The 144,179-nt window shown below is 37.1% G+C and overlaps 1 protein-coding gene across 1 annotated transcript; it reads right to left on the reverse strand.

Moving 5' to 3' along the window:
* Positions 1-68,736: 68,736 nt before the first annotated feature.
* Positions 68,737-69,875, reverse strand: LOC107193871. Its single transcript, XM_015583404.1, has one exon. It carries the CDS (start codon positions 69,685-69,687, stop codon positions 68,737-68,739), a length of 951 nt encoding a protein of 316 aa, XP_015438890.1. The 5' UTR covers positions 69,688-69,875.
* Positions 69,876-144,179: the final 74,304 nt, after the last annotated feature.

The following is a 144,179-nucleotide window of genomic DNA, read 5'->3' on the forward strand; positions in this document are numbered from 1 at the left end:
ATTTATTAGCGTTTTTATTACAATATTTATACGCGTAAATGTTTATAAGGTATTCAAGGGTTCGAAAGATATTCAAGCGTAATCGTAACGTGCAGGTAACATCATTCTCAATTCTTCGCAGTTTATTCCGTTCATTGTCGATATCGATCGAACATGGCCGAAAAATGATCGACTCTCGAATCAAGATTCTCAACTATCTCGTACATTCTGACATCTCATGGACACCCGGGTACCCGGGTAATTTTTGTTTACCCGGGTATCTCACGGGTGCCCGAGTACCCAGGTATTTCGGCCCTAGTAGTAGTAGCCCTAATTAAGATTACAGTAATATCCTGATAAGTGTGAATGCCTCGGTTCCGTGGAGTCACACTCACGGTGAGCACGGACAGTTGTCAGCACCTCGTCAATCCGTTTTTTACTCGAAGCTCGAGCCTCGGCAGCTTGCCTTGTAGTGCTCCGACATAGAATAGGACAAGCGACGTAGAGAACAGACAACAGAGAAAGCATCTCTTTCCACTCGATTCGACTTCGTGAGCCCGCCTGCGACGCTCCCACCAGCCAATGGTTACATTGTAATCGCTGCGGTTCGCATTATCTTACTCGGTCTCGATGTGTCTCGTTCATTCTCTTCGTCACACAGTCCGATTGTGGTATGTACCGTTTCGGCTAATAATAAAAATACGTGTGGCTGGAGGTGATCCAGCTACCATTGTAACGCCGACAGTTCTCTAAGCATTCGCTGACACTTAATCGCTTCGACGAAACGTCGTACATATATACATGTATATTTCCCTGCTCTGTCCGTTGAGTCCGTCGTGCCAGTTGGTGAGAAGAAAGAGACTTTTCGACGGGTCAACGCGATGGCTGAACGAGGGGAGATCAAGAAAAGATTACATTCCCGGGTATCGGTGATACAACGCTAATGCAACGATGAAACTTTTTTATTTCTGTTTCGTTGTTAATGAAACTTTTACTAGTATATTGGTGAGATTTTTCTAAATTAAAATGATACCACATACGACATAATTTTGATCATATTTACTCATGTAGAAAGTGTTGACAATTCATATTCGTTCGTTATCGTTTCTGATAAATCATAAGTAAATATGGTTCAAATTACATCGTGTTTGGTATCATTTTAATCAGCAAAATCTCACGAATATGTTAGTAAAAGTTTCGTTAACAAACAACCAAAAACAAAGAGTTTCATCGTTGCATTTGTTCCCCTCGTTTAGCCGTCGGTTCGTGAAAGGGAAGCCGCCGCGACGCGCCGGGCAAAAAATTGTACGCTTGACTGGTTCCACGGCCCCCTTCCCCAGTGGTGGGGATGACGACTTCACACTTATCGGGACATTACTGTATTATGTTTCATTAGTATCCTTATTTTTAATAGAAATATTTATTTTTTCCTTGCAGAAATCAATCATAATTTGATTTTTCAGCAAGTCTCAATTTAATGCTTCTTTCATTTTCTGTTCAATTCTTTAAACAATTAAACATAAAACTTCAGTTTTGATGAATGAAAATCTACTTAAATACATGTACATTCAAACGAACCTGTATTCACTACTTCTGTTCATTATGTATTACCATTAGGGGCACGTATAAGTAATGGTCATAGGGAACAAGGTTGATTATTCCCATATAAAAAATTTTCAACTAAAAAATGGCCATTACCTCTCCATACTAAATTCCATATTTCCGATTTTTTATATTTCTATTATTTCTTAACATCAACTTAAAACCTTAATATATACTACATATGTATATTCAACACAGACTAATGTTTTTAAACTTTTGTTGAATTCATATTATATGGGGCGTCTAATATGTACTTTTGGTCAAGGCTGTCTATTAATTGTAATACATCAGGTATATGAAAATTAATTCGTGGCCTTCATAATTAATTATTGACTGAAAACTACCATTATTTTTTTGAGACTGTATTCACCAACTGCCGCAGAAATGGCGCAAATCTGTAGTCGACATTCCACGGGAAATCGCACACTTTTTGGAGTAACATTTCGGATTTTGCTGATACTTACATATTTGCCTTTAGTGACATATGTATGTATAAACGTATCTCGAAGGATTTTTGAAAATTTTAATAATCGTCGATTTTACAGTTCTTTGAAATATAGTGTCAGCGTTTTTTTAATAAATCATAACTGTTATACTAGCAAGCTGATCAGTATGTGCTTTGTGGGTGCTTACAGTGGAGATATAAAAGTAACCAATAAAAATTATTTCAGTTAAGAAAAAATATTTTTTAACCATTTATTTTAAAATTGTTTTAAAGAAATGCAATGTTATAATAGCGGAGTACTATTCACAAATGTGTAAAAAATGAGTATATAGTCCTATTTGTTCTCTATATAAACAAATTTTTAAAAATATGGACGCTTGATATTGGGCCATATTACAATTAATTGACATTATTAGTGCTCCAAAAAGTGTCCGATTTCGCGTGGAATGACCCGCGGAAAGTGGTGGGGAATATTTTTAAGACAGTATTTCATTTTTTCTCCAAATAAACAATAAATATATGATAAGAAGGCTGCGAATTAATTTGTACACGTAATATTTCATTAAGGTGGCTTCCGCAAATTTTTAATAATTATAAATTTAGTTGAAAATTTAACAGGACATTCTTAAAAGCTTCAACTTTCAATTGCTACCAAAAAAATCGCAAGGTCAACGACAGAATTATTGAATAAGAAACGTTACAAAAATATCTTTTTAACACGAGCTTTATGGAACTGTAGTTGATAGTGAAAGATTAATCATTCCTTATTTAGCCAGAAAGAATAATATTTTTATAAAATATTCGGTAGTTATAGATTTTTTATGGAAATTATGATGGCACGAAAAAGAAGATATGTTAACGATCAAATGAAACTAAAAATTAAGAGCAAAGTATGCAAACTTAGGTTTTAATGCATTTGATGATATGTTCCAGGAGACAATAAGGAAAAAAAATTATGTTTTTCCACTTATTTGTAAGTTTTGTTTCTATTAAAGTATTTTGAAGTACATTAAAATATTAATCATTCAAATTAAATTGGTGAAATGGATAAAAAGTATGAAGGGTCATATGGAGCCCCAGCTAGATACGATATCAAACGCGGAAGCTACCTTAAAAAAAAATAATTAGTAAAATCAAGATTACTCAACTATTTAATCGAATACGGTATTAATATTATAAGCACAAATGACGAGTTAACTCATCGTACCCCAGTAAACAGGTTACAGAGACTCGCCTATGGCTTATTCGCTAATCTCATTGGCCAAGTAAACTCCGCAGGTCTCTGACCGTGTCGCCTCTCGGCTTTTATCTGCCATGTTTACCGCTGGCGGAGAGACTCCGCGTCAATGCCCCGACGCGCACTCGATGACGCGATTACCCGCTCCTCTCTCTTCAGTTTTGTGCAACAACGCGTTCCTCCTTCTTTTTCCAGGGACGTTGCGAAAAGCCTCCGCGGAATCCGTCGTCTGTCGATCGGGAGGAATCGGCTGCTGGCCAAGGGGAAACGTCGAAAGGCGTACAAAAGTTGTGGGTCGGTCAAGATTAATTCGACGAGGCCGTACGCGAACTGGGGATAGAGAGAAAAAAAGATTGGATAGGGTGAGAGAGGGGCAAACAAAGGAAGAGAAGAAGAACCAGTGGACGGACCGCGCAACCACGGGGACTAATTGCAAGCGAGGCGTGTGACCCTCGAAAACACGCCGGAAATCCGAATGTGCTCGAGATTCTTCCATCGTCGTTGAATCGTCTAGGGATCACGAGATCGGTGAACATGATAAAGCACGGGGCTGCGGTGAAAACTGGCTACGCTGGGTCGGAAATGCGCATGGGTTGTTCCGTGATCGTGCGACTGTCCTACCGATCGCCGATTTGAAAAGTAAGTTTTTATTTTTATTTTCATTTCAGGGGGTATTCCTATTTCGGGGCTGTCCAAAAATCGATTTTTATATTTTCCTAAAGTGTTAACACCTTGAACAGGTCTTCCTAAAGTGATATGCTTGAATTCATTGAAATGTCGAGGTTATACCAATTTTAAGAGAATGATACACCGGAGGATGGCGTATTACTGCACAACTAAACGCGTTTTCCAAATTGGCCGCTACGATATTGTTGAGCGTTAAAAGTGTAAAAAGCAATTTAGGCTTAAGAAACCGGAGGCGCATTTATGACCAGTGCCCCCGATCAGAACAATACAGCGATCGAGGCACGCGGGCCCATTATAACTCTAACTTTATTAGCGGTCATCGGTCATAACCTGGGATTTTTGGGACAGCTGCTCACCACGTGTTTGTCACCTGCAAATAACATAATTATATCGGCCTCAACAGCTAATTTCCAGGAATCCCAGGACACCCTGAGAAAAGGAAGAAAAATGACACTCTGTCTCTTTCTACCAGCGCGCCAAATTTCGACACACCCACTCCAACAGCTACAACCAATCACACTCAAACACACCCTCTCCGATACTCACTGCATTCCATATAAAAAGACATAACTCACACAGACTTGCGTGAGAACACATTCAGACCACGTTCACAAGACATTCACATCACTATAATATTATAACACGATATATTTTACATCTGGTAAAATAAAAACTCAGTAATACAGCACAAATATTCTATATTCGTTATCTCTTCGATCCTCCGCTCCGAGTATTAGTTTATTCTGAGAGCGCGACACATCCGAACGGTTGACTTCTTAACCGATCGTCACTTTGCGTCGCAACAGATATCTCAATATTAATGAGTTCACGAATCAGCTTCAACTTTGACATACATATGAAACAGACGTTTCTTTATCTTGTTAACTACTGCTACGTCAATATCTGCAATAGTTCTTTTTTATCGCCTGAAGAAGTTGCAAATTTAATGAATTTTCGCTTTACATGGATGCCATTTTGTTTAAAATTTTTTTTCTATTTCATAATATGTATGTAGTTAACAAAATAGCCATTTTTATGTAGGATTAAGATTCTCTCTGATTTTTTTTTCGATGAATACAACAACCGAAATCGTGGCAACCATTCGAAGCGATACGCTGCAAAAAACATGTAATGTCTTTGTTAATATAAAGGATAATTGCACAAAATGTTTACTGCGCTTTCTTAACATATGAATGAAGATGTACGGAAAACTACAAATTCCTTGGTCCGCTAATTCTTATTGTTAGTTTTAAAAGTCACTTAAAAATGACGCCTCTGATTGGGAATACCTCTTTAAAGTATTTACAATAAATTCCTCTTACGGAATTATAAGTAATTTTTTGACATTTTATCGCAACGTATGAAGTAACTTATAGTGGTTACATTAGATCATTTGTTTTATGTATAAACATATACATATTTACATATGTGGTCACTGTTATAATTTACAGTAGTATTAAGTTTGATTAGTGTATTTGTTTAGTACATTTAAGGGGGTGTATCTTTTTAATCTATATATGCTGGTGTCGGTGTGAGTTAATTTTAAGCTAACTGTTGTATGTATATGGGCGTTTGCTATAGTTTGAAATTTTTTGTTTAACTGTAGATATTGCTAGGTTGTTGTGTATTATGACATTAGACACGTACCACGGAGCACTGTATGTGATGGGGAAGGTTTGAGATGGAAATCTCTCTAGAATTTCTATATTTGAATTGCAGGCCGTTCCCCTGAATACCATAAGTCCCAATAAGTTTTATGATAATCTTGCATTGAAAAGTAAGTGAATGACACTTCTTTAATTCTATTAGCCGTTTATTTCTTTCTTTTTAACCCTTTTAGGGGCACATTCTCTACTGAACAGAACATTAAAATCATAGGTTTTTGGGCTCGCTAATTACGAGATTCTGAAGGAAGAATAATATAATTCTAAATGATAGATCCAATGTGGCAACTATTTTCGGTTAAATTCAAGATTTTTCATTGAATCTACATGAAACTGCATGTGAGGGTTTTTTGGGTCGCTAATTACGATCCTGAGTTTAGAATTACAAAATGTAAAATGGGCGTCCAATATGGCGTGGGTGAAATACTAATTTTTAGAGATTTTGATTATTTTTCACCACCCAGCTTTTTTCTTTTACAGCACCATCAACATGTATACATAGGAAATTATTTTTTGTTGCTTGTACCACGTTTTTCCTTTTTCAAATATAAAAAAGTGTGATTGTTCGAAAGTACACCTCGTCACTCATGTTCAAAACAAGGTCAATTCAAGAATTTAACGCAATTATGATTTCTTTTTTAAACGATTTGTTGAGGTGTCAGCTTTCATAATATGTACCTATATATTTTATTAGTTGGGAGCTGTGTTTTTTATCGAAAAACAAAAAAGCATCATTTACTGCCGAAATACAATAATTTGTATTAGTACATATAACATAACCATTGATTTATATGCTTTCGATTAGAGTGCTTTCAGCTAAGAGATTATGCACGATTTATTTACGAATGTATTGTTATTATTACAAGTGGCAGAAAAACGCAGGCACTGCACTTCACAGAAGAATTACTTCGATCTGTTGATAATTGGTTAAAAGTTTAAGTAAAATCACGGGGATACCTGACAATGTGTTATGTTATTGCAAAGTGTCAATAAAATACATATTTGTTTACGTTATTTTGTTACCGCCACTGATAACAATAGTCTTTAACGCGTACTTGCTATATTAATCAGGGTTTATACTAACGGAAATTATAATTAGTATTTCTAACAGTAACATGGATTAAATATGTATGTTTTGTATGCGTGGGATGCGCGAATACTTTTGTGACTGGCTGTATTTCGGTAGTTTCTATTTACGATACAGTTACAATAATATGTTAACCTGTAAGATAATTTGTCGAATCTAGTGAACCGTGGCGACTTGAAGTGTTTAACGTGTATTAGTTTCATTCTGTTTTTAGTTTGATTGATTTTCAATGGACTTGTACGTATGTACATATGTACATATGTGTTTCGGAGCCATAGGCGCTATTATTCACGCGTGTTTACTTTATGAGTAAAACTTGGGATAAAGGCTACCGACGATGAAACAGTGCAGATGATTTATGTGATGATTCAATACAGTGGAAGTGAACGTACGGCATCAAAGTAATTTAAAATATGTTAAATGGAGTATGATAGACGAATCGCGGGATATAATGTCTCAGTATTATTAATTAGACAGTTGTTGAGACTTTGATGTACTTTGTACAAGTAGCTAGCCTGTGAAAGCAGAGAGGTAGGCACAGTTTTCTCCGAATAATATTATACACAGTGATTAGGACTAATATTTTGAATTATGAATTATGATTTAGGAAGATATTTTGAATATATGATAGGTTTGAATATACCTTTACCAATTCAAAAAGGAATATTATAGTAATTTATAATCAGAAATTTAAAACAAATACAGCATAGAAATATTTTACTTATCTTGACCATGTGGAATAATATCATTGTTAGTCTGAATAGTTATTATGATTTTTAATGCTCTTATTTCAGGGTCATATTTTTCAGGTATGTACCTAAATATCATGACCATAGGACATTTTTTAATATATGATATATATTTAAAAAATATAATGATAATTGAATATAGTACAACCGAGGAAAAAATGAATTCCGTTTGTATAATATCAGTATAAGCTTATGTTTGTTTGGAAGAAAGTAGAGAAATCTTTTACACTATTTTCTTTTTAAATCTTTTTCATTATCTTAAAATTTGTTTATATTCTGTCAATCTTTCGATGTTGATTCCTTCAACACGCTAAATGCGTAAGTTACAGTTTCAGTAGAGAATACGAGTCTGTAAAAACATTTTACAAAATGCGAACAGTGTGGAGTTGCACCATGTCTACATAGAACTGTTTATATATTCCTCATTTGTTGTAGCGATTTGGCTAGAAACTTGTTTTTCAAATAAAACGGTACACAAAAATAAAAATAAATTGGCAATTTCAAAATGTTTTATCACATTTGGAAAAACCATGTCTTGCTACTGTAAAGCCCTGAAAAATAGTCATTTTTTGGGCATTTTTTTCAGTGAATGAAATGTTCAACACAAATCAAATGTTGTCTATTTATTGATACACTTATTGAGAATAGAAACAATTTTTTTGAAACTATAAACCGTTTTTTTAATATGCATATATATCGCACTGAACTGAGTGTCTTGAAAAAGTTATGTAGTGCTGGCGTAAGTGATTGCAGAAAAACTATTCGACCAATCAGTCTGAAATTTGTACATGTAATACAGCCCATCGGTGGCTATCACAGGGCTCACGGCAACGTTTCTTGATCAACAATTTCATACTTTTGTACAATGCAAAATGACTAAAAAATACACCGAATTTCGAAAACTGAGCTTTAAATCTCCGCCAATTCGTTTATATTTTAGCGGTCAAAATAATTTTGTTTCCGAATAATTTTTTCAAGACGCCCATTTCAGTGCGATATATGTATATACATAATACATATACACTTGTAAACAAAAGTATAAGACACTCTGAAAATTACTGGGATAAAGACATAACATTATACTTATCTTAAACAGTGTTACAGATAAACTAAAAACTATGTATTTTGAACTCAAATTTTTATAAATTAAACGAATATTGCAACAAATTTTCAATTTAAACTGTTACGAGCCGAGGGTTAATGGCAGCTTTTGCCGTAGCCGAGGTAAGGTAGTGTGTTAGGAGCGGACGAACCCATGCTTATTTCAACATTGGGAGCTGCTCGGACGACGGAAAGTCGTGGACGAACCGGTGTTTATTTCACCACCGGGAGCCGCACAGATTGGTAGGAGAATCGTGGACGAATCTGAGCTTATTTCATCACAGGGAACCACTAGGTTTTTTGGTTAAAATCGTGAACGAACCGATGTTTATTTCACCACCGGGAGCCACTTCAAGGAGCCGACGAACCGATGCTTATTTCGTCACCGGGAGCCGTTTTAGGTTAAAGGAATAGGTTGTCTTCGTAACTTTGTAATTAAGAATACAATACGCTTCGAGCAGTAAAAGTGTACTGTTCCTGGGTTTTACTCGAGCTAGGAATTCGGATATGATTCAAGGCTTGTAAATGAATTGAATTCTACGTTTATAGAATAAGTAATACAAATATATTCTAAATGAGTCGTAGGACTTTACAAATATTTGAGTTGCAAGTGTCGCGGAAAAAACTAATTTCTTCCCTGATGTTCACGCACCAAGAGAGACTGCGGGGTCACGTTAAAGTAATGCCTAACAGTAAATTTACGTACTGTATGGTTATGAATGCTTGAAGGGGATTAACCCGATCTTGATAATACGTCTCTCGTCTATGAAAGTCAGACTCAAAATGTGACCATCGAGGATACATTTGTGGCCGTTTATACATATATGTACACCCGAAAATCGATCCAAAAGTCACGTAGGCATCCTCTCATCGGAACTGTAATTCCTGGAAAATCTAGATCGTTGCATCAGTATGGAAGTGACGGTGTTTATCTAAGCCTGTACATTCCAGCGTCCAAGAAAGGGTCAAGGGTTAAAAAAGAAAGCCTTCTTTGTTGTTGGCGTACGTGATGAAACATAAACAATACAATTTCAATTGGACAACATTATAAGACATCAAACATTGAAAATAAAACAAAATTAATTAATCATAAAGAATGATCAAATTTTTTCATATTAATAATGATGGGTCGATCCTCCTTTATTTCGAACTACCTTATTCATTCGATTTTTTATTTAATTTTGATCCACGTTTTTCCACACACAAAATCGCTACTTTTCACTCCCTAATACAGTCCTCTCGATTATCGTCACTAACTCGTGTCCGCGAGGGGACGATAATCGTGAACTACGCGAAACGCTTCTGACCCCCGTAAATATGTTTTCTGCTCGAAGCTCGTGCTTCGGCAACTGGCCTTTGTAGATTCCGAACGTAGAAAAGGACAAGCCAGTGAAAAACAAAGAGAAAGCTTCTTTTCCCACTCGACTCGGTTGCGTGGCCCGCCTGCGACGTTCTCGCCGACCAATAATTACATTATAGCCGACTACACAGTTCGATTGTGTTTGTACCGTTTCGGCCAATAATAAAAATACGTGTGACTGAAGGTGATCCAGCCACATTTTATTCGTCGGCAGCTATACAGGGTGTCCCAAAAATGCCCTCCGACCCGGAAATGGGGCACTCGGGGGGTGAATTGGAACAACTTTTACTTTAGCAACAATGTAATCTGAGGCTTCGTTACCGATATTAACGAAAAACCGCGACCAATCAGAGCGCGAGTTTGCCAGCCGAGTTCCCGCGCTACGCTTGTACTACGAAGCTCCGAACAAGTAGGTCAGCATGCATCATAGGAAACTGCGTATAATAGCAAATAAAAAAGACGTAACAAATAAAATCAACCTTTTTATCATCTGTCGTTTGTTATTTAAAGAGATTAATGAATGAAACGTAAATGTAGGCAAATTATGTGTGACGTAAAAAGACGAATGCACATTTACTTTTTTGTAAATTCCTTTTCAAATAACGTGTGAACGAAAAGGTAATGTAACAGAGAATGAACGAGAAGTGATCGTAATTCGGTATTGGTATAAAAATTCGTAGTTTAATAACGGGCAACTATGTTACTGATAATGAATAAGTTTCTTCAAAAAGCCCGAAGAAAAATTTAGGTATAGAAACTTGCAGAATTATCGCCGGAAATAAGTCATAGCTTGCGTTAAATTAAAAAAATAATAATCAACAATAAATTGATTAGAACTCACCCTTTCGGAAATTCACCTGCAGTTTGCAAACCTGTGTCACTAGGTCACTGAACCGATCCTGGTCATCGACTGCCGAAACGGTTTATGGCAGGGTATCGCCCAGTTCGCAGGTGATCGCAGGTATACCTCACCAGCCGAAGTTAAGGGTTGTAACGTCAAGTGCGTCCTGGTTATTCCACCGAATACGTACTCACTTCACTGCACGACCACTAATACTGATCACCCGACACAATCACTTAATGTATTTTTAATCCAACGTGTTGTTCCTACATTAGGAAAATTCGTGGCCCCGAAAAGGGCCGATTGTTTTCAATTTATCAGATGTTTTACGTAGCCAAACACTTGCACAGCAGCAGCCGCATATCCGTTATTCTGTACGTACCACCAGAACATTGTGTAATACTCCCGTGAATTGAACATCTCTATCGCCCGATTGCTAACCGACTGACAGAAAATTTCCGAAAGGGCTTCCTCTACCCCTAAGTAGCTTCCCATCGTTACATTGTGAGTTCACTCCCACCGCGGCAACAAGATTTAGGTAAAAAGAAACCAACGGTTCTAGGATAACACGTGCTTTGCAGAAATGCAAGGAAAGAACGGTCGGACAGTTTCACCAAGGCGCGTAGCCCGTTAATTTATTGCCAGGGTACCTACTGTTTCGAGATAGAAAACAGACATCACGTGCATCGGCTTGAAAATGTCCGAAATAAAGAGGACCACCAACGTACCCGTTGCTTCGAGTTGGAAAGTACAATGTACATTGTTTACGTCGAGGAGCAGGGAAAACATTTCACCGACACGTGTGAGTTGACGCTGCTTGGCCCCGTCCGACCACCTTTGTAGAGGCCGGAGCGAACTTTTCGGTTATTTATGGCTCAATTTCTAAAAATAAATAAAGTTAATACTATTAAAATTATTTTAAATTATAATGTAAAAAAACATAATTTCTCGACATTGTCCGGCAGTAATTTCGAATATATATATGTATATAATATATTATTATTTAAATTAATATTACACAGGATGACAATGAAATAACTGCAATACTTTCGAAGACGATAACTCTATGAAAATTCATCGAATTAAAACAATTTGTATTTTATTTTAAAGAATACAAAACGCTAAATAAAATTTTACAATAAGTATTCAAAATGTCCTCCTATAGCCTTCACACAAGCTCTGAGACGCTTCTTAAAATTATTTGCGATGGTCGCACACTCTTCAGTAGTGATTTGATTCCAGGTTCTTTTTAAAGCAGACTTTAACTCTTCTACGGTGGTGTATTTTTTAGAGGAGATTTTTCTCTCCAAAATTGACCAAACTGAATAATCCATTGCGTTGAGATCGGGTGATTTGATGGCCATATCGTTCTATCCCACACCTCCGAAAACAGCTCTTTACATATTCTCATTGTCGATTGGGCTGAATGCGCCGGAGCCCAGTCTTGTTGTAAAATCCACTTATTCTTTCCGAAGTGCTGACGTGCCCACGGGTAAAGTACGTCTCTAAGAATGCGTTGTTGATAGATGATGGCGTTGTCGCGCAAATGCAATTATGTCCCTTTTTGTACAAATTTATAGCAGAGATACGAGCTTCTTTCACCATTTTTGAATCGTATAATGTCATAAAAGTTCATAGAGGGCAGTACTAGAATATATAGAATTTCCCGCGGAATTCAAATACAGCATTCATTGTAAACGAAAAATAATAAAAACAGGACAAACACCTGAGCAAAAAAAATTGCGGGTACTTTATTGTCACCCTGCATATGCATGTATGTTGTATGATAGATTAAATGTCTCTAATACTGCCACTTTATTTATTTTACTTAATAAAAACATAACGAACGAAGAAATGTGTACTCAAGATTGTATTATTAACCCTGTCCAACCGCAGGATTCCATTTGGAATCGTTAACATATTTATTATTTATAGTTCCTATCATGAACCTGACGATTCAGTTTGGCATCGTATTGTATAGTATAATTTTTTGCCGTTAGACGGAAAAGTTCTCGAAAATATCATTCGGGACCAGAAGATGTTACGGGATCCGAATATGTATAGCTATTAACACATTCGTAACCGGCAACGTAGTCCTACGTCATTTTAAAATCAGTAGTATTCATCACCCGTTTCTCTGTAGCAAGATGATCATTATCTTGATTTTAAATTTCTGTTAGATTAGATAATCTCTTTATACATATAATAATTATCTAAAGATGTTCAATGTTTTCAAAACGTGAATTGTAATCCGTTAAATTTTTAAATAGCAGAACCTTGCGGTGTTCAGCTGTGTCTCGCTTCAATACCGCCGGCTGTGAATGTGTTAAAAGTTTCAACAGAATTTTTTGTATACTCTCCATAAGTGTAGCGATAAATAAACACTTCGTTATGTTGAACATTTCATTCGCTGAAAAAAATTTCCAAATGATGACAATGTTTCAAGGCTTTACAGTGGCAAGACCCCTTAAAGGTTAACAATTTAATAACAACAGAAATGATAGTCTTATTTATCGAAAGATAGTAACATTCTAATATTGACAGTGTGTCCGAACATTCGTGGACGATGGAATATATTCTGGAATACGGATTTCGTGCCATCAGTGACGTACCATATTGGAGAGGAAAGAATCCCGGTTATCGGCCGGGAAGAACGAGGTCAGCCCACGTTAGCACGTTGCTGGAGATAACGATTGTTCGTTCCTTTGGTCGAGTTTGATTATATCCCGGTATCCGGCATCTCGTAGTGCCCAGGCATTCCGTTTTTCTTTGACCGTCGCCCGATACTCGTTTTATCACCTTACATTTCATTAATCAGCAACTACAAATCCGCTCAGGTTCGACTTTTTTGTGTTCCCTGCAGGCTTTTCTTCGGCTCATTGGCCACGGTTGTGTCCCTTTTTTCCAGCTTGCCGATTACAAATCCTTTGCATAACCCGCTGCATTATTTCCACGACGGCTGGCACGCTGCTTTGAACCTTGACTTTTAATTTTTGGCTTGTTTCGTTTCATTGGCTATCTATCGAATGAAATGGAGTTTATTGAGAAATGTCGCTCGAAGAGAAAAGTACGTGATGGAAACATTTGGTAACTGTAGTGGGATATTATAGTGGTATAGAAATGTTATTCAGCTGTTTCTGACAGGATATTGATTCTTTGTTGAGCATTTCATTTTTTTTTTTTTTTGATCATTTGAAGTCTTTAACATATTTGTCGCCATGTAGAAATATGTACATCCTTACAATTTCCTTATTATCTCGGGAACTACTTAGGTAAAATTTACGATATGTTCTAAAAATCTGTGTTAATGATGTAGATATTTTGTTTTCTCTATTTTTGATGGATATGTTTTAAAGTGGGATGCTTAGGTTTACAATACAACGAAAATATGATTAGAAAATCAAAATTTACCGAGGTCTTTAATGATAATCATTTTAATGTCGTAATATAGTTACAATGATATTGTAATAACGTAAATAAAGTTAAAAAATTCTTGGAGGGAGGAGGTTTTTTTTTTAATTGCGGATAACACATTTTTTTGCGCATTTATATGTTATTATACATTAAAAACTGAGCAACTTTCGTTTCAAACATTTTTTTATATGATGATTACTTTACATGTAATCGTAGCAACAGACTGTTTCATTCCTTCAAACCGTTTGTAGCAAAAACAAAGAAATACATGGTCAATAGTTTTTAATTCTCTATAAATTCATGCCAGCCTGAACGAAAAAAAATGTTTCCTCTAGAATGTTCCCTTGTTAAATAAAATAGAATTACCAATTACATAAAACTTGACTTAGGTTTAGCAACCGTACTTTCATATTTATCTAAGAAAATTAAAATTAATTTGATAAAGGGTTTTGGTTTCGTTAAATTATATTTCCTGAATATTTGTAGAAAATGATCATTATCTTACAGTCTTTGACGCGTAGGATATACATATATGGAAACCTATGGATATAATTACTAAAGTGATTCACTGGATACACTATTGTGCAATCTTTCTCTAAACAGGATATGAAGACTAATAAAAAATGTAGTGTAGCTATTACCGCTAACTATATGACGCACTGTAGTAATTAATGATACTCAAATTAGCCTTGAAATGTATTGAACTATGTACACGCAAAAATAATTATGAAGAATTAAACGAATAATCTTAAAAAATTGCCATTATATTGGACTTCTTTTAAACTGAGTTTATTCCGATTTGGAAATTAAATATTTTGTTTTCTATGCAAAAAAAGGAAATTATATAAGGCTTTAATTGTTGTGCTTTGAAGGCATCACTGTGTATTCATTTTTCACCTATAATAACTGTGTATTCAGACTTTTATAAATGATATTTTTAACAGTAACACAAAGGTTTTGCATTTATAACTATATACTGATATTTCAGAATCTTCATTTGATTGTAACTGAAATATGAAGAAATTTTTGTTTCATTCGAAGTATGAGTACCTAACTTGTGATAGAGCCCGTCTGTTTGCAATATTTTTTACCGAATCGTGACAAATCATTTGCTCCGAAGCAGTTCGGGATACTCTGAGTGACGTCAAGCATGTGGTGAACGGTTCTTGATTTGGAACTGTGAGTTCTTAGAGACTTTTTAAATCTCGGATTTCCCATTTCCTTGAAACCCTAAAAGTCATCAGAAATATCTTAAAATTATACGGATAACAGAAATGTTTCCTATGCCTCTTTTTATGAATTAATTTGTTCATTCAATTCCAGTGTAATTTTTAGAAATGGATTCTCAGAATGCCAAAATTTTATGAAAATTTAACAAAATAACCTCTTTAGCATGAAATCGGTCTACAGTTACCTATAAATATAGCTCGGAGGTAATTTAAAGATAGAATACTCCAATTTCAGAAGTGATGTTACCTTCTATAGATTGTCAAAAGTCAACGATATTTCGCTTCATAGTTTCTTTAGACCTACTATTTATGTTCTTCAATCTTCTTTCCACCTTAAACCGTAAATATTCGATTTAAGTTAACTTTTGCTCAGCAAATACAAGATCCATTCGCACACGTCTATACTTTAACTGTGTAATTTAACATGTAAACTACAACTGTAAAATATATTTCTAATAACTAGAAATGATAAAAAAAACAGCAAATAGTTGTAGGTATGTTTAGTAACGAAGAACTGAAAGTGACGTCTTAAAACGATAATATTGAAATGGATACAATTATTTAAAAAACTTGTTACATCTTGTAATAATTATTCCAATACACTTGTGTTTCATCGGAAAACGCATAGAGAATCTATGTAAATTTACTGAATTCAATAAAATTCATTTAAAGTTTCATATATTGGACGGCTGGTGCCATATGACGCCGGCTCCACATGTTCGTTGACGAATATTTGCTAGAACATACGAATATTCGTCGAATATGGTATGTATCCACATGTTTCTTCTTCGAGATCGATATTCTATATTCGTATTTTTTCCTCATATGACTCAAAACAGACGAACATTCGTGATCCTCGAAGATTGCCTATTTACCGACTAAAATCGGAACAATGTTCGTCGCTTATCAAGTCTATCGAAAAATTCAATCATCTTTTGGGCCCTTTATTAAATTCATAATATGTTTACTTGTTTCTTTAATTTGCGATATTATTGCCGTCATTTTATATAATGACGCTTCAATCTCTTGATCAGTTATTAATTCCTCTTGCATAAAAATCTTCCTCTTAATCTAAACATACCTCGAAGGAACCCAGAACTTTCCGACAGAGCTAGTATTGCGAATATTATAACCACACTAATCCGAATAATCGTATATTGAATATCGCAAAGATGAAAATGAATATCGATGTCAAAGTTCGATCATATATGCCTTTGAAAGTATTAGTGGTGTAAGTCAATAAATATGCTCTTGAGATATTTACAGGTTTAGAAAAAACATCCTGTAAAGCAACCCCCTAAGCCTCGGATTGATACAAACTAGAGCTGTGACTTTATAAGATTCTCGGGTATACAAAAATTATTCGGGTACTCACGAGATATTTGACTATATTGAGACAATCGAGAATTTCGGTTCAGAAGTCGATTGCAGCCGCGTAGGCATATTCCGCTACTTAGCTAACTCGGTCCAAAAACATGACTTACTCATTTTTATAATATAATAATATATTAATATATATTATTAGTATATAGTGCTAAGTAACGCAGTATACGCAGCTGCGATCGAATAGTTATAATAATATAATAGTCTATATTATTACTTATATCATTACAATATCATTTTCAGTTGTTCTCAGTTTATTCCAGTCATTGCCGATATCGATCGAAAACGGTCGAAATACAATCGATATAAAAAAATATAATCAAATACTCGAATTGAAATTCTCGACTGTTTCATTATTCGGATTTCGGATATCTCATGTATACCCGGGTACTCGGGTAAAAGTAATAGCCCCAATACAAACGGAATATACTGATTTTACTGACAATAGAACATACTGAAGTGACAATCGCTGATACAACTCCATCAGATAGTAGTTCACATAAAAATATTTGACACGTATTTTTTTTAACTGTTCTTATCCTTTACAGCCCTTAAAGTTAGGGATATGAAATGTGTTCGGTCGTTAGTGTACTATATCTAGATACATTGATAGAGATCAATATCAACTCATATTGAGATGATGTACTTAAGACTTCCTGTTGAGTTATTTGTGAAGTTGCACTTACACCCTTTATGTGCAAGTTAGAATGAAATTAGGGTTATCTTCCTATGAAGTTAACTAAAATTCATAATAATTTCATACCATTAAGTAGGCGATTATGTGGTGTGTTATTAAATACCCTACCACTTTTGAGGTGATTAAGTTTTAGAAATCAAAATGTCGGTATTTGTCCATTACATTTAAGAATAAAGAACAATTTCTTACTGTTCTGTTAGTAGATAAATTAATCATAAACAAAAGAACACAGATTTTGTAATACATTCAGAAGTTATTTAGGGGTATGTAACACCTGACCATACAGGTCATGTTATCATTTCCAATTACATTTTTCTATCACGCAACTGTCGGAATAATGTTTGCAAGAACTCATATAAAAGCAATAGTTGGCGAATATTCGTAGAAGTTATCAAATAATCATCATCAAATGCACTGAGCCGGCACGTACATTCCCGCTCGTATCTAAGTATTAAGACACTTAGACATCGAAAATGCAGTAAACGTTATACGGCATCATCGAACTTCAGAACGTTTGAAATAAATATTGCTTAGAGGATATTAAAGCTCGACGGATAGAGCTTATGTTACTCTGAAGTAATACAACTGGCTTAAAATATACCATTTTTATGAAATATCACATTTTCTTTATATGTATAGACCGAACGTCCTATTACTTACGAGCTGTAGTGTATAAGGCCGTTTAACGAATATGCAGTACAGTAAATCATCGATGAGTGAGAATACTCCTCGACACTTAATATTAAATACTTCCTAAACTAATGGCAATATGCGGCTGAGACGAATATCATTGGCATTCGAATTCCAAGCTCTATCACTGTGCTAAACCTTGGTAAAAAGTCAGCGTTATAACTAGGGATCTCTCCTTGTTAGTGCCGAGGAACCTAGGAACACTCATCGTTGATTTGCTGTAATTGTAACGAATCATAATGAAATCACTAAATAAATAAACGAAATATTGTTTAGGGGATACTCAAGCTCGATGGACATCGTTTATGTTACTATGAGGTTATAAACCTGTTCTAAAATATATCATTTTCACGAAACAGCATATTTTATTCATACAGATCAAGAGTTCTAATACTTATTAGCGGTAGTGTATGTAACAGGTTGTCGACACTTCTCAAATTCCCTTTATATTGACATCGCATTGATCGTTGTCCGGTCTGGATGAGCTTAAGGAGTCATGCTCAGTCAGGAGGCCGAAAAAAGAGTGTTCTTTGGGAATTTTTTTCTCGAAAACTATAAGACCTTTTTCAAAAAATGTGTTTGTGTTTCAACGATTACAGTTTACTGATTATAAGGTAATTTTCTTATTTAAAAATATTTATTAGTAAATAAATGGTCAGCGATTTGCCGGATGTGTTTTCATAAAAAGTGGTCTGCCGTGGTCACTGTAACTTCGTAACGGTTCATCTGAAATTAAAAATTCACTAAGATTTATGTAATGGAAGAACCAATTTTGTCATTGAACGTGGCGTTTTTCGAAATATTGATTAGGAACAAAATAGCGAACGTTTTCCTGAAAAAGTGCGATTTCCACCTAAAAAATCACTCGTTTTTGGTCAATTAAAAAAAAAGTATGGAACGAACAAAAGAATCCTTCATTCAAGGACAAGTTTTTTTGATTCGAAATAAGGCGCAAAAGGCTTCATGTAAATCGACACAATAGTTTTCGAGAAATATTGATCACCGATTTGAAAAATGTAGTTTCGAGAAAAACGCGTTCAAAGTTTCAAGTCAAGCTTACACTTATATAAAATGTTCATTTTTTAACGCCTGTAACTCTGTCATTTTTAATTGGATTACCTTGAAACTTGCACAGAATATTCTCGAGATGTTGTACTTAAAGAAAATGTAGAAAGTGAAAAATCGATTTTTTGAAAATTCTGACCGAGCATGACCCCTTAAAAGCGTTGTCATCTTGCGATTACAAGTTCCCCGTACAGTTTTCCATTAATCGGCCGTGAGTGTGTGACCGCTCTGACTACATTCTCGAAATTGCTGCAGGTCGGCGGATGGACGTGGCAGCCGCTGGGAAGTCCGAACACGGAGGAAAGTACGAACTGGGCATCCGTCGTCATCGGCATCGGCGACGAAGGAGCGCCGAGTTGACGGAAGTCGGTAGGTTTGCGCGAAGGAAACGCGAGCGGAAGAAGAGTGGGACGAGCGTTACGAGCCAACGCCACAGTGACGGAGGATCGTCTCGGCGGGAACAGGGAAAGAACGTGTCTGGATAGAGCTAGAGAGTGAATCGCAAAAGCCTTAGAGGAAAGCCGTCCCGACACACGGAGGATTCCTATTTTATCTCGTTCCATCACTGCCATCGGTGCTGCTATTATATTAATCCGTGCCTTTTATTTTTGCAACGCTTCCCCCTTTATCCTGAAACCGAATCGCTGATCCAGTTAGCAATTCCTCGCCAAGTGACAACATCTCGTGTCGCGTGTGTGCCTTCTGAAACGAGAAGAAACCAGAGAAAGTGTGTGTGCCTCATCGCGATTTTCACGTCTATATGTATATTTTTTACTCGTCTTTTTTGTAAACTCAGGAAAACGCGTGGTGTCCGCGGTTCGATTCGGGTGATCTTCGGCGGTGGTCGCTCTGTGTGTTTGTGCGCTTTTCAAGTTCACACTGTTCCCGGGAAACGCCATCGATACCGCGTGGTGGCTCGACTCGGGGTGACAGCACGCGTGATTTAGTGGTTGGTTTTCACGTCTGCGTGCCAAAGTGAGGAAACCAGTGTGAATTTTTGTAGTTTTTTTCTTCTGTCACGACGAGAAATTTTTGGTGGTCGCAAGATGATGCTTTTGCAGACGGTGCTGATGGTGCTGTTCTCTCTGCTGGCTACGGGAGCACCGCGGTCCTCGGCCATCTACGCGGACGACAAAGTGGTGAGTCAAGGAATTCTCGGATTTTTTTTTTGTAATAGTCTTCGCGCGTTGTTGCCTGTTAAGCCAGGTCTAGGCACGTGCTACGCGCATTGCAGAACACTCTAGAAATAAGATTTTAATGGTTCGACGTGCAGCTAACGATTTCGTGCAACGTCAAGCCGAAAACGAGCATTCTGACGCGCATCGTAGAAAATATCAGAAGGAATGTCTATGTATTTGTTATCGTGCCTACCCGAACATTAATTACTGTGTTAGAAAAAAGAAAATTATATATTTATGCCGAGCGTATAAAAAATTAATTTTTAAAGAGTTAAAAGCCTACTTTTTCTGTCTCAATGTTACTTTATTATGAAAAAAGTGTAACATTAATTTTCAGTGTCGTAAACAACTTCGTGGGAAAGTTTTTTTTTAATAAATTTCCACCGATCCAGATGTGTATTCACTCTACTGCCATGACAAATTATTTGTTTACACTTTATACAGTTGCTTTTTGTCATGTACAAAACGGATCATAGAAGATAAAGCCTACGATATGTACAGCATCGGTAAAAGTATTTTAATTTCTTTATAGTTTAATTCCTTAGTTATCCCTAATTTCAATTAAATACAGAGTAAAAGAAAGTAACAGTACAGTCTGATATCGCGAAAATAAGATAACAGCAATAACAACAAGCAAGTCATGACAATTTTCAAACTAATTTTTTTTTTTAAAATGGAGCTTTAAATTGCTGTTGCATGTTGCTCGAGTGTCGACGGGATTTGGCCGCTCGACGCGCTGCGCGTGTTCGTGCTCGCTGTTGCACGTGTCTAGACCTGGCTTTAGGTGTACCAATAACTTGTCCATCATTTTGTTACAAAATTGTAATAAAGGAAGTTGTCCAAATACAGGCTAGTGTCTCAATATGGGCTAGCTGAAAGTATAGAGTCACGTTAGATGTTCACCTTAGCGGGAATAGTGTGAAACTATGACTAAAAAAAATAAGCTTATTTTAACTAGATATCATCAAAGCAAACATGTTTTAGACATATTGAAGTGTTAAATCTTAAAAATCTTTAACAGATTTGGCAGTACGTTCTGAAATAAAAGTGCTAGACCATGTTTCGACCATCTGCTCTACAGTTTGTGTTCAGAACAGTTTTCTGTACAAATGACGTTAGTTGTGTACTCCAGCCAGTTTTCTGTACAAGTGACGGAAAATGATCGAGATCGGGCGTGCACGTCAATGGAGCAGTCGACACAGCTTTTTGATTTCCTTAAAAGTCAAATCTGATAAAATAAAGTGGACTATTTACTGGTGCACCTAATATTAGGATAATTGGATGTTTTCTGTTATCCGCTGGACATTTCTCTTCGTGTTTTTTCATTGTCAAATTGTTCGTCTATTCGTTAATTGCACTAGTGGACACGCACCACCTTTGGTGCATGGTATTAATGAGAATTAATCACACATTGGATGTGAAACTGTTTTTGTCGATACTGATAGGAATAGGACGAGATAGTTATTTATAATTTAGTACAACGTTAATTATAATATAGAAGTAAACAGAATGAGAAAATTAAGCAGCGATTTGATGAAGTGTTCTTCTTCGGGCACTGAAGAAAATGTCTGACAACTCCTATTGTCGTTTCCTTTGTTAAAAAAATTAAAAATCTCTTTATAGCCTGTACTGTTACTTGAACAGTTTTCTAAATACTGCTCACATTACAGTTAACATTAGATTTTTCGATATTTGTCGAAAATGTACACGTGTCTTTGCTTTGATATTTCACGCATAGTATGTTTTATAAAATATGCAATAATATCTACCACTATTTTTCCAATAGTTTTATAAGGAACAGGTAATTATAATTGCAAGTTGAATTCAGTAAATGAAATGTGACACATCATCTTCATTTAGACTGATATAATGTAGAGTATTTAAAAGAATCAAAGCTTGGTGCAATGTTTGCAGTGTTTTGCACCTTAACAATGTTTTTCAAATTAAGGTTTTAAATTAATATTTCGTCCATTTTTCCTTATTCTATTTTAATGCTTTTGGTCTGATTGTCAGATTTCCTTAATCCTTATGTACTGTGCGGGTCAATTTGATCCGAAGCCAATTTGATTGTTAATTACATTCTTCATTATAGAAACTTATAAATTAGTTTGACACCAATAGCTTACATATACTTATATGATGATCTTGCGATAGGCAAGTATTCGATTTTAGTTCAGGTCCAATTTAATTCAAGGAGCGACATGTAATAATATATTGAACAGTGCACTAGGGTTAAATCAAGAATAGTATTTTTTTATTTATAATATGACATTGTTTAAAACAGTTTTACAAGCTGCAACATGATATGAAGTATCGTTGCACGTTTCAGAATAGCGATGTAGTGAGGTCAATGCACTGTTTAACTAACATGCAATTACATAGTAATCTTTATTGATAATTTTCATTCATGAAAGCGCAATTACTGTGCAAACCGTGCTACGAAAGGATTCTTGCATTCGAAAGGAACCTGCATATTCTCATTTTGCAATATGAGATAAAGACTAGCTCGCGTGCCGTCTTTTTTTTGCGGGCAGTTGATAGAAGAAAAAGAAGAAGGAAATGCGCAAAGATTTCTCACGCGAGAACATCATCACTTTTCTTCAAATCAATATCGAGACATTCTTATATTCTATAACTTGCTAATCAATCCAGATTACGGGGACATTCTAGTCTAATTGTAAGTGTCGTTTCAAAGTTTTTTTGGGGACATTTTTGTGAGGAAGCTATAAGACTTTCTGGTATAAGCTTTTTTGCATACATATTCATTTATGTTTTGAGAGTATTCGCCATCTATGATAAGTGAAAATAATCAAAATGGACTGAATTTTTGACGGACCCTTAGAAAAAAGTGTCCTAATGATTTCGGCCATTCTGTTTGTTTGAAAAAAAAGCCAAGAAGATTCTTGATTAGTATGAGCGTGGCTATGGCGTGAACCTGCATGGAAAAAGTATCGAATATTTAAAAAAAATTGCAGTACTTTGGACATTGAATATTGATTTTCACGACTTTTTGCGTGCAACGCTGGTTACAAAAAATCAAGAAAAAGAATAACTTTTCCGCTGTGCTGGTTCACGCGATAACGGCGCATCTACAGAAGGTGTACACCAAGTGTGAAGTCAGTTGGTCAATTAGTACTTGAGATATCGTGTCATCCATTTAAAAAAAATACGGTTTCGAGAAAAACGCGTTTAAGGCTTTGAACGTTGAACACTGCCAACTGCGTACAGTCATCTTTAACCGTTGAACGGTGGAGTTTTATTTTGGAAATGTAAGCCCATTTGATTCCTTTACTTTAATAAAAGAAATATATTCCTCAATTTTTACTGAAATTTCAATTTTTATAGTAAAAGGTATTTTATTTTTTCACATGACGAGTACCTATACTCGTTATTATCCAAAAAGTGGTCATTTTCTCATGATGAGTATACTTGTCAAACACTGTTAAAGGGTTCAAACATCTATAATTTCGTTAATTTTACCAATTGCAAATCCTGCTGCACATACAATACATTCGAAAACCTGTACTTTCAGAGAATGCAGCAAAAAGAATCGATATTTTGGAAAGATCTATGTAGACAGGAATATTCTCTTAAGCAGAATAAAGGAGAGAGGTCATGCGGACAAAGATAGTGGCGGGATCTGAGTAGTCCGATGCGCCGTAATTTAAAGCTGGGTCACCGAAGTCACCAATTAATTATTTCACGAGTAATAGCCGGGCTCTAAAATTCATTGCACTAGCTAAATTAATTTGTTGGCCAAGAATTTTTTAATTAGACGAAAGATTAATCATAATCAATGTTCTGTGTCATGTTGAACTTAAAGAATATTTTGGACATTATTGTTTAAAGGATTCATGTGATTATGTTGAACGGTACAATTTTATTACTGGGAGCATATTGCGATGAGAGGAAATCTGTATTAAGGGGTTGTATTACATATTTTGGACATGTCGGAAAATAGAGTTGTATTCATGAATTTTTTTTCTCATATAGAAAACGTTTTATTCGCAAATTAGGGTATACATCTTCTTGTGTGTACATTGAACTGTATTCTTTTATTAAAAGAAATTTAATATTTTGAGAAATGATACCGTAGCCACCCCTCCTCCCAAGGCCTTTTCACAATTACAGCATTCCCGGTAATAAAAATATCTCAGAGACCACTGAACCGGTTTGAATAAATTTTAGCACAAATATTCTTGAAACTATACAATCTCGTACTTGACTAAGTGATGTTTTTATTCGTCTCTTGTTCTTTTAGTAACAAAAGAAAATGAACATTTAGTTTAAAAAAAGATTATGTTTCCGATAAAATGCCAAGGAGATATCTATGTTACCGCAAATGCTGTAAGTGCGAAGAGGCCTTGGGAAAAGGGTTTATTATGGTGTCATTTCTGAAGATATCAAATTTCTTTTCATAAGAGAATACAGAATGATTTATACACTAAAAGATGTGTATCTTGATGTCTTAGTAAAAGGTTTTTTTGTATGAAAAAAATTCATTACAATAACCCTATTGTGAGACCTGTCGAAGGTAAGTAACCCATTAACCCTTTTAGGGTCAAGGTAATAATCTATTGTTACCCCCTGTTACTTGCGAAAGTTATCGTTATCGCCTTTTATTGTCTGCTGTCGCCAAATTGTAATTGTTTGCAAATCAAGATAATACGTAACTGCAATTACAAACAAAAGCACTGGTACTAATTTACAATTAAAAGAGTTTTTTTCATGGAATTGTAAAGATTTCAGTGCTTTTATTGTAAACATCCTTCGAGTTTTTTTGCAAGTGCTCTCTGAAATGGATGATTCTAAAAGGATTAAGTTGTTACTTTTCGGAGCTAAATATTTACGTGCTAACTTGTAATTATTCTTGCATTAAAAATATTTACAAGATTATAAAAATTACTGATTAAAACGTGAATGTTATTTTTCATACAATACGGTTAAAGGTGGTTAGCGGTGACCACCATGGTAGTCGATGCATTAATCTAAAAACTTCTGAAATTCCAAGTAAAATATGTTATACACTGGCCGAAATTTCTATAAACTCACCATGTTTTTTGATGAATTCTTATAATTATTCCATACCAATGAAAAATTTGTGTTTGGTAGCATTCCGGGATTAATTAAAGAAAGCGTTCACAGCGATTAAAAAAAAAAAATGTAACATTTATTTAAAAAACAAAACAAAAATATAACTCAACAGAAAACAAATTGCGAAATTTCTATAAAATCTTTCGTTTTTTACATAAGTAAAGTTGAAATTAACAATTGTTTTTCACTATTTCTATATGAATACTTAGTGTAACCTCTATTTTTTTAATAAAAATACAAAAACAGATACGATGAAGTAATAAAATTGGTGGTATTTTGAAGATATGTATAAAAATGAAAATGACTTTATAGAAATTTCGGCCAGCGTATTTCTTATATGATGAAATTTTAATCCCATTTTCTTCATCTTCTTTTGGCCTACAATCCTGCTAAATAACTGTCACATTTTTCGAAAGTATAAAATATTAAACAAATAAGAATATTTGTTTAATATCTTCCTGTTTCGGGAAGATCGTGAGAAACGTTCTTTTAGTACACTTCAATATATAATTACATTGTCCAAAGATACAAATATTGTTTTTTATTTAAAAGCACTATACGAAAATACATGTATACATAAAAAATAATAGTACTACACCAATCCTTTTACTACTTAACATTTCAGTTACTTCCTTCTGCACGCTGTAAATATTATGTATTCAATTAGATTTCTTGGAGAAGAATTTCATTCAGTGTTTCTCTAGTTGAAAAATCCGCTTTGAACCTATGACAAAGTCAAATGAATCTTCTTTTCACATTCCTTTGTTCCACGGTTCCTTTTGTGTTGCGCACAAGATTAAATCGTCGCAAGCTCCAAACAATTTCCGAGCGAAATAATGCATTTTGTTTCACTTTTCTTAGTCACGTACTGCTTTTCTTTAGGTATCATCATCTACGTGAGAACGTGTACTTTTAATTTCTTAGATGAATAGGAAAATGACGTAGCGCATCGTGTGATCATTTGAACGTGCCTCGATGTACATTTTACAATCGGTAATGTGAACTTGTTTATAACGTAGTGTCACAAAAGGATTTCATTAAAAATTCACGTGGCAAACCGGTAACAATAAAAACCATCTAATTTCAAATATTATTATTAGACTGCGGATCTTTATGCAAAATGACATTTTATAAAGTATCGGGCTGTCCCATAAATACCGGCTTGACACCTCTTCAATGGAGATGGCTGAAGAAGATCAACGCTGCATTCGGACTATGTAGGTACAACAGGTACTAGTAGCAATCGGACGGTCCTCTTCTGGTATAAGTGCTTCGATAAGGGAGATATACAGAGGTATCACGATTATTGACTCTTTGTTGATATGCAATTATTGTCCAGGCGTCATCCCCACCACTGGGCGGGGGGGGGGGGGGGGTAGAACTCGGCAACCGCATAGTTTGTTGCCGCGGCGCGCCGCATAGCTTCCCGTTCACGACCCGACGACTAAACTTTGGGAGCCCACAAGAAGGTTACATTCCCGAGTGTCGGTGAGACAATACTAATGCAACGATAACACTTTTTTTATTTTTAGGTCTTTATTAATGAAACTTTTAGGAACATATTGGTGAGATTTTTCTGATTAAAATGATACCAAACACGACACAATTAGGGTCATATTATAGGAAATGTGCATTAGTTTATAATGAAATACACGATAGAGTATGAATACAGTTTCTTTATTATATGGAAAACTACGGAGCACGACTGTATGGTTTGGAAGCCTCTGTTGGGTCCACTTGAGGAAAACTAAAAATAGATGCAACCGTCGTTTTATTGCTCAGGCCCTTTTCCGAAGGAAGACTGAAGGCCTTCGATCTCTGACCTGAGGACCGTTAACTAAATGACACTGTTTGTATCCTTCGACACTCGGCTTATTTTTGTCACCAGATATTCCAACACATATTTACTTATGATTTATCAGAATCGATAATGTACTAATATGAACTATTAACAATTTCTACATGAATAACTAGGATCCTTATGTCATATTTGGTAACATTTTAATGAGAAAAATCTCACCAATATACTAGTAATAATTTCATTAACAACGAATCAAAAATAAAAAAGTTTTATCGTTGCATTAGTGTTGTCTCGCACGCCGGGTAACAATGGATGCGCTCGGTGGACTCGACGGACGGAACGGGGGAATGTACGATGATTAGTCGAAGCGTTGAATCGTCAGCGACTGCTCAGATATACGGGGTGTCCCAAAAATGTCCGGTATGTAATAAAATAATCTCCTTTCATACAGAGTGAGTCTTTTAAATCGGTCCCCCACGAATATACGTTTCAAAATGATTTCAAAGGAGAACTAATTTGATGCGGGTACATACATTGTCTTTTTGTATGTGGGGACGCGTGGGGGCCATATTAAGGTCACATTTGTTTCTTTAAACGGATAAGAAACATCAAAATCATAATTTTGAAATTAAAATATCTCTTAAACCAGTGGTTTTTTTGGCATAAGTAGCTTAATATTTTTTTTCATTTACAAAAACAATTTTGTCTTTCGTATGTCTTGTACGCGTCCACCTACAAAACAGCTGTTTACATCATATTATTTCGTCCTTAAAACTATTCAACTTCTATCCGATACATTGTTCGCTATCATCGACTGTTTCGAAAATATTCACGGATATCGATTTAAGGGTCCATCCTACTTTGTGTGATGTAAATATAAAGACAGAATTCTCGAATTTTTTTCTTACATACTTTCAAACGGAATTTCATGTTCTTGCATGTCAAATATTTACTACTTTTTGCTTCATAGAATTATATTTTTTAGATTTAGAAAATAGGATTATATATGTAGGAATTGTCGCAAAGTTTGTGTCTCGGGAAAAGTATCGGGTCTCTGTACAAGTTCTCCTGGGTCTCAAAGTGATCCTAAAATGGTAAGAATACAATGAAAATATTCTATAGTGATCTGCGCATGAAGTAGACTATAATCATCGAGATATCAAACAATAGTTTTGTGGATGAGTGTTGTCGACAATATTCAGCGAAATGTCACTCGTACTTCAATTGTAAGATGAAGTTGCTCAAAGGAAAAAAGAATGAATTCACACCGCGCAACTGGTTAATAGACTTTATTATAAAGAGAGTGTGTTAACTATAAAATGTTCGAGAGAATCTTATCGATCTTATACGTCCGGTGGTTGACGTGAATCTCCTCATTCACGACGCAGGAAAATTCGCTCCACCCGATGAAAACTAAAAAGTGGGGCATTGGGCCCTACCAACGCAAATGCTAGGACGCTTTCCCAGCCCACGCAACGCCTACAAACCCAAAAGAGAGGATGCGCCAGACAACGTGGAGTCAGGAATAACAAGGGTAGCGCCAGGTTTGCGACACAGAAGACCCTTGTTCCCAAATATCGAACTCCGGGCCCGGGCCTTACGCAATGCGTGGCTAGGTTTACGCTACGTCAAGTGCCATCGATAGCGGTACGGTCAGGTCAACTTTCCCAGGAGGCCTCGTGCCGTACTTGAGTCCTAAACAATAAATTTAAGAAAAAGGCACCAGTCGACTCTCAAAATAACATTTCTTAATTTACCGTAACATAAATTAAATTACGATGGCCTTAACATAAGCTCGTCTCAATAAGTTTTCATGTAAATTACAAAAAAGTACCGAAAACTATGCCAAGAAATGGAATTTTTTCTGTAGGAGTCTGCTATTTCATAACCGTTCTTGATAAATTAACAATTGTAGTCCATTTTGAGTCTATTTTTTTGAATCACTTTGAGACCCAGGAAAACTTCCGCAGAGAGCCTATGTTTTTCCCGAAGCAAAAACTTTACGTCAACGACTCCTATATGTATTCATAATATTTCCTACATCTAAAAAATATAATTTTATGAAGCAAGTAATTGTTTCGAAACGGGCGGATTGCCGCAAATTTCGATTGAAAATCGCTGGGATCGCTCAGCGCTGAGCGTGGAGGTGGAAGGAGGACTCTTGTTCGAGTCCAGAAAAACACACGCGAAATTATGAGAATTGACCGAACACTTGGAACGTTTATTGGACGATATACAATAATTAAGACGGAATGAGAACTCGATGCGCGTTCGATATAATTTGTGGGCTGATCGCAACAAAGATGAGTTTGTGAGAATGACGCGAGGCACGTGCGGTTTTTCGCGTGAGAACCGTACCGGTATTCTTCCAGTTCTGCTGGGTTATCGGCGCAGGACAACACACGAGCACCGAGAGTCCTTTTTTGCACACCTCGGTGATTTGCGGTTAGACATCGCGCGATACAGGTGCGTGTTATGATTGGTTTCGCCGAATTCGCGTGATATTTCGTGGAACGAGCAGCGCGACGGAATCTCGCGAGACCTCGTCCACACTCGGGAAACCTCGGCCGCGCGACGGTGCGCGAGTGCGTTAATTGAATTCCAAACAGTAATACTTACTGAACATTTGACATACAAAAATATGAAAATCCGCTTGTTCGTTTGTAAAAAAGAAATTCGAGAAATTTGATATCATTATACACCATACAAAGTAGAATAGACCTTTAAATGACTCATCTTGTATATTCAACTCAATGTTGAACACTAATTCAACAATTAGTCACCTAAGATCTACCGATTGAACAGTCACTTTGTAAGTTCTTCCATGAAAAAATTTATAAGAGAACAGTCAGTCGGTCCGTTTGCACGAGTGGGTATTCGAATTAATCATTATCTCGAATATCGTCTGCTCAATTTCGTACGTGACTCTCGCAACTGTGGATTCAATGTGCCAGCTTCTCTTATACGTATACGTGTTTATTCGTGGCGCGTGTAGTACGGTGGCCATTATTTCATGCGTGTGTCACAAACAGGGTCCCCCGGTTTGCGGATGTGTGGCGGGACGGCTAAGAACCACCACCCACGGTCGATTCCGCGTGCGAAAGTCGCGTATATTGACTGCGTGCTTTCAGACGTGGCGCCTGCGTCGTCATAAGCCCCCCTCGATCCGAAGTGATTCGCTTCTTTCCCCGGAAACGATCGCCGCTAAACACCGTTACTTATTTACCCATACGACTTCGGTGGCCGTGTGCCCAAGTCTCGTGAATGGGTCTCTTGGTTTTTTGTTATCATGTAATTCGTTGAAATTATTTTCCTGATTTCGGTAGTTGTGGTCTTTTAAAGCTGGCCACATTACACAGACTATGTGCTGTTTAATCCACTAGAACTACCGAACCCGTCAAATTGATGGCTTTCAGATTTTTTATATGACAATTACTGAAATCTTAGAGATACTTTTATCGAAATTTATGTTAACCTCTTATTTCTTATACACTTTATATTACAGCGTAAACTGTACTATTAAGTTCATTTACAGTGTAAAATGTACTACATACGGCGCACAGTTGGCCAGATTGAAGAGCTAGCTGTTCATTTGCCAAAAAATCGAATTCCTCATATCGATGTTCAACGAATGTATATCGCTTCCTAAATGTGTATCACATTCGAAAACGATGAAAGCAATGAGATATATTAAAAATTGTAGTTAAAACAAGCATTTAAAGATCAAACTTTTATAGATACCAGTTTTCACCGAAAAAATTACCTTTCTTCGTAGTGATGCCCTGGAAAACCTATTAAACATTATGTGTTCATGTATTTTTTTATGAATAGTATATGACGTATATTGAGAATGCACCTGGATAAAAAAGTTGTTGTTCATAATTTGTTTAAAAAAATAATAGTCAGTGGAGTAAAGAAAATCGTCGAAGTTTTTTACCTTTGACAAGGATTATCTTAAAAGTTTTAAAGAGTTATGCGTTCTATCGAAGTGGAATATTTTCAGGCGTTATTTCTCTATAAAATCATGCAAAATTCACTTCCCCCCTCATCCCACCCCATAAGTTATTATTGTTTAAAGTTTTAATTATAATTTACACACTACAGCGGCGAGTCGCATTGTACGAGACGCGTTGCAGACCTCACTTACACAGATTAAGGTTAAAAGAAAACCTCCAAGACGATGATTCATTAATAGATAATAAATTTTAGATAAATAAATTAATACATTGTAAAGCTCTAGTAAAAAGTTTATTATCTTTGTTAATAAGAATAATTGCATCAATTTTTGGTTATTAATAGACAAAAAATAAATAAAAGTTTATTAATAAAGAATAATAAAAATGCCAATGCTTTCTTCTTTATAATCCGAAAATCCGTATGGTTAATTTATTATATTCACTAATTTGTTAAAATATAACACTTATTCTTGTTTAAATATTTTTAATTTTTGCAAGAAGAAAATAATCACATATTCTTCTTGTCTGATTAAATGTAATAAAATTCATTGGTTCAAGAATTATGGATTACTCTATTTGTTTGAAAAGCCTGAACAGCTAGTTTTCAATTATAATTCATTATTCACACGTCATCACGATTTTTCAGACATTTTCGAAAATCTGACAAAAAAATGTTTCGAACAAAGATTAATCAGCACTTCCTGTTATACAAATTCCAATATAAAAAATTTAAAAAAAATTTGTTTTGTTTTATAATAAAAATAAGGTCACCTTAATTTTGTAATGGTCACTATATATTTTTTACTTAATAATATTATAGCTGACGTCAAAACGAATTCAATGATCTATATATTATATTGTCCTTAAGTCTTGAAATAACATTAAAACAGTTGTGAACAGCTAATTTGTCGATCTGCGGCGTGTTGACGTAGAGATTTCACACATTCACGGCGTCCGTGTATATGACACCGCATGTTGACGCAAAAATTTAACATATTCATACTTCATAGATAGTTTTTGGGGTTTCATTCTTTTTCAACGTGGAACGCGGAAGCGTCAAGATGATGATGTTCTTGTATCGAAGAACAAAAAAAAAGAAGAAATAAAATTGAATGAGTTTATCCAATAAATATGAAGAAAACAGAGTTTGGGGCATTATATATACTTTTTGAAGATCTCAAAAACGATAAAAATAGGTTTTTTAATTACTTTGACGTTGTAATCAACTATAATAAGTCTGTATATTTGATTACACAATACAGAATAAAACTTACCAAAAGCGTTCTTTTCACTGTCTTCCAATTCATCATAATCACATCTCAGTTAGAAAAAAATTTCTCTCCATGCTTCTTTTGTTTCATTCCTATCTTTATATAATTCTACCGTGTTATCCCATATAACAGGCCTTTCTTGAACTAACGATATTAAAACATCCATATCCATCTAAGGAGTTGCCATTTTGTTGTATAAAAACTTCTGAATTTTCAAGTAAATATGCAGCACAACAAGCAAGACACGGGGAAACCGAGCACCTACCCACGGCAAGTGTGAAAGCGACGATACGAATACGTTACGTTTGCGTCGCTTTGACGGTCATGGTCGCCGTGCTTGGCAATGGGGAGGCACGGCGACATCACGGCGGCCGTCCTCCGTTCAGACGGTGACGGTAAGTATGAAAGATCTCGTCTGATCTTCGCCCCTTTACCGTGTAAACGGCACCGTATGCAGGGACGCCGTGTATCTGTGAAACGGACCTAACAGTTCAGTGTAAGATCAAGTTTCACATGAATTATGTCTTTAAACGTGCACTTTGCGTAGCAGCTGGATCATTCTATGCCAAATCGATTACTTTTTGCACTCGATATCAAGGATTTTGATTGTTGCGGGTAAAGAATAAGAGACACTACACGACCGTTTTACAGATAATGAATTGCAGACACACTTTATTTTGATACAATACAATTCGGCGCATCGCCACGTGATTGACGCAACTCACGGTCCGCCATAAACTAACTAAAAAATAAAAAACGTCACCCTGCTGGTACCGCTTACTCCTCGCCTCCGCTCTCTCGATCGCGTCGGTGTAGATGCCGCTCACGACATTGATGAAACCGAAATATGATCTAGTCCACATAAAAGAAGACGGGTTTTTCATCATTTTGCTGTTTTCCACTTTGTTTAAAAAATACGTCAAAGTTTACAATTTCTCCTATTTTCGTGGAATCGGTATATACCTAATAAGAACGTTTATTTCAGATACTATTTATCGTATCATATTCGTTCTTCGATTATTTATATTAAAAAATAATTTTTATAACAACGGAAGACTGAACAAATTTTTGCTGGGTAATCCTGAACGAAATGGTTGCGGTGTGTTAGAAAAGGAAAACTGATCTTCTCCCTCCACTAGCTGGCAGTTTAGCTCCTATCCAATGCTGGGAAGAAAGTAATAAACAGAGGCCGCGCACGCCGTTCAGACAACATTTATTATTTTCATCGTTTTTCAAGTAGCATTTTGTCCATTTTCAATTGCATGTAGTTACTGTTGGATTAATGATACAATTTCGGTTTTATTAAAGTTAAAATAAGCACATATTAAACAAAATTTTATGACCAACGCGTTGAATATTGTCTGATTTTTACTTCTAAAATAATTTATTTTTTTATTTTTTGACGTCGTGGGGTATTGGCGAACAAATTAAATGGGGCTAGTGAAGACTGGATCATGTATTAAAAATGTAACTTACAGCAAATGAAAAATGCAGCAGTGATGAAAGCACATCCAGATACTTTCTGTGCAACTCATGTGATAATCAGTTTTTTTTAGCATTCTGTTCGTGGTAACCCCATGCAGTGTTCGTGATTACACCACGACAGTCGGGTAATCACGAACATAAAGGGTTTTGTGTTTTAACTTAAAAGTTGATTTGTATTATAATTTTTCCAAAAATTGTATGTTGTAGTTTCTAGATGAATATTCTAAATATGATTATAGGTAACAAACAGATTCGTTTTTCACTCAGTCTTTGAGTCACTTCAATGAGATCGAAAAATAATATCGCCAGTCCTTGTACCCGTCCCAGTGGTCATTTATAAAATAAAAGAATTTTATAAAATACAATTTGTCTACTGTAAATGACACTTATGTGGTTGGGTTGAATAAATAATTAGGTGGAGATGTCTGTTTTCTAATATTTACTTCCAAACAGTAACACGAGAGAAATTATTAAGATACAACGAATTGGTCGGAAAACGAGTATAATCCTCAAATTGTACTTTACTCAAATTGTAATTTCTCTCTCGAGTCAAAGTGAGGCCAATTATACGCTAGATTTGAAATGAAAACCTCTCTAACTTAATCCCCTTGTAATATGTTGCTCAATATGTATTTGGGTACAATACATTCTTTTAAAAGAACTAACTTTTTCTCATTCATTTATTTTAACTCTTGACGTGTGGAAATGTTTAGGGTTTCGTCAACATTCTCCGCCATATCCAGACATCGCATGATTGACGGGTGCAATAACATTGTAGTACACCAAGTACGCCGACGCATGACGGAACGTCGCGCGTTGTATTGCCGCGTGCGTTGCCACATTCGACGACGCACCGTCGAAAAGAGTAACGTATTGCATCTGTTTTGCCGTAACGTATTGGGTGGAAGGAGGTGCATTAAAAGTAATGCAAGTTAAATTTTTGCGGCAACGCACGCGACCGCTTGTGACGACGCTCCGTCGTGTGTCGCCGTACTTGGTGAAATGTTCGCTGTAGATCCTTCTCGAAGATGTATGTAATGCGTGCGATGGAGACAGACGACCGTAGGCGAAAACGCGTGTCGACGATCGAATGTCATTAGCCAAGACGCGAAGAGTGAGAGAGACACAAGCGCCGTACACGTGTCGCGATCGCGGTAACACTGCTAACTGGCCGCTGCCTACCCGAGGGCTCTTCTTTCGTGAAAAAGACTATAAATATCTTTAGGGTGGTTAATCATAGAAATCGAAACAATGGTAAAATAATATCTACAGAATGTCCAGTTTATACTCACTATTATTTCTGTAATCATTGAAAATCCGAAGAAATGTTTCATATGAAAGCTGTTTGATTTAATGGAGTGTATTTAATAGAATATTTGAATTTTTTTCTAAATTGTTATTTACATAGATTTTAATAACAATGTAATTTTTGAAGAACGTAACTACATATTTTTATTACTGCCATATTATTAAACATTTTATGAGGAATTCAATGACATATTTGAATGTTCTGTGTGAACAATAATTTCTCGGATAACTGCATGAATATTGGTGGCAATTTCATTGTTTCTTGTCTCGCGAATCACACGTAATGGGTCAAAGATGCTACTTAACCAACCCAGTCAGTCAAATCTGCAAAGCCACATTATGTCGAATGTCTATTATAAAGTTATGGCTACAAAGTTGATGCAAGATTTGCTATAAACAATTTGCGCGTACATTGGCAGGAACATAGGTAACAAATTGGCAGCAACATATGCTGCAAATTGACTTGCCCAAATCTTGTTTCGGTTTTACCCTCAATTTGACATAGGTCATATTGCAAGACTTTCTGCCAATTTGTTTTACCATTTTGTCAGGTGGCTATGATTTATTAGACAACTTTTGTCATTTACTGCTGGCAATTTGCTCGAAATTTGTACACAACTGATTATCAGGGCAAGCTAGACATTTGCCACTAAAATATGTCACGGATTATTAATTTTTTCACATAATACCTTAATATTTTATTACGCAGAATGTTTAGAGAAATCGATTTATCTGAAAGAACAATTATTTTTATTCCCTAATATTTCAATATCATTAATAACAAAACATAATTAACTTTGAAAACTCAGAAGATCCTCCATCTACGTAAAGATTGTTTCTTCTGAGTAATAGCCCGCTCCGTACTAAACAACTTCTGTGAATAAACTTGTCTGACACATCTAAGAATAACGCAGATAATTAACATAACCGTAAAGTGTGTATATCCAACTCACCCTATAGATGGCTGCGTCGCACAACTGAACGGCCGAGTGGTGGGAACGGCGATCGGGTAACTGGTCATCGATTCCTGTACGGTTCCTGGAATTTTAGTCCTCTACAGCTCCGACTTGTGCTCGAATCGAATGTTTACTGTAGTTTCAACTGATTGGGTTTATTTATTTCCTGTAATTCTTACCCAAATAGCATGAAAACGTCATATGTACGTCCGGAGAACGTACGTTTCGAACGTTCTGTAGATTCAGAGAATGTTCCGAAAAGGTCCACATTTCCCCCCTACGTCTTCGTTAAGATCTTCAAATGTCCTAGGAAGGCCCTATTTACAAAATGGAATATCCTGAGGACGTCCTGTGTCAACATTCTCAGAACGTTTTCCGGATGTGTAAACGTACCATTCTTTGTACTTTTTGGGAACGTTTATGGAGTTTTTAAAAACCCTATGGTAATGTCTTAAAAGGCGTATAAGAAACGTTTCTCAAATGTTTAAAATTACTGTTAGATTTCATTCTGTGCAAGGTGATAGAAGTTAGGTTAGGTTGGTTTGTGTTTAATAAATAAAAGCGTAGATTAACTTTCCTGCAATTTCCATATTTACTACTACTTAGGTCAAGTTAGTTGCTGGTAATAAATAAAAGGTTAAATTTCCTATAAGTAATTATAATGAATATATACCATGTGTTTATTTTTATTTTGAAAGTAAAATACTAATTGTGTGTTGATTAGAGACAGTTTAAAAAAACCATTTACTCAAAGCAAAGAGGGTATATACTGATTCTGTGTTGGTTAGAGACAATTTAAGAAAAAAAAATTTTTTTTCAAATTTCCTGAGGTTTCCGCACAAAACCATTAATGTCGTTACCTTGAATGATACCTTGCTCATGGCGTTCTATCACTTTGCACGGAATGGCATTGAGGCCAAATTATTAAACTTTAACCACCCGAAATTTAAATCCTACGAACATTCGTAAGACTTAAGAAACGGACAGTCCTGGAAGATGGGAAATTTAAGTCTTGAGAATGTCCATAAGACTTTCGGGACGCACGTTCCTAGAATATCCGAAAGGGTATAGCAAGATAAGGGGGTCAACAGTGCCCTTAGACCGATTTTGACTTGTAATATACCATTCGATAGCTTGTCAATCTCGATACCTTGGCTATCTCGATCAGGAGGGTAGTAATAGGGAAAATTCGAATTATCGGTTTTTCCTCTATTTTCTGATAGATAGTATTTATCGGAAAATTCGGATTATCGGGTTTTCCTCTATTTTTTCATAGATAGTATCAATCTGATAGATAGTATTTATCGGGGCGCGTGTTGAAAATTTATTTGCGATTTTTTAATTGAATATCCTAGTTGTAATAAATCAAAAATGATGAAAAATATTTTTTTCTTATTAATGTTTTAACGGCACCACATTTATCCTTTCACTGTAGCAATATATTATCATAAGTAGTATCCTCGATTTTTTTGAGATTCTTTGGTAGGATGCGCCATAATTCAAAAAATCAAAAACCAATTTTTTCCGTGAAAAAATAAGTTTAGTTTTAAAAGCCTTTATCCTTAATAATTGTATGTGGAGGTTGAGAAATTCTTCCTGTTTGGGTCATTCCACGCAGCGCGTATCACTTTTGCACACGACGTCTTCGTAATAAGCCTGTTTAGAAGCGTAGATTTGTTTCTTTTTGAATTATGTACAAAAGAAAAGGATCATTGCTCGATGGAAATTACGAGAAGGTGGTGGGTCTCATCCATCGGGAAGAGAGAAGACGGGGCAGGATATAATGGTATTCTGGCTTCTAAATATTGCAAAGGAAGTGTCATTTGCAAAGAATGGGCAATTAAAATTACTATAAAAATATGAATAACACCGTAAGGAGGCTATGAGCGCTCGAAAATGGAATTAGGACCCAGGAAAATAATAAAAATGCTTATTTCAGGAACACCAATAATCTCATTTCCTCGACTACAATATATTCATTTAACGTAGAAAGTTTCAAACAATCCTGTAAAGGAAAAGATATGTAACTAGAGAAACGATGCGATGAAAACTGCTCCAAAATTATTTTTCTACATATTTTAGAAGAAAAATATGTTAAACTATGCTTAAAGTGCTTTTAAATAAATGTGGTATTTCTCATTTAGCTGGAAATTTAAAAAAATATAATTAATGTATAAGAAAAAAAAAAGTTAGTGTACGCGGGGCTTGAACAAGCGGCCGAGTTTGCAGCCGTTTCGCAGTCGGGCACTCATTTTTTTTTTTTATAAATAAGTTTACTGGTTAATCAATTGCAGCTTCTTATAAACTCTTTGGTACTAAAAAACATAAACAAACAAAAACCATCATCACATCTAACTAAATTACTACCTAATTGATTGCATGCATACAATATCCTTAAGTAATCTCTCGCATTCTTTCAATAAATTCAATATTAGAGTAGGTAACCGTACAAGGTTAATTATTCTTTGCCACACAAACATATGTGTTCTGACTCATGGGGAAGAAAAAAAAAATACGATTATTGAAACTACCAAACCATAAAAAATTAAAAAGAAAATTAAATTTAACTATAGAAAATTTAAAATAGTATTAATTATGCTACTGACTATCAAATAAGCCACTAAAAAACATTGTAAAACAACAGTAAGAAATAAAATATGTCTAATAGAAATCAAAGTACTTTTTTTTTAAATTAAAATCTTCAAACTAACTTCACTTCATTTCAAATCATTTAGAGTTGGCAGGTTTCAGTATAAATTGGCCCAATTAATCTTTTCGTTTCCACTGTTGCCGTATGGCTACAGGCAATAGATTATAAAAAGAAAAACTAGAAATAAAATGTTAGTGTCATGAATTTTTTTCATATCTGTGAGTATACAGGGTGTCTCAAAGAATTCCACAACATTCATATTCTTCATGCAAACATAAATCGAAAAGTCGTTTACCGTTTTGTAATTTGAAGCTCCATTTCCGAGAGATTAGCAGTTAAACGAAGTCATACGTAGATGCAAACACTCCGACACAATCAAAAGGCGCACGATTAAGTTCACTGGCCTCTGCTTGTTGACTGTGTCTGCGCGTACGTCTGGCCTACCGCTCAGCTGTTTGGAGTTCGTTTAACTAGCTAATATCTCCAAAATGGAGCTTCAGATTATAAAACGGTAAACGACTTTTCAATTTGTGTTTGCATGAAGAATATGCATATTGCGAATTGTCCCTTCTATTCGGGACATCCTATATAATAGTTTCTTCTAATGTTATAGAGATGGCATGGCACAAATTTGAATGTGAATTTAACAACTTATCGGTAACATAAAGCATTATTCGTCTTTTGTTTCTTTCATTTTATGAAACTTACAAAACTCTAATTTCGTTCAAATATTTCAACAGGGTTTGTTGCTCAAAATTACGAAAAATTGGATGTTATTATGTATAATAACATTATAATGGGAATTATTACATACAATTGTTATAAAAATAAAACAAGTTATCAAACGCCAACGAATGAAAAATGGCATTACACGGATCCAAAATGTTAAAATGTTCTTGTAAATTATGTATATATCATGTAATATACAAAAAAAAAACAACAAAATATTTCTTTGGTAATTTTTCATTAATTTGGGAATAAAAGTGTTGATAGGCTTTTGATTTACAAGTACTGAAATTTAAAAGTGTATTAATAGACTGCCGGTCAGTTAAATGCTTCAATACATTTCTCACACCCGTTCATAATATCACATTGTCAAACGTACCCGAAGAAATGTGTCGCGGCGTCATAACTATCGTCCGACACCGTGAAACGGCCTTAATAGGTGTCGTGAACCTCTGTACACGCTAGGAGAGAGTGTGGATTTTATCAGGCGGGGGCCTTCGGCCTTACTTCGAAATCATTAAGCCAGGCATTTACATGCAATGGAGGTCGTTAACTGCAGGAAGCGCCGCCCGGCGCGTACACAGAATACACACTTGGACTGTGTGTCAAGACGTGACACACGCACGGAGTTTCTGCTCTCTTATCTGCAGACGTTGGTGGTCAATACACGCCAACGTGCGTACAAATCATATTGTTGCCGAAGTATTGTATTCGTCTAGTTAATAATATTTCGATCGGTCGTGCACAATCGATGCTCCCTGTTCTTGTGGCTCGAAAATTATCGAAGCCCTTTAAGATCTTTAAGCCCCTACGAGGGACCATATTCGGAACGGTAAAGTTCGTGGTGAGTCTACGAGTCTACTAAACTTTTAGGCCACTTATGCATAAATATGGGGTAGTTTACCTAACGTGATGGCCTCAATTTACTCGTAAATTATTGGCTGTGTGAAAAAATATTGTAAACAGAAATTGTATGGTGTCAAGGGTGATATAAATATAACGCAATAATATGTTTTTTACTATGTTACGTTTTTATCAAGATATAACGTTTTCTACATGGAATGCCCAATATTTCTTCTTGAAATTCGATAACGTATCAAATCTTGCAGAAAAAAGTATTATATCATATATGGTCTCAAGTCTAAAGTGAACAGTTTCTGAGATATCGAAGAAAATTTATTTAAAGACCCAAGAAATCTCCAAACATATAAACCACAGTATACATGTATCTATATGTCATTTTGTTTTCGAGCAAAAGTTTAATTGAACAGTCATATAATATTTATTTCTAAATACTGAGTATTAAATAAGTTATTACAATTCTTTTAGTATGTCAGTTTTTAGTAAACAATTGCTATAATTTCGAAGAAAATAGAATTAAAAAGGTCAATGATTCAGAATGTGTAGTAAATTAATGTGAATTGTCCAGTGTTTTAGGTCGACATAATGTTATTTACAGAAGGAAAACGAAAATTATTTATGGTTGAACCGAATGTATGTAATTTGTAATTTGTTAAGGGCACAAATAACGTGGTCTCCGTGAACACGCAGTTATGTAGGTGCGGTCATTATGTATGTGGGCACAACTGCACACAGTATGTAACTGTGAGTAGAAGATACCAACCACATAAAAGTACAAATCACGTTTGGAATTGTTTATTATTTGATCTTCATCGACACCTCTTCGATTCTTGGTAGTTCTATTCCACTTAATTAGTCGAAAAAATGTTACATGATCGGAATTGCCATTATTTTCTTTTGTCTGAGTTTTAACAAAAAGCTGGAGTCAAAATTTTTTTCTTCACATGTAAAGTCGCTCATAGACGTATTCGCTCACTCCATTTGTATGACGTAGTTTACATATTTCATTCGTGTTAAAATCAAAATTAACAATTGTAGGGCCAAAGATCCGCAGGTGAATAACCAATGTGCGTATGAGCGTGTGTGTGTGGCGAATGATGAGAGTATATTGTATGTACCTGTAGCGCGAGTATGTGCGTGATGTGCGTATGAGTACGGATGAATCGATACAAGTAAATACGAATACATTACTCGATACTTTTGTTTCGATACCGAGTAGTTTTGGTATCGATACGTACGGTTGCGATAGAAAAAAAGGACTTGTATCGAATGGAGTGAGTATCGGTCTAATTACTTTCAGCACAAGAGAATGTGTTGAACAACAAATTTATATTAATAATACTAGTCAACAAAATTTAACTTTTCGTTTGCTTTAAACATCCAGTTGCTGATTCTTATACATTCTTCTGTGCTGAATACGAATCCGTAAACAGTTTCTTGCCATCACCCTCAGTTTCTGAGAAAATTGTTTTAAAAAAATGTAAATTTTCAACTTTGAACATTTCCTGTGTTCAAACATTAATAGTTATTCAGTTGATTGTTGCGTCAAATTATTCTGTAAACTCTCCCAATAAAATGGTATACGTTGTTATTGCATTATCAACATTTAAACATGTTTGAACAACGATCAAAGGGAAAAAGACACCCGAAATGCACCAATTTTTACAGATATTTTTCAATTTATTTCAAAAAATAAGGGTGCAGGACATAATCTGACTACGTCAGCAGATACAGTAAACATTTTTCTTCTGGAAAGCATTAACAGAAATGGTAAGACACGTTTTGTGTTCAATATAGAAGCGAAATAGTTTTGTAAAACCTGCGACGCTGGCAGTGGTACTGGTACCCTTGACACTTTTCTGAGCAGAAAGGTCTGCTCTAGCGCGTCCTCTGGTTAGATTTTCTCCTAGACCTTTAGTTTTTGAAATAAATTAAAGAATATCAGCAAAAAGTGGTGCATTTTTGGTGTGCTTTTCACTTTGAACATTATTTAAACATATTTAGATGTCTATAATCTAATAACAATTTATATCGTTTTGTTCGCAAGAGTCCAGAGAATTAATTCGTGTAAAAAGAAACTGAATAACTATTACTGTAAAAGCATAACACAGCTTCAAAGTTGAAAATTTGCAATTTTTTTAAAATCTGATTGTTTCAAAAACTCGACTTGATGGAAAGATACGGTTTGCAAATTCGTATTTAGCTCAGAAATATCTATCAGCAACGCTTATTGACAATTGCAGAACGAAAAAAAGTTAAAATTTGTTGAACAGTGTAATAGGTATCAGATGATAGTATGAAAAACGATTTTCTTTAATGTTTTTCGTATCACAAATTACCTGAACAATAGTGCTGAATGTTACACAATCTTAAGAGATTTGTACAATATTAAAGATATGCAACATAAAAAAAGTACACCATTTTTAGTGATTCGATAAGTGCAATAAAAGTGACACAAAATATATCAGTCACTGTCATATGCAGAAACATACAAAACAAAGGAAGGACAGTGACAATTGTACGGGTACCTTCCCATCGAGGAGTACCAGGCAATCAGAAAGCAGATAATGCTGCTAAAGAAGCGTTATTTTTACAACCTACCGAAAAAATCCCAGCAAAACACCAATGACTTCCTAAACTATCTAAGCAGCTATCTCAAACAAAACTGGAATGAGAAGTGGAAAAACGATATTACCTCCAATTTACATAACCTCACCAATGACTTTTATAATACAAATTACGTCACCACCAAATTCAACAGAAAAGAACAAAGAATAATTAACAGACCAATAATTGGACACACAAAGATCACGCACAACCACATATTAAACAAAACAATTCCATCATACTGCGGACTCTGCCAACAAAGACTAACCACCAAACACATTCTATCAAATTGCAAGAACACAGAAGAAGCAAGAAACCAACCCCAAATACCCAGCAATTTTCAAGAAAATTTCAAATCGGAAGAAAACCTCAAAAAAATAGTCGAACTGATCCATAGACTAAATCTCTCTTGTGAAATATAGAACGATCAACAACTGTGTTCCCTAATAACGAAAAAGTTGCTGCGACCTTAAACTCGCAAGAAAAAAAAATGTTTTTCCGTAATTACAGTCGACCCGTCGGCTACTTGATATAACTTTCTCAGGAGAATCCACTTTGTTCAGTTTGCACCTCGAGGCTTTCGCATCTATATAACCTCGCTCGAGTCTTCCACGTGCGTAGACCTTCTGGTCGACGAATAAATCGGTCGAACAGTTCTCGTTGCTCGGCATTTCTAAACAGTCGAGTACTTTTAATTCCTACATTTCTTATTAGAGTCAGTGTTCATTATATAAATATTGTTGAGTTTAAAAGAGTAAAATTAATGAGCACGAGCGTAAACATAGGGAAGAAACGTTCAAGCCTAAATAGGTCCCAATATTATACAGTGTTCAGAAATTGAAATTAAAATATCTTTTAAACTAATCATTTTTCGAGGCAAGTGCCTTGCTACTTTTTTGTAGAGAATTTAAAGTGCATCGATCGGTGTACCAAAAAAATGTACAGTTCTATTTATAAAAAATTGAGGTAATCACTCGAAATCATTTAATTTTTTCTAACGAAAACTAGTCCTATTTTCTACCGTTTTTATCGCTTAGCCTAGTTGCATGGGACACCCTGTACATTTATATCTAAAACTGCAAATCTGCATAAACGTCCGCAATCAACTCATAAGGGTTTGGACTCCTGATAGTTTCCTATTTTATATTCATACCTAATACCTTATATTCATACCTATATGATAGAAATACACGTTTCTATAGAATATAGATTCTATATGTTAAATACTTCTATACATAATGTGTTTATTTCCTTTCAATGACCGTTGGATCGTATGTAGGATCAAGATATGGTCGATGAGGAACTGCGAGGCGAAGAATAGTCTTGGATCTCTTTATATTCGATCCGTGCGAAACGAACGGCCTGATGTAATTAGGAACACATGTGGCGCTTGTTGAACAACATCGATAGGCCGATCGTGCCAATGGGAGAAATGGAGAAGCGATTCTTTTTGCTTATGAAATGCTTTTTACGCGTGACTCGCCCTTTTAGCCCAAATTCATTTAATCGTCGCCGAACAGTGTGAACACTAATTTGTGTATGAAATCGAGCTGAAATAGCACGGTGAATATCCATCGCTGTCCTAAATCGGTCCGCTTCCGAAAGACGGTGGATTATTCTATCAAGTCGCGGTGTAGTTTTTCGTGTCTTGCACGTCGAATTTTATTATTCCCACTTCTATTGTCTTGCACATGTTTTAATGCTTGGTAGAAAGCATTAATTGATAATTTAAGACACCGAAATATCTCAGAAAGCGCCATTTTTTCGTTTCGGAGGCGAAGAATTTCATCACGCTGTGAAGGTGTGATATGTTTACCACGGCACATTTCTGTTAGATAAAGTGCGTATTTTTAACACATTCTATAACTACTATATCTATTTATACAATGCAATAGAAAAAATCTTACCGAAAAATGATTTGAAAATGAAAAATAATATTTTCCCTATTTAGCTGCTCTTCATAATTTTACCACTAACAGAGTTCAAACTCAACTGACAATTTGTAAACATAGGGTCACGCAACTCAGTTGTAGACAATTACAACTTAAGGTCCGAGTGATCGAAGGTTGTAACGCAAAAAGCCAAAACAAGTGTGAGTACCAAACAACAACGCATTATGTACTGACAAAATGTTTTCCCTGTTTATATGCTCGCCACTGTATACCATAAGTGTATAACATTTTTCTTTCTGTTTTTCTAACAAGTTTTATAACTTTGCTATATGGCGTGTTGTGCTATATAGTGTAGACGCAACTTAATATATCGATTTATATGTTATCCATCAATTGTGACGCCATTATTAATAATACGATACAAAGTGTTATACAAACTTGTTATACACTTGTCTAAAAGGTATAATCTTGGAATAAGTTATAAAAACATGTTGTACAGCAAAGTTATACGACAATTTGTTATATGCCAACGGTGGTGTATATTTTAAATAAACGAAGTTATAACGGCCATCCGGATACTTTTGAACGTAATAACCGGGCAATTAGTCGGTGGCGTCGTCCTGAGCAAACGCATTTTCATTCGTTGCTCACAGTTCAAGTGAGTTGACCCTTTTGTTCACGGTTCTATTAGTTTCTCCGAAGTAGCTTGTTTCATTTCCAGGACGCGCGTCCTCGTGAATAATTCCCCTCTGTGGGTTAAAACGTTGAAATTCGGCTGCAGTTTTTGTTAATGTATTCTATATTTTTCTTCGCGTTTTCTGTTTACCACTTTAATCTAAGCGCAGAAGTAAAATTTCAAACCCAAACAATTGAAAACAATTAATTATTCGCTTTGTAAGGCAAACGTAACTACAGATATTTTTATCTCATAATAAGCGATGAATTATTTATTTACACGTCACTCGAAAGTATGGCGTGGAGAAATAGTATTTTTACAAAATATTTTTTATTTGTTGTATTTATCAAAAGAAGGAAAGTCCGTGGAAAGGAAGTGGCCGGCCACAAAAATTGACCGTTAGAGAGAAGAGAAAAATTATCAACACAATAAAGAAAAATCCTACTACTACCTCTTCAGAAGTAGCAGCACAATTAGAAAATGAAAATAATGTAAAAGTTCATCCGACATTTCTTATCGTAAAACGACTTCAATTTTCTATTTTTGCAATAGCTGAGTAAGACTTTCCTTCTTTTGATAAATTCAATATTATTTTCCTTTCAGAAATTGTTGTCTCCTGCGATTTGCGACCCATTTTTGTGCGTTTTTGTTTTTACAACAATACTAGCAACAATTTGTGATAAATGAACATCAAACTGAATCGTGGAACATTCGCGGGCATGACAGTCGTACAAACATTCGAAATATTTATTTCAAATTTCCCTAGAAACATGAAATTGTTATGTGTGCCAATACTTTTGTTCCGCTGCAAACGAGCCATGATATGGTTTTAATTTTTTTTCTTTGTTGTAGGTCTATTTAACTTTTATGACTTGTAATATATTTGAACTTCGGACTCCAGACTTATATTTGAAAAAAGAATTAAACAAGAAATTGCGTTCTTTTCATATTTATTTAACATTATGTATAGAAATACCTCCTGTGCCAATGCTTTTGTTCGCCACTGTACATATTCTTTAACATCTTCACAGCATGAACCTACATTTGCAATTTTATTGTTTCAATATATCATACTTTTTAGCATTTTGTACTTGAAAAACGTTTACCTTTTTTTAAAAAAATTTTTAACGTTTTTTGAGTTTTGCCTTTTTTAGCTTCAAAACAGGTTCATGATGCGAAAGAGATGTGAAAGAATATGTACATGCAAGGCTGGGTCAGTTGGTTGAATATTGTTTTAGTTACATACTTTCGGTATGAAACACCTTTTTGGTAATGGGCTACACGTAAGTCCTTGTAACTATAATATTTATAGATTTGTCGTGAAAATAAAAATGTTTGTATTCAGCTTAATTGTACTATAAAGTAGTCTTAAAATTTCAAAGAGATTGGTTTAATACTTTCTTCACAATAAATTCCCAAATGTTCGTTCATTTTTAGCTGTTTACACCAGATTCCCCCCTAAAAGCTAAGAATGTTGTTCGAAGAATTATGCAAAACTGAGATAATGAGTATTTCATGTTATGGATACATAAAAGAATATTCAGTTTTTTAAAATTGTGCGTGTTACTTCTAACCATGCAAAATTATTTCGCTGCGTTTATTTTCTGTATTTCTTACCGTACATGATAATAAATAACAATTAATATGAAATCTGCCGTTATTGGTTCAGTTATGCTCTTTACTGTACGTATTATAATTAACATAGTAAAGGCTTTAATACAGAATCCACAATCTTGCTCCACTTTAATTTTTAAATACTGGTATCTGAAATTCTGAATGTGCATAAACTTTGACAGTCTAGTTATGATACATTTTGTTAAATATTTTGATATGAATTAAATTCGTGTATAGAAACCCAATACCTTGCAAAGAAAAAGAAAATACTGTCTTCCTTATAATGATTTGAATACTTTTATTCTAGGCTACGGAACAGATCCATTTTTATATTAAAATTATAACAGTTATATACATATGTATACAATGCTTATATCGATACACAATAACGATATCAATATGACAGCGCTATACCTGAGACAAGAATGAACTTCGCGTGCGCCTTGTACCGTGTAGATTTGAAATCAATTATACATATGATCTCAACATATTTAATTAACAAAGATGCTTAATTCTCGTACAGGGATGTCTGGGTCCATTTTGAGCCAGAAAATCTGAAACTTCCAGCATTCCAGGATTTCAGCTTACAGAACCTAACAAAAGTGTACAGTTGTCATATTAGCATTTTATAAAAAAACCAAAATATTTTGAAGACATTTTTTCCAAGAGATACCTACAGACCGGTGAGTGGGGGTTTATCTGGATCCGGATACTGCCGTCTATTCGATCATTAAAAGCTCCTAGCTTACGGGGGTTCAAGTGAATATAAATCAAATTGCAAAAAAATAAAACGAATATAAAAATTACTGCAGATTTTACTTCCTGATAACAATTTTATATTTACAGTGATAAAGTGCGCATAAAACTATTGTTGTTTGGAGACTCTTTAATCACTGTGTACGACTTCTGAAGACTTTGTGCTGCATAAAGTACAATACGGATTGTAATCGATTGGTAAAGTAGAAATCAGAGTAAAGTTTGGTGATACAAGTGTGTAATCAACAGTGTTTCAGGCAATTCGCATTATCAATAAAATAAAAAGAATATAAGCATTTATCAGAAATATGCATCTCGGATTGCCTGCTTCTAAAAAAATCTAAGTAATTTCATATTTTATTATCTCGGAAATTATGGCGTATTACTGTGTACTATACAGGGTGGTCCACGCAACTTGTTCACCCTCAATAACTTCTACAGTATGCATTGTATGAAAAACTTTTTATAGAAAAGTTGTATGGTTTGGAGGGATACATTATGGAATGTATATATTTTTTTTATAAGTGGAAGCGTTTTGAAGATTTGAAGGTCAACTTCGTTTCTGTAAATGGAATACTATATTTTTTATGCCAAAACATCGAAGAGCGTTAAATTCTGAGTAAAAAAGTTATGACCTTTAGTAGCCGTAAACCTAATAATTAACGAATAATTTCACTTTGTTTCTTGAAAATGGTTTGAGCGTACTATCAAGTTAGAGATTCAATACCAGCAAAGATTTCCGTAAGACTTCTCCCATTCACTAACGTAGGTGTTCGAAATGGTGTCCATTCACATTAATACACTGACGTAATGTATTAATCAACGAGGAAACTGTACTCTGAATGGTTTCTGCAGCAAGCATACTGCATGCTTCACGAGTTCGTTCTTTCATATTCTCTGGTGTTGTTGTTGGTTCACAATACACCATATCTTTTAATGTATCCCCTAGAAAGTGGTCTAGCCGTCTAGCGGCGTTAGATCTGGTGAACGTGGTGGCCACAGAAATTCTCTGTTACGACCGATCCATCGATTGGAGAATTGTCTGTCCAGCACCTGGCTTGCTACATGTGCATAATATCGGGGCAACCATCATGTTGGTACCAGATGTCTGTGTGGATATTTAATGATACATTTCTAACAAAGTTGCTAAAGTATCAGGTAAAACATGTGAATATTTTTGTCCCGTTAATCGTTCATTAATAAAATATGGTCCAATTAATTGATTGCCGAGTATACCACACTTCACATTAACGCCCCATTGACAGTGAGGATTTTCTGATGCTCAGTACCTAGTGCATGTTTCTCAAATTAATTTGCCCGCGATTAGTAAATGTCGCTTCGTCGGTAAATAACACTTTTTGTAAAAAAAAATCATCAATGTGCAATTGATGCAAGAACTCAACTGTATTTTCTTCAGAAGTAAAAAGTTTTGGTTACGTTACGTTTGGTAACGTTAAAACTTCCGCTTTTTCGAAGCGACTACAAAGTATCTTGAATATCAATCGACATGGTTGATTTCGTTCAGGATAAATTTCGGCATACATAGCTGCAGCTCTTGTTGCATTTCTACGGCATTCACAATAAACTAAAAGCATATCCATTTTTTCACAATTATTAAATTTCATTTCTGCTTTTATCTTACTGAGATAGTCACGTATAAACAGTGATGATAACTTCAATACTGAATCACGGCCAAAATAGGCGATTACGATTCCATACGCAGAATCGGTTATGTTGATAAACATTGTGACGTAAACTCCGCGGTCTTACGGAAATCTTTGCTAGTATTGAATCTCCAACTTGACAGTACGCACAGACCATTTTCAAGAAACAACGTGAAATTATTTGTTAATTATTAGGTTCATGGCTACTAAAGGTCAAAACTTTTTTACTGAAAATTTAACGCTCTTCGATATTTTGGCATAAAAAATATAACATTCCATTTAAAAAAGTGAAGTTGACCTTCAAATCTTCGAAACGCCTTCACTTACAAAAAAAAATATATGCATTATATAATGTATTCCTCCAAACCATACAACTTTTCTATAAAAAGTTTTTTCATACAATATATACTTTAGAAGTTATTCAGGGTGAACAAGTTGCGTGGACCACCTTGTATTATACATTTTCTGTTCTGCTTGAGCTCCTTTACAACTCCCTAAAATATCGAAACGTATCATGGCACACCCTATGTATGTATACTGTCACTCATAAGTATTAGTTCACCTGGCCTATATGCAGAAAATATGATGTTTCGTAGAAATGAAATATTTTAGGCCACTTTTATTAGTTTATAGTAGCATAAGTGGTGTTTATCGAGCTATAATATCACCTCAACAATATTTATTGTAGAGTTTCATCAATTTCGTAATGCCTTGTAATATTTACTGCATGTTCGATAAGTGTCCTAATACTTATGAGTTGGAGTATAGGTGTCAGTTGCAAACTCAGTGAAGGCATCTTCTATCAGTGCACAAAGTCTCATTTAATCGACGACCTAAAGGTCATTCACTCTCCTCGTTACAATCAACATATTCAATTCATATAATTGATTCGTATAACATTATTACCTTCTATTGATTTACTTGAATTCTTAGTTACTGTTATTGGTGTTAAGGAGTGTTCTCAATAATTATCACGTTCAAGTATTTTGTAACTTCTGCTTGTTCCTGGGATATATTAATTAGGCATTAGATACATATAATAGTATGACTAATTAAGTATCTCTGGGTAGTTTACGACAGGATTTGTCTTTGTAGTGTTTACATACGTCCGCTCAGAGTTATGAACGTCAGTTACAGCTGAAATTTATAAAACCTGAAATAGATCTAAAAGAAGATTTAGGACAGCCATCCCTCATAATAACTGTAATAGACTTCTATAAATACTGTAAACTTTGGAAGCATATTACTATTTAGGATCTTTTTATTATATTTTAGGCTCCTGCAAAATTCCATGTGGTCATATTCCAGAAACATTTTACATCTAGTATATTTTCATTTCATTTATAATTACTTTAAACTCATTCCCTAATTACTCGATACTCTACAATTACAATTTGACGATATTTGTAGAAGAAAGGGCAGTGAAAATTTCATTCAATCGACACAGAATTTTAGTCATCTCTGTTTGTTTTTCTGTTGAGAGGAAGCGAAGAAGAATACAAGATTGGAAAGTATCAAAATTAAATTGTGCAATATACGTACCTACATTCCCAAAAATTAAATGTTAAGACACAAGATTTCTTTCTGAGTTGTTGTTCTTTAACTTATTATGTAGTATCATTTTTAGCTTTGAGGATCATTGATGTACAAATTACAGGTGGATTACATTGGAAAACCTTGTACATATTATCCAGCAATAAGTTTGTAAAAAATTCGAAGGACAAAATTGTCGAGGACGATCCTTGACAAACGACAGAATTATGAAATGATTTTATATCCGCAAAAATGAAAGTATCAAATTGTCGTGATATATGAATCTTGTTTGGCAGACTCCAGCTCCTACTCCTAATAGAAATTACGCCCTGTTTGTTCCGTACTGACATTCTTCCCTCCCACTCGGGATGATTAACGAACGGCCAGGGTGTGTGTTTTTTGGGTACTCGGTGACGTCATCTTCCTGCCGCCCTCAACGGCGCCACTAATACACTCATCCTAGACACGATTGTATCGGATGGTTGGGGGCACTAACATTTACGGGATACGAGGACAAACAGAACAGAGGGGTGTTCCTGAAACGAGAAGTTTTAGTCAATAAACGTGGTACACTCCGGAACAAAAAGATAGCACACATTAAAATTTCCATAATTTTAATTTATTTTTACATTGTAAAATGCGTTTATTAACATATATAAGTAAAATTAAATTGAATTTCATCAACCTAGTTAATTTTATTTAAAGGAAATAATATTTTTGCCACAATTTAATGGAACAATATGATAGCACGTGTGCTTAAAAATTTTAAATGTTAACAAATTTATGAACAATACTTTGTATTTAATATTTTGTTGCACCTCCTTTAGAGTTAATGACGGCAATCATTCTGTTGGGTAAAGATTTATATAATTTGTTAATACTTTTCTGTGTTAAGTTTTCCCACTCCTCCCGAATACATTGTTTTGAATCATTAACAGTTCCAAATTGTCTTCTGTTGTTATATACTGCCCTGGTAAGGTTCCCCCAACAATTTCCAATAATGTTGAGGTCGGGAGATCCTGCCGGTCAATCTAGAATCGAATTTTTTTTTGAGGAAAAGTATGTATTCACTGCCTTTACGATATGAACTGCGGCGTTATCGTGCTGGAAAATCAATTTATCTCCAGCAATTCTTATGGCGTATTAGTTTATTTGTTCATGAATCATTTCTGAATACTTGTTGCTATTCAATTTTCCAGTGATAAAGTTTATGTCCATTTTCCCATAACAGCCAAACTGGACCAAATCATTACGCCGCCACCTCCCATTTCTTGACGGCTCAACATTTATTGCTATTTTCTTAAATCACGATAATAATAACTTAGACCATCAGGTCCATCCAAATTGAACCTCTTTTTATCCGTGAATATGACCCTTCGCCATTTTTTCCTCATATACAGTCAGTGTAAAAAATATTCGTATAATAATCAATTTCAACAAAAAAATTGTATAACATCGTTTGTTAACACAATTTTAACAACCAAACTAATTTCTAAAACAAGTAATTTCTGTACAAAAAATGTGATATCTGTTTCTGTTTTGAAAATATTCACAAATATCTGAAAAATGGCAAAGATATATACGTAATACATATTCGTACACTTACATTTAATAGAAAAATATAATAAAAATTAATACCTAAGGAGCAGCAAATCCCTATATTTCATTACTTTCAATTACTTCAATACTTGGTCGGGTTCCCTTTTGATTTTATTATTGCTTGAAGCCGTCGTGGCATTGAATTTACCAAGTTGGTGAGTATGTGAGTTGGAATCTTATCCCACTCGTCTGAAAGTGCTTTCTTTAAATAATTGTTTGATAATATACGGTGAGACCGTATTTTTCGTTTTAAATGATCCCATACATGTTCAATGATGTTTATATCCGGTGACTGTGGGGGTGTTTTTAAATGTTTCCGAACATTATACAAAATCAAATACAATTATGTGTTTCTATTCACTATTCAATTGCTATTCATCGTCACGTTCTCTTTATCACCTCCTCTTCTGACTTCCTATTTTCGGCACACTGTAGCTTCCGTGTTTTCTCCTAGTTCATTGTTCTATATTCCGTTGCCTCTTCATTTCTCCTACGAGTCCACTCCTCGTGCGCCATTTTGATCGTGATTTTATACCAATTTCTCTTCCATTCATTCTCCCTTACACATTTTGCCTCTGGTCGTCGTCCCTGCAGTTTTTCTGTCTCCCTGCAGACTTCAGTCCCAGTGCTCTATCCTCTTCTTCCCAGTGGCCTGCTGCCTAGAGCTGGGTAAAATTTAGGAAAAAGATATTTCAAATGGTATTTTAAATAAAAAATACTGTACAGTTCCAGACCTGGGCACTTCTAAAATGATATTATTTTAAATATTATTTCAAATAACATGTTATTTTATTTCATAAGTATTTCCATGCCTGTGATCACGCCTGAAATAACATTATTTCAAATAACATGTTATTTAATTTACTAATTATTTGAAATAATTCTTCAAAATAATTGTGAAATTGTTTTTCGAAATTATATCAAGGGCCTAGGTCTGAGTTTGGTTTATTTACATTTTTCCGAATGGTAACACCTCTCTTCCATGTTTCACACCAGTCGAACTGTTATTTTCTTTCGCGACGTATTAAATGGACCCAAGTTCTGCCTAAATCAAATTTCCGTAAAAATTTCTTAAATTAAAATCTTTTTGTTAAACAATTTCAAATAATTCATTTCAAGTTTACAATTTCAAATAATTCATTATTTGAAATTGTTATTATTTCAAACGAATCGATAATATTTTCGTTTTCATATAACATTATTGAAAATAAAGATTCGAAACGAATTATTCCACATACTTATTTCTTATTTTTATGTCAAATGTTCGGATAAAACAATTTATTTTGAATAATATGTAATTTATTCAAAGGTCTAAATACTTTGCTTAACAAAATACATAGATCAATTTCAGATAGGTTGATAACGAGTGTATACCTACATAGCTGCTTTTTGGACATATTAGTAGATCGAAAAGTACTGAATATACCTATGTACACATATACAATAAGCCTGGAATGGGGTATTTTCGTAAACAGAATGACAAAGTATACATACCTGTGTTCGAAGTCTTAACTGAATTGGTGACCCAAAGATCTTGCCTTCCCATTGTTAGAATGAGTAAGAAAATTCAATTCTATTCTAATATTTGTTTATTCTGTATAACATATTTTACCGATTTTCATTTATAAATATTTCATGCATTCTCTCGGACGTGAACAGTTGCTCTTAGCCCATGATGGACCAAATAGTGAAATAACACAATTTTGATACGTAACATTAATTACTCTTTACAAAATTACATACTTAGGTGAAAGAAGAAATAATGACGAAATAATCATTAAGCGAATTCCTGGAAACCCTTTCATAAGTATAATGTTAAAAAGCAGAATTCAATAATGTAAAGTGATTGAAAAAAATTGCATATGAAATTTTAAATTAACGCAACATTTGTCCTTAGTGGATAAATTATGTTATATCTCTACCGTCAATAGCTTCACTAGAAAGAATCTTTTTTACATACAAATACAAATCAAAATAGAAACCAGACTAGTTAACCCGATTTTTTTTTTAAATTTTGCAAGTTTGTAGTGTGTCTCAATAGAAGTATCAAGCAATTTTTCACGTTTGCTACTTCTTTTTATTTTTTGTATACAAAACACCCCTTAGAGGCTAATGTATGTTTTATTATTTTCCTCTCTACCGAAAGATTGTAGCAGATATAAAAAAATTGTTAGATTTTAAATGTAATGAGTTTTGTGCTCTATGAAACTGTACAATGTTATTATTAAAAATTCGTTGTTTAAGTAAATAAATACATAAATGAACAAATTTCTAACAATTACTTTGCAGAGTTTTATAGAGCATGAAAACTCATTATATTTTTAGTCAAACAATTTTTTTATATCAGCTATAGTTTTCAAGATATAAATACAGGCAAATGATAACACACACAGCAACTTAAGGATTGTTTTCATGTTGAAGAACAAAAACAGTCCATCACTTCTATCGAGGTACTTTACAATCCCAGAAACGAAAACTCAGAAATTTCGTATACCCTTGTAAATTACTTTTATGATAAAAGTGGTAAAGGTATTTAAATGATTCATTATTATAAGTATTATATCTTCTTTGGTATTTCAAATAATTTTCACTCGAATCTGCTGCTACCCCATTTCATTTCATCTCCGTCTCACCCACGCATTCGATCCTTGCCTTTCCACACACACACACACACGCGCGCGCGCGCACGCGTCGACGTTCCAATCACATGCTTGCATTATTTCCCTGTTCGTGCGTGCGTGCCCCGTGTCGCGTTCGACGTTACAAATATTTACACGCTGGCCAAAACCGAGCCGGGAAGTTGTCACAGCCGGCTTTTCGGGACCGAGCACAAGTTCTTTTAAGTCTGCCTTTCAGGGGTTACGTTATGACACAAGATGATATGACCTAAGAGGTTCCACGTATACTCCCGAGCCGGCATTGGCCGAAACAAGGATATTTGCAGAATGGCAGCTGTAATCTCGCGGAACGCTCTACCAACGTTGTTCGACGGTCGTACGCTGCGTGAAAACGGGTCTTTCGGCGATTCCCAAACGGCCACAGGACCAATAAAATTATGCTTTTCACGCAAACGATTGTGTCTCGGTGAAAATTGTTTCACTGGCATTCTTGTTTCCATTTAACCCATCCACCTAATCCTTTCGCTGTTGATGTTATGTACAGGGCGAGGTACACGTAACTGGAATCATTTTGATATCATTGACACCATCATTTCGATACCATTTCGATACCATTTTCATATGGTTGTTAACACCATTACGATACCATTTCGATACTATTTTGATATTATTTTGATGCCATTTAATGATAGTAATTATTTTAACGATAATTAATTCAGATGAATGTTATGCAGAGTGGGGTAACTATTTATTCGAATAATTTGTAATAAAAGACTGATAAAAATACGATTTGGATTATAAATAGCAATGGAGTGTTGAATTGAAACTAAATTTATTTCAACAATTGCATAAGTAATATATTTTTAATTTCTTATTTACAAGTACAGTAGACTCACCTTGAAGTAGCGGTAGGAACGCTCCAGCTGACACACATTTTTCACACACGTGCGCGCACCCCACTATCGGTGGTTATCGGTAACCAATCGGCAACTACCTTATCGGTCAATCAGATTCGAATTTTTCTTGATCGGACTCCTCTGATGGAGATTTATTCCCTTGTATTGAGATTTACTAGCACACCGTGGTGAGTAATGAGTCTTGGTGTTAGAAGACGCCACAGGTTTATCAAGAATTTCTCCTGTTGCATTGTCCAACAATTCAATGTACGCTTTCTCTTGTGCGATGGTTTCTTTTAAATCTATTATTCGTTCTTGCGTCGTGGTTGTGGTTATGAATTAAGTTAGAAATGAAGACACATCATCGGTAAAAGAAACTTTGGGATAGATGATACAGTAAATTATCCTGTCTTCTATGGGAAGAGTATCAAGCATGTTGCTATTTGTAACCAAAGTTCTGATAACCAAACACACATCGGTCGCTATTTGTAACCAAAGTTCTGATCCAATTGACCGAATTGTCACGAGATCCTGCGTGCTTATTGGCTCACATTAAAGTAGCGTTTCCAGGAAAAACGCGCCCCTAGAACACCGCACCGTTACTTTAACATGAGTCTATTGTATGACATTGTTTTATATTTAGAGCGAAGTACAAAACAAATAATAAATAACGAGACAAGTAAAATACGGATGTATTATGTAGTAATAAGCAGTAAATATAATTTTTCTCGTATCTAATGTATTTTCAAAAATGGTTGTCAGTAAATATTGTTACTTTTTTTTGTAACGTTTTTATAAGCGGTAATATAATGATAACACATATGAAATAAGGGTATATTTGAAAATAACAAAGAACTGTATTATTATTTAATAACTTGTTTAGATTTTTCTCAAATAACATGTAAGTACCTATTTGTTTCGTTCATATGAATTTCGAAAGCAAATATTTTCTTGCTTAAATAACTATTTAAGCAAAGATTAACTTAAGTGATACACAACTCTGATGTTATGCGACACGAATGGAAGTGTCTTATTGGTCTCAAAATAAAATGGAAAACTCGAACATAATATCTGATAAACGTTTTGTCTTTCATTGTATTTCAAAGAGCCCTGTGGCTTATAAATACATAAAAACCGTTGTTTAGGGTGACAATAATTTAATGATAGTCTTAAAAAATTGCTAATGCCATTAACTAAACAATCTATTTAAACGCGATCGTATATTTCAATAAATAAATATTATAATGTGTCTGATAATATAAAAATACTTTTTTGTTTAAAGTACTGTTTCCATGTGAGTTTACTAGACAAATTATAAATTTAGTGGTCCCTGAAGGAATAGTCCAGAAATTTAATGCTACATACTCCGACAATTTAGGACCAGTCAGGCAGTAAAAACTGCTCTTTCCCGGCCAACCTACATTCTTCATCCGTCGTGTTTCCCATAAAAAAAAACCTTGCAAGGACAAAACGGTAAATCTTCTCTTCACATAATCCCACGGAGTTCCTTAATCGCCGTGGAGACATAGTGTCGTAATACAAAGTGGAGACTAGCGGAGAAACAAAGCGCCATTGGATTGCCTGGTGTTGTTATTTTACAGACTCACGTATAATGAGCGCCATTTTCGGATCATCGGTGACTAAGGACTTCTACATTTTATATGCTCTGTTGATGTATCGTAAATTTTTCAACCTCGGAGTGTATAAAAATAGTTTAACGTGAAAAAGGTTGTGTCGAGTTTAGCGCCGCAGCATACTGTCTTTGTATCTCAACCCTTTTCTTACTGACTTTTTGCGACTCATATTCGTCTGCTGAAGTTAAAATCTACCAAAATAAACTAAATGGTATTTTTAAATGGGTACAATTTAATTTTTCATAAAAAATGTGGTAGGCAGGAGAATTAATGAAAGAAATACCAATAATAATTAAAATTATTTGTTAATATTTTGCTAATACAAATATAAAAATAAAAAATGTGGTACTATAAACATAAATATGAAAAATATATTCTAATATTTTTTTTTTCATAGAATGACATTTAATATATTTCTGCAGAATTAATTGCGAACTGAGTATGTATCACATAAACGCAGGATTATGGAATGGGAAATACAAAACCTATTACAATAATAGAAATTTATTATTACTGTAATATAAAATTTATTAAATGTTTATTATCATACAACTTTATCATCATAATATGAAACAAAAATATATGTCTAAGCGTTATGCTTATAGTGTGCCCATTCTTGAGATAAAAAAAGAAAGTGCAAAAGTTAATGCCAAAATTGTCTAGAATAATAATGATAGACTTTTTCATTGTAATTTCGAGAATTCTCTTCAAGGATTGTTTTATTCAAAGATATTTTGCATTCTGCACATTTGACATATTATTATAATTTCTTAAATGATAGTACACGCGCTTTAAGGCTGTGTATTATTTTTAAATTATTATCTTGCAGTTCATTCTTTTTAACACATACAACTTTTGAGTGAATGTTAAAAAAGAAATGCGTGAATAAAAAATATAATTGCACACGTAGCTAAATTTTATTTAAGCCAATGATAAGATAGATAGACTAACTTAAAAAAACTACTTTACTTTTATTTAAATTATGAGCATTTGTATTTTTTATATAAATTACGCCTTAAAGGGATCGTTTTAGACACCTTTCCCCTAGTACAAATATATTCTTAATCAGTCGTAGGTCTTTACTAATGTTTGAGTTGTAAGTGTCGCGGAAACTAATTCCTTCCCTGATGTTCACACACCAAGAGAGAGTGCGGGGTCACGTTAAAGTAATGTAACGTTTATGAATGCTTGAAAGGAATTAACCCGATCTTGCTAATATGTCTCTCGTCTATGGAAGTCGGACTCGAAATGTGACCGTCGAGGATACATTCGTGGCCCTTTATACACTCGAAAATCTAGATCGTTGCATCAGCACGGAAGTGATGGTCTTTATCTAAGCCTGTACATTCCAGCGTTCAAGAAAGTGTCAAGGATTAAAAAAAAGCCTTCTTTGTTGTTGGCGTACGTGACAACAAAATGAAAATGACATATGAAATATAATAAAATATAAATAATATAAAATAAATGATACCAAATGAAAATGATACACGAATACGTATTCACCACAATCCTATGATTTAAGGATAACTAAATATTTTTTATTTAAAATTTTAACATGGAACGTTTACGCATCGTCATAGACATTGTTTACATACTGTATTCATTATTCGGAACAATTCCAGACTAATTTACACAGATTAACTTACGTTTATATAACAAGAAAAACAGAAAATCCTCTGAGAACAAAGAACCTTATAATCAATTTCCAGTCTTTTTGTATCTGACGATCGAAGTGGAATTATCGTTCCAGAAAAATTCTCCGTTCCATTTTTCACAGTGCAACACGCCGTTAACAAAAAAAAAAGAAGAGAAAAGTCGTTTCTATTACTTCTGCACTCTTTATTGAAGTCTATTGTCTTGCAGCGATTTGTTCCTTTCTTTCGTACACAATGACTTTACGGGAGCTACCTCTCTCATCGTGATAGTAATAACAGTGTACTTTAATGACGCCAGAAGGCATGATTACGTTCAAGGAATGTGGGTCAGGTAAGAATTATCTTGAAAAGTTACTTTAAGAATTGTACCATGGATACGGAGACCAAACGTAGGTACATACAGCAAATCCTCGATGAGTGTTCGAAGGCTCCACGACATTGAAAGTATTTAGAAGTTTGTGTTTGGTTTTATGATTTTCATTTTCGCTGAGCAGAAATAGACACATTTTATACTTCATATTAAATTAACCATTATTAAGTTGAAATATTTCTAAAAATACTTTTATTTAAATTTAATTATAAAGGATGGTTTAAATTTTGTTATCTAATAAGTGTTTTTGTCGATTGTTGTATAAATAAATAATAAAAATCAATTTCTGCGATAGCAGAACTCTTACATGATTAGAAATGGGGACATTGATCTTATAGTATAGGGGTCATTCCACACCAAGCGAATCACTTTCGTACTCGATGCACAGTGGGGTATTTGACCCGAAAAGCTAGCCAAAACTATTTTAAAATTTACTCAATCTTCAAAATCTCATAACTTTGGTTACTATTCATCCAAAGTTGATGAAACAAAAACCATTTTAAAGTTTGAACTTTCTAGTTTTTGGTTCTTTAAACCAATTTTATCAAAATGGTTGTCTAAAGGGTAAAATTCACCCTTAAATAGGAGTGTGCCAAACTGTGCTACGGAGTGCAAACAATATTGTTTTGCAATTTTGATATATACCACCAGAAAGTATGATCATTTGTCTTCAAAATAAACCAACCCTCATCGAAGAACTATGTTGTTTAACAAAGACACAGCCCTTTAAAGGAAACCTGTCTTTTTCAAATGTTTTGTATACGGTAAGATATGTATAATGCATACATATATATATGGTATAATATATACATATAATAGAAGGTCATCAACGAACCCTAGTCCTAATAAAGTTAACAACATACTAAAAACTTCAATCGTCAGGAATTGACAGACTAAATTTACAATAGGTTAACAATCAACTATCAGTAATGGATGAACGCGGATCGATTATATTTACCATTTTTTTTTCTTTACGGGGAGAAAACTTTGAAAAGGTGCACCGTCTTCGCTAGGGGCGGAGACGGCCAATGCGGGGTTTCACTCGCTAAAAACCCCCTGGTGACTCTCGGGCGACAGGGCTGGCCGCGGATCGTTCGACCACTCACCGCGACCAGCCCTGCCCTTGCCCCTCCTCCTTCTATTTGAGGGTGGGCTCTTCTCTGGGGGGGGGGGGTGCATCGCTCCCCCTCGGCTGTATGCCGTCCCACTATCGCCTACCTACAGCGTCGAGGGGTCACCTCTCGACGCTGTCTTCGCGTGGGCCGACCGCGAAAGGAGGTGGTACCCCCAGTACCGTGACGTGAAGAGTCATCGCGGTTGTGACCCCTTTAAATCGCGCCCTCCCGCAGAGCAATAATTGTATCTACCATGGACCTACAGGATGGCACAAAAAGTAGACTTCTGGACGCGGGGAGTGAAATTCTCAGGGGGGAGGCAGGACTCCATATCAGCTATATTGGACCGCTAACAAAGTGCTGTCATCTAGATCATGCTGCGGCAAATATGCTTTATGTTAACTAAATCGGATAATAATTTTGTCTCTACGTGTTAAGTTGTATATTTTTTTAAATAATATATATATATATATTTATTTTTATAATAATATATACATCTCTGAAGTTTTAATATATAGGGTCAATAATAACACAATAAAGTAAGTGACCAAAAACCGAGATAAGTTTATTAAAATAGGATCTTTTACTGTGTGAAGTATGTTCACTTTGTTTAGACATATAGTGGTATCTTAGTTTAGTTTAGTTTAGTTATAACGTAGTCTCCCGGGAGAGGGGAATTTCGGTACTCCCCTCCGAGGCCCAGGTGTGACTTTTGCGTCGGTAACTATCGCGTAGCCCCGCAATGGGACTACGGTGGGCGTTACCCGGGGGTGATATTTCCCCCGACTTTCCAACCGTCCCAACTTTTTTTACACCCGGGCCACACGGTGGTGGGGAAGTACTCGTGCGGGGGGGGGGCGGAGAGTCACTAGGATCGACCCATCCTTACTTAATGTATTAGCTAAAGGAGTTTGAACGTCGGGGCAACCGATCCTTGGTCTCCTCAAGTAAGTAACAGCTCACTCTTTGCTTCACCCACAGACCGAGTCTGTACAAGGGTGGTTTTCATCGTATGTAACGTTATCATCGAGAGAGAACTATATCGCCTATTTCTACCCACTATTTTTCCTTGCCTATGTCCCGAATATTTCAGGAATATACCCTCCTCTGGTACCCCTATTAATCTACCACCCCCTTGTTTTTAAGGACAAGGAGGGAGCACCGATCCTCTTATAATGGTACATGGGGAGGACGTTGTAGCCGTTTTTTTTTACCGGGGGAAAACCTTGAAAAGGTACACCGCCTCCGCTGGGGGCGGAGACGTCCAATGCGGGGGCGGGGGCCGTTCTAGCCGGCCTCAAAGAGAGACGTGGCCGGATTCGTCGATCATCTCCCCAGGGAGCCGCGATGAACCATAAATGAATTCATCGCCAACTGAATATAATCTCGCTACAGCTGGGTAATGATTTTAAAAATAGTAAAAAACGAGAAGAGGAGTTGATCGCGTTCGCGACTAGCGACTATCCCCCCTCCCTACGCCCATCCTCAGAAATGGCAAGGAACGCGACGCAAATGGTAGCCCACCGGACTTTGCCGAAATTTCCCACTAGGAGAGAATATCAGTTACTGTCGGTGATAGAGCTTTCGTAGAGCGGGACCCCCGACTGATTTTACAACTAGGCACTAGGTTTTTCGAAACGATCAAAATGATGACTTAAACCTCCCCCCTACTTTCAAATCAATTATGACATATTCAATTTGAGAAAACTCACAGATATGGTGTGCAAAATTGATCCGTTTGGCGTGGAATGACAGATACAGCTTAAATAGTGTTTCACTAACTGATATCTTAGAGTGCACCGCGGTCAAAAGGTTACATATTAATACAGATTTATTTGTTTCACTAAGAAATATTGAATGTTACGAATCTTCTGAACGGTAGTATAACATTTGCTAGATCATCACTAATACTCGATGATTTTTATACCGTGTATCTAAACTGAATAAATAGTCAGTATAATTCGAATGAACGTAATTCTTGGAGCGTCTGAATGTTCACGTAGTCACAGTCTGTATGTACAAATTCTAGGGAAACGATGCAGCTATAAAACCATGAATGAAACCGGACGTTTTCTGAGTCACGGTCGATCAATGCGCCCACTATTATCTGCAGCCGCGCGTCCTTCGTAGTTCTGTTTTTTCCCACTCGTCGAATTCCATCAATCTTGGACTTCCTACAGTCGGAAAGACTAGGAAATTCGTTAGTCATCGAACACACACGCAGTTCATCCACAGCAATTATCGTCACATGTGGTTTGTCGTCCATATGTTGCACTATTTGGAGTTATCGAACCTGTCGTCAACGACCTTCTTTTTTTTAAACATCTTTCAAGGACTGCCTTCTTATTTCGTTCTCGTTCTACCGCTTAGAAGTTTGTTGGGTCCCCTTTTCTCTACATTTCATTAAAAATGTTACATATTAAGGAAGAATTCTCGAAGCGTGCTTGGAAGGGTACTGTAGCGCGTCGTAATGTTTGTGTAAGATACATTACCGGACAAATGTTTTTGGGACCAACACTTTTTGCTATAGTATTCCAATTAGGTTACCATTGGTGTTACCTTAAGGAATCAACATTTGTCGTTTCCAATTGTTTTTTTAGGTCAATCACACTTAGATGTATTCTCTAAGTGACCTGGTTGAACAAATTGTTTCATTTTTAACGAATATACTGCCTATTTCGGGACGTCCACAGATTTTTTGTTTCAAATTTTTGACTAACTTTTGCCTAGTAACATCCTAGAATGAATAAAATAAAATGTTCTCATGTAACTCATGTTCTAAATTACAATCTATGTTTGCAATGTCACGTCCGAATACTTTTATCCAGTTAATTACAGATAAAACTTATATCTTATAATATGTAGGTATCGACGTGGATATTCTTCAATGTTCTGAGTGCCATCGGCGCGTGTATGCGTTCAACGAAACATTCCCCTTAGGTAATATTGATTTAAATAAAAATTAGCTTGGTGATATTTTGATAGATCATATCATTTTATGTAACGAAACGTCAAAGTACAAACTTAAGTATGTGTAACGTAAAAAATTAATAATTCGATTTAGTATGCAGTAGATCAAAGGAATCCTTTGAAAATCGAAAAAACTTTGGAGTATTCCACACTGAAAATATTAAAGAGTGGAGGTAGCTTCAAACGTATGGATATACATTTCTGGCCAAAAGTTTTGAATTATCTACATTATCTCTCTAAATTGCATCCACTACAACAAACAAATTTTAAAATAACAAATCCAGAAAACACAGCATCAATGGTTGCTTGCTCTAAATTATATATTGTTATTTTAATAACAGGTTATAATTTTGCAGTGTATGCTATTAATCCAAAAAATTAATTATATTGTATATAGCAGATTAAGTCTCTTATAATCGGTTTCAGTCTTCTTAATAAAAATTTATTTAAATAACTCTTCGAATAAAAGATACTTTATCTTTATTCGTTATTCGAAGCTTGAATAAAAAAAGTATCTTTATTCGACCAGCGTCGATTGAATAAATTTATTCGACGAGAATTATCCGACGAATAAAAGATACTTTTTTTATTCAGGGCGTTTTATTCATAGCGCCGGTGATATTTTCATCTTTTATTTGTATCTTTTATCCGAAGGCTTTGAATAAATCTTCAAATAACTTTGGCCAGCCAGCCAGCACGAAAAAACGTGCTAGCGAGCGTCGAACGTCAAAGACCGACAGTCGGCATACAATCTAAACAGACGTAGATGAGATAAGGAATCACGCACGAATGAAAATGTAAACTTTTACAATTTTCAATATATATTAATGAAAGTATCACGAATGAACTGAAGAAATTCTGCCGGTGGAAATGAGTCCAAATACGATATAATTTGGACTATTTTCAATAATATATCATTTTTATCCGCAACATTACGTATGTGTAAAAATTGTTCAATTACGCTCGAATTTGAACGCATGGTTATTGCAAGAATCTCTTCAATTCATTCATGACACTTTCATTAATATATATTGAAAATTGTAAAAGTTTAAATTTTCACTCGTGCGTGATTCCTTATCTCATCTACGTCTGTTTACATTGTATGCCGACTGTCGGTCGCTGGCCTTTGACGTTCGACGCCCGACTCTCGCCAGCGCGTTTTTTCGAGCTGGCTGCCTGGCCAAAGTTATTTACAGTTTACTCAAAGTTTTCAGGTAAAGATACAAGTGAAAGATGAAAATATCGTCGACGCTATGAGTGAAACGCCATGAATACAAAAAGTAACTTTTACTCATCGGATAATTATCGTTGAATAAATTTATTTAATCGACGCTCGTCGATAAAGTTACTTTTTCGTTCAAACTTTGAGTAACGATAAAAGATAAAGTATCTTTTATTCAAATAGTTATTTAAATAATTTTTTATCTAGATAATGCTCATCTCTGACTAGAGAATGCCCATCTCTGCCCGAGACTCAATAACTCAACTCGGGCTTGAGCTTGAGCGCGGGCGGGCAGCCTGACTTCGGGACGGCTCGACAAGAATCGGACATTATCGGCCCGAGAACCCGTAATCCAGCTATTAAGTGGAAACAGAGAAGGAAAGGCTTATCTTATCACCTATTCCCGTCTTTTCTTAAATCATAATTAGTATCTCATTATTTATTATCCATTTACATATATAGTGCATAATAGAAATTAGTAAACAGTACGATTTTCAATGCTAAAATGGAAATAATAATAAAGTTTGTACCTTTCTTCAAGTAATTATATTTTTTTAACATAACTAAAAATTGTGCAGAAAACGAATGTAATTGTATTGTTTACAATTAGTTGAAAATTTAAACAAAATAATATCTTGTGCATAAGTTGTATTTAAATTGCATGGTTCAAAAGTAAGTAAATTTATGGTTCAGTACCCACAATGATAGCGTTTCCGCTATAACATTTTTGAAATTCTATCTGGAAAAGATATAGCATATTTTGTACATTCTTCCATGGTAAATTTTTGCCCCATTTCCGTGGTAACGAGTTTTAGTTCATTAATATTTCTTGGTTTTTTCTCGGCTATTTTTAATTTAAATAAACCCCACATATTTTCTATCGGTAACAGGTCTGGACTTTGTGGTGGCCAATCTAATAAGTTAATATTATTATCTTTTGTGTAATTCATAACAGTTCTCACTTTGTGAATGGGTGCATTATTTTGCTGCAGGATAAAATCATTCCCTGTCAAACGCTTTCCTTCTGGTACAATAACTTCTTGCAATAATTTTAAGTATATATAAACTTTATTAATTCCCCTAGGGGTTACAATTTCTCCTACTTTTCTCGCTCCTTAAGAACTACGCTTACCCTACGCACTTACAGTTTCTATTTTCTTATATCTACCCCCGCATGTCCACACACCCACACACCCCCTTTCCCTATCTTGGACCGCCGCTTTCCGCTCGTCTCACCTATCACTCTCATTTCTTCTATCATTCGTTCTCCCATCCATTCTCCCTTTTCTTCACTCCTTCTCTCCTTTCTTCCACCTTCCTCATCCATTCTTCTCCCTCCCCCTCATCTCCTAACACTTCCCTTACCATTTCGTGCCACCCCATTTCTTCTCTCCAACCCATGCATTCTTCCCACACATGTTCCCACGTTTCTTCCCTCCACCCACAGATCCTGCACCTTCTTTTTTCCTCTTCCAACCAATACCTATTTTCCCTCATCTCATTGCCTAACCTAAATCTGGCCACCCTTTGCCACCTACCTTCTCCCCACCCTTTCATCAGGTACCCAGGAATCCCTCTTCCTTTAACCATTTTGTACCATTTATTGTACTTTGAATTTTCTATATTTTTCCACCTATCCTCCTCTTGTAATCTTCTCTCTCTATTCACTATTTCCTCTTCACGTGGCTCTCCTCCTTTTCTCATTCCTTCTATCTCCTCCACTGACCATCCCCTTTCCTCGTAATACTCCCTTTTTTCCTCTTCCCATCCCTCTAATACTTCCCCTTTCCTCGCCCCCCCCCCTTTTATTTCCTCCCAACACCTCCTTGCCAGCTCTCCTCCTTGTCCCTCCTCTAATTTCCTTTCATATCCCCATGCTCTCATTCCTGCCTTCCCTTTTCGTTTTGCTCTTTGCATCTCTTCTCTTATTATATACCCCGGTGTACTCCTTTCCGCCCCTAGTACCCACTTTAGAAACCTTTCTTGCAGCCTCCCTATTTTTACCTTCTCCTTCCATCCCAATTTTATCAAATAACCATATCCTTCTTCCCCAATCTTTCCCGAACCTCCTTTTTCCTATCCCCCACACCTGTCCCATCACCGCTGCCCCCTTCTTCACCCTTTCCTCTATGTGTGCCTCTTGTTCCCCATTCCTCATCAAGGTATATCCCAGATATTTGAATTTCTTTACTTCCTCCACCTCCTTTTCTCTCCACCTTCAAGACACCTTCTTCTATCTCCCTCCACCCCTCCTACACCTCATAATCTTCGTTTTCTTCGTGTTTAGCTGTAACCCCTTTTCCTCCAGGTATTTCTCCAGTTTCCCCATCATTCCTTTCATCCCCTCCTCATCTTCTGCAACCATCGCAATATCATCTGCGTATGCCAGTGTGTAGATCTTTTTATCCCCCAGCCTTACCCCTCCCCAACCTCCTCTCCCCAATTCGTCATCCAGATCAGCCAGCAGTAAGGTGAAAAGGCTTGGGCTGAGTGGGCATCCTTGCCTTACACCTCTCGCCGACCAAAATCTTTTTCCTTCATTCTCCCCCACTCTCACCCTACTCACAGTTTCCTTCAGTATCTCCTCCGCTCTCTCCACCAAACCCTCTCTCACTCCTCTCTTCTTCATTGTCTTCAGCAACACCTCTCTGTCCACCGAGTCAAACGCCGCATTCAAATCTACAAATAACATAACCATTCTTCTCTTCCTCCTCCCCACCTGCCTATTTATTAAATAGTTTAGGACATAGATGTTATCCATACACCCTATCCCTTTTCTGAATCCCGTTTGACTCGGTGGCAGTAGATTCTTTGCTTCTACCTCCTCCCTCAGCCTCTCTGTTAACACAGATGCGTATATTTTATACGCCGTCTGTGTTAGCGTTATTCCCCTGTATTCCTCTACTTTGCTTCCCTCCCCCTTCTTTATCACTGGTATCACTATACGCTCCCTCCATTCTTCCGGCCATTCTTCTCCTTTCCATACCCCATTGCACACTTTCCACAACCATTCTTCTACCTCTACCCCTCCATATTTCCACACTTCGTTCGGGATGCCGTCTCCCCCCGCCGCCTTTCCGTCATTCAAATTTCTTACCACCCTTCTTATTTCCTCTTTTCTTATCTCTTCTTCTCCATCCTCCTTCCTTCTCCTTTCCCTTCCCTTTCTCACCTTCCATTCCACTCTTCCTAACAGTCCCCTAAAATACTCATCCCGTTGTTCTATTTTTATCTTCTTTTTCTCTCTCTATTTACTATCTTCCACACATCCTTTTCGGTTCTTACTCCCTGCACCTCCTTCTCCCATTTCTCTACTTCCTTTTTCTTCTTTTCTTCGCAGAGTATTCTATACTCCTTTCTCATCTCCCTATACTTTTCTCCTTCCCCTCCTTCTTGTCTTCATCTTCTCAACTCTTTCCTGACCTTACTTTTCTCCTCTCTACACTCTTCATCCCACCATCTCTTTTTTTCCTCTCCTTTCTCCCCTCTCTTTCTTGTTTTTCTTATTGCCTCTTTGATTTTCCCTTTCAGATAACTCCAATCTTCGTCCATACTTCTCTCCTTCTTCTCTCCCTTCCCAAAATTTTTTATAAATGCCTTTCCTCCTTCTTCTGTCCAATTTCCTCTCTCTCCTCTCTTCTCCCCGAACTTTTTTCTCCTTCTTTCTCCTCCAATCCCTCCCCCACTCACCCATACCGTTATCGGATGGTGGTCTGATTCTACTCTTCCCTCCACTTTCATTTTCTCCACCTTCTCTCTTGTTTCTTCATTCCCTATAATATAGTCTATCACCGAGTTTCCTTTCCCACCCGTATACGTCCACTCCCCTTCCTCGTCTCCCTTCACGTTCCCATTTAGTATTCCCCACCCCTGTTCCTCTAAATATCCGCACAGTTTCTTTCCATCTGCATTAACTTTACTATCTTTCGATTTCTTACTTCCTACTCCCCTTTCTCCCCCTTCATCCTTATCCTCCCATATTTCCCCTCCTTCCCTTCCTGTCCTCGCATTGAAGTCCCCTCCTACAATCACTCTTACTCCTCTTTCTCTATCATCTATCCACTCCTTCAATTCCTCTAATTTCCTATCTATGTCCTTGTTTACATAGACTCCAATTATCCTCCACCACTGTGTTCCCCCGATCTTTACTTTTTTCATCATTACCCCTTCCCTTTTCTCTTCCTCTCCCTCTTCTGCTTCTAATTCTTCTCTCACCCCCATTATCATCCCCCCTATCGCTCTTCCTTTTTTATGTTCCCTCCTGGCCCATTGCACCTCCCATATATATCCTTTTGGTAGCCTTGAACTAACCCATCCCCACTCCTTCTTCTCAACCCACGTTTCACTCATTACGAACACATCCCATTCCTCCAAGGCTTTCCAAAATTCACTGTCCTTATTTTTTAACCCCGCTACATTCCAGAAAGTGATTTTACATAGACTTTTCCTTTCTGCATTTTCCCTCTTTCTTATCTCCTCTGCCACCCCTTTCCTCCTTCACTCGTTTCCCTGCTCCTCAAACCACCTCTCTCCCATTTCAACCCATCTTTTCATCTTCCCATTTATCCATACCATGTATCCTACCTGTACATTTTTTCCTTTTTCCCTTTCCCTCTCCGCCTCTCTTTCTATTTTCCATCTCACCTTCCTTTCTTCCTCCGTGAGATCATCTATTCTTTCCTTCCTGCTTTTCAGTTTTTTCTTTGCCTCTATCACTTTTCTTTTTTCTTCCTTCCCTACCATTTGCATCAGTACCATTGGTACCCCCCCCCTCTCTTCCTACTCTACCTATTTTTGTTACTTCTTTAATCCCCACCCCCTCCAGTCCCATTTTCTCCCATAGCATCTTCACTTCCTCCTTCATCTCTTTCCCATTTTCTCTATCCTTTCTCTCCTCACCTTCTCCTCCCTCATCTCTTCCTCCCATTTTTTCCACTCTCCTCTCCATTCCTCTTCTACCCTTCTTCTCTCTTCTCTTTCTTTTCTCATTTCTTCCTTCACTTCTTTTAATTCTTTCATCATTTCCCTTATCATACGTTCCATGTTTCCCTCTTCTTTCTTTTCCCCCTCTCCGTTCTTCCCGTTTTTCTTTCCCTCTGGTGATCTCTCCGTCTTGGTGCATTTCCTAAACATTCCCTTTTCTAACTCACCCTCCCCCCACCCCTCTTCTTCTTCTCTCTCCTTCCTTATTTTCCCCCATATACTGTCTAGACTCCCCATGCTACTCCTTACACTACTTGTGCTATCTCTTCTATATCTTTCCTCTTTGTGTAACATCCCTTTTCGTTTTTCCTCTCCCTTCCCTCCTTCTCTCCTCCCGTCACTTTTTTCTCCGTCCATTTATCCCTTTCTTACCCTTTCTATTCTCTTCTATTCTATTTCCTATTTCAAATCCTCCCTCCTTATCGCCCGTTCTGTTAACTCCGTCTTTCTCCCACAGATCTCTCCATTTGTATCTCCGTCTTTCTCTTCCTGCCCCGCTACACTTGCTGCCTACACCTAACCTCCAAGTGCTTCCTTCTTATCTCTTTGGTTCTTCTGTCTTTACTCTCCTATCCTCTTTTCCCTTTTCACCCTACTAATTTCTCACCTTTTTCCTAACTTCCACACACACTCGTACTTCTTTCTTTCATCACCACACTCTACTTTACATCACACTGACTTTCACTCTGATTCGTACGACTGTCATGCCCGCGACCAGAAACGGAAGTCCGCAATCATTTTAAGTAAACATTTGCGTTTATTTTTCCAGATAATGGAACAATTTTTCCAACACCATATGCCGAAAAGCACCCCCAAACCATTACACACTGATCAATTGATTTTAATGATGGTCTTACATAATCGTATGACAACGCATGTCCACGTTTCCTCCACGTGTACATTTTTTTTTTAACGACCTTCTAGATTGTCGGCATCCTCTGCGGGGAATGTAACGCCGCTCGTTGCATTACGTCCTTCAGGCGTAATGTTGTCAACTGGTCCATAGCCCAGAAAGTTGACTGTGGGCATCAAACCTTCGGGAAACAACTCGGCTGGAAGTGGCATCTAGTTCCGGTTACCAGCGAGCGTTGCTTCATAACGCCTACGCGTAGTCAGTGGACACACATAACACTCATATTTATTGTGTGTTGCTTCGTCGATGGGTTCAAAAGATCCAGCGCCTTCACCTCGTAATGGGATTACCGTATCCGGGATGTTGGCGCGGATGTTGTCTCCTGATTGTGTTGTTGTTGCCGTGATTAAAGAGAAATATTCCGCAATAGGACCGGGAACCGTGTGATCCATGAATGTTCGCACGTCGCCATCACTCATTAAGGTGGCTTCTCTATTTTCATTTACTTTTAGATCAATTAGTAAACTACTCAGCAAAGTTGTACAATAGTGCAGGAACATTGGAAATGGCATCTTCCTACTCAGTCTCTCATCTTGCGTCTGTAAATCTCGAAATGTTCTCTCTACCAGTAATGGGAATGTAGAAAAATCCAGATTCTGACCGAAATTTTGAGTTATCGGTACTAATCCGGATATTGGCCCCACGGCGTACAAATCTCGCTGCGGGGGCGTTTCCACTTTTGCGCGGAAGCGCGACATGTCCCTCATTGGTGGGGGAGGGGGACGTTCCTCTTTAGTACGTCCTTTCTCTCGCCAGCCAGCTGCTCTCTTTGAGCTATGCTGCTCTCTACTTGGCGTCGGTTTTCGCGGAACAGAGTTATACCTCTCCTCGTGTTCCATTGACGTCTCTGACCAATCGCTGGTCTGAGGAGCTTTAGCCTCATTAAACCGCCACATTCGCGCATAATCGTTGCGTCGTGGTGTTCCACGGAATACTGATTGTTGCGAAGCACCGGAATTCGCAGGCATCTGCCTGGCGCGTCGGTCCATATCAATTAATCTCTGAATACTTTGTAAAAACGACGTGTACCTTCTACCATGGCTATACTTCATACGAATTATCGATTCGTCGGTCTAAAGTATTATTTTCCAAAAGTCTACTGATTTTAAAACATGCATTTCATAAAATCGCATTCATTTTTTCAAATTAATGTTATTTGTACATAGCAATTTTCTTGTTTGGCGGCAATCTGTTGACTGGAAAAATGTGAAAAGGAAAGGAGAGGGAGCGTTTCGTCCTGGGCCTGCTAGTGGACTCGTCAGTAAGGCTACCTAGCAGACCCTGCCTTAGACGCGGGGATATACGATGGTCGGTTAAGGTCGTATATATACGAACGAGGGAGGCCTCAGGTAGTTGCGGGGAAGGTGTCAACTCGGTAGACCTCTGATGGCGAATGTACGAGGTAGTGCCGCCACAGTACCCCTTTGCCAGTGATGAATGATATCAGAGCGAGTTCTTCTTCCTAATGTCAGTTTGTATCGAATCCTTTGAGTACCAGCGAGGACGGGGACGTTGTGATTGGTGCCCGCTCGATGACGATCTGTGTGAAACTGCGTTCCTTGTAGCGCTCTGGTCGTCCGCTGATTCTGCGTCATGTCGCAGCGGGTATCGTTGAGGCGCTGTCGCTGTCGTCCTCCGGCAGCAGGAAACCCTGAATGGCGAGCACGTTGCTTGAGCCGAAGATGCAGGATCGTCGTGGCCAGGCGTGTCGCCTTGGAACCTTATCGAGCCGTATATGCTGCTGTCCTAGAGTGGCCATCGGGAGGGTGAAAATCGTGGCGCTGCGTGCTCCTCCGTGCGTTGCTGATGGCCATCCTAGGAGAGGGATTACGTAGCCTCGGCAATTGTAAAGTGATGTCCATCCACCCATCCTTCTGGTAGTCGCGTCTCTTGCGTTGTAGGCTGCTCCTGGTTGTCGGTCGGTCTCCTTCGTCTGCTGCGTATATCACGTCGGGATTCTTACAGGTATTGAACTGGAAGAGTTTTGCGCTGTTGCAGTATCAGGCTGTCCGGGATCGCAATACGGAAGTATTTGAATACGATCAGGCTGTGTCGAAATATTATCAGAAATTATGTACTCTGGTTTCAATCTATTTATTGAAACTACTGTATTTTTACCGCGTATATTAATTGTAATAGTTTTCTGGTTGCGGCTTATAACCTGATATGGTCCATCATACGGTTGTTGTAAAATTGATTTCGATGCTTCATGACGCAGAAAAACTTGCTCACAATTGTCTAAATCTTTATATACAAATACACGCGGATTACAATGACGCGATACTTCGGTAGGACCGATATTATGGAAATGTTCACGCAATTCTTTAACAAAAATAGCTGTATCCCTATCCGATGCCGCCGATGGTGTCAAAAATTCGCCAGGCAAACGTAAAGATTCGCCATAAACTAATTCTGCTGAGGTAGCCTTTAAATCCTCTTTCCAGGCTGAACGCACGCCCAACATAATGGTCGGAAGAACCTCTGTCCAACGATTATTCTCATAACAACGGATAGCAGCTTTCATTTGGCGGTGAAAACGCTCAACCATGCCATTAGCCGCGGGATTATAAGCCGTGGTGTGAAGATGAGTCGAACCTATTAAAGAATTTAACTCTTTAAAAAGGTGAGACTCGAACTGCCTACCTTGGTCCGTCGTAATCCGTAACGGGGTTCCAAAACGGCAAATCCAACCCTCATAAAACGCGCGCGCTACTTGATCGCGTAAGGGTATTGCCTCCGGCCACCGCGTGTAACGGTCAACGCAGGTAAGACGATATCTATATCCTTCGGAAATAGGTAATATAACTATATCTACATGAACATGCTCAAACCTCGCCGAAGGCTGTGTGAATGTACCTACGGGAGCAGCAACATGCCTAGTCATTTTTGACCGCTGACACGGAATACAATTTCGAGTCCACTCTCGACAATCGGTTCTAATCGACGGCCAAACATAACGCTGGGTTATGGTTTTGATCGTCGAACGGCTTCCGGAATGAGAAAGTCCATGCAACGAATTAAAAATCGCTCGGCGAAAAGGGACCGTAAGAAAAGGCCGCACGCTGTTCGTCGAAACATCGCAATAAATCCTCTTAGCAGAACCCGGAATCGCAAGTAACTTAAGCGATAACCCATCAGATCCTTGTAAAAATGTTTGTAATTCTGGATCCGCAGCCTGAGAAATCGCTAACGCCTCAAAATCTATGGTGTCCTCCACTACTTCGATTCTAGACAACGCGTCCGCAACAACATTGTCACGTCCCGATACATGACGAATATCCGTAGTAAATTGACTTATATAATTTAGGTGTCGAATCTGTTTCGGGGTATGCTTATCTGATTTACCACTGAACGCGAAAACTAAAGGTTTATGATCGGTAAAAACAACAAAGTCTCTACCCTCAAGAAGATGCCGGAAATGTTTAATGGAGGAGTAAATGGCTAAAAGTTCCCTGTCGAAAGCGGAATAATTTTGCTCGGTAGCAGACAGTTTTGTTGAAAAGAAAGCAAGAGGTTCCCAACTATTATTGCTACTCTCATGGAGAGCTGCCCCAACCATAAAATTCAAGGCATCGCAGGTAAGAGCTGTCGATGCATTTGGTTCTGGGTGCACCAGCAAAGCTGCCTGCGACAGGTCTACTTTACACTGACGAAACGCATCGCGAGCCTCGGGCGTCCAAACAATAGGTGTACTACCTTTTATATTATTAACTAATAAACCGTTCAATGGAGCCTGAACCTGTGCCGCCCTGGGTATGAAACGTCTGTAGAAGTTTATCATACCCAAGAAACGACGTAACTGTTTCGCTGTCACCGGTTCGGGGAAATTTTTGATTACTTCTACTTTCTGGCCTGATGGACACGATCCATTTTCCGATACAACATAACCAAGGAATTGTACCTCCGACTTTCCAAAACTGCATTTACCTGGGTTAACAACTACATTATACTGTTCAAGCCGTTTAAATAAAATTTCTAAGTGTTGCAAATGTTCTGTCTCAGATGCTGATGCTATCAAAATATCATCAATATAGGCATAACAAAAATCTAAACCTCTCAGCACCTCATCCATGAACCTTTGAAACTTCTGAGCGGCGTTCCGGAGGCCAAAAGTCATGAATGGAAATTCAAATAATCCAAATGGAGTAGTAATTGCAGTTTTTGGAATGTCCTCTAAAGCTACCGGAATTTGATTATAAGCGCGTACAAGATCTATTGTTGAAAAAATTCTTTTACCACGTAACGACTGCGCAAAATCCTCAATATGCCGAATCGGATAACGGTCAGGCACGGTACGTGCATTAAGAGAACGATAATCACCGCACGGTCGCCAAGAATCGCTACCCTTCTTCGGAACTAAATGCAATGGAGAAGACCAACTAGTTTTCGAAGGACGCGCAATACCAAGCCGCAACATTACCTCGAACTCCTTTTTCGCAATGAGTAACCTATCCGGTGCAAGTCGCCGGGGCTTGCAGGCAACGGAGGGTCCTGGAGTCGTCTTAATGTAATGAAACGTGTCGTGGTTGATTTCAGCAGGCGTTCCTCTAGGCTTTGTTATGTCCGGAAAACGTTGTAACAGGTTATGATAAATTTATTCCCCCTGGACTGTTTTTATGGAAGGGATATCCTCTTGAACTGTAGCTCCTTTTGATAATATAGTAGTTGAGTGATCGATTAAACATTGATTCCGGATATCCACCAACAATCCGAAATGAGCCAAAAAATCTGCTCCGATAATCGGTCTAGCGACATCCGCTATCACGAACCTCCAGGTAAAATCTCGCCGAAGACCCAAATTGAGCGTCAGTATGGTTGTGCCGTACGTCGCGATAAAAGTTCCGTTGGCCGCGGCGAGCTCGTATCCAGATCTCGAACATGGCCCGCGGATTAATTTTCGAGGAAATACACAAGGGTCAGCTCCAGTGTCGACCAAAAATTGCGTATTTGTCTTCCGAATTAACGACCGCCCAGCGGGTTTCCCTGACTAAAGGTGCAAGGAGGAATACACCGATGCGCATTATTCCCGTGATTATAATGGTACCAGCACATACCATTCGGCGCGGGTTCCCTCGACGTACCACGTCGCCCTCCCCGACCGCTATACCTACGGAATGGTCTGTCCCGCCGAGAGCTCCGTAATTCGGCGATTTGACCTTTCATCGTTTCTGTTTGCTCCTGAAGCGAAATCATGAGCTGCATCATACGCTCGACCAGCATGTCACCGCTCTGTCCGAGGCGCGTCGTCTCGGCGATGCCAGGACGTATCGGAATCGTATCTAGTATCGCCTCTGCCAATTCAGGTACCTTCTCCAGATCGGTGTCCTTTTGTGTCGCCAGGATAGCTTGCACATTTGCAGGTAGTCGCCCAAGCCAAAGGGTCCGCAACAATGCTTCTGACACACAGGTACCAGCCAGGCCGCGCAAATGTCGCAAAAATTGCGACGGTTTCCGATCGCCCATCTCTTCCAACTCTAATAATCAACAGGCCTTTTGTTCCTGGGAAACACTTAGTCTCCTAACCAACTCACTTTTCAGCTTTGAATATAAGCCTGTAGTCGGTGCATCTAAAAGAACATTACGAAACTCCGTGATATAACGCGGTCCTAGAGCACCAGTCACATAACTAGCCTTCGCAGCGTCGGACACAATTCCGGCAGTAACAAAATTTCGTTCGAGGATGCAAAACCACAACTCCGGGTCGTCGGGCGTGAATTCCGGCATTCTGATCCCGATTCGGTCGATAACGGGCACGGATACTTCGGCTGCACTTCCCGCACCAGAATTAATAGACATAATAAACTGTCTTTTAGTTATTTGTCCTATTAAGAAAGTATCAATACACGGATACCACAGCACTGTCAAAACGCACGGGTCACTTCGCGCGCACACAACACGTTCGCGTCGGATCACGTTGGGGTCACCACTTTGAGGGGACAATAGGTATAATAATTGTAGTCAATATTTGTCCACACTCGGTTAATATTAGGACGCGAACGTTACACAAATGATATCGCGAAATATATATAAACTCTCAATATATAATTAAACGCGTATACAAGTAATACTATAAATTGTGCGCTGACGCGGCGGTATGAAGTGAACGCTTCGGTGAGTTCTTCTAGAATGCCCCCCAAGACCGAAAACCTTGGGGAACAACCTCGGAAAAATGACCTGACAAAAATGGTCACAACCTTCGTTGACTTTCACCCTTAATGTTACAACTGTAGGCCTGCACGAGTCTGGTTGCCAGATGGGTACATCGACAAAAACCAGCCCCGAGCAGGACCTTCCGGAAAAACCCGGTAAATCGTCGCTTACGCATACTACCTATGTTACGTCCCGCGTTGCGGTCGTTACTTTCTTTATAATTTCGGGTCCTGGCTCTTTTAAGGTGCTAAAGCACGCCCTGCTGTCTAAACTTACCGGTGAAGTACGCAGGTTGGATATGGAACGGGAGGGATAGGAAATCACCCTCGTTTGTAATAATAATAAAGATATATTCTATTAGTTAAATAAAATAACAGACACAAATAAGTCTTAGCATACCAAAGATGATGAAGATGAATGATAGATTTGCGTCGCTTTCGGTCGAGATTTTGAGATTTCGGGTCCTTGAGGAGGCGGTAGGCTCGCTGGCGCTCGGAGCCATGATACAGGGTTTATGCACTGCGGGATACGTTGTCGCCGTCTCGGACCTTGCCCTTCGGGGACCGGTGTCTTATAAAACTCGCCTGTAGGCCGCGCGTAATCGCGAGGTCGCGTCGCACAAGGAAGAGATATCGTCGCGGTGCCCGATACCGAACAACTGAGTGACGGTTATCGCTCAGCTCGCTGTCGTGTGTAAAAGATTAGAGCGGAGCGCGATTGTTGAAGAGCGAACGAACAAACCGTTGCGGGATACGAGCCGAAACCGAGAGAGAGTCTAAATGGAGAGAGTTTAACTAGACTCGTTTCATACTGGACTCAGACTGACCTAAGACTAAAACTACTGAGCCCAAACTGAGCTGAAACTTCTGATTTAAAACTGACCGACTGACTGCCTCTCTTCCCGGTTTCGACGATCCTTTTATATGTTCTCCCTGCCCCTTCCTTTATTAGCAAATGTGGAGAAAACGGGGTAGCACAGGCTGTGATTCGCGGTTGTTGAATCATCGAGGCGGAGTTTTAGAATTGCTGATGTTTCTGTCAGTGTTTCTAGGAAAGACGACCACGCCCGTTGTTTCCACGTTTGCTGAATTGGCGGTTTTCGTTCAGCTCGCGTTTCAAAGTGATAAGACAAAAATGTGCAACGAAGAGAGGTTCTGAGAATACAGGATATAACACCTAAAACATGGGGAATGGTAGTGACCAGGTCGCTACACTTGTAACACGACCATGCTTTCCCGCAGTGGTTTATGCCGTTAAGTATTTCAGACCGTATCTTTATGGAACTAAATTTACACTCGTCACGGATCACCGACCATTAGCTTGGTTACATTCTGTTAAGGATTCCACTTCTGGGCTTATGAAGTCGCGGCTTCGACTTTTAGAATATAAATATCAGGTTGTCCACAAATCTGGAAAGATAAATAATAATGCAGACGCGCTGTCGCGCAACCCTATCTCTTTGCCATTCATGCCACGGGAGACTCAGGATCCTGACTTCAAGGCCACGATACCGAAAACGGGCGTCGACACCGGCTCTACATATAGGATACCGCATACGACAACTGGAAAGGGACAGGGAGAAGAGACCGAGGTATAAGGAGTCAAATATCAGCTCAAATGAAACAGAAGAGGCCGCGTATGGGAAAGTTCAGCATTCACCGATAATGAACAGGAACAAATCTTTAACCAGCTTATTTCAAGAAGTAACTATGTCAGGAGAATGCCAGGAAACCATATACAATTTTTTACCCATCGCAAACTCTACGCAAATTTTCACTCAGGCTAAGGACACCACAATTTCAGAGGGTTTAATTTCCTTTGACGAACCGCTAGAAAATACCGTCGTGGAAAATCCATTATAGGAAATCCACAAGCATTACCATAAATTTCTGGTGAAATTTTACAACCCACCATAATTCAACCACCTGTGATGCCTGCAAGACCTGCAAATGAAACAAGTGTGGGACAGCTACCTGAGAGCAGGTTAATGGGGCACAAGGATTTCGACCGTACACTTGAGTCTTATACATTTTCCGCTTCAGACGTCGAAAATTTAATTGACTTAGACTATCGGGAGAATAGCCAATCTGAATTACCATATAAACGTTTCTTCATATAGTCTTATTGCCGAAGGAGGACATTACGTACTCTTCATATTCGCTGAATGTAATTTGATAACTCCAGTTGGTAACTTACTTTTGGATACCGACATTTTAAATAAACAGGAACTTCTAAATAGATATATTCTCACCATACAAGATAATTTAACAAAGTATTGTGTGGCCGTAGCGATACCTAATATACGCTTTTGTAAGACACTTTATCGCGATCTATGGAACACTTCGTGCAATATTAACGGACAAAGGAACAAGCTTCATTGGGAATCTCATGACAAATCTGTCTGAAATATTTAAAATTAAACAAATTACAACCTCTGGATATCGACCGCAAACGAGTGGATCTTTAGATCGAAGTTGTATTGTACTTACCGAATACCTCAAGCATTATATGGATAGTTATGAAGGTTGGGACCTGCTAATACCATTCACAATGTTTTCTTACAACACATCCGTTCATGAAGCAACGAATTTTACTCCGTACGAATTAATTGTTGGAAAACTGGCTCGAGAACCAAGTTCTTTTCCATCCGACGATAAATTAAAGTCATTCAGAGATTATTTAACAGAATTAATAACACACATGACTCATATCCGCAATATAGATACAGGTACAGGAAGGACAGATTCGTCCCAACACCCAAAGGAATCCAGCTGGGACGACTGATGGCCGTGTGTCACGAGGGCTTGTGGCACCAAGCAATAATCGGAGAACCGATTGCCGGGCCAACCTTTCCTAAACGTCGCCGACTATTGGCTGAAGGTGGGCTACGTTATGTCCAGCAACTGATTAATAAGTACACAATTCATCATCTACACTATACCCGTACATACATAGTTTTATCTGTTTTTTGTTTTGTAAGGGAGATGTTACGTATGAAGAATTTTCTCTCATACCTCTCGCTCTAATCGTCTGAGCTCGTACCCGGCAAAGGAAAACGTCCTTACGTTTTCGTTATCTCTCGAGTAAGTGGGGGAGTAAAACTCCGTTCCCACGGCGTGAGAACCAAAAAACTAGGAAGCGTGACGCAACCTCAACTATCGAAGATTTACTTATATGGAAATTTCATAGCATCCCCACCAATTTCTAGGCCTGTACATATAAACCCGTTGATTTCAACTCTCTGGAGATCAGAACTATGTCGTTGCCTTCAGAGTCACGTCGCGTCACGTTCTTGTGAGTTGGTCATTACGTTAGTGAGATCGGGCTAAAATTCCCTTTCGAATCCAGTTAACCTTGTAATAAACCGCGAAGACTTTGTGTGTATTCCGGCTAGAATTATTACTTGGCATTATTCCGTAAAATCCACTTGCAACCCCCTCATCGCCAGTGCGTTAACCCTCCGAGCACGGTCCCTGGGTCACGCGTTCGCGAGAGCGACATGCACCAGTAACAGAGTCAGGAGTGGGGACACGCGATCTCGAGAGCGACACGCACGCAGTGACGGAGCTGTCGCGTAAATCGCATAGCGACCGATGTTTATTTACATGCGAACGACCGGGCCAAGACGCTGCAGAAGTATTGACTAATAAATATAATTTGTTTTATAATTTACGAGATTTCTATTCTAGTCAGTGTAATACGAACCACGAAAATCCAAATGTATGTGGCACCAGCTAATCATTACATTGTATACATGGTGACAGTGGCTCGAGCTCGAGCTACACAACACATTTGTAACCAAAGACTGATTAGTTAATATACGGTTATTTTATAAATTAGTGTAGTTAATTTTGAACCCATAACACGATCCAAAAATCATTAGTATTATCGATATACTAGTTTCCTCTAGTTAAGAATAATATCAGGTCAACCGTTCCCACAACAATACAACTTTACCGCTCGAGTTGTATTAATTATTAATTCAAAAGTTACGAAACATCAACTAATATTTCCTAACGGCTCCCTGATGTCGCATCAGGTTCGTCTGTACAGACTTTCCACCCTCCTCGCAGCTCCTCGGCTACGCGCTGAGTTCATCTGTAAACTCACATCCTAGTGAGTCCCGGATTTGGCATCGGATTCGTCCGCAAGTGATTCCATTCCTACAGGCTCCCTGATTTCGCATCGGGTTCATCCTCGGTTTCAAACATCCTAGCGGCTCTTTGGCTTCGCGTGAGATTCGTCCGCGCACCTTACTAACAAACTGATACCATATTCCTTGGAAAACCTACACTCACCGGCCTCTCGTGATGCTACGGCCCGTAACAATATCAACAAGTTAAAGTATATAATAAAAAACATATAGATACAAATTTTCGCAGATATCTTGCTTATAAATGTTTAAATATAATATTATTAATAATATCGTATAAATGTATGAAAAAAATAATAAGCTACACGTAACAAACACTTAGGAAACTGTAACTGTTAACAAACTTGTGTAATGCTTGTGAAAGAATCCCCACAGAAGTAAAATATTCAATGTTAATACTTGAACGAATTTAGGAAGACTCAATAACCAGTGTATACAAGGAGGTTGCCACTCGCCAAAAACGTAAACATCAATAAGTTCTTCGAGTCGTTTTTGTCACAGCGATAGTTTTCTGTAAGACAAGCTACATGTTTACTTACTTCCGTTATCCACTGCACCTCTATTTTCATTACTACCAAATCATTTATAAATATTCAATGTGTCCATATACATATTTTGACAAATATCGTATTAAGAACTTGAGAGGTAGAGTATTTGGACGTCGACAGTATTTTAAAATATTAATACAAGATTTAGTATAAAATCGACAAAGGCATTATTGACTAAAATGTTTTATTTGTAGGAACTACTATGCTCTTGGATCCAAGGTTTAAAGATCGCTTGTTACCTTAGGAAGAGCAACATACAGCCATTCATAAATTAAAACAAAAAATAGGTGACATTCATAGCGAAACTGAAAACAACTCAGGACCTAATATTGACGGTAACCTGGAAAATATTTCCAGTAATGAAAATTGTAAGCTTTCAAATTATACGGATACCTACATGTATATACATAAATGAATCATACTATATTAATGAATTTTCAATGTGTTTTTTATTGATTAGCTACAAAACAATCAAAAGCGGATAAATTTTTTGAGAAAGCATTAGGATCAAATCGGAAGAAGAAAGTAAAACTTTTGATCTCTGAAAAAATCGGGAGATAAAACTTTTACGAATAAAACTGTATCCCGGGAAAGGGACGTAATGGAATGGTGGAAATGTAATTCCACTAAATATCCTATTCTACAAACACCGGCAAGCCAAATACTTGCGATTCCCGCTACCTAAACGACAAGCGAACGCTTCTTTTCTAGTGCTGGACACATCGTTAGTAGTTCGCGAAGTAAGTTGCTACCGGAAAACATAGAACAATTATATTTATTTGATATAAATTTTAAAGAATAAGTCGACATCTTTTCGTATTTCATTTCTATCAAACATCCAGGAAGTATTCATTACTGTGTACTGTTATTTATTTGTACCTTTTTCATTTGAAATCTACGCCTGTCCCGAAGAACATAGTTCCCTATATGTATATTCCCTTTTTATAAAGTACTAAGTATGAAGTATCTTGTATTAATATTTTAAAATACTGTCAAGGTCAAAACACTCTGTCTCCCAAGTTTTTAATACGATATTTATCTAAATAGGCATATGGACATATTCAATATTTACAAACATTTAATAGCTGAATCTCGGGTTTTCGAGCCGATGACGTACAATTCATGTCGAGCAATCTCGAAGTCAGGCTGCCCGCCCGTGTTCAAGCCTGAGTTCAGTCTCGAGATCCCGCCCGATCCCGCCTGATCCCGCCTGAATCTTTCCGTCCCATCCCGAAGCTCGGATTCCCGCGACTTGGGACGATCCGCACATCCCCACTGATTCTTGAGCCACGATTATTGTCCAGGCGTCATCCCCACTACTTGGGGGGGGGGGTGAAACCGGCAAGTGCATATTTCCTTGCCCCGGCGCATCGAGGTCAGTGTGTCCGTGTGTCCTGCCCCTTCGGATATTTCCGCCGACTACCTGAGTCACCCGGCAACGTAAACAATGAGGAAACCTTGGAGACCCTGGTCGAGAATCTCACTGGGCCGAAAATTAACGTTTCCGACGCGGCGCCCGGCAACCTAAACGCGCGAAGAACAGTCGGGAGACCCCGTTCTGCTCCCACTGTGGCAGTTTTACTTTTTATATTTAATTATTTTATAATTTCACTTTATAACCTCTAAGTAAAATAAAAACTTGAAAAATATTAATTTGTGAAGTATTCAAAAGAAAGGAGATGAATTTCTTCCTCTTGAATATTTAAATTTTATATTTTATACACAGTTATTATGTTTTGAATACAAAAATTATTCTTAATAATTAGATATTACCGTTATTTTAACTGTTGAAGTACATAAATACAAAAACATTCCTAGAAACATCCATTAGATTAAAATGTTTCGTTATAAATATATCTTCGATCTTTTTAAAGGGTATAGCCGGATAAGGAGACAAAAAATCCTTATTTAATGGCATGCGAAAATTCTATAAATAATTTTATAGGTAGTATTTACTTTTTCTGATTTTTCAGTTGAGTATTTTAGTTGTGAAAAATCAAAAACGTTCTCAATTTTTTGAGATTTTTGGTAGGGTGCTCTGTAGTTTTAAAAATCGAAGACTGATATTCTCGACATTTTTTTCGTGAAAAAATAACTTACAGATATTTAAAATTTTTATATTTCCATTATTAAGTAAGTATATTATACGATTGTAAATATTTTATATAAATTGTACAAGTTGAATTATCTCAATTTAAACCGTCTTGTTCTTATTATATACAGTAGTATGTAGTGAATGTTATAAAAAAAATCTTAATACAATTTGCGGGATCCGAACCGCGTTCAAAAAACTTCACACCGGTACCGTAGTCGGAATGCTTAGCCACTACACCAACGATCCTTTTAAAATTTCAGGAAATATTTTACCATATATTAAGGGCAACACGGTTTTAATTAAGTTAATTCGACTTCTACAATTTATATACTGTTTTACTGGATATGGAAATATTTACAATCGTATAATATATTTATATAATCCTTTAACGCCCAGACTCCTAGCCCGTTATTTCAAAGTTATGAGACTGATATATATGTTGTATCTTGTTATTTTTAAGGCCAAACATCAATACCTACTTTTCAATTCTTTTTCCTTGCTCAGAAAAGTTAGATATTAATCGGCAACAGAATTGGACGCACTTTTAGAATCAGTGTTGAACCGGTGCAACACTAGGCGTTAAAGGGTTAATAAAAGAAATACAAATATTTAAAATACCTGTAAGTTCTTTTTTCACGGAAAAAACGTCAAAATCATCGGTCTTTGATTTTTAAAACTATAAAAGACCCTATACAAAATTTTCAAAAAATTGAGGACATTACGTATCATAGTATGTCGTTACAGTGAAAAGATACATATGATGCTTTTAGAACTTCGATCAGAAAAAATCTATTTCCAACACTTTTATTTTTTGAATTTTTACAACTCAGATAGTCAACTAACAAAATCGAGAAAAATGTACTAACATGTGCCCCAATAAATACTACCTATCAGATTTTTTACAAAATTTTTGCATGCCATTAAATAGGGACTTAAGACGAATGAAGGTATATTTATAATGTAACATTTCAATCTCATGCAATAATTAAAATAACGGTAACATCTAATTATAAGAATACTTTTTGTATATATGTATAACAGAATATGTATGTAGATAATATAAAATTTAAATATTGAAGTTTAGGATAGCCACGGGTGTGTCTTTAAAATAAATGTGCACCAACTAACAAGAATAAAGTTTTTATTCAAACAAAAACAAGAACTAAACAATCACAAACAATAACGAAACTATAACAAAACCAAACAGTTGATAAAAATAAGCAATACAAAAGTAATGAAACTATGAGGTATCAGACGTTGTTAACGGTTCGGCGGTTGACGATATTCTGCCCCAAACTGTCCGTTTCCACCGTCTTCCCATGGTTACCCGAGAAAACACATGTCTCGTTTTCCCAGGACTTTCCCGAAAAAGAGAAAGTTCTCCTTCAAGCACTTGGGAAGACGGCGACGTAATTCGAACCTACCCTGAACCTCTGCCATGCAGATGTTATAGCCTGGTAGGCAAAAATGCAAAGGAACACCGAAACTGTAAAGGTCTGCTACAGTACCCCCTTACCAGTGATAACGCACAAAGAAAATACATAAAATAAAAACAACTTATAAATGTGTTCCTAGATAGAAATTACTAATAAGATTTACGCTACATATTGCATGAAAAATTAACCATATATAAAAGTGATAATACTACAGAATATATGTGAATATACATAACACACACTAAAAGTACCATATCCTTATAAAACACTCTATATAATATACCCTTACAATACGTAATCTTAATATACTCTTACAACATCCATTACAATAGAATATAACTAAAAACCAGCCTGCAATCGATCGGGAAAACGAACGGTCCTACCACGACACGTTGTAAAGCGATTTCCTGTTATTTCCGAGTCATCTTTGCCCGATCGTACAGTCTGTTCGTTACTGTGCAAGTCATTTTTCTCTAATTGAGGTGTATCATTATCTGACAATGATCGATGATTATAATCATCAGCTAAAATGAAAGCAGGTTCCAATCTATCCACAGAAACTCTAATTCGTTTTGCTTTAAAGCAAATAACAAAATTTTTGTCGCCCCGTTCGATAACTTCAAACGGGCCATCATAAGGTGGTTGTAACGGGCCCTTAACTGCATCATACCGCAAAAAAACATACGGTGACGTAGCCAATTCTTTAAACACGAAGGTTTTTCCAATTCCATGTCGCGAAACAGGTGAAGGTTTTAAATGTTGAATATACTTTCGTAACTGATTCACAAAATCAGAAGATCCATCCACTCCATTCGAAACAAAAAACTCTCCAGGTAAACGTATGTATACCCGTACCATAAATCATTTCAGCTACCGTCGCTTTCAAATCCTCTTTAAGGGCTGACCGAATACCAAGTAAAATAATAGGTAATATCTCTACCCAATTTTCGGAAGTATGACACTTAATAGCTGCTTTCAATTGACGATGAAATCTTTCCACCATGCCATTTGCCTGTGGGTGATACGCGGTTGTCCGTAAGTGTATCGCGCCAATTAAACGCGATAATTCCTTAAATAATCGGGATTCGAATTGGCGTCCTTGATCAGTTGTAATTCTCAAAGGTACCCCAAAACGAGCTATCCACACACTAATAAACGCTTTCGCCACGGTTTCCGCATCAATTTCCGCAATAGGAATAACTTCCGGCCAACGAGAAAAACGATCTACACACGTTAAACAATATTTACAACCCTTCGACATTGGCAAAGGTCCTACAATATCAATATGTACGTGCTCAAATCTACCTGAATTTTTAAAATCCACGATAGGAGCTTTGACATGCCCTACAATCTTTGCTCGCTGACAGGGAATGCAATGTCGTGCCCATTCCCGACAATCTTTATTTATGGCGGCCCAAACAAAACGGTCGGTTATTAACTTCTGCGTTGCTTGAACCCCTGGATGGGAAAGCCCATGCAGAGAGTTAAAAACCGCACGCCGTAGTGACACAGGTACAAAAGGTCTAACTATTTCGTTTGTCATATCGCAATATAAAGAAATATCGTAAGTAGGAAAATAAACTTTTTTCAAACGAAACACACACGAATTAGATTATAAAAATTCCTCAAGCTCAATGTCTTGTTTCTGTACCTGTTCAAAAATCTTGTAATCGATAGGTAAAGATATAGATTCAATTCGTGATAATAGATCCGCCACGCTGTTTTCGATGCCCTTAATATGCCTAATATCCGTAGTGAACTGTCCTATATAATCTAAATATCGAAATTGACGCGGTGAACATTTCTCTAATTTCTGCTTAAATGCAAATGTCAATTGCTTATGATCCGTATAAATCACGAAATCTCTTCCTTCTACCGAATGTCTAAATTGTTTAACTGCGATATAAATTGCTAACAGTTCGCGATCATACGCACTATATTTACACTGAGCAGCAGAAAGGGATTTTGTATAAAACGCTAAAGGTTGCCAAACATTATCCACCAATTGCTGTAAAACAGCTCCGATAGCATAATCGGACGCGTCTACCGTAATATTAATCGGTGCACCCAGCATGGGATGCGCAAGTATCGTGGCATTTGCAAGTCCCTCTTTCACATTGACAAAAGCCTTCTCTGCCGCCTCAGTCCACGGCACAGGTATATTACCCTTTTTTGAACCTTTTAACAGGTCGTTCAACGGCTTCATTAAATTAGCAGCGTCAAGTATAAAACGTCGGAAAAAATTGATCATACCTAAAAATTTTCGCAGCAATTTCATAGTCGCAAGCTTAGTGAAATTTGCGATTGCATCCACCCGTTCCGATAATGGTTTTATTCCATCCTTACCGACGGTATATCCCAAAAACGTAATGTTATCCACGCCAAAAACACACTTCGTCGGATTAATTACAACTCCATACTGATTTAAACGCTCGAAAAGCATTTTAAGATGTTCCTTATGCTCGACCTCATTTTCCGACGCAATAAGAAAATCATCGATGTATGCGTAAACAAAATCTAGTCCGCGAATTACTTGATCTACGAAACGTTGACATGTTTGTGCAGCATTCCGTAGACCAAACGGCATAAAAATGAATTCAAATAAACCAAATGGGGTTGTTATAGCCGTTTTCTCACAATCGCGTAACGCAACAGGAATCTGATTATACGCACGGACTAAATCTATTTTCGAAAAGATTTTTTTATTATGTAATGTTTGCGCAAAATCTTCAATATGCGGGGGTGTATACCTGTCAGGAACGGTGCGTGCATTGAGTGCCCGATAATCGCCGCATGGTCGCATTGACTTCCCGTCTTTCTTCGCTACAAGATGTAACGGCGAAGCCCACGGACTCTTGGAAGGTCGGATGATTCCTTGATCCAACATTAAATCAAACTCGGCCTTCGCTGCACGATGTCGCTCAGGAGCAAGACGTCGCGGCTTACTAAACACTGGCGGTCCTGGAGTAGTCTCAATGTAATGTTCAATATCGTGCTTCACCGTATCTCGTCCAAAAACAGGTGGCTTAGTAAGATCGGGATATTCTGAAAGAAGCTGATGATACACCGAATTGTCTATAATTGTCTTTACCGACGCAATATCAGTCTTCACGGATCGGCCGATAGCAAATAAATTTGTTATAGCATCGATAAGACGTTTATTACGTGGATCCACTAGCAAATTGTAATGTGCTAAAAAGTCCATTCCAATAATTGGCCCTTCAACATCGGCTACCACAAAACGCCAAATGAAATTACGACGCAACGATAAATTCAAATTCATTGCTATCGTACCATACGTCGCAATGCGAGTGCCATTCGCCGCGTACAGCTCATAATCTGATTTATATACACGACTGTTCACTCGCGATCGCGGAAAAACACATAAGTCCGCGCCCGTATCCACAAGAAATTGAGTTTTCGAATAACGGTCCGTAACAAAAATGCGGCCAGTTTTGGGACCGTCGTATTCTGCCGCCTTCACGTGCGACGGTCCTACTTGTTTTCCGGCTTGTTTCCTGACCAGTTGCACGGGGGAATGCACTTCGCAGACCGTCTCCGGAAATGACTTGGCGCAGGTGATCGCCATCGCTGTCTGCGCGAATTATTCGCAACTGCATCTAGTTGAATACGCATCTGTTTCAATTCTTCTCGCAACAATTCTATTTCAGAAGTGTGAGACACAACGGCAATTCGTCCACGCTCGACCGGTATTTCATGAATCCGATCCGCGATCTCGGCTAATTTAACTCCATCCTTATCGGACGTCGCTGCTAGCACAAGCTGCGTTTTTACTGGAAGACGATTCTTCCAAACTTCGGTTAAAAATTCATCGTTGACCGACGAACCAGCCAATTCCTTCAGATGACGCCAAAATTATGTCGGGGTCCGGTCGCCGATTTCTTCCGTCTCCAATAATTTCCGGATGCGTGTTGTGCCCGAATCCGTTAGCCGTTTAATCAACTCCCTCTTAATAGCCTTGTACTTATCAAACTCCGGAGGATTGCCTATAACATCTTCTACTTCCTCCGCGTATTTTCCATCCAGCTGAGCTACCACATATCCAAATTTCGTCTCGTCCTTTGTAATACGACCTATAGTGAACTGAGCTTCTAGTTGCCGAAACCAAAGCGCTACTTTTTGCGGCCCAAAAACTGGAACCCTAATTGGAGCTGCAGCAACGTTTACGGACTCGCAAGGTCCTTCTGCATCTCCGCCGACGGTCACCTTTTCTGTTTGATTTTCCGTCATCTTGCTTCTGGATCACACTTTCACTACACAATCCTCGGTATCCTATGTAATTCAGAATCACGTCGGGGTCACCACTTTAGGATAGCCACGGGTGTGTCTTTAAAATAAATGTGTACCAACTAACAAGAATAAAGTTTTTATTCAAACAAAAACAAGAACTAAACAATCACAAACAATAACGAAACTATAACAAAACCAAACAGTTGATAAAAATAAGCAATACAAAAGTAATGAAACTATGAGGTATCAGACGTTGTTAACGGTTCGGCGGTTGTCGATATTCTGCCCCAAACTGTCCGTTTCCACCGTCTTCCCATGGTTACCCGAGAAAACACATGTCTCGTTTTCCCAGGACTTTCCCGAAAAAGAGAAAGTTCTCCTTGAAGCACTTGGGAAGACGGCGACGTAATTCGAACCTACCCTGAACCTCTGCCATGCAGATGTTATAGCCTGGTAGGCAAAAATGCAAAGGAACACCGAAACTGTAAAGGTCTGCTACAGAAGAGGAAACAATTTATTTTCTTCTTCTTAATTGTCTCGCAAATTAATATTTTTCAAGTTTTTATTTTACTTAGAGGTTATAAAGTGAAATTATAAAATAATTAAATATAAAAAGTAAAACTGCCACAGTGGGATTAGAGCAGGGTCTCCTGACTGTTGCTCACGCGTTTAGGTTGCCCGGCGCCGCGTTGGAAACGTGAATTTTCGGCCCAGTGAGATTCTCGACCAGGCTCTCCAAGGTTTCCTCATTCTATACGTTGCCGGGTGACGCAGGTAGTCGGCTGAACAACCGAACGGGCAGCGCACACGGACAGGGCTAGAGGTATGCTTGTGTGTCAGAACGGTGGAAGTAAAGTGGGAGACACGGGTACGTCATAGTGGGGGAACAAAGTTCCACGATTTTGGCATCACTGCTGGTCGAGGCGGCTTCGCATTCACGAGCGGACGACTGAACGTTGGGGATCCACGAAAAGGTTACATTCCTGTGTGCCGGTGAGACAATACTAATGCAACGATAAAACCTTTTTATTTTTGGTTCTTTATTAATGAAACTCTTATGAACATATGGTACAACACACGTATTTTTATTATTGGCCGAAATGCTACTCACACAACCGGACTGTGTAGTCGGCTAAAATGTAACCATTGGTCGGCGAGAGCGTCGCAAGCGGGCCACGCATCGAGTTCAGTAAAAACAGAAGCATTTTTTTTTTAAATCTATTTTCTCGGAAACTGAGGGTGATGGCAAAAAACTGTTTACGAATTCGTATTCAGCACAGAAGAATCTATGAGAATCCGCAACTGAATGTTTGAAAACAAATAAAAGTTAAATTTTGTTGACCAGTGTAATTTGTTTTAAAATTTGTAGACAAATAACAATTATCGAATAATCTATACGGCAATTCGATCCAATAAAGAATGAGGATGTTATGAAAAAATTAATTTCATCTGGAAGTCCTTTTTGTTCAATGTTTAATGCGATTGGATTATTATTCGAGTAGGTAAAAGTTATTCTAAGTTTTATTCGAAACTTTAAAATAAAGATACAGATAGGTGAAAATTTTATTCGACGTTACGGATGAAACGCTCTTCAAATAAAAAATTCTCATCGAATGAATTTGTTTATTCAATGTTCTTTTTGCCTCTTTTTACGAAATATGTGTGTACGCATATAACACCTGTATTAATTATGTCAATAAATAATAAATAAATATTACGTCAAACAGCAGATTACTACAATATTCCATGTTTTTTAATATGGAATATCTGGAATAGGTGTCATTTTTACAATTTGTTTCTTCGGAATACCATTTCAAATATTTCGTATGCAATTTCATTGATTAGAAAAATAAGCACCATTGCAAGTACGAATAAGAAAGGTTTATCATTGCACATATTAGTACATATTGTTTCATTCTTGGATCTTTCTCTTGAGTCTGTTTCCTTAACGTGCTGAACGTAGTAAAATAAATACTGTAATAAAGTTTAATTGCGTTTTTGTATTATGGCTAATTACATATTAGCCCTATTACAAGAAATAAGATTCTGTTCAATTTTGATTCTTATTGTATTAATGTCCACAGTTGTGTATTTACACAAACTCGCAACGTTTAGTCATTAATAGACTGTGGAAGTTTATGCAAATCCAAAATTTCAGATACTACATAATATCTAAACATTAAAATGGAGCAGAATTTTTAATTCTCTGTCAGAGGCGTTACTGTGTTAATAGTAACATACAGTAGTATTACACTTTATTAAAGTCAGTATTTTATTGTATTTTCCAAGATAAAACATGCTATAAATGCATAAACATCCTCAGCCTAGTCATTAGTATCATGCATCTTTGTATACTTAATTATTATTGGCCTAATCCGTCGTCATTATTTCATGGAAATTATTAACACATTCGCAGTCGGTGGTACATAGCCGAAACCCTTAACTGACTACCGCGTACAATTTTTGTTGTGTTTTATATGTAATTAAATGGATTTATGTAGGCTTGTATTCACTCTGATACACTACAAACTTTATGCTCTATTAAAGTTACACTTATCTTTTACTATATATATATACTAGCTGACCCGGCAAACGTTTTTCTGTCTAAATTTACATTTAAATTTAATATTGTTGATATGAAAATTATATGCAGGGAGAATTATATTTTCGTAAATATCTCCACCCCAGCGCCATCTATCGGGTCCAAATTTTGCCAAAGACTTTCTTTTTATTTAAATATTATATGGTGTGAATTTGAAACAGGGAGAATTATATTTTCGTAAATATCTCCACCCCAGCGCCACCTATCGGGTCCAAATTTTGCCAAAGACTTTCTTTTTATTTAAATATTATATGGTGTGAATTTGAGCCAAATCGGTCCATAAATAAGAATTTTCGAAAAAAAAACGACCCCAGCGCCACATAGGGGGGTCCAACACAAAGAAAAACAATCCGGAGCACCACACGAACATATGGTGTGAATATAAGGTGGATAGCTTCAGTGGTTCAGCCGTGATGGTCAGACATACATACGCACCAACGTTTTTATATATTAAAAAGATAAGAATTTTCGAAAAAAAGCGACCCCAGCGCCACCTAGGGGGGTCTAACACAAACAAAAACAATCCGGAGCACAACACGAACATATGGTGTGAATATAAGGTGGATAGCTTCAGTGGTTCAGCCGTGATGGTCAGACATACATACGCACCAATGTTTTTATATATTAAGATATTATAGTCAAGAACTTTGGATATCTTAATAAGGTACACGTAGCAATCTCTCATGCTTATTCAACGAAGTTTTACATCACACAATATGCGTATTCGCACTTCGCACACATTCAAACTAACCGGAAAAGCATTGCCAGTTTTAAATAACATAAAACAACAATTTTCAAAAGTCTAGAGCTGTATAGCGCAAGGTTCTGCTATTTAAATGTACATATACAGTAGGCGATCGTTTATTGCAGCCTTCGGGGCTGTAGAGGGCCAGAATTCCAGGAATACTGCAATAAGGAAGCTCCTATCACACGTGCGCTCTCCCCTCCATTCGGCCGTTCAGTTGTGCGACGCACGTATATACATATAGGGTGGGCTGGGTATACGCATTTTACAATCATCTTCATTATCTTCGTTATTTTTGGAGATATCAGAAAAGTTTATTCACAGAAGTTGTTTAGTATGGAAAGGGCTATTAATTTGCAGTAACAATTTTTTCGTTGGTTGAGGATATCCTGAGTTTTCAAAATTAATTATGTTTCCTTTTTAACGATACTGAAATATTGTGGAATAAAAATATTTTTTTACGTAAGTGGATTCTTCTAAGCATTCTGCGTAATAAAATATTAAGGTAATATGTGAAAAAAATTAATAATTCGTGAGATATTTTACATACAAAATGTAACGAACTGTTAAATTTTTCTCGAACTATAACCAAATTATTTCTGCTATGTTATAGTCCTTCTGATACCAGATAAATTTTGTGAATAAAATTTGTTTATACCTGTAGAAATAATGCAGATAATTAATGTGATCAAAGTTACTGGACCATTGTTTATAATGCATCTATGATTGAACAGTAGTTTCATTTATTCTTCTTTATTGAAAACAATGTAATCAATAATATGAATATTTGAATTTGTTTAATTGTGACATACAAAATGAATAACAACTTCATTTGCTTATTAATTATCTTATTTATGTATAAAAATGTAGAAAAACACAAGTTAGTGATTGCAACAAAATACAGTAAGGAGCAAAACTGAACCAATGTGACTATTTTTCCAGGAAAATAAATTATTCTATTAGATGCTACTAATATGGAGTGACAGAAAAGCTCAACCTGTATATGTATAATTGTACACCCATTTCAGTTTAATAGACAATTAATGTTTTAACTTCATTATGTTGAGTTTATTAGGTATAATATTTTACTTCTGACTCATAAGCAGTCATCATGACATACTCAATATTAAATTTTCATAATATCTTTAAGATATTCAATCCTATTGTTGTTTGATTTTATTATTGAGAACCTTCTATTAATATTTTCAGGTAGAGATCACTGGACGAAGAATTAAACATTTACCAATACTTTTATACATACATTCAGAAGTGTCTTGGAAGTAAAATATTATAAGTAACAAATTGAACAGAATATACTGAAGAAATCAATTGTTTCTTAAGCGGAAATAGTTGTACAATTATATACAGGTTGAGATATTTAATTATTTCATATATGTAATATTTATAGGAATAATCATTTATATAAAACAGTATTATAGGTTCAGTTTTACTTTGTACTATTGTAATAAATTTTGCACTATCACGCCCTAGGAAAACACATTTTTTTAAATAGGTATTAATCACATTTATAAACTCCATATGTATGAATTTTTAACTTTTTGCAGCTTTTCAATTTCTATGATCAACCACCTTAAAGACATTTACATAATATTCCTATGCCCAACACTGACTTTGTTATAAGTTTATCTGCTTACATAACTACTTATATTCAATATGAATTAAGCATAATACGAAATGTAGTTGATTATAACTGAAAATATCTAAAAACATTGAAACATTTTATTAAAACAATATTTTATACAGTTCGCTTTCTGTAGTAAAATATACGAGTGAAACGCGACATCGTATGTATTCCGTCCTGGGCGTGCTGGATGACAGAGTGGGGTGCGCGCATGTGTGTGAGAAATACGTGTGAGCAAAGGGCGTTCCCATGCTGCAATAAAAGGGCCGGCAATAAACGAATGTCTCCTATAACGAGTTGAAATTCACGTTTTTAAAACTGTTCGGACTCATAAATTGCCGTACAACAATCTATCGAGCCTTCAGCTTAGCTTAAACCTTGCTAATTTTATTTACGTGCCTAAAATTCAAACGCCCGGATTATACCATAAAAATGTTAAAAACGGTTCCGCTACACTCATAAAAGTCACCGGAAAACACAGTCATAAACCTTCCTCACTACCGTACGCATCACCCACAGTTCATCCCTGTCCCCAAACCTTCTCACTTGCACCTTTCTTTTCCACCACCATACGCCTCACTCTCAGGTCATCCTGTTCCTCAAACCGTCTCACTCTCACCCTTTCCTTCCACCACCCTTCTTACTTTTCACTTGCAGTCACCCCTACTCTCCACCCATTTAGTTACCTCCTCCAATATGTCCTTATAAGGAAACTACCACGACTAAAGACCAATCACACATCAGTCACACCCACACTTTCCATGATATCTTGGCATTTCTCGTCGACAAGAAACACACCCTCTTGACTGGAGACTTTGGGGAAGTTGTGAGGAAGTGAAGCAGATTCTCACCAGCACTCAAAGAGTACACACACCACACACCATCATTTTGTATCAGGCGTAATTTTCAACTTGTGAATACATTAGTTTAATAACCGTGTACTGGATTATTTTTCCATCACCACACCTCGAATTAAACGAGCTCTCTCGTCATTAAGTTGTCGTAAGCGCAACGATCATCGCGGTCTTGATTTGATCAAATTTATTTCAAGTCGTGAGTTAGTGTCGTACAAAAACGTTGAACAGCTTTCGCTGTTTATTATATTATAAAAGAATATCTTACCAAACGATACTTTAAAATCAAGGTAATGATCACCTTGCTAAAGAGAAACGGGTGATAAATGCTACAGATTTTTAAATGACGTAGAACTAGGTTACCGGTACCTACTCAGCTAAAGATTTTAAAATGATCTAGGGCTACGTTGCCGGTTACGAATGTGTTAAGTGAGAAAAGGTGATATATTTTTTAAAGTATTTGTTATTACTTGACTGCGGATTTTTATGCAAAATGATATTCCCTAAAGTAATTCATAAAGACAAGAGAAAATGTAGCAATTTTTTCCTGTTTTTAAGTTTCATATTGGGTTCAGAATAACATATAGAACTTGTTGGATTCGATGAAAGTTTTGTCCGTTATTGTATTTTACAGACTCCTATAGGCCATAAGTCAGGGCAGGGCCGTTACTGCGTTGTTGGCCGCCCGGATGCGAAAACAGTATTGCTGCCCCTATTAATTTAATATTATCTAATTAAGAATTTGATATGCTGTGTTTACTTTCATATCGATATAAGTATATACATCGATTTTTAACATTTATCATTGAAAAGCGACTGTTATCTACGAAAACACTCTCGTGACGTCTTAACCCTATCAGCAGTTGGAATGCATCCGGCTAGATTACGTAGTTACCCACGGGGTGTTAGGAAAACTGATTGCGTTGTAGAACAGGCGTGTCCCCCATTACTTTTAGACTCGAATTTCGGGGTATAAAAAGGGACGCGTACAGCCCATCCGCGGGTTATACTCACACCAGCCGTCTAGTTAGTGAGATCGGGTATTAAAGCCCGTTTCAAGCATTTCAAAAGTAAGCTATACTTTGTACAACGGGCCCCCTCATTTCTCAGTGCACCGCGACTACCATTTACATTCACATTTGTATAACCTTTATTTACTTGTATATACTTTATATACATTTATATTTTTATAATCCAGTGTTCTTCATTTCAACTTTAGAATAATATGTAACTTCCCAGCTAGAAGCGAGCCACAAAGGCACACTTTTACTGCACGAAGTTTACCGAATTCTTAAAGTTACGAGGCCCATACTAACAATCCCAGTGGCTCCCTGTGATGAAATAGGCTCAGGTTGATCGACATAAGAAACTCAATAACCAAACTCGCCATTCCTCGGCCTTCGCAGTCGCTTAGCCTTGGCTCGTAACAGCATATTTTTCAATTTTATTTTCATAAAATGGAACAAAGATCCTTAAAAAATGAATAGTTTTATTTAAAATGAATATTTTTTCTACGTATAAGTACGAAACTAACGCATAATGTTTGTAATAATCTGTTATGGTTGATAAATAACGACCATTAATTACCTACACGAATTTAATCCTATCAGTATAGCTAAATGTGATATGCTATTTTGGGCTCTTCATAAAGATAGTTCATTTTTGTATACGAGTAATATTCTGAACTTTGCGCTTATTTTTTATAACTTTCCCATCGTTTCGAGGGTAAATCATTACACATTTTGGATTCCTTAGGACCTGTAAAAACATATCCTGTAAAAAATTTTCGTTGCCAGCCAAGGCCAAAATTGATCTATTTCTACCATTATCCTTTTCAAAATGGCTCTTGATTGGAAATTTGTGAAATCTCAATGGAAAAGTCTGAAATATCCTTTTTTATGTTCTAAATTTTTCTAAACTGTTTTTACTTGGATACGTAATAATTATAATGATTTCTTCTAAAAGTTTGTTCTTGCCAATCATAGAGTTATCTTCAATCGTTAGCATTCTATTTAAAATCTGCAATTACCTACTATACTGCGGATATTATGTAAATTCATAATACCAAACAGTAATGTACAAAAAACTTGTAGGTACTAGTGATTCCCTTGAATTATGAGTAACGTATAAATAGTATTAAACGTCGTTAAAATTTTAGTACCATGTAGAAGTTAGAAGATACCATAAAGTCTATTTAGTCATCACACGACATACATGGGAAAGAAACGCAAGCAGAAATTGTTTTCGAGCGTGTGCTCGTTCATCTTTATTTCCCTTGCCTGCAGTTCACCGCCAGCCGGATATCGTCACACTTATTTACTCGATTGCACTCGTGGAGATGCGCCAGGAATTTTACAATGTTTTTGCGGTGCGTCGTCGCGTCAATGAAGGGGACCGACGACCGCTGGATCGAGGATTACAGATCGATCCGTCAGTGTCGTCGTTCGGAAACTCGTAAAAACCGAATGGACGACAAGCGAAACGCGTTTCAAGTGTCAGAAAAGTCCGCGTTCGTGAAAAGTGGACTGGGAATAAGAACAAGGCGAGCCCTTGTACCCTCACAAGCAAATTCGACTTCCGCTAGGGGAAAAAGCAGCGTAGGGGTAAGGGCCTCTTACGCTTGGTAAATTTATTTCTAGTACTGAAATAAATATTCAAGTCAATGTTAATTTGGCATGCATTTCAGTAACTTCCGAGCTCAAGTGATAGGAGGCCCCTCCCCCGAGTTTGCTCGTTGGTGTACTTACGAGGCTCAGGACGCGTTTATATTTTTTAAGTGACGTATGCACAACGTAAAAATCACGCTTCGGGGCTAATAAATGCCTATTTAGCGTTCATGAAACTCCTTAAGGCCGCTACGCACGTTCCGGCCGACTGACAGTTTCACCTGATCAGTTCGGTCTGCGCAGGCTCGTCGATGTCTGCTGCACAGGTTCCTGCCAAGTGGTTGAAGAAAAGGAAAGTTTATTCCCATTGAAACATCTAGCTTTAGGCACCTAAAGATTGGAATAATTATTTAAGGATGAACGGAGAAACATATATGTATAAAGCTTCTCTCTTTAGGTACTCCGTTAATAAAAAAAAATGGTTATGTGGAAAGCTATTTCACCGCACGAGAGATTATATATATATAGGGTGGGGCAATAACTATGTCCACTTTGAATATTGCCGTTATTTGTAATAACATGAAAAAATGTTATATACAAAACTTACGCGGTATAGAGGGAGGCATATTGTGACACAAACATTTTCTGCGTGGGTGGAGGCATAGAGGAGCTTTCAAGGTCATCTTTATTTTTTTTAATGGAATGCTGTTTCTTTTATCGCGATATGATAGCCGGTGTTGAGACGACTTCAGCGAGCTATCATTGAAGGTCATGCAAGGTCAAATGAGGTAGTAAAATAAACTTTCTTACATTACAGGAGATACTCGAAGTGGTGACCGTTTGTGTCATTGCGTCAAGCACTTATGTACAAAAACATGTAATGTCACCAATTTGTGTTTAATTTTGTCATTAAATTTCTAATTCGTCTATCCTCCACAACGCTGAGGAGCTGTAAATTGTGTACGATAAAGCCCACAAGTGCCTCATCTAACTATTTTATAAGCTCGTCGGTTTCTGAAAACATACGATTACATTAATTCACTTTAAACTTAAAATTTTCATTAAAATTAAATCATAATAATAAATGTGAATGTATTCTGTTCTTACAAGCATATGGGATCGGTACAGATTCCGACGCCGTTGATATAGACGTCTGCGGCTGAAGCATCGAGGAAAGAGCGCGCTGAATGCCATGCACTGTCGCCAAATGTCTAATCAGCGACGTCGTATTTGTTGCAAACATTTTCTTGCATATGTTGCATTCAGCACGACTTCTTGCATGAACGTCATTATTAATAAGCGCAAAGTGCGCCCACGCCCAAGATCGTTTTTCTACCATATAAAATATTATAATGGGAAATTATGCACCGTAATATTTTTACATATAGGTACTGCTTCCTTCATTTCGCGTTGTTCATTCAGTTTTCTCGTGTTTCAAATAATTTAGGAAATAACGGACTGTATACTGTTCGCGCGAACACCCTGTATAACATAGAAAATACATACGACAGCTGCATACTACATTTTTCTACACTTTTTTACACATTATTTCCCGAGCCATCTTGCACACTTCTTCTACAGTCTTAGATGACCCTGACTGCACATGGCAAATATCTAATGACTGCATTGTATCTGAAAAATAAGTGAAATCGACTTTATAAGTATGTGCACAGATAAATTTCATGAAAATTGATTTATTCTATAATATAAAAAAACTTACCTATGGTCTGTTTTTCGAAAGATGATGCTTGGGAGGTAGGCCCGAGTTTTCGCGGTGTTGCCGTGATCGCGAGACACCCATGGCACTTGTGTCTCTCTCACTTTTCGCGTCTTAGCCAATGACGTGCGACCGTCGATGTGAATCCTCGCCTACGGTCGTCTGTCTCCATCACACGTATTACAAACCTCTCGAGAAGGACCTACCTACAATCTCAAAGAGTGGGGACTGCGTTCGGCACGTGGACGTCAATCATCCATTGTCTGGAAATGGCCGAGAATGTTGACGAAACGCAGAATGCTTTCACACGTCAAAAGTTAAAATACATGAATAAAGAAAAGTTTATTTCTTTTGAAAGAATGTATTGTACCCAAATATTGAGCAACATATTAAAAGGGGATTAAATTAATACGTAGGTTATTAAACGCTATACGTGGAAATCGCAGGGTAAAGAAGGAAGTTGGTTTACCGAGCGTCTGAGCGAGAGGCTCTCGTGCCGAAGTGCTGGAGGATGGAAAGAGACACACAGTGGCATTGAGACCGTCACAACGTCGCACGAAATACGTAGATCACGTTGGTTCCCCGCCAGGCCACGCGCCGAGGCAGGCCAACCTCCCAGGCATCATCTTTCGAAAAACAGACCATAGTTCCTCAAACTGACTTTCCACAGTCATAGATGTGCCATCTTCTGGTTGCATCATTTCATCTAACAAATAAGTACCATTGAAGGGAAAACTACGTTTGCATGTAAGTTATATAAAAATAAAACATTATACTTATCCTTAGCCTTTAAAATGAAGTCGTCCTCTATTGTGGAAAAAATGCATACCTGTGCAAAGATAATGTGAGGATACTGTCATACTTGAGGTTTGTTTTATTATGATGACTAGCGTACAGTGACTCCTGTGTGAAATGTAATTCACACACGGTAGTCATTTCGTCTAGATGGATGGACGTCGATGAAATCCAGCCTACATATGGCCAAACACCATTTTATTCGTCTCTGAAACATAGTTAATTTTTACAATTTAAAAAATTTGTTTAAATCCTTTGATATGTTCGTATATCATTAAAGGCTACAATATATCCAAGTTTCAACGAAATCCGAAATATTACCTAAAAAGTGTTAGACTTCACGTAGAAGGACCCTTCGTTATTATTGGGAGAAAATTTGTAATATGAATAAAATTACAAGAACTGGTTTTAAGTATAATCTTACCTCTTTCTCCTTTGGTAAAACATAGGTTTTAACTCTGCTCTTCGCGCTCCCGCAATCAGGAACACAGCAACGCACCATTTCCGCCTTCATTTTTAGTCCTCCTGCAACCACGTGCAACAGAAAACAAAATTTAAATGGCCAACGGGCCAATGGTTTATACTCCCTCCACCGCCAAAACGTGTTTTATCCGTCGACTACATAGCACTACATAGAAGTACATGTGTTGAAAAATGCGATTTTAGCACCATTGGTGATAAGGGCCGGTAGCTTATGACTGACCATACTATTCTAATGGGAGTTAACAGGCCGTGCGGTGAGCTTTGCCTCCTGCTCGAGCACGCTCAAGCGGCTCGGTTACTCATCCCTATGTGCCACACGGCTTGGCCGGTAAAGCCGGTATAATTCGATGCAGCGTTCACTTTAATTGATTTTCATACGGCCAGTTTTAAAGTGTCCATGTGTTTGAAGCTATGCCCATAAAAAGGACAAATAGGGCTATATTCTCAGTTTTTTCAAATTTTTAAATAGTTCGGCAGTATAAAAACAGGGTATTTATTTAAAACAATTGCCAAGTAAATGGTTAAAAAATATCTTCTTTTTTAACTGAAATAATTTTTATTTGGTACTCTTATGTCTCTAATGTAAGTATCCGCAAAGCTCATTTTGACCAGTTTGTTAGTTCAATAGTTATGATTTATTGAGAAAGGTTAACCCTAAATTTCAAACAGCTGTAAAATCTATTATTTGTTAAATTTTCAAAAATCCCTCGAAATACGTTTATATATCGATGAAGACTACAACATATCCAAATTCGAACAAAATTCGAAATGGTGCTCCAAGAAATGTCCGATCTCGCGTGGAATAACCCCGTTATATTTATTTGAAGGCTTCGAATAAAACTTAGAATAACTTTTGCCAACTCGAATAATAGTTCGGTCGAATTAAACTTTGAACAAAAAATAATTCTAATTATTGAGAAACATTCTTAAAAAAATTCGAAAGATTTGAAAAACATGCTTTTTGCGTGCAGCAGAAAATATAATGATTTTAGAGGCTAAAGGTTCAAATAAAGGCCGCAGGCATTTTCAGTACCTACAAAGTATGATATTTTGGCGGTAATCTGTTGGCTGAAGAATGTGAAAAGGAAAGGAGAGGGAGAGGGAGCGTTTCGTCCGGGGCCTGCTAGTGGACTCGTCAGTAAGGCTTTCTAGCAGACCCTGCCTTAGACGCGGGGATATACGATGGTCGGTTAAGGACGTATATATACGAACGAGGAAGGCTTCAGGTAGTTGCGGGAAACGTGTCAACTCAGTAGACCTCTGATGGCGAATGTAGGAAGGAAGGTAGTGCCGCCACAGTACCCCCTTGCCAGTGATGAACGATATCAGAGCGAGTTCTTCTTCCTAATGTCAGTTCGTGTCGAATCCTTTGAGTACCAGCGAGGACGGGGACGTTGTGATCGGTGCCCACTCGATGACGATCTGTGTGAAACTGCGTTAGTTGTAGCGCTCTGGTCGTCCGCTGACTCTGCGTCATGTCGTAGCGGGTATTGTTGAGGCGCTGTCGCTGTCGTCCAGCTGCAGGAAACCCTGAATGGCGAGCACGTTGCTCGTGCCGAAGATGCAGGATCGTCGTGGCCAGGCGCGTCGCCTTGGAACCTTATCGAGCCGTATATGCTGCTGTCCTAGAGTGGCCATTGGGAGGGTGAAAATCGTGGCGCCGCGTGCTCCTCCGTGCGTTGCTGATGGCCATCCTAGGAGAGGGATTACGTAGTCTCGGCAATTGTAAAGTGATGTCCGTCCATCTCTCCTTCTGGTAGGCGCGTCGTCTCTTGTGTTGTAGGCTGCTCCTCGTTGTCGGTCGGTCTCCTTCGTCTGCTGCGTATGATCACGTCGGGGTCACCAATTTGGCGGTAATCTGTTGGCTGAAGAATGTGAAAAGGAAAGGAGAGGGAGAGGGAGCGTTTCGTCCGGGGCCTGCTAGTGGACTCGTCAGTAAGGCTTTCTAGCAGACCCTGCCTTAGACGCGGGGATATACGATGGTCGGTTAAGGACGTATATATACGAACGAGGAAGGCTTCAGGAAGTTGCGGGAAACGTGTCAACTCAGTAGACCTCTGATGGCGAATGTAGGAAGGAAGGTAGTGCCGCCACAATATAGTACGCTAAAATTGGTGCACATGTGAAGTTGTAAAAGAATTAGGCTCTTTTTTCAATTGTTTAATACTCGGAGAAATTTAAAAATAGGGCTTTTGAAATTTTAGGATAATATGGCCTGCATTACTTTATCTTAAACGCGTTTCCGGAAATGTTACTTTCTCCATCTTTGGCAAGTCAGACAGAAACTAGACATAGAACTGATGGGAAGTCGGACATAGAACTGAGTATTTCACACAAAGAAATAGCTAATTAGAATTCTTTTTTGTTGAAAGCTTAATTCGACTGGACTATTATTCGAGTTGACAAAAGTTATGCTAACTTTTATTCGAAGCCATCAAATAAAGATACACATAAAAGATGAAAATTTTTGTCCACGCTACGGATGAAATGCTCTGCGAATAAAAAAGGTATTTTTATTCGTCGAATAAAGTCTCATCGAATAAATTTATTTATTCAATGTTCTTTTTGCGTCCTTCTTATGGAATATACGTATAACACCTATATCAATTATGTCAATAAATAATAAATAAATATCACTTCAAACAGCAGATTTGTATAATGTTCCATGTTTTTTGTACATGGAATACACGGAATAGGTGTCATTTTTACATTTTGTTTCTCCGGAATACCATTTCAAGTATTTCGTATATAATTTCATTGATTAAAAAAATAAATACCATTGCAAGTACGAATAAGAAAGGTTTATCGTTGCACATATCAGTACATACCTATTGTTTCATTCTCGGATCTCTTTCGCTCGTGCTGTTCTTTCCCAACGTTCGACGAGAAGCGAAATCTCACCTCGAGCCATGCTGCGTTGTTCTCCTGATGGGCAGAATTATAATGGGGAAATGAATGAGGCAACAACGTAACAAAACTCTTGATACGGTCCGGCAACTACATATGCCTTTCGTGTTGCGAGGTTATATTGTCCGACTAATTTGTAGTTTCATCCATGCTGATGGTAACATGGCCAAAGTGGCTGACATACACCATAAGCGCTCTTAGCGGAGAATTCCTGATCTATACTCGTGTATATTCTTGAGTCTGAACGCGTAAAATCGTGGAATCCAATTTACGCCTTCCAGAAGTGATAAATTGAGAAAAATCGTATTTCCACGATAGTGTGGACTACCTACCACCAGGTAGGCAGGGTAGGTTGGCCTGCTTTTGACGAGAAAACCATTAAATCGTGTTATATTTGACAAAATGTGTCTTAAGCAGCCTCAATCGCACACTTTCCAAAATTCCAATTCTTTCAACAAATTGTGTTTATTGGTGTTTCTAAGTACCAGACCACCCTGTAGTTAAGTTTACCCATAAATGCTATACCCGCGAAAACTTCATTTGTTTAATTATCGAGGCGTAAGTTGGATTCTACGAAATCTCGTGCATCGCATATACATATACGGTTCCCGTTGATTGTGTGAGCGCTCGCACACAGCTCACGGTCCACGGAGTCTGCCCCCTTAAATACGTCGAGACGAATGTTCACTTGAAAAACAAACGGGTCGTTTGTATTCCGGTGATGGAGGGCAGACCTGTCTATGCACGGAAAATGTGAGAATGGTTAAGCCCACTTTAATCTGTAAATGGACGTGGCTCCAAAATTACGTTTCAGGTTACTATTAAAGTGGCAGTGTTTTCTGACGAACTAACTTTGTAACAAATACATCGGAAGAATCGAATAAATAAATTCTTAAGAGAGCGGTTGATTACACTGCATGTGTTGCGATGATAGTCACGAGAATTGTTTAAGGGGTTTGCCCACTTTGATGCCTTGACACGAAAGCTATTTTTTACAAGTTTTTGCGTCTAATAGTAAATAGTAGATCTATTAAATTAGTAACAGTATTTCTTTAGTAAATTTCACGTAGAGAATAAAAAATGTTTCGATTTTGTTCTAAATCTAACCGTGTTCAAGTTATTCTGCACGCCGAATAGGTGTTCACTTAAAAACTAGCCAAAATGGATTAGCCTCAGCGTCGTTATTTTTGTCTAAAAGACATTCTTTCGCGTACATGAAGATATGTACAAGAAATATCTTCCAGTAGATTTCTCATTCTCAATTCCATAATCTTTAGGATTATCTTAGGATCTAAGGTGGTGCCACTCAGGGACCCCAATACCTACATATCTTTTTATGGTATTCGGTAACTGTTAAAAATACATTATTGGGGATTTTTCTATGTGCCTTATCATCAATTTTGATAAGTAAAATCATTTTTTACAAAATCGGATAAAATGACTTCAGCTGTCCGACTTAAGTTATAACGGGGTTTTGTAAGGTGATATTTATACAGGTTACAAATGATACATGTATATGAAATATCAGGTGTAGACTCATCACAAGTCTATACTACTAGGCCTGTTGCATGTCTACCTGTTTAACAGTTTTGATTCCATACAACGTTGACAGTGTTTATTTTGACGTGAACTTTACGATCAATTAATCGGATTAAACGAGTTTTGGAAAAATTGGTTTCGAAAGTTTATCGGGTAGACGAGACTTGATTAAGTTTCGACCTTGCTAACAAGCAATGATCTTACTGGTATGATGAATTACACAGGGTGTCTCAAAAATGTGTCTCCTACTGGAAATGAGGCGTTCCTGGGATGATTTGAAACAACTTTTTCCTTAGCGAAAATGTTATCCGAGGCTTTGTTAACGAGATATTAACCAAAACCCCAACCAATCAGAGCGCGAGTTTGCCAGCCGAGTTCCCGCGCTAGCGGTGGCTACGCGTTATGTTTGTACTATGAAGCTCCGAACAAGCAAATCGGCATGAATCGTAGAAAACTGCGTATAATAGCAAATAAGAAAAACGTTACAAATCGAACTTTTTATCATCTTTTGTTTGTCATTTAAAGTGATGAATGAATGAAACAAATGTAAGAAAATCATGTGTAACGTAAAAAAATGAATACACAAATATTTCTTTAAACAGAATCGAAAATAATAAGTATTTGAAAAGAAAGACTAAGGAATTTGTATATTTCCTTCTCAAATAACGTATTAACGAAAAGGTAATGTAATAATGTTGCTGATAATGAATAAATCTCTTTAAAAAGCCCGAAGAAAAATTTAGGTACAGAAACTTCCAGAAGTATGACCAGAAATAAGTCAAACCTTGCGTGAAGTTAAAAAAATTATAATTAGCAATAAATTCATTAGAACTCACCCTTTCGGAAATTCACCTGCAGTTTGCAAACCTGTGTCACTAGGTCACTGGACCGATCGTGTAACGTCAATTGCGTCCGGGTTATTCCACCGAATATGTATTCTCTTCACTGCACGACCACTAATACCGATCACCGGACACAATCACTTGATGTATTTTTCATCGAAGGTGTTGTTCCTATGTTAGGAAAATTGGTGGCCCCGAGACGGGCCGATTGTTTCACGTAGCTAAACGCTCACGCTGTCGCCGAAAACGTAGTTTCTGTGTTCTACCTTGAACCAATGTATATCCTGGCAATAAATTAACGGAGCCCGAGCTTCAGTGAAACTGCACGACGGTTCGTTCATTACACTTCTGCAAAGCATGTGTTTTCCTAGAACGCTGCTTTCTTTTTACCTAAACCTTGTTGCCACGGTGGGAGTGAACTCACGATGTAACGATGAGAAACTACTTGGGGGTAGAGGAAGCCCTTTCGGAAAAATTCTGTCAGTCGGTTAGCAATCGGGCGACAGAGATGTTCAGTTCACGGGAGTATTACGCAATGTTTTGGTGGTATGCACAGAATAACGGATATGCGGTTGTTGCAGTGCAAGCGTTTGGCTACGTACAATGTGATAAATTGAAAACAATCGGCCCGTTTCGGGGCCACCAATATTCCTAACGTAGGAAAACACGTGCGATTAAAAATACATTAAGTGATCGTGTCTGCTGATCAGTGTTAGTGGTCGTGCAATGAAGTGAATACGTATTCGGTGAAATAACCCGGACGCACTTGACGTTACAACCCTTAACTTCGACTGGTGAGGTATACCTGCAATCACCTACGGACTGGGCGATACCCTGCCATAAACCGTTTCGGTCGTCGATGACCAGGATCGGTACAGTGACCTACTGGCACAGATCTGCAAGCTGCAGGTGAATTTCCGAAAGGGTGAATTCTATTCAATTTATTGTTGATTCTTATTTTTTTAATTTAACGCAAGCTACATATGACTTTTTCCCAGCAATATTTCTGCAAGTTTCCGTACCTACATTTTTCTTCGGGCTTCTTAAAGACAATTATTCGTAATCAGTATCGTTGTTGCCCGTTACTGAACTACGGATTTTTATGTCAATAATGAACTACGATCACTATTACATTACCTTTTCGTTAATACGTTATTTGAGAAGGAAATTTACAAATTCCTTAGTCTTTCTTTCAAATAATTATTATTTTCGATTCTGTTTAAAAAAATAATTGTGTATTCGTCTTTGTACGTTACACATGATTTTCTTACATTTATGTTTCATTCATTCATGACTTTAAATGACAAACGAAAGATGATAAAAAGTTCGATTTGTAACGTTTCCCCTATTTGCTATTATACGCGGTTTCCTGGGATGCATGCCGACTTGCTTGTTTGAAGCCTCATAGTACACCCATGAGCAAAGTCGGCTTCCACTAGGGGAAAAAGCAATGTACGGGTTAGGGCCTACTAATTCTCCGCCCCCCGCGCGAGTACTTCCTCGCCTCCATGTGGCCCGGGCCTAAAAAGGTTGGTCGGGTTGGAAAGACGGGGGAAACAGTCTCCCTGGGTAACGCTCACCGCTGTCCTATTGCAGGGCTGTGAGACATCTACCGACGCATATAAGTCACAGATGGGCCTTGGGGGGGAGTACCGAAACTCCCTCCTTCCGGGAGAATCGAGCTAAACTAAACTAAACTGCGTACTCCTATTGCTTGATAAATTTATTTCAAATACTGAAATAAATGTTAAACCGAATGTTAATTTCGCATAATTTTCAATAACTCCGAGACTAAGTGGTAGGAGGTCTTTCCCTTACATCACTTATTCCCCTAGCGGAAGCCGAGTTTGCTCGTGGGTGTACAAGCGTAGCGCGTAGCCACCGCTAGCGCGGTAGATATCCAGGTAACCATGAGTTTTTTAAGCGACATCTTATATTTTTTTCGTACTCCGGTGTAGTCGCTAAAGACAAATTCAGCGATCTATAATAACATGATTTTCAGATGGCTTTGAATCTCAAAACGGAATGAAAATGTGTGGATAGGAACTGCATCAGTTACTTTCAATTTTTACGTGTAAAAGTAATGTAGACACTAAACTGACAATTTTTATAATAAATATTTGTTTCGTTGTGAGATTCAGAGTCAACTGAAAATCACCTTATTCTAGGTCGTTGAATTTGTCTTTTTAGCAGCTACAACGAAGTACCGAAAAATGTATAAGGTGTCATTTAAAAAACTTAAGATCATCTTAATATCTCAGAAAATGTTAGGTATTAAAAAAACAAACTGTACTCATATGATCAACCCTACTGAATACAATAAATTTCATTTCAAACATTTGTTGATAAAATCTATACATAACGAGTTATTTCGGGTAGTAATTTTTATTGACTCACTCTGGAGACAACGATAAATATATTTAAAGAAGCAAAATTATAAATCTTTACAGATTTACGGAATATTAAATGTCTCTATGTAGCCATACAGGGCCGTGTGATCTCAAAGTCACACTAAACTTGTGCTATATCCACGCTAAATTCACCTCCGGAAGTTTCTTAGTCTTGAAAGTGCATCGAATTGCATTTAATACTAGAAACCGTGTCACATCTCCAAGTCTCTTTCAGGAATTCTTTGGACAAGGATACGGTCCAACATAGTATCCTTCCTTAAAACAGATTTGATCCCACGTGGATCATCGATTTCCCTGTTCGACTACGAATGCTGGGAACGATGCAACGTTTCCCACAACGATGCCTAGCCCGATGTGTCGCTGATTGATTTCGCTGTATACACGCTTATTTGGTTGAAGGTGTTCGTGGAATGTATCTGTTACTCGGCCAGCGAATCCACGATCTTCAATTCCCTGCTACCGAGAAATTCACTTAGAAAGTTACCCTGATTTCATTGCAGTCTCGGTTACATCGTGACGCCCAGTGCTACTTGGAAAAGCAAGAATTTTAAACCAACAAGGAGAGTACAAGGTCAGGGCATCATCGATTTAGCTGAAACTTTGTATACTGGCAGATTTGAATGTCCTGTTTATGAAAGTATATCATTGTAGGGGCAGATATTCAATAGCTGTTTAGATATTTATGATTGTAGGTTGTTCATTACCATAAATACCAAAACCGATTATAAAAAATCAAAAAATCTTTCAAAATGTGACAATATTTTTGTATTTTATTACTGTTGGGGGGGGGGGCGCCCTTATCACCTTCCTCTGGATCTGCCACTGGAACAGCGATCCTTCGTTTTGTTTATCAAATATAATAGGAATAAAATATTGACTTCATCATCGTTAACCGTGCACTCGCCACGTACAACTACTTATTACTATTTCTATGAGTGTTAAAAGAAACTGACTGCTATCAAGGATATAGAATGTTAGTAATACTAATCGAAGAAGATATCAATGTTAATGATAGGTCACGAAAGACCATTCGTTTATTACATACTTTATTACAGTCATCTTGAGACATTTTTTGGAAAATTAATTATGCATTTTTGCATGTGAAGAGCAGTAATATCATAATAAAGAATGGTGTTATAGTAGGATAAATAAATAAGGACAATTTATAAAAAAAAATTTGCATCGACAAGAGGAATCGCAGCCTGGATCGACGGCGTACTACTCCGGTACGCTACCACAACGGCACTTGGTACTGCTAGAAATTCCAACTGTATTTATGGTAATGATGTTAAGGATACTGGGATCGTGGAACACGTTAAGGCAGTAATTAACTGTACGCAGCTTGTTGTTTACACACACAAACACTTGTTTTATTATAGAGAATAATACCTTAGTAATACAAGCATGTGATAGAAGATCGCGTGCCTAGAGATCGATGTGAAGTCGATCGATAGTGACGGAACGTCAATGGCGAATGCAGCGCCAGAAGTGTCGGAATATGTTACTACGTTGCCAAATGTATTACCGATCTAACAAATGAACAACCTACAATCATAAATATCTAAACAACTATTGAGTATCTGCCCCTATCATGATATATTTTCATAAACAGGACATTCAAATCTGCCAGTATACAAAGTTTCAATTAAATCGATGATGCTCTGACCTTGCACTCTCCTTGTAAGCTACGTTTTTCACCTAATACTTATATTACGCTTAAAATTGCGTTTGTTTATTAGCTCTACTAGACTGTGTTACAAGAGTGAATCGTTATAAAGATTTTTTCAAAAGAAATAATTTTCAAACTACCCTATCTACAGCAATTGCGGTCTTCTCTGTAAGTATGTGTAAATGTAACATATGAACTTGGAAATATACATAAAATTTTACGCACAGTTCAGTGTGGAAACCCATGTATCATGGAAATTCCGCTGTAAGGCAAACTGACCCTGCATTCGTCGGTCACGTCAATCCTTCACCATTCGCCTTCCGAGGGTCACACTGTAATCTATGATTATTATTACATGTAAATCTTAATATAATACTGTTCGTTAAACATTGATTGGTCGGAGGTCTGATAATGAATGTGGCAGAGCGACACATTTTGGAACAGTTTTCGGTGCCTATTATGTACAGAGAGGGTAATTTAAAACGATCCCTTCCTATATTTTCGAATCTGCTGGCGATAGCGATAAATGTTTCAAATAAACGTTTAATGGTTTCGATGGGGAGATAATTTGTTTTTTAAATGGAATTGTATATTTTTTTTATGCATTAGATGATACAGCTCGTCATTCCCTTTGAGAAAGTATTAAGCTTTTATGCCGAAAAACCACTACTCTAGGAGATATTGTAATTTCAATATTGCGGTGTGATACGAGTAATATGACTACATAATTTAATAATGCATATATTTTATACAAAAAATGTTTTCGCATTTAAAAAGACATTTTTGTAATTAAATTACTGCGAATTCTAATTGTGTCGTATTAATCAAATTAATGTAAAAATCAAAATATCGACTTGTAACTGGATCAGTTGACCCTCTAGTTTCGTTTCGTGAATTCATTATGTATTGAGAGAAAACTAGAGATTGGTGGATTCTGTGGAATTAATGGGGAGGAGATCTGGGATAAGTAAACGAGATCGATATACGGTCGGTACAACTGATTCATTCTGCGGTTGATTTCGAATTGAAGTATTACAGCAACGGTCGCCGAGGGATCGAGAATGTCCGAAACACAGAACAAAACAAAGAGAGTTCATCAGACAGAGAGGAAACACATAGTCTGCTCCGTAAACATAATAACGGTTCGAAACGTCGCGTGAACACGATCACACGAGTCAGCTGATCAGTTGGTCAGCACTTCGACTTTTCTTTAATCTCAACACATTAATGCAATCAAACACTTCCTCAGAACAGTGATCGAGTAAAGGGTCAAAGTATCGCAATCCGAGCTAATATAAGGTTGTTGCACATAAACTGATGGTTCTGTTACCAACACTTGATATTATATTGAACGTTATGCGAGTTTTATTAGACAAAGTAAGATGAAGTAGACCATGTACGCGCTTTTCATTGAAATACAAGTGTTACATTAACGTCATATTCCTTAGATCAATGGTTCCCAAATTGTGGGTCGGGACCCCTAGGAGGGTCGCAAGTGTAGCTGCGAGGGGTCGCGAGAGGTTTTACAAAATAAAACAAAAAAGCCGTATTAATATAAACTTATTTTGTATTTGGAATAAAAAAATTAACGTGAGTTGCGACCCTCTGGGAGGTCGCAAGCAAAAGTCTCGTCCAAAAGGGAGTCGCGGCTTCAAAAACGTTGGGAACCACTGCATAGACAATTATTATACTGAATTTGAGGATGATTCTTCGAAGACACTTTCAGCTGTCATCGTTCCGCCGCACGTTGTCATCGCTGATATACGCTATCTACAGTTAGCTATTTCTCAATAGATCTTAACAGTGACAGAAAAAATGATAACAATTGGAAAATAAATTTATTCATTGAAGTGTCTTACAAAATGGTTATCAAAGTCAAATGGTTGATAAAATACGATAATTAGATATGTATTATTAATATTATGAATGATATGGTGTAAAACATTTAATACAGAGTCCTACTCTACAGCTTGGACATACAGTTTTAGTCAGTTTTCCCACCTTTGCTGCTAAACATCTAATACCTCTTTTTTCATAAATTTTATTATAAGACAAATAGTCGAATTTGAGAGCATATATTCCAGTAGACATCGTAAAAGTTACCTTGAGACATATTGTCCCGTCAGTCACGGAAGGATTAATTAACTTTAATGTTCAACATAATTGATTTTCTGTCATGTTAGCTAGTACCTACCCTGAAACGAGTGTAGTACATCGTGCAATTTTGCATTCAAGAAAGGAAGTATGTCAATAATTTTCATTCATAAAAGTAACATCTACTTATCAGTGAAGATGCTTATTTCACGTACAGTGTACCTAATATTTATTGTGAACATAAGATCGGTTGGAAATGTGGCTGAGGAATAGTATCCAACAGTAAGTTGCCTTGGCGCAAGATGTATCATTTCGCAGTACGTACCGAGAGCACATCAGTTTCGTCATCATAAAGACAGTGACAAGACACTTGACATCGAGCAGTCGGTGACTCGATCAAGACCAACGATTAGTCACTGGGTTCCGAGTTGACGGCAAGTTAAGAGGTCCAAGTTCTATTGACGACAGTAATCGCCTCAGCAGGAAGCCATTGCGAGGAGGAGGATGATTCCCATGCATCTTCGACTGTCTTATGGACTAAATGTTCCATCCGTTATATAAATCGTGCCCAATGTATTGTATCCAAACGACGTCAAAATATACGTAAATGTATTTACAGCACAAAATGATGACACAAAGGATGCAAATCACGATCGAAACGACATTGCGCTGACTAAATCTAATTAACGCTGGATGTTCGCCTTTTTATGTTAAATCTAATTCGTACACACAAACGTGGTATTCCACCAACTTTGTCCACTTCAAATGTCTCCATTATTTCAAGTACATAATAGCCGAAAGCAATAGGCAGTTACAGAAATTGTAAGAAAAACAGCATGGTGGCAATAGTTTCTTTACAAGTGAGGGCATAGAAGAAATTTAGAGATCCTTATGTTTTTTTTAATGGAATGTTGAATCTGTTGTGGTCCAATTCGGTAGAGTAATGAATTCTGAATATAAAACTACTAAGGTAGAGTTATCCTAAAACCGGAGTTTGGCACAATTTTATTCGAATAACACATAGTGAAAAGCAACAGTATCTAAAAACGTCATCTTAAACAATAATTGTTTGCCAATTTTGTTATTCATTGAAGAAGGAGAATTATTTCATTTTAAAAATTGAAATTTTTATGTTCAAACAATTAGAAAGGACGAAGCACTTTTTAACATTTTTTATTTGTTATTCAGAAGTGTTTATCTAGATAATGATTTTGCCCATTTTTGCCTAACACCTACCGTTCCTGGGATATTCGATTTTGTCGTTCCCTATCATCTGTACTAGTAGACTGCGCACTTTATACATTTATACAATATACAATTGCTTAAAATTGAGTATAGTAACACATTTCAGAATTCAGGCTTTCTTTTTATTTCGAACCTACTAGAATCCTTAACAATGTAAATAAATTTATTTATTTGTGCATCCAGTTTCGAAAAATTAATCCATGACTGTTATCTATAATTATTAGTAATACAGAGCTCTCTCGATTATTGTCCTGAAACGCTTCTGATTCTCATGAATACGTTATTTGCCCGAAGCTCGAGCCTCGGCACTCGCCTTTGTAGTATTCCGAACGTAGAAAAGGACAAGCCAGTAAAAAACAGAGAGAAAGCTTCGTTGACTCGGCTGCGTGGCCCGCCTGTGACGCTCTCGTCGGCCGATGACTACATTGTGGCTGCCTGCGGCTCGCGCTATCTTTCTCAGTCTCTGTATGTTTCGTATGCTCTTTGTCGTACCGTTTCGGCCAATCGAGGTAATTCTTTTAATGTGATTCGTTGACAGCTCTCTGTATCCTAATCCTAGCCTCGTACCCTTGTCGCATCACTCGGATCCCCCGTGTCGCATCGACTTGCAACAGTCCATCGCGGTGAGCCAGAATACGGGGATACGAAGGACAGCGAATTAAAAAAAAAGAGAGGTCAGAGTCGAGGTACCCGATTGTTGGTTTCACCGACACGCAGTCCTCTCTTTCTTTTCCATTCGCTATCCTTCGTATCTCGTATTCTGTCTACACTGCGAGCGACGACTTGGTTAATGCACAGGCTAGCTATAGCGCTATAGCACACGGGGAAACACGATGCACAGTTCGTTTCTTAAAACTCCGAGGCTTACTTGGAATAAACAATTCGATAACTAAACGCTCTGCCCGAGTATGACACGAGATAAATTGTTACATGATGGGTTAAAGACAGCGGTGGTGCGTTCGAATCCTTTCGTGAGCAACTGTATATGTATACCTACGTACACGTTTATTTCTTTTCCTTCCGACATTCAATATTGTACCATTTTAAATCTTTCTGACACCTTTGTACACAATAAACAAAGGCTCCAATATTTTTTTTGCATTTGTACTTTATCAGAAGCAATAATAAAAGAACATGAATTTTTAACACCTTCTACATAAGTAAACATGTTTTAAATTATACCGTGTTTGGTATCGTTTAAATCGGAATAATCTCACCGATATGTTAATAAAAGTTTCATTAACAAAGTACCAAAAATAAAAAAGTTTCATCGTTACATTAGTATCGCGTCACCCGATGCCCGGACATGTAATTTTTTCTTGATCTTCCCTCGTTCAGCCGTCGGCTCGTGAAAGGGAAGCTGCTGCAGCGCGCCGGGCAAAAAATTAAGCGCTTGACAAGTTCCACAGCCCCCTTCCCCAGTGATAGGGATGACGATGTAGGATTCATCGAGTCGTTTTCGTGTTACGTTCAACGCGGGTTTACTGTATGTAGAATTATGGAACAATTTTAATTTTAACCATGGAGGTACTATTTTGTGTCGCTGCATACATATAACGTTTACGTCCTTGGAAGATTACAATTTATAGTTCAAACACTTCTAAATTTACACCTACTCTCATCGAATCCAATTTCCTACGCTCCCTCATTCTACGCTTCGTAACCTACGTACATTTCTTTCCTCATTCACACCTGCACATACAATTACATTCTACCGTCGCCCCAATTCCCAACCCTTGTAATTCTAGCCTAATCATTTTTATTGCAAAATGTTTGTTTCTAAATCTCTCTTATCTGATCTGACATGTTGTTCATTAACCCTCGGATGACAAATGTGGGTCACTCGAGACCGAGCACATTGTTACGAAAAGTATCACTTTTTCTTCGAAAATTCCATAATTTAGTCAATTTTTCAAAATTAAAAAATCAACCTCTGGCAAGTCATATAGCTAATGCGATGATAAATAAAATCTCATCCATTTTTAAATCAGATCACCATGGAAACTTGAATCATGCAGACAGGGTAGATGTGTTCGCACTTTTTTTTAAATTTATTAGGTAGGTATATACAACTTTTACACTTGCTTAAAAAACGAAACCTATTCATCGAGTAATGTTTTCGGGATAAATTCTTAAGGAATGTCCTTTCTTCCACGGTGCTAAAGGTATTTACCCCAATAAGAGGGGGTTACACAGTAATAACTGTGTAAACGTCAGGTTTTTGTGCGATCTTTTCGAATTTTGTTACAAAGACAGTAAACTTTAAGACAATTGGCTTTTTGCCTACGTAATCGGGTATGTTTGTAGAGTTCTCAAATTTTCTTGAAGCAATTTTATTGAAAGAATACAAAGTCGTAGCTGGTTAGGTAACAGTCTTAAAAAAACAACTTTTTGAACAGGCGACCACCTGTAACCTCTCCTAATCGTCTGAAATTAAAAAATAAACCTTTATTATCTTTGTTATGATTGTCGTCATCCGTGGAACTAGAATTATTAAAAAAGGAATATTTCCATAAAATGGAGGCACATCACAGTTAAAAATTCTAGTTTCAACCAATTTCTTGCTTGTTATCGACTTTAAAGAGTACCTTAATCTAAATGTAAATAAATAATTCTAATTCTACGGATAGCGACACTTATAACTGTTTAGACTGTGGATTTTATGCATTTATAGCTTATCAGGTTTTCTGAAATATAATGAAAAATAAAGGGGTTAGGAGAGGAATTAAATTCTTGCTTTCGTTCTTGTTTTTATGAATTACTTTGTAAAATGTCATTTTGCATATAAATCCACAGTCTGCTTATAACACTAACAAGGTGTTTTTTTTTTGTTTTATTTTAAACGACTGAGATAGGCTGCCGGTGGTTGTACGTTCAAAGTGTTTTTTTTTTCGAAGACCGTTACGTTACCAACTATAACTTTGTCTATGCATTCTTTCAATAAAAATGTTTCAAGAAATTTTTAGACGTTTTTCGAACATACAAGGGTTACGTGTACTACATAAGTATAAAATGATCTTTGTTATCGTACGGATGAAAAATTAGAAGCTAAACAGGCTCTCCTTGTCCTCCGCAGCCGAGACGGTATACTTACCTTAATCGTGGACGAGAAGTCCGGTGACCCGGTGCACGCCGTCGCTGGAATATGTTTCGGCTAAATATAGGTCGCTTTAAAATTAGATTTCTCCGTCGGGGTTGACGACTAGCACGATCTACAGTCTACGATGTTCCGAATATATGGAGAGGAAGACTCCGTTCGGGCGGCTTCCTTCAGACGGTACAATGAATCGTGCCCCTGTCAACCCCTTGCACCCATAGAATCCTTTCTCTGTTTACGTTCTGCTGCTTAAAAGTATTTCGATCCTTGATTGGTCTTCGTATGCAACAATTCACGAGTACATATTTCATCGCCTGAGTTTTTAACTGTTCTACTTCTATTTTTCAAAAAAATGTAGTTAATCAATCTACGTGTGTTTCACTGGTACAAAGAATACAAATTAAACTGTTGTGTTTGAGGAGAGACCGGCAAGGGATGGCGTGTACGCCACGAAGAAACGCTAAATTTTTCTATACCGTTCATTTGGATATAAATGCGTCTTACATAATCACAACACACGTGTCCGAGTTAATGCGAGTTAATTAGAGCGTCCTATCCTAGGACGCACGGTTTTGTTTTTGTACCTCGTACTCACACACCCACGCACTCGCACATCCGTACCTGCGCTTTCCAAGCGCCGCGCACACGTAATTGCTTATTGCCGCGTCTATTTGAATGGGGGATGTAACATAAACGTAGAAAACAACAAATATTCTATTGAGTCCTAAGTCCGAAACATTGAAAGTTCTTTTTTTTCTTAACGGTTGTCAGTATTTCCGAATATTATATATTGTAATAAATAGCTATGTAGTAGATGATATTATAGTATGTTTGATTATTATTTCACTACTTTCCTGCTTCTATAATCGGTATTGAACTTCGTAAACATTGAACTCAATTTTCTCTGTTTAGAAACTACATAGTGGAGATAGAACAATTAAGAACTAGAGTGACAACTTGTAGAAAATACTGTAGGTATTACAAAACAAATCTTTGAGGAGTAAAACAAGGTTAGATGACTAAAAACAGTTAATTGTTTACAAAAGTTTACAATATTTCAAAATCATGAAAACGAAAAATGTATTTCTAGAAAATCCTGTATGTGCCACTTCTTACAATTAGTTGTAAAGTCAAGTCATTTAAATTTTGCCAATACTGTAAGTGCCAATCCTGTTTGTTCTCAAATTACTTGTATCGAAAACCAGAATGTAACGCCTGAATTGGCATTTACAGTGTTTTCTACAGAGGCGACATTGGACGTGCCAGTGATGCCATTTTTTTCTGGACACTATTTGTAACTATTTACTAAAGGAAATTGTACTTACATTGCGTAGTACAGTATTCCCATTGGCACGTAGAACATTTTTTAAGAAAACAATTTTTTTTTTCAATTTTGGCACTTACAGATTTTTCTACAAGAACTCTTCAATTGTATTACATAAATGCTTGTAAATATTAATATTGGATACTACCAAATGTTCGCTCGGTTTTCTACTGATAAATGAAAACGATTGATCTCTTTCATTATCTACTGCACTCTAACCTATAAATTATTATAGTATTGTGTTCTCTGATCTTCTCTCTTCGTTTAAAAGATATCGTAAACATTGAAGTAATTAAATATTTGTATAATTAATTCGAAAATGGAAGACCAGAAACGTACATTTTCAGCTTTATTGTTTCGTGTAACAGTGGTGTTAGTCTGTAAGTCATTTGTTGTTTATGAATATTGTATTGTAGTGTACAGTTACCTTTATAAGTATTTAGAACTCCAATGTCAAAATAGAAATACAAAGATATAATGGATTTGGTACCTTATATTGCACCAATTCATCACAAATAGTTTAAAACCCTTAAAATGTCTGAAACTGAAAATTTTGTTGTTGAAGTAGAATATTCATAAAAATTAATTCAGCAAAATTATAATTATAACATAAATAAATAAATATATTTATTTTTAACTTGCTTTGTTCATTCAATTCATTACTTTTCGCTATCGTAAGTCACTAATTAGGAATACAAACCTATTAATTTTAAAAACTGTGTAAGTTATTCAAGGGTTTAAAAAACATATTTACGTACAAGTTACTCATAAAACTTAAAAATGATAGGTAAGTCACATTAGAAGAGCATGTGTTTTGTAAAACATTTTGTTCCATGATGGAAAAATATTTTTTAATACGCCCAAACCCAAAAGTTTAAATATCTCGAAACGAAAAATACACGACTTACATATATCACTTTCATGATGACCAGCACAGATAGTGACTCAGAAATTCATTCACGGAAGACTACAATATTTGTTTAACCAAAATATATTCGAAACCATATATGTAATGTATTTTTATTTAAAACTGTAGGAGATCTACTTTACCGACGCATATCGGGATACTACATACGTATGTACATAGGTGACATCGCGTGCGATAGGAGGCAATTGGTAATACGAATATAGCGTGGACAACAGTACGTGTAATAGTATGATTATATTCAATCCTAATTAATAAATGATATTATAGGAGAATGGTAGAATTCAAGGTAACGCGAATAAATGAATAAGAACATTAGGAAAACTTTTTACACTTACTTGTTCTTTCGAAAGTATGTGAACAAATCTGTGAGTCATTGTATATCATCAAACAATTATCCTAAAAACCACTTATTCGGACGATTTTGTCTCCCTATTATTTCAGATAATCGGTGTTATACTGTACTTACAATTCTAGCGAAATTCAATTTCCATTATTTAAGCAGTACTTACATTGTTAAAAGAAAAATACATAAGTGTATGAATACTTTTCCTATTCAGTGTAAGTTCGTTCATCTATCATCTTCACAGAATCGATTCATCATTGTTTTCTACGAACCACTTCTGGTCCCGTTTCCACATTATCATTCATAGTGTAATTATTATGCAAAGTACACCTGGAAATATTTGGAAAGCCAGATAGTCCGATTGCTTTAAGATATGCCCGATTACATTAGCCAGGACAATCGCGCGCGTAGCATTCTTCTCCGTTCCAACGGTGGAAAAGCTTATCTGTATTGTCATCGGAATCCCATAGTTCGAGTGACCACCAAATAAATCCACTGGATTTTGTTTTGTCATTTCTGGACTGTGGATTGTATATATTTACAATAGTTATAACTGAATAAAATAAAAATACTAACTTCAATAATGTTAAACGCCAGAATTACTAAACTCCTTCTGACGGATTTCTTGTTTTGCAGTTTTATGAAAACATATAGGCATTTTCATCGGAATTTACGGTTAACTTTTAATTTGTTATACATCTCACATGGTATTATATTATGTTATATTGTATTACGTGTTATACGCATTAATATATTTTATAATTTAATTTAGTATAAATTCAAGGCAGGTAGTTCTAGTTTAACATAAACTTATTTGATTTTTCTTATATTTATAGGGTTATTAATAGGGGGGGATATCTTATATTGTATTATGTATGTGGTGATAGATGGTTAATGGAAGTAATTTTTATTCATTATAGGTATAATAATAAAAGTTGATACAAAAGCACAAGCGTCTTTTCACGATGGATCTGTTCGTACGACTCACGTCCTCCGGCCTACTTCGCACGCATCTCTCGATTAGATCGAAACGAAACCGACGCGTCGCATTCACGCACCACTCACACACGCTTACCGGTACGCACAGCGGTTCTCAGTCACTCCGGGCACCACATGTATTACCCATATTAACCCTTTCTGTCTTGAATTGTTTATTAGGCCACGAAATTAATTAATTAATGGTGTGAATAATGTCACATGGAATCTTCAGGCTGATAGTATGAGTTATGAACGGTAAATAAGTTAATGATTTCAAATAGCATTATACAAACAAAAAGGATTAATAGATTGCAAAATTCTGTTTCGTGTACATGAAAAGCTAGTAGTTCTGATTTGTCATGGGTTTGATTTTACTTGTTTTATTTTTATAGGGCTGTTAATAGGGGACGTTTAATATTAGTGACACATTACATCGTTATGGTGTCTTTTTTGTAGTTATATGAATTGTCAGATTTAAATGAGATATAATTCCAATTTAAAAGGAAATTGAGTTAATGTTAATTTTTGCTACAGATAGAATAAGTCTACTTTAGTTAAAATGTAAACATAAATTGATTATGTTTTTGAAAATTCATTAATTATACTTTACGCTTATAGAAATGGTGACATAACCAAATTGTATATGTCTAAGATCTTCGAAAAACATAAAACCAGCGTATTAGCATTATTAAATAACATATTGAAAAATATTTGTAAATAGAGAAAATTGCAAATTTATTATTATTATTAAAATAATAAAAATATGTGCATTTTAGGAAATGTAGGAAATTGTGTTTTAGAAAATATAATAATAATAATAACAAGATTTCCATTAAACTACAAATAACATATACTATTAAAAAACAAGCAAGAGAAGAGAAAGACACAACAGAGAAAATAAAAATAAAACATAGTGAATTACTGAGTGGTGCATCAAATGTAATAATTTAATTAATAATTCTGTAATAATTGCTTCTCATTTTAAATAAAGAATAGCTCGTACATTATATTCTCTATTGGCTAGGCTGCGAAAACTAGTGAAAATCTGGCGATAAAGTCGCGGTTATATAGGTGCAACAGGAACATTGCAGGAGCACGCTTCCGCACTGAACAATATAGGAATGCACGGGACATTAATTTGGAGATTGGAAACTAAGGCAAGTGGCTTAACAACGACCCACTACAAGTTCAACCTCGGCGAAGTATGTCACGGATAAACCAACAAAACCGTGTGAAATTGCATTTTCCCAGAAATGCAGGTACGCGTGCCAAATTTCCAACGGAATGTCCGACCGTGGATGATATCGATGATGCGTCATTTGCATCAGAAAATTATGATACCGTAACTCACGCGAATTAAGTGGCCAGCTCGTGTTGTTTTTTTTTCTCTCTGTTTTCCCTCCACCTTGGACTTTCACAGAAACGTTTTAAACGCAGGATGTACAGAGTTAAACCTTCATAATTGGATTATATTAATTCACACGAAAATTCGTAAGAGTTCAGGGTTAGGATAAACGAATATTATTTGAAATTGTGAATTGAAAAATCTGTGTTGTATTCAGCGTACCAATAATTAGTTCAGTATTTTTTATCAGATATGTGCTTACATGGAAACGTATCGAACCTGCACACGTCGTTTTTAATGAAACTTATGTGAGAGACACTTCTCCACAAAATATTTTTTTGTCAGTTTTCCTCTATGTTAAGGGGGTGATAATTGGCCGAAGATTTAAAGATAAAAATATATGTTTTGGAATATCTTGGAAACTATTGCTATTCCCTGACTGTTTGCTACTCCCTCTAGTTTCCGAGATATTCCAAAATATATATTGTATGTATATTTTCATCCCTGAACTTTGGGGCTGTTAGCACCCTCTTAAAAAATACTTGTCAAATATTTTTAGAGAACTATCTCCAACATTCCATTGAAATCGGTGTGCGCGGGTTCGGTATGTTCCCTGGTTAGTTTCATTTTTATTTTATCGGGTTGTCCAAAAAGTGACGTCGGACTTTCCAGTAACAAACAGTAGTCATTATTTTTCAAATATAGGAATCCTTATTAAACTGTTAAAAATTTTCGGGAGGAAGTTCGTTAAATAATTTTTTTTTGTGTAATATGGATCATTTTCAATTAGAGTGAGCACTGTAGTTCTGCACATCATCGAACATTCCAGCGCTGAAAATGTCTGACACAGACCTCGTTAGTCAAATCCCAAAGAAACGAAGTTACATCCTTGGCCAAAACTAATAACAGACGCCTTTATTATTACAGCTTGTTGCGAAAACTACGTCTTTGAAACCTTTTTATTATTCATCATTCTTTGTCGGGTAGTTCAAAGGAATTTTAAAACAGTTTATAAGGTTTATAGTTGCCCATGAAGCAACTGAGCGGCCCATAATCGACATTTTGTATTTCTTCCTAAAAGTTACAGTCAGCTGTTAGTACTCTCTGTTACCATACATCAACTTGTCTTCAATTTTGTTGTTAATATTTTGAACGTTGGAAAATTTTCTTTGAAATATGTCAAAAAAAAGTGAACCGAATCACCATCAACGCAAGTTGATTCTTTTTGCAAAAGACCAGGGTAAAAGTCATTAGGACAAATGGTGGCTCAACAAAATATTGATAAAAGCAAGAAAAAATGATTTTTTTTTCATATTTTAATAGTTTCATTCCTCTTCGTAAAAAACTTTTTAAAATGCTCATATTTTATGAGCTGCTTAAGCCGTCATGCCTAGTTAGCAAGCCAAAAAGGCGATCTTTGGGATTTTTTCCGAAACAAAAGAAACTAATGGATCTTTTTGCAACCAATACTTTGTTCAAAAATGCATATATTACGCAACGTATTCTAGCTTTTTTTGTAGCAAAATGTTAAAAAATGAATGGTAACAGCCACCCTCCCGGAACTGTTTTTTTAATGGCGCTTTGCGATAGGCACGATTTCTCCTAGCTGGATCATCTAAAATTAAAAAATCGAAAAGATTCTGTTAATATATGATTTTATTTAGTAGGAGAATGAAGGGTTTTTGTTTTTAACGAAAACTCTTTTAATTCACGAAAAACGAAAAGTTTAAGCATCGAAAGCCCCTATTTTTGCATTAAACGGCTGTCATTTTGTCCACAATCAATTTTTTTTTAAATCCTACACCTACTAAAAAAAATCATATATTAACGGATTCTTTTTGTATTTTTTAATTTCAGATGATCTAACTCTGCGAAATCGCACAGTGCCTTTTAAAAAACAGTTTAACAACTTTTAATATTTTGCTACAAAAAAACTATAATAAGTTGCACGATGTATGCATAAAGTTGTTGTTATTTAAATCGAATAAAGTTGTTAAATTAGTTGTAAAAATAGTGAATTAGTTTTTTCCAAAAAAATTCCCAAAGATCCCCCTTTTTTGGCTTGCTGACTAGGTATGACCCTTTAATATTTTTAACAAGGCTGTACGTCACGTACAATATGCAAGTTGTGCAGTCATTTCGCAAACAGACGTATTTCAAAAAGCATCCCAAACATATTCTATCGAATGAAACTCTATTTCCGAGCTTGAAATCCTCAAATAGCCCCTAATTCTTTCCCTCGCAAATTCTCAGGTTATACACCCGAGTTAGAATGTTGTGGCAGTTACGTCGGCTATAAATGTCGTCTTCCTTGGATCATTTCACCGGTCACGTGGCCCACGGGCCACGGGTCGAGATGTCAGCTTGTGTGTCTTTTACGACTAATCTTCGCACGTTGGCCACTGGTCGGGAAGTTTACATCGATTCCAGCGGGGTCGGTTAAGACGCGACACGCGTCGGAAGATCGAGGGACGAATATCGTCACGTAAACACGTACCAGCTCGTACGACTCGTCGTCCCTTCGCCGAGTGGACTCTCCCGTTGGTTCGTGATTGTTTTAGAGAGGATCGTCGGCGTCTCTACGATTGTTTGCCGAGTCGTAACTCAAGTGCCTATGGCGGCGTCGAGGAAATTCACGATGTTTGCGCGGAATCGGGCGGAAACCAAATCTGGGACAAACCAAGTTTAGGCGAACGGACGCCTGGACTCTCTGATAAAGTTGCGCTGGAACGTTTTCTTGATGGATTGTCTAGTTTCGCGAAGTGTATCTCGCGGTTTAGAGCTTCTGGAGTCGGAAATTTACTTCCTTCATCGTGATCATCGTAGAAGTTCAAACTTGTGTTTGTTGCAGTTTGCTGCGCGTCTTGCGCGAACAAGTTATGTTTCAATTATTATCCTCGGTTTTGAGTCGGTGCATTTCAAATGTGAATAGAGAACCTGATCCGTTCAGAGGCGCTGATACGAGTGAAAATTAATAGAAAATGTCCTATAGAGATAGTCTTGAAAATTGTTATCTAGTTAAAGCAACTTTGAAGATATTATGAAACGGATTAACATCTACGGTTATCAACATTGCTGCTAGTTTGAATAGTGTTTGGAATATTGTTGCCAGAGGTACAGGTTGGTATAAAAATCAATCTCTACGGTTTTTGAGGCACTTCTGATAGTCGGACAAAAAAAGTTTCGAACAAAAGTCGATCAGCAGACTACAAATTACAGTATTACGAATGCAAAAAAAGTTTTTTTTAATGAAAAGTCAAGGCAACCTTGACTTTTTTCAAATGGCACTATGTAGTTTTGACGACGTAGCATTGTAGGCGAGGTCGAGACGAGTTCAATGATTTAGTATACCTTGAGGTGCCACACGAATTCGCATAATTCCCGATTTCATTTACGATATATAACATGGGTGCAAATGAGTATCTTTCTGTAGACTATTTCGTGCTATTACATTATTGTGAAACCCATTGGTTTCTATTGTTGGGAATTGCGTAAATATTGTGGCGACAGATTGGTGACGATTTTTCAGCTACTGAAAATTTGTCTATTTCATCGTGATATTAAAAGACTATTGTTAGAAAAGAACGCACAGCAGAAAAGTTCGGGTACTGTTTTCAATATTGCTACAGCATTAAATGCATTTTCTCAAAGTCTCAGAATAAACAGGGAACAGAATATTTTGGAATATTCGGATAAACACAGTTTGTCCGAAGAACTACGAATACTTGCAAATATGGTCCTACACGCAGTTCCAGCAACTCAAGTATCTGTAGAAAGACTATTTTCAGGACTGAAGTTTATACTTAGGTAATGATTATAGATCGAGACTAAACAACGATATTTTGGACGATATTATGGTTGTCCAAACGAATCTAATGGTATACCTTGATGCATATGTGTGAGTCAAGGAAGAAAGAAATAGATGTCTACTTTTTTTTTAACTTCACAAGGATTGGCCTCTTTCTAGTTTTTCTATGTGCATATATTATACATATATGTATATGTATGTATGTCCTCTGAAATGGTTGGCTAGACGGATTTATTCTACCAGTACCCGTTCTCTCGTGGTTATGTAGTATAGGTTACAGCAGGGACGGCCAACTCGAGCCAGAATGAGCCGGTCGGTTGGGGAGGTGGAAACCGCAGGAAGGGGAACTGCGCTTGTGTGTGAGCCGCGGTACGGGTATGGGTAGGGCAATCCGTGATTGCAGAGGTCTGAGGTTCTTTACGGATACCAAGAGACACACACCATACAGGGTGTAACAAAAATGTTGCTCGACCCTGAAATGGGACACTCCTGGGGCCATTTGGAACAAGTTTTTCCATAGCAAAAATGTAATCTGAGGTTTTGTTAATGAGATATTAACGAAAAACCCCGATCAATCAGCGTGCGAGTCTGTCGACCCACCTCCCGCGGTAGCGTTGGCTACAAGCTGCGCTTGTACTACGAACAAGCAAGTATGCAGGCATTGAAGAGAAATACGTAGAATAGCAAATGAAAATATAGGGAAATGAAAAGTTCGATTTTATTTCTTACATCTTTTTCATTTGCTATTGTACGCAGTTCTTGCGATGTATGCCGACTTGCTTGTTCGGAGCTTCGTAGAGAAAGAACTAAGGCTCTAAGAATAATTTTTTGTATTTTTTGTAGTCGAACTGAAATGCACCAACGAATAACAAATGCGAGTGCAAAAAGAACATCAACAATGTTAATAAAGGTAAAAGAGGAATTCGAACTTTGACTACAAAAAATGATTCTTAATAATGAAGGGCATATCGAGGGATATCGACCTTATGTTTGATTGTTTTAATACACACACACACACACACAGACACACACAAGCACCACGCACGCACGCACAATCGGTTCTTTTTAGAGCCACCATGATGTACAAAGTCCGACCGAACAACCTCCTCGTGGTGAATATGGGGTAACGCTAGTGCCGGCGGCACGTAAACTTTCAGTGTTAATAACTCAACAAAATATTGCGACAAATACAATTGTATCTAGTGTATTCTATTAAACAATTCAGATGTCACCTTCACAGCACATTCCAAGGTTACCTCAAGGACAAACAAGTATCTGCAAAATACGTCCCCCTCGATGCCATATAACTTTTATTTGAAACATTTTTTCGTATTTCTGATACCTACAGACATAATCAAGTGTAGACACTTAAAACGGACGTACTGTATGTGCTAAATGCTTGGGGGCGCTATAAAAAATTATATGATAAGATTAAGTAATTACTTTCATAAAAATTTCAAGACAAATAAATGTAATAGCAGCTTCAACAATTGAAATTTCAACAGCAAGTATTAATCTCAAACGTCCATAAATTCAACAATTCGCTTATTCACTGGTTGGTTTACCCTAGTATTGTATTATAATTCATTTGTATACTTTATTACCAATGGGATGGTTGTGACAAGTAAATTTTGCTATTCTAACAGATTCTCCTTGTCAAAAATGAACTAGAAAAAAAAACATATCGGAAGGAAAGAAAAGAAACATAAAAGCAGTGACTCGTGTGAAAAAAGTTTTTATTTAGAAATATTAAAATAAGCAGAATATTTGTTAAAATCACAAACTTACCTGTATTGCATAATTCAATATTACTTTTACAAATCAATCATTTTTAGAGGCATTCATTCGCCTTTTAAGTATTTTAATGAAAAACTTACCATTTACGGTATATACCTATGACAAACAACCGTTACATGACACAACCAATCTTAAGATGGTGTTGGTTGTCACATGTTATATTGTCCTAATTAACAGAAGAAACAGGTACTTACACTGAAACTGCAACATTAGTAGTTTATTTTTAGAATCACGAATACTTACTTTTTCTGTTACTAGGAAGAAACTTCTTTAAATATTTACCCATTAGTAATCTAACGCTAATTCTTAATTGTTCTATCTCTACTAGTTTCTAAATTATGAAAACCGAGTTTAAAGTTTACGAAGGTTAATATTATAGCAACAGGAAAAGAGTGAAATAATCAAACACACCATAATACCATCTACTGAAGTGATTCCCAAACTTTTCGAAACCATGACCTCTTTGTGTACGAGATTTTTGGCCGCGACCCCCCCGAGAGTTGCGACCCATACTTTGGGAACCGCTGATCTACAGAATAGCTATTTATTCCAATATTTAACAAAATTTTAGCTTATTGTCAACATAAAGTTTTAATTTTTGTTAGTATTTGGAGACAATACAACCATTAAGAAGAATAACATTCAAAGTTTGGGAGTTAAGACTTGAAAGAATATTTGGTGTTCTCTAGGTTAAATTTTCTTGATTTTATAGTGCATTTGTATTCGATGCACCAATAAGACGCACGTAGTTTGATTAACTAATTTTTTTTTAAATGGAGTTAGAATAGTTAAGAACTTGGGCAAAGAATTAAAAAATGTGACAACCATCCTCGGCCTCCCCTGTATCATTCGTATCTGTATTTTAATCAAAACCGCAACCGGCGTAGTAACCAGATACAAAAAGTAAAAGTCGATCGAAGATTGACATGCGAAGTTGCGTGCATGCAATCAGACGCTGCGTCCAGACAATCGAAAATCAATCCGTCTGCCACGAAAAAGTAATTCCCAGTATGAGTCAGGCTTTTTCAACCATTTCCAACCCACCCCGAATAAACACATTAAGGTCTTACTCAAATCATTCGTGAGAGCTTTCCTGCTCATGTCGGATTCAGTGTTTCGGCATATACTTGAACTAATCACGTGAAGCACGAATTCTCAGAAAGATTTTCCCATCTCAGAAGAAAATTTACGTTAAATAACTTCAATCGTGAATAGGAGTTATAATGTTAGGAGTAGTTTTAATGTTATTAGGTTGTTGCATTGGAATAACAACGATCCTGATTTTGAACTATGCGCTATTGGATTGTTCCAAGCCCACTAATTAGAATGAACTTTGTTTGTTATAGGTATGTTGGTACAATAGTTTCCTAAAAACGTCGTTTAGTGGCGTAGTTTATATTACGAGTATATTCTTTTAAGCAACCGTTATATTATGATATAGTTTTCTCTTTTGTATATGATAAGTCTATTTGTGTTAAAATACATTTACTTTACACGAATAGAGTTATATATTTATGTCTCCAACTTTGCTGCGCAACATTTTACACATGTTCATTTTGTTATCGGCAGTTGATATCATATTGAATATTATACGAATTTTATTACACAAAGTCAGACCAAATAGACTCTATACATGGATTTAATTGAAATATAAGTGTTACTACAATATTATAACCACTACATAATTATTGTACTGAATTTGAAGATGACAATTCAAAGACACTGTTAGCAAACTTAGAAGCGTAGTCTTTTATCCCCCCGATGCGCTCGAAGTGTTAATTCTCCACCTTAATTAACTTTAATATTTAACATAATTGATTGTATGCAGCATGTAATTTTGCAATAAAGAATGGAGCTATATGATAATTTTCATTTATACAAATAACGTGAAATATACTTATCGGTAAAATCGCCCATGTTGTATTCAACGACAATAGTTTCTGCCAGTGAGTGTATTATGTCCTATGCGACATAAATATAGATCCAGTTACAGAATGAACTGACGAAACACGAGGCTACTGTACGAAACGTATGTTAAAGGGGAAGAATTTCGCGATACGAATCGCAGGTCTCCCTAAAGGCAGATAACAATTTCGAAAACGAATCGCTGTATTGTTCCCTCGTGGAGGGTCAGTCCAACCTATGGTAGAAAGCAGGAATTCTCGTCGCCAGCGGACTATAGGAAAATTACGCTGGTTTTCTATGCGTATTTATGCGTGTTGAACGACAGGGTGTGGCCGTGTTCGGCGCACCCTCGTCCCGTAGATTTTCTCCCGCGACTATGTAGCTTCATTACACCAATTTCCTTCATCTTTCTTCGCACCGTTCGTCTTCTGCCTTCGTCGTTATCAGGACTCGTAGAAAATTCGTTAAACAAAGTCGTGAATACATTTTGCGAATGCCAAGATACAATATCTTTCCGATGAATGAATTCGAACACATACAGTGATTGGTGTACATAGCTTGATGTGAAATAGCTACCGACTTTAATGATAAGTGAAATTTTCCAAAATGTATCGGAGCAATAAATCGAAAACATATAATGGTACAAGCTCCAATACACAGTGGCTATGAATATTATATTCATAAAGGCTTTGGTTACGAATAAAAATTACAAATGATTAAAATTTGTCTGGTAACCAGTAACCACTATAGGTGACGGAAATTGTTTTCGGTTACGAATAATCACTATTGGTGATGGAAATTTGTCTTGATTACGAATAACGTTATTAATGACAGTAATTTTATTTTTTTTATCGGTAACAAATATCGATGACAGGAATTTTGCTTTAGTTACTTACGACCATAGTCAATGTTTATTAACTATTAGTATCTATCATGGATATAAAATGCATTATAGAATTTATATATTTTAATAAGGAACAGAAGTTATGAATATGTTGTGATAGTTGTAGATCATTTGTTGTGATAGTTGTAGATCATCATTCTTTTTATTTTTTCATATACAGGGTGTTCGACTACTAGTGGGAAAACATTTAAGGGGCTATTCTTTGAGGCAAAATAAGGCGAAAATCAAGAATAACGAATTTGTGACAAATGCTTTGTTTGTTAGTTATAAGCGTTTAAAAATTGACCCAAATGATTGACCCCATGATGGCCATCCGCACGCACGGAGTGTCAGCGGACCACGGTTCATAAGGGGCGTACAGTCACATTAAAGACTCAACGACGTGCAGAAAAAGTAGGTAGAACAGCTGCCTACTTACCCCGTAGAAGATGTCGATAACTTGTGACCGCGGTATTTGAGTCGAATCGACTTTTGTATCGCATTGTATTTTTTTTCATACACCACTCGGGCCCACTTGGCCACGATGCCGAGGGTGTGCGAGTCTGGACATTATGTAGAAGATGTCGATAACTTGTGACCGCGGTATTTGAGTCGAATCGACTTGTATCGCATTGTATTTTTTTTCATACACCACTTGGGCCCACTTGGCCACGATGCCGAGGGTGTGCGAGTCTGGACATTATAAAACTGTCTCCTTCTTCTGCAATGCGACCACCCGCGAATTGCCTGTAATGTGTTACTGCTATCGACGAAGACCTTGCCTATTCTGTTTTCGGCTGTTCCTCTTGACATTAACTTCTAAAAAGAGCTTTCAACGTCGAATGCCAACTCTATGTTATAAACGTTTCATATTACACCGAATGTATGTGTTTAACAATTTTCTTTATTTTATTTTATGTAATTTCTTCATGCATCGTAATGCAGGTACTACAAATTTCATCTTAGTTTCATTCTGATATCATTATACGTTTTGTATGATGCATGTTAATTGCATGTTATTCTTTTGCGGATACAAGAACCTCAAACACTTGGAGTAAGATCGAAGTGGTAATAAAGTATGCAATGCATATAAAACATACAGTAAGTCAATATTCAGTATTTCAGGAATAAAGATATTATCCTATTGAGCAAAGCTTCAAACGACAAGCAATTAACGCATGTACTCGTTTAAAATTACTCCAAGTGTTTGAGGTTCTTGTATTCGCAAAATAATAATATGCAATTAACATGGATCATACAAAACGTATAATAATATTAGAATGAAACTAAGATGAAATTTGCTGCACCTGCATTAAGATGCATGAAGAAACTACATAAAATAAAATAAATTTACGACATCGCCTCTGTACCATCGACAGTGAGGGCCCATTGACCGATTTACACGCGCCACACGATTTTCTACGATGTGCGTTAGAATGCTCGTGTTCGGCTTGACGTTGCACGAAGTCGTTAGCTGCGCGTCGAGCCATTAACATCGACCCCTTCAAGTGTGTTCTGCAATGCGTGTTGCACAGATTTGGACCTGCCTTTACATTGTAACCCGAGGGTTGGTTGCCGGCGGCCAGATAACATCTCTACGCGCCGAGGCTTCGCGTGCCAGTCTCGTGTCTCCGCTGAGATCATAAACCTGTCACCCGAGTTCGTTCAAGTAGCTCAAACGAGCTCGGTGATTTTCTCCTACTACTCGAACACGTTCGAACAGCTCGGTTACCCATCACTAATCACAGTCCATCACAAACCAGACGTTTTCTCTTTGTTTTTCAATCGCTTGTCCTTTTCTACGTTCGGAATTCTACAAAGGCAAGCTGTTGAGGCTCGAGTTTCGAGCAAAAAATTACATTGTAAGGTGCTGAAAATGGTTCCACGTCGTAGTGAATGCAGCGAAGCGGACCCGAGTTTGTTGCGTTCAATACGGGATTACTGTATTTGGGTACTTGTACCGTATGACTCGGCCTGTCGATGAGTTAACTTCAATTAATTTTCACATAGCCAATTTTGAAGTGTCCATATTTCTTAGAATTTGTCGATAAGAAGGACCAATAAGACTATATCCTAATTTTTTCAAATTTTTCAATAGTGCTCCATTATTGAAAAATTGCATTCCATTAAAGCAATTGCAAAATAAATAGTTAAAAAATGTTCTTCAACTGAAGTAATTTTTCAAAATTAATAATTTCACAAAGCCCACTTTGATCAGGTTGTTAGTTCAACAGTTATGATTTATTGAAAAGCTTGGGCGTGCTGGGCGACAGAGTATGGTACGCGCACGTGTGTGAGAAATACGTGTGAGCGAGGGGCGTATCTTCCGTACAGATAATGGTAGCGTGGGAATCGAATGCCTACTGTAGATCTATTCTTATATCGGTCGGTACGACAGATGCCGTTGTTACCAACGGTTGATAACAGATCTTCCATTCTTTGTATGTATGTAGGATTTTATACATCTTCGGAGATCTCATTGTCATCGGACAGAGGGGATCTTAAGTTTACCAGTCTATTTGATACTTGTGATCAAGAATTGCAAGAAGCAGACGAATGCAAGGACAAAGATGTTGAAGAAGTAGATCCTCTGGACGAGGAAATGTTAAAACTTCTCGGAGAGAAAGTATCAACAAGTGACGGTGACGAACTGAATGATCTCAATAAGGATGAGAAACAGGAGCTTCTCCGGAAATATCCTAAGGTTAACTGTAATTTCGAAGCGTCCGAACCTAGCCCAGAAGTGGAGTCATCAATTAACGACTCGATCAAGAAGCGGGGCAAATTTTTTGCTACGGATCAGAATACTTTGGGTTCGGCATTGTCTACTTTGGGTACAGGCGTTTCTATTCTGGTTCGAAATAAGGATGATGAGGGGCATAGAGCAGAGGCTCATAAGTGTTTGGTGGACGCAGGGAAACTTATATCCAAGTCCTATATTCAATTCAGTTAGACGAGAAAGGCTTTTACATATCCTAGTTTGGATCGAAAGGCAAAACATCTTCTGGAAAGGGCAAAAACCGACGTGTTCCTTTTTGGAAAGGAATTATCGACGAGACTGAAAACAGTGAAATCTGTAGAGAAGGAAGGTCTGACCTTGGTATCCCAACAATTTGGGGAAAAGGTGCTACCCAAAACAATTGCGCCGGGTAACTGGAAAGTCTCACCTGGAAGGAACCAGGGCTATTCTTAGGCGGGTTACAGGCCAAAAAGTTATCATCGGGGAGTGCCACGCGGCAGGTATCAGGCGGAGAGGGCGCAGAACAATGCCCTTCGCTGACAGGGCCAATTTCGATCCCGGATCAACCCACAACAAATTTTGTCCATCAACACACCCAAACACAGAAATAGTAAGGGTAAGTAAGACATATAGCGGGCAGGCTCAAAAACTTCCGAAGTGTCTGGTCGGATATTACTAATGATAAAGTAATATTGAATTGTATAAATGGTTACACAATTCCATTTGATGAGGTGCCGCAACAATTTTGTGTGCCCCCGGAACCCGGAAACCTCGTTAAATACCTCGGAAGGACTAGAATATTTGAATGCGATCACTCGTTTGAGGAAGTTAAGAACAATTAGAAAACGCTTACCTGCGCTGGTCAATTTATTTGCAGATACTTCCTAGAGGCCAAATCGAACGGTACTATGAGATTCGTCCTAAATTTAAAAAAGCATAATGAATTTATTACTCCAGATCATTTTAAGATGGAGGACATCCGAACAGCGACGAAATTGGTGTCCCAAGGTTTGTTTATGGCCACCATAGATTTAATTCACATAGAATGACACTCGAACTTCCTGAAAAGAAAAAAGAAAATATATTGCACAGCCTTGGAAGTCTTAAAGAAAAGGATGAATGTCGATGAAAGGATGAAATCCTTATTAGGGATTTCGCCCGGTTAGTTGGATTGCTGTCAGTGTCAAGTTTAGCGGTAAGATATGGGCGGTTGTATACGACGTCCTTTGGTCGGACGGTCCTTTGGTAAAACGGTGATAATTATGATGAATGCCATTAAAGGAATTATTGCAACCTGACTTTGAGTGGTGAATAAATGTTATTCCAGAAGCATTTAATCCAATTAGGTCAGGACAGTTTTACATGGATATTTTTTCAGATACTTCCACGTCGGGTTGGGGGGCGTATTGTAAAGGTGAAGTGACATCTGGCTTCTGGACAGAATCAGAAAGAGATTAGTGGCAAATGTTTTTGGCCTTAAATGTTTCGCAAAAAAAAATATCAAAGTGTGAGATATTGTTGAGCATTGATAATACCACAGCGGTTTCGTATATAAACCGAATGGGTGGAATTCAATATCCGAAACTGAATGAAATAACGCGAAATATTTGGAAGTGGTGTGAAAAGAGAGAAATGGCTATTTGCGTCCTATATTGCGTCTAAAGAGAATGTCGAAGCAGATAGGGATTCGCGTGTCAAAAATATTAATACAGAATGGGAATTGTCAAATACAGCATTTTCACAGATAGTCAAAGCTTTTGGTACTTCGTCCATAGACTTGTTCGCGTCAAGATGTAATTTCAAATGCAATGATTATTGTTCTTGGCATCGAGACCCAGAGGCGTTAGCAGTAGATGCATTTACATTAAATTGGAAACACCTTCATTTTTATACATTTACTCCATTTTCGACGATTCTTAAGGTGTTAAGAAAGATCATCCAAGACCAGCCACAAGGAATTTTAGTCTTTCCAAAATGGTGCGCATAGCCACGGTTTCCATTACTAAGGTTACTACTTATTAAGCCTTTGATTATGTTCGAACCTTCGCCCGATTTGCTACTTTTGCCTTGCAGATCCTGTCAACATCCGTTAGCCAGATCGTTAATATTGATGGTATGGAGAGTATCAAGAATGCTTTCCATAGAAGGAATACGCCAGAGCAATCTACAGATATTATGATGTAAAATATTGTAAATAACGAATTGAAGACAATACGTTACTGTCAAGAGTTAAAATACATGAATAAGAAAAAGTTTATTTCTTTTGAAAGAATGTATTGTACCCAAATATTGAGCAACATATTAAAAGGGGATTAAATTAATACGTAGGTTATTAAACGCTACACGTGGAAATCGCAGGGTAAAGAAGGAAGTTGGTTTACCGAGCGTTTGAGCGAGAGGCTCTCGTGCCGAAGTGCCGGAGGATGGAAAGAGACACACAGTGTCATTGAGACCGGGACAACGTCGCACGAAATACGCAGCTCGCGTTAGATCCCCACCAGGCCACGCGCCGAGGCAGGCATACCTCCCAGGCATCTTCTTTCGAAAAACAGACCATAACTCTGACTTTGTTATAAGTTTATATGCTTACATAACTACTTATATTCAGTATGAATTAAACATGATACAAAATGTAGTTGATTATGACTGAAAATATCTAAAAACATTGAAACATTTTATGAAAGCAATATTATACACACCACACATTCTGTGATGAAATATGCGAGCTAAACGCGACACCGTATGTATTCCATCCTGGGCGTGCTGGGCGACAGAGTGGGGTACGCGCATGTCAGTGGGAAATACGTGTGAGTGAGGGGCGTTGCCAATATGCAATAAGAGGGAGTCCAATTAACGAACGGCCACTGTGACAGTCTCGTAATTTTAAATTACGATTTAAGGGTCTGTGTATTAAAGGATTAATAGATTTTATATAATAAACAAAGCATTATATATATTTATATTCTCATAACCGGAGAAAGTATTTCTCACATTAATAAAGTTAAAGAAACTTTCTTTTCTGGCGGAACAGAGAAGCTTTTCAGCTGTAGGAAACATCCCGCGCACTTTTCAACAATCTTGAAAGTTTCTAGAAGAATTGGTAGAATCAATTTTAATCCGCCGCACGAAATGTCGCGGCGGGTTTCGAAAAGTTTTACTCTCTGGCATAGTGGGAGGATTCTAGAATTCCGCGTTGCCTAGCTGCGGTTGACGAATTTCGGCGAACGGAATTACAGGATGCGCTGGCTGGATTCGGCGCCATCGTTTCCCTTTCTTCGTACCATCGTTTTCCTTTCGTTGTGACGCTTTCCTCATGTAATTTTCATCACGATCTCGTACACAGTTACTTAAAGAAGTATCCATCTATTCCATACTTACGACATATTGCGAGTATTTTATTAACGTTAATGTCACAATTAACAATTGGAATTTACATTAGTATAAACGGTGATCAATATACAGGGTGTAAAAAAAATGTTGTAGGTCCCTGGAATGGGAGACTCGTGAGGTGGTTTGAAACAAGTTTTTCCTTAGCAAAAATGTTATCTGAGGCCCTGTTAACGAGATATTAACAAAAAAATCCCGAACAATCGGAGCGCGCGTCTGCCGGCCGAATTCCCGCGGTAACGTTGGCTACCAATCACAGCGCGTAGCCAACGTTACCGCGGGAACTCAGTTGGCAGACGCGCGCACCGATTGGTCGTTTTTTTTTTGTTAATATCTCGTTAACAGGGCCTCAGATAACATTTTTGCTAAGGATAAACTTGTTTCTAACCACCTCACGAGTCTCCCATTTCAGGGACCTATAACATTTTTGTTATACCCTGTATACAGTATTTGCCCTTGGTACAATCCCGAAATGTGCAGGTCAGTCTCGAGCGTTGGTGACCCTTGTTGTTTACACACTTTCATTATTTTTCTATCCTTTCCATGGGATTCGAATAACGTTTCCGTAGTTTGATGACAATGGTCAAGGCGAACGCATTTTGTCGCAGCGAAATAGCCTTCCATTTTTGTATAGTATTAATTTAATTTGTTTATTATAGTGTGTTTTAGTGAATTTTCAGTTAGTTATTTAAGTTAGTTTATTTGGTGTTTATTTTGTGTGGTTGTGCGTGTGTGCTGTGATCTCACTTGTGAATTTGAATGAGTAACCAGGTTTAATGTTAGGGGTTGAAAATTATAAAAATGGCCTATTTTTGCCTAGCAGAGGTATATTAAAAAAATCATAACTTTGGTTATAATCGGTCGATAGGGATAATTCTTTCTATATTAATTAAGGAAAAATACATATTTTCATTTTCAGATAATGAAAACGTACTTTATCCTTAAATATCTCAAAAACCGCATTATTGATTTTTTCATTTTTGCATATTTTAATTACCATAGTTTCAATAGTAGACTGTAAAATTTTTAAAGTGGGATCACAATGGGTTTGGAGGATATAAGTATTTTCATGGAGGCATGTTTGACGATCGAACTAATTCTTACACTACATTCTTGTTTAAAAGGAACTTATTCCTCAAGTTGAACTGAAACTACCGTTTAACGTTTCTTTGTGTAACGTTTTCTTAGTTTTTTTCGCTTGGTTGGCGCAACAGTATTTTTTGTCGTAATATTATATCACATTTGACATTATTAATGAATTGTCTCTAAGGAGGACTTAACCAGAGAAACTAAAATATTGTACTTCACAAACCTTACAAACATTTTCGTTCCAACTAATAATACCCTGTGATCTTAAATCTTACAAATTCACGATTCGAAAGAAAAAGTTATCTCTACAGTTTCCATAAAACCGTGTTACAAAATGCAAATAACAGGACCGCGGCCTGGAAATAGCTCGCGCGTATTAAAAACCTACGATCCGTCATAGCCTTGCCCTTTTCATTTCACTAAACTGTCGACAAACCCTTGATCTCAACAATTCGCATAAATTCCCGTCGCGGTTCAGTGGAAGATTAAAACAAATATGTGACCCGTACGGGAAACTAAATGTTTGAAAATGGCCCCCTCCTACCGCCTACCCGCCCATAAACATTTTTTATCGCCGCGACGGAATCGTAAATTCTTCGAAATAAATGTTCAACCTCCCGATATCTGCAAGTGTTTGTGTGTATGTTCTTTCTGTCGATTCACTGATTGAAAAGCAACGTCCAATTTTTCTACTCTTGTCTTCTCTTCGTCTTCTTGTCTCGGCTCCCACGCGAGCCTCTTGTTCGGCGGTTTGACGTCACGCGCGATAAATTAACGGTTTCGCATTCTAACGAGCGAGCGCTGATACTAATCGATACTTATCTTTCGTCGTGCCGGCGGAAATTTCTCATTTCATTCCGGAAACGCGGCTGCCGGACATTACCGCGCCTCCCCCCCCCCTCCTCTCCCCTCCCCTTCCGACTTCCAATCCCCATCGCCCCCTTTGGGTACAGTGGCCGAGCTGAAATGAATGGCCAACGATAAATCCTGCATCGTGGTTTCGTTTCCGATGCAACAGCGGCCCGTGTGGGTGAATTCCGTTGGTCGTTACCCCCTCCCTCCCTCTCCATTGGTCAGTCAATTTCGAATCCCCCGTGGACACCGGCAATTACTGCCCTCAAAGAAACACGAACATTATCAGCTGATATATTACTTAACTAACCAACCGAGTCAGTGTTTTTATCGGGGTTCTATGTTCATAAGCGTTACCAAGTCGTGTTTTTTAATTCATAAATAGTATGTATTCTGTACGGAAGTGGGAACAGGAGTGTTTCTTTTGTTCCGATATGTGGAACAACTACCACTTAGGTAATATCTGGACCCCAGAGCAAGATTGTATTTAAGTCCACTTTTTTTTTAAAATGGAATTTCACATCTTTCCCGTATTAAATTTTTCACTTCTTCCGATGGTAAAAACTATTCCGTTCTAAGTCGTATAATTTTTAATGTAACATAAAAATGATTTTATGTCCATATTTTGATCAGAGCTAAAAAGTGAAAAGTCTATTACATAGGGGCAGGCGTGTTGTGTTGTGTTGTCATCCTCGGGTATGAGGTTAGCCCGCATGCCAACTGTCCCCACTTTCGGTACTCCCGAAGTCCCTACTCATCGGATCTTGGCAATACACGTTGACCTTAGTGACTAGTAACTATGTGTTGGAAGTGCGGCAGTCACAGCATGCGCGCGCACCTCCTGCCCGAGGATGGCAACACAACAGAAGCGAGTGGTGGGGGCTGGTGTTATTGTTTATGTGGCTCCACGGACGAATGTTTGGCCAGGCTTGAAATAAGGAGCTTAATGCAATATTCACCACTTATACATACCCAGATTTGTTTTCAGTCCCTTCAATAGTTCGAAGGTAGCGATTGTTTCTCATTGAATTCATTACACCTTTGTTTTGGTTTCTTCTAAAGCTCGGTAAGTGTGACTTAATATACTCTGGCTCTGGGGTTCAGATGTCCAGGGTGTTTGAAAATTCAATATCACGGCTAATATAGCGTTATTCTATTCTTCTCGATCAGTAAAAATTTGCAAAAGAAAGTAACCACTAAATTGAACTGGACCTTGAAATTGAAGGTCAAACTTTTTTATTATTGCATCGTATTCTACTCGTCGTGAGGATAAAAAATTTGAAAGGAACCATGGGTCGTAACTCAACCGTTCTCTTGAAAAATTATGTTAAAGTTGCATAAGCATTCCGGCTCGCTTCATTTGCAATTTACTTACATATTTCAGTTAAATGAAAGGTAAATAGCATCGGTTATCGCACGTAAATACCCCAGATACACTATTATATGTCCCATATCTTCCGTTCTGTCTTTCTTGCTATAAAATATGGGTAGATCAGTGCACTCCCAACGACGTCAGCTGTCTCATATAGTACAGTCGAAATATCTACGCACAATGGTCACGTGGTTGACTGCCTGCGCGTCATCCCCACCGTTGGGCAGATCTCTCCTGGTCAGTACAGCGAATGCTGCGTACGGCTGGTAAGTGGCTGTTGGGACCGCACAAAGGCTAGAGGAGTAAGCCAATTTAACCAACACCGAACATGCGTAATCCTCAACTCTGTGACTGATCCAATGAGGTTGGGTTCCGCTTGCCAACTTACAAGAATAATGCAAACAACAGTAATGCAACGATGGAACTTATTTATTTTTCATTCTCTGTTAACCCGTTGACTGCGGACGGCGTATATGTCTATCCGCTCTCACAGATTCATTAGTAATATATTTGTATCAGTATATCATTACATACAGGGTGTAAGAAACATCTCGGAGGACCCGGAAATGGGAAACTCGTGAGGTGATTTGAAAGAAGTTTTTCCTTAGAAGAAATGTTATCCGAGGCTTTGTTATCGAGATATTAACGAAAATCCCCGACCAATCAGAACGCGAGTATGCTGGCCGAGTTCGCGCGGTAACGTTGGCTACGCGCTGCAAATAACTCGCGCTTTGATTGGTCGGGGTTTTTCGTTAATATCTCGTTAACAAAGCCTCGGATAACATTTTTGCTAAGGAAAAATTTGTTTCAAATCACCTCACGATTCTCACATTTCTGGGCCCTCCAACATTTTTGTTACACCCTGTATATTTATTTTATATTGTATTCATAAAAGAGAGTATTTCGCCCGTTTATGTGAACGACGATTACGCCGCAGCAAGTGCGACGCTCTGCGCGCGCTACTGACTCCCGTCCAATGACGGCCGCGCAAACAGCTCATTGTCAGTATATTCTGATGACTTCGAGCTGGAGCGCGCTGCAGTCAAGGGGTTAATGAAAAGTGTATTGATATATTGGTGAGATTTTTCTGAATAAGATCAAGCACGACGAAATTTGAATCATACTTACTTATCTAAAAAGTGTTAATAACTCGTCTTCTTTCATTATTACTTCCAATAAAGTACAAAAACAGGTTGCTAGCCACACTGAAAATAATAACAGTTTACTACAGTGACGTTTTATGATATTTGATATTTAAAAAATACAATTTTTATAATTGTCATGTCACGTTATTGAGATTACTTCTAACAAATTGAAAAAATTTTCTTGATAAAAATGAGTTCAAACACGATCTCAATCGGACTATATTAAGTTATCGATCAATACATACTAAACATATTGTAAATCAGATAGCCTTAAGCCGCGTACTCACTAAGCGAGCGAGCATTCTCACTCAGTGCTCGTTTGGTATGTAATATAAACAAGAAATATACATTATGTTTAGTTTAGAGTGCTTCCTACATACAAAACTTTTACATGCCTAGCATTTAATTGTTGTTGTACTATTAATATATTAATACACATCTTAAATCGTCCCAGTTTTGACGATGAGGATGATGTTTGAACATTTATGTTATTTATTCATTTAATCAATTTGAATAAATATTAAAAAAATTATTCAGATAATGGTACGAATAATCAGAGTTGGGTATTATTCGAACAATTTGAAATAAACTGTTATGTCAGATCATTAGGTGAATAAATTTTTTTTATAAATTCTATTTTGCCGTCCCGCCTCGACCTACCTCGGTACATCCACCACGGCCCAGACAGCCCCATTTCCATAATCTGCTTCTGTGGACAGGTTGTTTTCATTTGTTAGAATGGTAGATTTACCACAATATGGATGTGTGGGTGGCGAGCGTTGCGTAATGGGACGAATACCACGGAAGGGAACGGCTCGAGCCGTTAGGGTCGTTTCCCGGAATTTAGTCCCGCGTGCCCCGAGGTGACGCCGCGGCGAAAAAGCGCGCCCATTATACGTCCACGCTTCTAAGATAACCGATACGCAATAAAAGACGCTTACGACAGATTCTTGCCTTGTTGAATGCACCTGGACCCTATCACCTCAGATGTCTTTCTGACGAACTGTTTGAAGCGAGAACAATTTTGAGAGTAAATGCGGTTGAACTACGAAAATTCCCGTATTCTAAGTTTAGTAATGAATTTAGTTCAAGAATCCACTCGTCACACCACAACACCTATGCTTTTCAGACCACCTTCACTATTTTCTCGCTTCAATTACACAGACCCAATTAGTAGAATTTGCACTTTGGCAAATAATTGGAACAAGATTGACATTTTCGTGCCTAAAATAAATAAATTTAGGTTTGAATTACACAGTGTTTTCTATGATAGGGTAGCATAGTTATTATCATTATTAGGTTAAGTACCAATGTATTTTTATATGTATCTGAATTCTATTCTTATAATTGTTATGTCTAATTATACCTCATTTGATGAATACTGTATTAGTGTGCCGTAACGTTTTAAATCATATATTGTAAAAATGGGTTTTCACCCGCATGAATTAACTTAAATTAAAGTAAATTAAATTAAATAACCTATTATGTCAAATAATTTATTTTATTTAAGTGAAGTAACTGAAATAAAAAATGATTTGAAAGTAATTTATTGGAATTAAACACAAAATTTATGTTATTTGCAATTAAAAATAATATAGTTTTTTAAATAATTCATTATTTCAAATGATTATTTGTTACCTTATGTCAAATAAAATGTGACCAGCCCTGTTCTATACAATCTGTAACCACATGTTTCGTTTCGCTTTCGAAAGGAACAACATTTCCTTCCTAATTTCTTTATCTTATGGGTTAAAGTAAGTCCTTCCGGTGAACTCAACAAAAGGATCCACGAATATCGTCTCTATCATTGATGATTGGAATGAAAATGCGAAATCGTATCCGGCATTTATTCGCCTCGTGTTCCTCGGGATCCTCAGGCTCTGAAAGCACCGGATGCTCTCCGGAACTCCGGAAGAGCTGGCGCGTGATTCGAATCTCCGGCTACGAAATTTTCGTGAAACTGGCTCCATTAGTTTGCAACGCTGAAGTGTCTTCGATAGCTACGAATATTCCACGTTGTTTACTGTCAAAGCGCTAAGAATCTTTTGATACCAGCAATACAATGAATCAATTTTTAAATTGTAGGTACCATATTATCACCTCGTCTATTGGTACTATAAACGTGAGTATCGCTCATTTCGCAAAGCAATCGTTCGCACCGTTTTATCGACTGGCGATTATTCGGTTGCATACAAGACGAATAAGCTAGTTCAGTGATCTCCGGGTTCCTAATTAGTTGTCTGCTTCCGTCACGTTTCGTATCTCGAAACGTGTCCTTCGGGACGGCTGATACGGTCAGAGTATCGGTCTCGTGGTTTCAGTATAAGTTCCCAATATCACTGGATTGGTTTCGATGGCAGTTAAATGACATGAGATTGAATAGAATGAATGAATTACATATTTTTGGTATGGTTTAGAATGCAAAGAGGGATAGGCATATTGCAACTATATAGCAGTATTTTTCAATTATTAAATATAGTTAACCCTCCATAGTTCGAACTTTGTTTAATTGCTATTAGTATTTGAGGAACAACCATTTAGAAGAAGAAAAAACTTTCAACGTTTCGGAGTTAAGACTTACAAGAATATTTGTTGTTTTTTAGGTTGAATTTTCTTTATATTATGTTGAATTTGTATTCTTTAGACCAATGAAACGCACGTAGATTGATTAACTAAGTTTTTTGTGAAAAGTTGAGTTAGAACAGTTAAAAACTCGAACAACGATTGTTCTTTCCCCTAACCTATAGCCCTGATAACCAGTTGTATGCAAGTTTCGAGAAAATTTCCAGCAAATAGTGACAAAATTTATCTAGAAAACCATAACCATCTGTTTCCGCATTTCACTTGGGTTCTACAAGCAAAACCTGCTGACAAAATGATAAAGCAAATTGGCAGCAAATTAGCAGCAAATTTTGCAACACAATCCAAACTAACCTAAGTCAATTTATAACCTAGGCTATATTGCAAGACTTGCTGCTAATCTGCTGCCAATCGTCGTGCAAGTTGTTGATAGGAGATCTTGCATCAAACTTGTAGCCATGTTGAATACGTAACATTATAAAAGACATTGGACGAAATGTGGCTTCGCAGGTTTACCTGACTGGGAGAATATCTTATTCGTAACGAATCTGAAAAACAACAACTAATACGGCATTAACGAGACGGGAGA

The sequence above is a fragment of the Dufourea novaeangliae genome, unplaced genomic scaffold (assembly GCF_001272555.1).
Source record: "Dufourea novaeangliae isolate 0120121106 unplaced genomic scaffold, ASM127255v1 scaffold36, whole genome shotgun sequence".
Taxonomy (NCBI): domain Eukaryota; kingdom Metazoa; phylum Arthropoda; class Insecta; order Hymenoptera; family Halictidae; genus Dufourea; species Dufourea novaeangliae.

Excerpts from the sequence above, each read along its gene's own strand:
- LOC107193871 (XM_015583404.1), bottom strand. The coding sequence starts at position 69,687 with ATGAGTGAAACGTGGGTTGAGAAGAAGGAGTGGGGATGGGTTAGTTCA.